Raw genomic sequence first — 144,179 nt, 5'->3', positions numbered from 1 at the left:
CCACAATATTAAAATTTTCAATGTGATATGTTTCTCTCTAAAAATGATCTGGAAAGTGGGTGCTTGAAATTCATAAACAAGCATTACAAACCTCAGTAATAAAACTGACACTCAATCTTTGTGAAAAATCTAATACAGTAGATTGTTTTAATTCTCAGAACTGGCTTAATTTAGAACTGGTGACCAGGGAGAAGGTAATATAGTAAAAACACACCAGCTATGGGCTTCTGGACTGGTGAGTGTTTATACTTGTGAAGGCACAATGGTAATATTAATATGACATATTGTCTTAATATTTTGGAAATAAATGTACATCTCAAGTGTGATTCCTAGCATGGTATGTGAAAATGTGACCAACAGCATTGATGGAGTATAGGAAATTAAAATGCCAAGATGGAGCTACAAAATTGGCTATTAGCAGGATAACTTGTGGTATGGTGACTTGTACAGTCCCTGACTTGGGATGTTTCACGCTGACAGTGAGTTCTATAAAATTGTGCTGCAAATGTCTTCCCATTTTTTGTCACTGTCATAGAGACTACAAATTGTAATGCCCACCAGGTTGTACCATGACAAATATTTAGCAATTGCCGTAGGAATAGGTGTAATCACACTAAATTTAACATTAATAAGAAATGCAGATCATTGTATAATCATGCTAATCTTGCAATACTAACAATGTTTTTTGAAGAGTATACTCTGTCCTTTATTTTGTACACATTTCCTTCAAAATCAATTAAACCTGTCTTGGTAGAAAGACAGGGCCAATGTAATTGGGAGGGCCTGCCATCTTCAATGCCAATAAGTGGGCAGTGGTGGACATTCCCTGTCATGAAGGGTCCCAGTGATTTTCCTTCTGGATTTTTTCTTACTTTTTGGATCTTTTACTTATTTTTTTCTGTTTTATTTACAATCTATTTTATGACACTGGTTTTAACCATATTATTTCAAATGAATAAATGTTGCTACCAAAGGATGGAACAAGTGATGGACACATTAAGTGTTCTTCCATGAGTACTGGATAAAAGCAACAGTAACCTCTAGACTTTGTAAGATATTTTAATATTAAAGTGATTTTTTTCCCCAAAGGTTTATTGAGATCTAGATTCAACATCAATAGTTAATGTCATGGATATTTTGAGGTAATTAAATGTGTTCACTCTTGAATGGGTTTAATAAAACTGTCCTTTTCTTTGGGATTGTAAGTGCCTTCCATTTTCGAAAGTATTGTGTTTCAAGATGAAACTTCAAACCAAAGTCTCTCTGCCCTCTCAGGTGAGTGTAAAAGATCTCTTAACACTGGTTTATAATTGACCAAGGCAGTGCTTCCTCATATCCTAATATTTATCTTGTAACCAATGCCACTTATAAAGATTATCTGGTTATTGGAGAGATTTTCTAATCAACTTGTTGAGAAATGTTCTAACACACATCTGGAGCAAGTGGGGCTTGAACCCAGGGACTTGAACCTATTGCATCTTAAGAGCCCTATTATCTGGTTATGATCATATCATTGTTTATGGGATACAGCTGTGTGCAAATTGACTGTCACATTTCCTAAATTTCAACAGTAGGAGGGAGGGTTTTGGATTTTTGGATCATTGGGACAGCTTCTGGAGTCGGTGGAGCATGCACAAGCTGGATGGATTGCACCTGAACCAAAATGAATCCAATATCCTTGCTGGGAGGTTTTTGACTGATTTGGCAGGGGAATGGGGTATGGAGTAAATGTAAAGTTAGGAGGAAGGTCCAATTAGACATAAAGGAATGCTAGGACAGTCCAATAGGCAAATAAGACATGGGCAGGACAAGGTGGCATGAGAGGTCTAGAAAGCTAAATAGTGTCTATTTTAATGCAAGGAGCTTGACAGGTAAGGCAAATAAACTTTGAGCATTGATCAGCCCATGGGACTATGATATTGTTGCAATTACTGAGACATGGTTGAAGGAAAGACAGGTCTGGCAGTTCAACTTTCTGGTGTATGTTTCAGGTGGCGGGGGGGGGGGGGGGTGATGTAAGAGAGGTGGAGGCATTGCATTATTGACAAAGTTAAACCATCACTGCAGTAAATTGAAAGGATGTCCTAGAAGGGTCCTCAATGACGCCATGTGGTTGGAGCTTAGAAATAAAAAAGATGTAATTATTTTGCTGGGATTATACCACAGGCCTCCCAACAGTTGAGGGAGCTGAACAGTAGATATGTAGGCAAATCACAGAACGGTGTGAAAGAGGGTTATAATTGCAGGCGATTTCAACTGTGCTAACACCTTAATGTGAAAGGATTAGAAACATGAAATTTTTAAAGTGCATCCAGGGGAGCTTTTGGTGACAATTTGTAGATGGCTCTACAAGAGATGAGGCAGTGCTAGACCTAATCCTCGGAAATGAAGCCAGTCAAGTGGTTGAAGTTTCAGTGGGTGGACATTTTCAGAATAGTGACCATAACTCTGTAATTTTCAAAGTTATTATGTGAAGGGATAAGGATAGTGCAGAAGTTAAGTATCTAAATTGGGGAAGACTAATTTCAGGATCTGGCAAACTTAGACTGGGAGCAGCTACTTGCTGTTAATTCTACAAATGGAAAGTAGGAATATTTTAAAAGTGGTTTTGTGGGAGTTCAGGGTCAGCATGTTCCTCTAAAAATGAGGGGCAAAGACATCAAGTCCAAGAAACCCTGGATCTAAAGGATATTGTGAATTTTATATTTAAAAAGGAAGCATGTCAGGTACAGTGCACTAAAAAACAAGGGGGGCCCTTCAAAAGTATAGAGAGTATGGGGGTTGCTTAAAGAATAAATTAGGAGGGCAAAGAGGAGCCATGAAATATCTTTGGCAGATAGGCTCAAGGAAAATCCCAGGGCTTTTCACTCAGTAAGAGGATAAGAAGGAAATAGTGGGACCTGTTAGGGACTAAAGGGGAAAGTGGTGCATGGAGCCTAAGGCCATGAGTGGGGTCTTAAATGGATATTTCTTACCTGTATCCACAGAGGAGAAAGAAAATGTAACTGAAGATTTCAGATGGGATGGTAACATTCGAGAATGCATTAAGGTTAATAAGGAGGAAATATTAGACATTTTAGTAGGAATAAAGGTGCATAAATCCCTAGGGCCTGATGAGGTATATCCCAGGCTGCTATGAGAGGCAAGGGAGGAAGACTGGGTCAAAAGGTAACAGCCCATGGGATCCAAGGCAAGTTGGCAAACTGGTTCTACAAGTGGTTTGCAAACAGGAGGTAAAAGGTGATGGTGGGGTGTGGTTTTTGTGATTGGAAGCCTGTCACCAGTGGTGTGCCACAGAGATCAGAGCTGGGGACCTTGATGTTTATTATATACATTCATAACTCGATATGAGTGTAGATGCTATAATTACTAAATTTTCAAATGACACAAAAGTTGGTGGTGTTGTTAATAGTGAGGAGGATGATCTCAGGCTGCAGCTTGATATTGATTGGCTGGTAAATTGGGAAAAGCAATGGCAGGTGAAATTTAACCCCGATAAATGTCAGGTGATAGATTTTGGGTTGTCTAATAATGGAAGGATATACACATGAATGGTAGATCCCTGGGGAGTACTGAGGAACAAAGAGACCTTGCGTACAAGTCTATAGATCCCTGAACATTTCAGCACAAGCAGACAGAGTGGTGAAGAATGTGTACAGGATAATTGCCCTCATTAGCCAAGGTATAGAGTACAGGAGCAGGGAGTCTTGAAACTTCATAAAATATTGTTTAGGACAGAAAACTGTGCGCAATTTTGGTCCCCCTACTGTTGGAAGGATGTAATTGCACTGTAGTGGGTGCAGAGGAATTTCACCAGGATATTGTGATCAGAGATAATGGGAACTGCAGATGCTTGAGAATGCAAGATAACAAAGTGTGGGGCTGGATGAACACAACAGGCCAAGCAACATCTCAGGAGCACAAAAGCTGATGTCTCGGAAGGGTCTAGGCCCGAAACGTCAGCTTTTGTGCTCCTGAGATGCTGCTTGGCCTGCTGTGTTCATCCAGCTCCACACTTTGTTGTCTTCACCAGGATATTGCCGAGTTTGAAAAGTCTCAGTTAGGAGGGGAAACTAGATTGACTGGGTTTGTTTTCCTTGAAGCAGAGGAAGCTGAGAGGTGTTCTAATTGTGATATACAAAATTATGAAAAGCATAAACAGAGTAGATTGTGAGAATGTTTTCCCCATGGCAGATGTGTTGAAGACCAGAGGGTGTAAGTTTAAGGTGATGAGTAAGTGGTTTGTAAGAGTTTGGCGTACTGTTGCAACATTTAAGAAGCATCTAGATGAGCACCAAAAATGCCAGGGCTAGTAGGACTAAAACAAGTACACCAAGTGCAGAAAAATTGGTTCAGTGTAGTTTGGTGTTTGTTGGTCAGCATGGTGGGCTGAAGGGCCTGTTTCTATGCTGTATGATCTTTTGACTATGAGTAACTGCACTTCAAAAACTGAAATGATTTGGAACATCCCAAAAGCCACTATATTAATGTGGGTCCTTCCATATTTAACCAACCAAGATGTGGAGGTGCCAGGGCTGGACTGAGGGTTGACAAAGTCAGAAGTCACATGACACCAGGTTATAGGAAAAACAGAGTTAACGCTTTGGGTCTGGTGACTCTTCCTCAGAACTCAGATTTATTTGAAATGACTTTGCCTGCGAAGGAGCAGTGCTCAGAAAGCTTGTGTTTTCAAATAAACCTGTTCGACTATAACCTGGTGTCATGTGACTTCTGACCTTAACCAAATAAGAATTTGCATTTTTAAGAGAGCCTTTCATGACTACTGGATGTCCTAAAGTTCTTTATATCAGTGACTTCAAAAATTACTCATTTACTCATGTTATCATTACTCATATTATAAACACAGCAGCCAATTTGCAAAACGCTAGCTCCCACAAACACCCCTTTACTAATGAGTGGATTTTTTTAAACTGATGATGATTGAGGGATAAATTTTGGATAAAGCACAAAAGATAAATGTCTTGCCTTTACTCTTCTTGAAAATATTGAGATTGAACCTTTCAAATGCACCATAGAGGGTGACAAGACCTTATATAATATTTCCTCTGAATGACAGCATCTCCAGCAGTGCAATCAAGTGCAAGAATTATTTCCACCACCTTGTCATCCCGCCACTTTGCTTATCCCACTGTGAATGATATAACTGAAACTACACAGTTGTGACCAAAACTTTTTTCTACACTTATACCTCTCATTCTACCTGGCTTGCACACTGTTAGGTAGAGGTCTTTATACTTCCATTAATGGAAAGGAAGCCTGTTCTTCAAGTTGGTTTCACAGAACTCTTCCCCCTTCCAAACTGTGAGAATTAATTTAAAATATTTTTAATTAATCAGGGTCTATTTTGAAAAAGTGGTAAACAAAAAGAGCATTATATATTGTGTGTGCTCCCAGTGGATCCTGCTTCCAACATAATGTCCCTGCCATCGAAAATGCTTTAAGTAGTCTTATACAAAGGACTACTGAACATTAGACTTTGCAGGACCTTCAACTGTATTTCAAGATTTCACTTCTCCAAGTTAATTCACATTGGTAAATGAATGCTGTAAGTGTTGCTAGGAGACAATGCTTTACCCTGAAGGGTCAATTGAGACAGAGATGAGATGCTGATAAACTGCATTACGACAGATAATTGTCTCTACCTGAAAGCCACCATCATGTCAGCCTTCTTATTCATGGCTGAGTGTGCTACAGAATATAAATGTTTGCATTTTAACAAGCATTTCTGTCTCTAGGGCATTACAAAGAGCAAAGAAGAATGTGAATGCTGCACGCATCAAAAAATCTTTGATATTTTAACTGACTGTATTTCTGCCCAAGGTCATGTAGTTTCTTTCCATTAGTTCATAGCGTACTTTAAATCAGAATCTAGACTATTTTGCAGGTATGTTTTTGCACTTTAGTTTTACATTTTAAGAATCTGCAGCCAGAAAGTTTTATTTTTTGAAAAGGGAATAATAGAATCTGAATGCATGTTTTGAATTATTTATTTTAGTGTTTGATGATTCAATTTAATACCACATCCTGATCCATTAAAAATAACAATCTGTGCATATAAAATAGAAAATTTTCTGCTGAATTTATTGTTGTTCTTCTAAAATACTGTATAATCAGAAGTATCAAGGCTTTGTTCTTGAAAGTAATCTCAATTAATTTATGTAACATCAGAGTTTAAAATCTGTGCTAATAAGGAAATGGAATCTGAAGGAAGACTGTTCTAATAGAGTTCTGTTGAATTTCATCTCTGTCAGTAGCTAATACATGGGCTCTTATAGCACAGTGATAGTATCTTTACCTCAGAGTCAGAGGTTTGGGCTCAAGGCCCACCTACTCCAAAGGTATGTAATAGCATTTCTGAACAGATTGATTAGGAAGGTATCTGAACCCAAATGAGAACCTGGGTTTTGTGGTGCAAGAGAAAACCCAGGTTCAGGTCCCACCTGTTCCTGAGGTGTGTCATACAAAGTTTCCGAATAGGTTGATTAAAAATAGGTAAATGCAAGGTTAATGGAATATTTAAAATAAAATGCGGAATTTGAATAAATTTGGTAATTGCTTTAGACCAATACACAGGGGTTTTATGAAATGTAATGGCCTAGTGATATTACTGCTAGGCTATAAATCCAGACACCCAGCTGTTCTGGGGACTCAGGTTCAAATCAGAAGGTCACAAAACTGAATTCAATAAAAATCTTGAATTAAGAATCCAATGATAACCACAAAACTATTGTTGATTGTTGAAAAGACCCAGCTGGTTCACTAATGTCTTACAGGAAGGGAAGCTGTCATACTTATCTGGGCTGGACTATATGTGACTTCAGACCCACAGCAATGTGGTTGACTCTTACCTGCCCTCTGGGATGCGCAATAAATGCTGACATAGTACCAAGACAAGATACTGTGAATAATGGAAGATGAATAAAAAGCAGAAAATACTCAGCAGGTCTTGCAGTATATGTGGAGGGAGAAATAGAGTTAATGGACTTTCATGTTTCCCTACCCTTGGGACTGATAGTAAGTTCTGAGCACAGGTGGAGGAAAGGTGGCACCCAAGGTTCCAACTGAGGAGGGCATCTCTACTCCAAAGTCACCAGGCCTAACTAACAACTGACAATTTGGCAGATTCAGTTGCACTGTTGATAGAGGGTGAGGCTCAGGAATAAAATCCTCCTTATGACCCCAAAAGTCAGGTATTCTTTCCTTCTTACTTTACCAGGGTCAGACAGACACCAATGATAGGATAATCTCTCTCACAATTAACAGAGCTGTGATGCTAGCCTTTCCATAGAGCAGCCAATAGGAAACAATGAAGGAAAACCCAGTAAGATATAGCCTTCTGACTCATATACTTCAAAATGGAAGACCCGTATGACTGGTATTTTCATTTCCAAATATTTTCCCTCTGAGATGGTTTCTTCCCCGACTATCCCACAGAACTGTTTCGAGGCTGCAGCAGCTCACCAGTTGACCTTTCCACATGCTGGGACTTGCCTCCTGAAGGGACATGTCAATCAGCCTGGAAGGTAGCTGTTAATTGCCAACTGATTGGTTTAATTGCCACCTGCTGGTTGTTGGGCAACCATGCTGCTCCCATTCGTGTCATTGATAATAACTTGTGTTGTTGGGAAGACATTGGACTTCCCTCTTATATCCCTATTTTATGAAGCTAAACACTTCTGAGCAAATCCAAAACCCAGCCCTATGTTTCCAATCAATAGACATCCAACAGAACGCTCTTTAATTTATCTGATCAATTGACCATTGTATTGCATACAGGTAATCCTAATGTGATGAAAGGCTGTTGAACTGAAATTTTAATTCACCAAGTTGCGGAAACTATTTAGTAGTTCCAATGTTTTCTATTTATACTCTATATCATTTCCATGAAGAGGCAAATGAATTTAAAACTATATTTTTAAGATGCATTCATCAGCTGTTAGGATAGGCATGTAATCCGTACCGGTACCAGAACTGAAAACCTGAAACCCAAGAAAGTACCTCATTAAATTATGAAAAATTAAATTAAATTATGAAATTATGAAAAATTCCAAGCTAATAGCAGAAGCTGAGAGAACAAGGTGTAGAGCTAGATGAACACAGCAGGTCAAGCAGCATCAGAGGAACAGGAAGGCTGACGTTTCAGGTGAAATGTCAGCCTTTCTGCTCCTCTGATTCTGCTTGACCTGCTGTGTTCATCCACCTTGTTATCTCAGGTTCTCCAGCATCTGCAGTTCCTACTATCTCTGTAACAGCAGAAGCTGTTTGGATCAGAGGAACACTATGATGGATACCATCCGAAAAATCATCTAAGATGCCACTCAATCAGCTCCAAGCCAACTGTGCAACCAGTATAAAACAGCAACACATCAATCTGATTCAACTTCAATTTTAGCTGAGAGCTGATATCCTATCAAGTTAACTACATGAAAGCACACAGCAAATTGAAAATCTTCTGCATTAACCCAGCCTTCATTCTAGCAATAGCAACAATTACTACAGAAACTACAGGCCTCCTCGAAAAGAGACCATAATTACTGTACTACAACTTGAAATTCTTTTTCATTTTTTGTTTCTAATCATTGTGTGTTTGACGGTGTGTGTGAGATGTCAAATCCAAGGTAAGTATAAGTTAATATATCATCTATATTTTGAAATTCAAAGCTTGCTGCTGGAAGTTATTTCAATTTGGACAAATCACTCAGAGACTTTGACACACTTTCACTCGTTAAGATTCTTTGAAAAGAACATCCATAAATTTGGTCTGTGACAATTCAGTTGTGTGTTTCACAATAACCCTCTTGAATGGACCCAAACTGTTATAAAAATAATTAAACAAAGCCACCTCAGGACATTTGGAAATGGGTAATAACATATTTTTGTAGTACTATGGATTCAGAGATAAAAGGACAAAGGACACCAATTTCAATAACTATATGGAAGTGACACAGCCCATTCTAACTACATTATATTTCAGTACTTGCTATGAGGAGATTGGTGGATCCAGTACACTGAATTTGACAGGAAAGCTCTATTGGAAGTCTACATTCTCGGCCATCAATCAAATTATATTAGAAAGTTTCAATATATTTTCTACTGAGTATGACTCCCCAGCATAAAACTGCTCATAAATTAGCACTAATTGGCATTAAATTGGCAATATGATTTAAAGTGTATAAGGATGGCTGATTTGGGAAATTGAAATGTCACAAGAATTCAGACAGACTTGGTGTCTGAGATTCAGTTAACATACGTTATTGAGAGAGAGTAGCTTAATTCTGCCTTTCAGTAATGCTATATCTGAATTAACTGTGCATAATGCTGATACTGAATGCAAAAAAAAATTAATGAGATTAGGTCTTGTTGTGACAATGTGAAAAGAAATTTATCCTGTGTTTAATTTATCACTTAAAAATACCTGCTATTCAGATTGGGTGTAACTATTAGAAAAAACATTTCCTTTTCTATTGAAATTCCTTACCTTGTTAATCAAGAAATGTTATGACAATTCCTCTCATTTTTAACCTATGCAATTATGCCAGGAGCAAATGTCATACATCCAGTGATCCGGCTATATTAAGAAATGCAAATCTGTGTCACTGCTTTGTTCAATGGAATTACATTTCTCGACAGGAGCAAAAGCCAGAAACATTGAGGCCCGGTATTGTGCCTCTTCAATGCATAATCAATCCATTCATTGTTAGTCAGAGACCATCTGGATCACACAACTTGAAGAAATGCAATGTCCACATAATGAGGGAATTGAAAATAGTACCTAGGCGTTCATTAAAAAACTGTCTAAGCTTTTTTTGTTGTATGACGCCATGGAGTAGGGCAACATAGCCATTTTAACCAATTTGCACTGAAAGACCTTAAAGTGTCATCTGTTAGACACATAAGTAATAAATTTCAGTTATGGTACTGTGTTGTCAGTATTATTTCCATTCTCTTATACTTTATGGGGCTCAAGGATGAAGAGATAGCTAATCTACTCAGTTCAGTGCACCAGTCATTTTTCTAGATTTAGCATAAAACAAATTATCTTTAAGCTTTACAAAATCTTGTATATTTCATATTAGTCTATCAAATAGATTATTGCTTGCACTTATACAGCTTGGAATAATGTGGTATTTGGTATCACACTACAAAAGCAATTAGGATCATTTCAACATAGAAAAATATTACCTCTTGGTCACATAAAATGAATGCATTTGCGGTACAAATTACATACACAGGAAATTTCCACAAGCTTTTATAATTGCTGCTATCTCACTGCAATATATAAATTGGGTATAACATTGACAGTATGTGGTGCAATGAAATAATCTGCATGATGTATTGTGGTCATGTGTGTTTTAGAGCAACCTAATTTGCAGACCTTTCTATGTGCAGTGAAACCAAGTCCACATCTCAGGTAGGGTAGATGTGCTACTAGTATCCTCTTTAGGTGTAAGGATCTACAGGACCTATTGGGTGAATGCAAAGGAGGAAACCACTGACTGCTCAAACTTCTTTAATTGATCACAGGATTTATTGTCTTAATCCTTAGTTAAGAGCTAACAACATTGCCATAGATCTGGAGTCAGATGTAGGCGAGGCCAGACCAGGCAAGAACAGTAGATTCCTTTCCTAAAGAACATTAGTGAGCCAGATAGGTTTTTATGACAATTAACAGGGTCAACAATAGTATTTTGTATTTCAGATGTTTATTTAATTCAAATTTCACCATCTGCCATTGTAGGATTCAAACCCATGTTCCAGAATATTAGCCTGAGATTCCAGATTATTAGTCCAAAGACATGACAATGACACCACCACATCTCTTGAAGAAAACACTTGTTACTTGAAATAAGAAACAGTTTATGCCAACACGTGAGTTAGGGGCAGGAGTAGAAAATTCAGCCCTTCAAGCCTGCTCCACCATTCAGTGAGATTATGACTGAACTGTTTGTGTTCAGAATTCTACATTCACATCTACCCTGATAAACTTTTGATTCCCAGGTCAAACAAGAATCAGTCAATCTCCTCTTTGAAAATTTCAAATGACACAGCAGCACAATGGCTCCATGATTAACACTGTAACCTCAGAGTGCCAGGGACCTGGGTTTGATTACAGCCTCAGGTGACTGTCAGTGTGGAATTTGTACATTTTCCCTCTCTCTGCATGAGTTTGCTCCAGTTTCCTCCTGATGTGCAGATTAGGTGGATTTGCCATACTAAATTGTCCATAGTCTACTTTGGAAAATGTAGGGATAGGAGGGATAACAGAGGCGGGGGGGGGGGGGGGGTGCAGGAGAATGCCCTCTCAGAGGGTTGGTGTGAAATCAAGGGGCTGCATACTGCTTCCACACAGTAAGGATTCAACAACATCACCACTACCTTCTGAGGCAGAGCTCCAATGTTGAACAGCCCTATCACAGGGAAAATAAAATCCTTTTATCTATATCTCAAAAGGGCTATCCCTACTTTTAAAAAAATGTTTCTTAGTTCTGAACTCACCCACGAGAGTAAACATTCTTTCTACATCTACCATATCAAGACCATTCAGGATCTTACAAACTTTAAACAAATCATCCCTCATTGTTCTAAACTCCATTGGAAACAAACCCAGCCTGTCCATTCTTCACTGATAGGACAACTTGCTCACTCAATTTAACAGGAAATAGAAAAGTTGCTAGCAAGACGAATGATACCTGGAATGGTAGGTTTAGCATATGATGAACAGCTAAGGATCCTGGGATTGTACTCATTAGAGTTCAGAAGGTTGAGGGGAGATCTAATAGAAACTTACAAGATAATGTATGGTTTAGAGGGGGTGGATGCTAGGAAGTTGTTTCCGTTAGGTGGGGAGACTAGGACCCGTGGGCACAGCCTTAAAATTAGAGGGGGTAAATTTAAAACTGAAATGAGACGACATTTCTTCAGCCAGAGAGTGGTGGGCTTGTGGAATTCATTGCCGCAGACTGTAGTGGAGGCCGGGACGTTGGATGCCTTCAAGGCAGAGATTGACAAATTCTTGATCTCAGAAGGAATCAAGAGCTACGGGGAGAGTGCAGGGAAGTGGTGTTGAAATGTCCATCAGTCATGATTTAAATGGCGGAGTGGACTTGATGGGCCAAATGGCCTTACTTCCACTCCTATGTCTTATGGTCTTATGGTCTAAGACAAGAAGACAAGAGAAACAAAGCTGAGCATCAAATATACTTCAAATGCAGAATGATGTCAAAAAGACAAAGTTATCCCTATCTCAATGCACATAGCTTTTATAACAAGGCAGTTGATCTAAAGAACAATATAGGTAAATGTAACATCTAATTGCCACTACAGAAACATGGCTGCTGGGTGACCAGGACTGGGAATTGAATATTTAAGCATTTTTAGGAAAAATGGACAAGAAGGAAATGGATAGTAAAATCAAGAACAATAGACACAGGAAATCTGAAGTGAAAACATAAATTGTTGGAGAAACTCAGCAGGTGCGGCATGGAAGGAAATAGATTTGTGTTCAAATAAGAGATAGGATCAATACAGTATGGGAGGATCTCAGATTGGAAAAGCCATGTGGTGAATCTAATGGGTGGGGCTAAAAAGCAGCAAGGTGAAGCAGACATTGGTTGGACTTATTTATAAGCAATCAAAGAGTACTGGTCGTGTAGGTTGTGAGACCAAAACGATACACAGTATTCAAGTTTTGGAGTCGAATTTTATCTGAACTTATCTCCCAGTTGTTTGGAGCAGAGGTTCTGAGTATCACACACTATTCTCTGTCTGGAAGGTATCAGTATGAATCCCAAAGATGTCCTATGTGAAAACGTGATGTTTAGGGGCCATCCTATGTTCCTCAAAGGTCCCAGTGGAAGGATGTGCTCCATTGCAGATATCTCATGACATTCTGACCACCACCTCTGAGCAGAATATGATGCCACTGACCCTGTTTTATCTGCTTTGAATGCCATTAAAGAAGAAGTGGTTCTCTTGCATCTTCAACCTAACATGAGGATTATTATGGATGTAAGGTCCATGGTAGGGATGAGCTCCACATAAGTTGTGTGTTGATGCTGGTCCTGGGCAAGTCGATGCATGTGCTCCTCATCCATTCATGTAGCTGCCCTAAATGCAGCAACCACAGGGAGGACACAGGGATGTATTGATCCATTGGGAACCTGTAGGAAATGTCAGAAATAGCAGCTCCTCAGTAATTATTCAGTAGTTGCAGCACACACACAAAAATAACATTTGAACAGTTTCTGCCAAACACTGGGAGTGGGATGCCTCCACATAGACATCGCAGTGTTGTCCTGACTCAGACCTCAGAAAATGAAATACTTACCCCACATCTGCCAATGTGGTATACTGCATCCACTGTACCCGGTGTGGCTTCCTCTACATTGGGGAAACCAAGCGGAGGCTTGGAGACCGCTTTGCAGAACACCTCCGCTCAGTTCGCAACAAACAACTGCACCTCCCAGTCGCAAACCATTTCCACTCCCCCTTCTATTCTCTAGATGACATGTCCGTCATGGGCCTCCTGCAGTGCCACAATGATGCCACCCGAAGGTTGCAGGAACAGCAACTCATATTCCACTTGGGAACCCTGCAGCCTAATGGTATCAATGTGGACTTCACCAGTTTCAAAATCTCCCCTTCCCCTACTGCATCCCTAAACCAGCCCAGTTCGTCCCCTCCCCCCACTGCACCACACAACCAGCCCAGCTCTTCCCCCCCACCCACTGCATCCCAAAACCAGTCCAACCTGTCTCTGCCTCCCTAACCGGTTCTTCCTCTCACCCATCCCTTCCTCCCACCCCAAGCCGCACCCCCATCTACCTATTAACCTCATCCCACCTCCTTGACCTGTCCGTCTTCCCTGGACTGACCTATCCCCTCCCTACCTCCCCACCTATACTCTCCTCTCCACCTATCTTCTTTACTCTCCATCTTCGGTCCGCCTCCCCCTCTCTCCCTATTTATTCCAGAACCCTCACCCCATCCCCCTCTCTGATGAAGGGTCTAGGCCCGAAACGTCAGCTTTTGTGCTCCTGAGATGCTGCTTGGCCTGCTGTGTTAATCCAGCCTCACATTTTATTACTTACCCCACCTACTCTTTTCATTGTGCACTAGCTGTTTGGTTGAAAACGAAGGAAACAGCAGTCATGACTCAGCCTCTCAGTCTAGGTGATGCTCTAAATCTTTATTCCCTTCTTGTCTGCCTTTTTGTAAACCCCGTCAGCTTTGATCTTCTCCATGTTCCCAACCAACCTCCTCACTTTACCCTGAGCCCCAAGCATACTGCACAGTCATGCCAGACGTAGTAGTGTACTGCGCTCTCACTGAAGCTACAGTGATGCTGACAGTCAATTACCCTTTTCCCTCCTACATTACCCTTTCCCTCCATGATCTATTGTCTCCTCCCATGACGTGTTGTTGCTATCCCCTCACAATTGGTATCCTTTATATATCCCAGCATGCTGCCCATAATCCCCACAATTGAGTTCCCCAATTTCCCTATCACAGAAGTGGAACCTGATAACCTCCTTGACTTTCAGTGGACAGACTCCAGGACTGACTAAGGCCCATCCCACTGACTGACTTTGAGAGACAACCCTAACCAATGGGTGTCTGGACCCCTGACTGATGTCTGTGCAGCACTTTGACTGACTGACTTACTGCAACTACCCAGACTGGTGCTCTGGACTCACAGTGCTGACCATGGCTCACTCCCTGGGCTGTAGAGGTACAGACAGCTGACAATAACCACCCCAAGTAACTGACGGACAATGCCCAATCCCTGTACCAATATTTGGTGACACCCTTGACTTGTTGTGCAAGGGACCCCTAACTCAAGTTTCCCTTGACCTCCTCGAGGACATGGCTATTTAGTTGAATCACATTCAGGTTGTTTTCTGCATAAGCTGCTGGCACAAGGTGCAAGGGTGTCATTGATGTAGCAAAATGCCATACAGGAACACACCCATCCTTTGACTGATCACTGCTGACGACCATGGCAAGCTGCCTGGTTTTGTGTCTACTCTAGAAGACGAGGCAAACGCAGAAACATAGAAAATAGGTGCTGACACAGGCCATTCGGCCCTTCAAGAATGCATCACTGTTCAACATGATCCTGGCTGATCATGCAATTTCAGTATCCCACTCCTGCTTTTTCTCCATATCCCTGTGACCCCTACTTCTGGACTTCTCAACATCAGGAACACTCTTCCTGCATGTAGCTTATCCAGTCCCACCAGGATTTTATACATTTCTATGAGATGCCCCACTGATTCTTCTAAATTTCAGTGAGTACAAGCCCAGTTGATCCAGTGTTTCTTCATACGTCAGGTCTGTCTTCCTGGGAATCAGGTGAACCTTTGCTGGACTCCCTTAAAAGCAAGAATGCCCTTCCTCAGACTAGGATACCAAAACTGCATGCAATGATCAAGGTATGGCCTCACCAAAGCCGTGTATAACTGCAGCATGACATCTTTATTACGATGTTCAAATCCTCTTGCTATGAAGGTCAGCATGCCATTGCCTTTCCTTACTGCCTGCTGCACCTGCATGCCAACCTTCAGCGACTGTTTCACCATGACATCCAGGTCTTGTGTTTCACGTTTTCCTAAATTGTCACCATTCAGATAATAATGTCTTCCTAACCTTTTGCCACAAAAGTGGATAACCTCACATTTATCCACGTTATATTGAATTTACCAAGTATTTGCCCACTCAAGCCAGTCTGTACAAGTCACCCTGCAGTCTCTTAGCATCCTCCTCACAGCACACACTGCTACCCAGCTTAGAGTCATCTGAAAAGTTGGAGATGTTGCATTCGATTCCTTCATCCAAATCATTAATGGGTATTGTGAATAGCTGGGGTCCACTGAACCATGCCATACCCCACTCATGACTGCCTGCCACTCTGAAAAGGACATGTTTATTCCAACTCTCTGCTTCCTGTCTGCCAAAGAGTTCTCTGTCCATATCAATACATTACCTCTGATATCGTGAGCTTTAATTTTGCTTACTAATCTATTGTGTAGGACCTTGACAAAAGCCTTTTGCATGTCCTGATACATATTACTCACTAATTCATCCTTGTGCACGTTACTGGTCACATCCTCAAAAATTCTAGAAGATTTGTCAAGCCTGCAGTGACTGGTCTGACTTTCACAATGGGCCAGCTAGCTGCTCTCTGGCACGTGGCAGAATGGGAAATGCATATCAATCCGATGAAATGAGATATTCAATATCTTTACTAAACAAATCCTGCACACTTTAAGTATAGTTTACTAAATTAGAAAATAGTTTTCCTTGTGTCATACCCACTCCCCACAATTTAAGTAAAAGCTTCCTGATTGTAATGTGGTTTTAATGATCTGATCTTCCACCTTCTCTGCAGCTGAAATAAAGAAGCTTAACTTTCTTCATCCATTGCACCAAGGATGCTGAGGTCTCTGATAGGCCACAGAGTTGCTTTAATTCTGGCTGTGTGACATTCCTGGGTCCCTAATCTATGTTTAGATTGCTTTTGTGGCCTATGTTTTCCATTGGCATATCTGTGCCTTGTGGTATCCATATGCTATAGCAGCAATCTTCGATCTGAATTGTAAGTACTTTCCCTACTTTTTGTCTCCTAAGTCTGTAAGACTGGTGTTTTATAAGGTTTTTATCATGTTCACCAGGGATTTTAACTATATTCAACAAGCCACCAATGTCTGTTTGCTTTCTGGCTGAACCCTGGCTTGCTCCTACAGACCAGTGCTATTCGATTCAGTCCACTGTGGTTGCTTCGAAGTAAGTGTTTCTCCTTCTGCAGGGAGGTCCTAACTCATTTGTTGCTGCACATCACTTACTAGGTCTGATGCATTCACTATAGATTCATTCTTGCTGAAACTTGGCACAAGGGTTTCTGCAATGCTTTAATCTTTAGTCTTCCCTGCCGTTAACTGTGCTGTACAATACAAGGAGGTGACTTAGCCGTGCGTCTGAAGATCTCACAGTCCTATTCATCTTGTGTTGTATGAAGAGTCAAATCAGATCTGCAGTATTTCCAGCCAGTTACAAAACCAACTTGCACTTCACCATGGGATAGGTTTGCAACCACCATCTTCTTTAAGTAAAGGGATCTACATGGCTAGCTTGATCTATTGTGGCAGAGGAAAGCTACATACTGATTTAACGAAAAGAGGCTCTTGTATTGAACAAGAAATAGTTTGTTATATGTCAGCAATTAGTTACGTTACAGAGACTTTGAGGACCAGATGTTCGGCCTAATTCATCAAAATTGTCAACTGTTCTACCCAAAAGTCCTTCCAGTATTGTCACTGTGGGTAATACTTATGGAACCCCTCAATATTAAACCTTTCTGGTCCTTGCACCTTAGACAACACTAGAGAATGTTTGCAGGAAATTGCAATGGTGTTAAGTGCACATGCTCCATCCCCACCTCTTTGACTTGTCTGTCTCTTCTCCGCATAATTTCTCCTCTATCCATCTTCTATCCACCTCCCCCTATCTCCTTATTTATTTCAGAACTCTGTTCCCCTCCTCCATTTCTGAAGGAAGGTCTAGGCCCAAAACGTCAGCCTTCCTTGCTCCTAAGATGCTGCTTGGCCTGCTGAGTTCATCCAGCTCCACACCTTGTTGTCCCAGCAAGAATATATCACCTTAGTCTGCATTGTGCATGAATTTTGTAGTCACCACTTGTCTTGGCCTTAATGAATTAGAGCAATGCATCTCTACGTTATTTTCCTTCTAAGAGATGAATTATGCGGATCAATATGCTGTGATGATCATCTGAATGACACCATCCTTGGAATCTGGGGCAAGAGCTCTAGAATAAACTGACAGATAGGGCCCTTAATGGTTTGGGAATTGATTTTTGAAGGATATTCCATATTTTGTCTAAATTGAATCAGCTTTGTCTTAAATATGACTGATAGATTTTACTCACTGCTGGAGTCCGGAGAGATTAATTCCCTAAAGTGCATGTTAGTGTTGGATTAGATTGTTGACTTCCATGAGGAAAAGAGTGATAACCAACTAAAATTAACCTGATACAAAATTACAATAAAAAGAAACACAAAGAAAATAGTGGAGACTGTTTTGTTATAGCATGTGCAAACTATTGTTTATTTTGAATACAATTTTATTCACAACACAAAACCTTCATACAAGATCATGTATGGGGCTTTGTAATGCCAAGCTCTACCTCCCGATCCTACAAATATTCTGATTTGCTAGTGTTGAGGAATTGCTAATGGAGATGAAGCCTGTGAGAACTAGATTGCAACATCTCTTTCAGATGAAAGGCTGACCTTTGAAACTCATTTTTGAACAAAGGTCAACATAGCATCTTGAAGAGGTTTCCTGATGCAATTAGAAATCAAATCCCAAAAGAATAGGCCATATTTACTTTCAAACATTCTGATCATCTTGTTCTGTTTTTGAGCATGATGATGGTATTAGCTTGACTTTATGATAAGCAGCGTTGGGGAGCTGCAGGATTGTTAAAGATTTTCTATTGGATAACAAGTTAAACTGAGGTCCAGTCTGTTCCTAAATGTGGATCTAATACGGCGGTCTCCAACCTTTTTAAGCACAAAGTTACTTTTTGAATTTAAATGCAATCCATGATCTACTCCAAAGAAAGTACAGAATAAATAGATTATTTTCAGTGCTGCATAAATCTTGTAATCACGTATCTATTATTATCCAGTTTGGCTCCTAACGACCGAATACAATGACTGCACATTATCCGCTAGCATACTGAAGTCTCAGCTGCAATTTGAGACTGAGTCATATCTAGACCATCAAATGGGTATGTATGAGGAGGGGCCAACTCTTGCACTTGATCTCATCATTTCGTAGAACAACATATCAAAAGGTATGCGGAATGAAATTAAATACTCAATTCAAAAGCACAGAATGACAGAAGCAGGTATTTTTCTCCGTTCATGAGTCTCCAAAAATCAATGTCCCTTTCTCTGACTTTCAGTTCAATATTTTACACAGTAATCATTTCCATATCAGCTCCACTGCTTTGTACACCAAACACTTGATGGAATTCGGTGTCTAGCCCAACACTGTCTACTTGAAGGAGTGAATTTGAGCCAAATACAATGATTTGTTTCATCATATCTAATTCCTGAAATAGCCTGTTAAATTCCTTGTTACCTTCCTCGGGTATGCACAGAGGTTTTCTGGATGGAACCATTTCTTTCCTTTGTCTTTAGTTTTTTTTTGTGATATCGTCCCCAGGCTTGGGAATTGTTGCAGCTTTTTATCTTTTTAGAATTGGGAGGGCCACAGGCGCAGATTCAATTTGAATGTATTAACAGTGCTGATCATGTGTCCGGAGTGTCTGTCCTTTCCTTGCAGTTCAAAGTTCAACTCATTCAGTATTGACATTATGTCCATTATGGAACTCAAAGTCATACAGCTCACAGCACAATTCATTGCTTGGTTTAGCAAAAGTTGATTTCAGGCATCAGGTCAAAAAATATTTGCAGGGCATTCCTGTGACTTAACCACATCACATCAACATGGAAATTAACTCACTGTAGGAAGCATCACATGTATTAACTAAGGATTTAAACATGTGGTGCTGAAGGGCTCTTGCCTGAACTTAGTTTACAAGATTAAAAGCAACTTTCACTACATGAGAAAAAGCCACAGCTTTAGCCATTAATACAATGGTAATTAACAGAAGAGAGGAAATCAGGATCATTTCAACAAAATGCAACAAAGCCTGCATTTTGGCTTTGCAAGCATAGCTGGTATGCCATCAGTAGTGATTGAAACCAGTTCCTTTTTGGAATGTTTGTCTTAATCATGAACCCTTTTTTATTTGTTGCAGATATCTTCACCCCTTGTTCTCCCTTTAAGGGGCAAAAGACTGAGAAGATACTCTTTAGTTGTTATGACATAATCCTATTTTTCTAACCAACCAACCTGTTCACAGATGTTATTACACACATCTGGAACAGATGGGACTTGAAACTGGGCCTCCTGGTCTTGGGGTACAGACATTACCACCAGAGCACAAGAAGGTCCCACGGTCATTAATAAACATGTTTACAAATAGAACTGCACTGTAGGTACTGAAAAGCATTTTCAAACAAAGACTCCACTCATTTTCTACTGTGGAAACATCAAGTGAAATGCTTTTATTTCCTGTTATTATTTGTTCTTTGCTTTTAAAGTCTTGAATAAAGAGACAACAGCCACAGTAATTGTTTCTTTAATTACTTCATCATCTTTGAATGATTCCTTGTATTTTTCCAGAAGAGGGAAAAAGTGAAGTGATGCTTCAGTGCTAGCCTTACCTTTAGCTGCCAATTTAGTAAAAAAAGTGATTGTTGAGTTTTCAAAATGGCCTTCAGCTCTTCAACATTCTCTATCTGCCACATGCTATTGAAGGGCCAGACTATCACTGAAATTACAGCGCATTGCTCGTGCTATCATTCCAAATTCCCATTTTAAGTTGTTGATATACTTTGGTGACAGATAAGACAAACTTACTTGTCCTTTATGGTCATGAACAGAAATTCATCTTTCCCACTTTGAGTGGAAATTGTACATTTTTGGTTTCTTTTCAGATGGTCTATAATTATTGCTTCACTTTGTGGTTGTGATGTCACTCTGCAACAGGTTGTCCTCTTGATCCACATTTCTGACACATCTGGGAATATTGCTGGTTACTTTCAAATGTGGAGGCACAGGACAATGATTTGTTTCTGCAACCCTTGGACAATTTGAATTGCTTGGCTATTTAAGATGAAGTATAATAGCATTCCATGCAATTTTTCTTTGTCCTATGCAGACCCTGTTGGTTAAGCTACTGAAGGAAAAAACTGCAAGTCTACAGAGAGAGTGGACGAAGTGTGAGACTATCCAAGCTGTTATAAAGAGTATGTATGGGCATGATGGGCTGACTAGCCTTCTATGTTTCTAGTACATGCATTATACTAGATTCAAACATCATTTTGCAACGTATGTCTTATTAAATTTGTCTGCATCATTATTACAAATTTGCTTTGTGATAATAGTCCAATATTGGTAGGAGGTTATCTGACATATGGAATTTCTTAGAAATAAATAAAAATGTGACATGTCTTGATGTACTTGAATGAATATATGTGAGAAATGTGATTCACAATAAGTACAGACAATACTCATGCTAATGCAATCTGAAACAAGATTCAACAAATTCGCAAACCTATTAAGGCCGTACACTTTTTGCAAGCCACGTGGCTCCCGGAAGTGGGAGTCAAGCAGGGATACAATGATCAACAAATGTGAGGTGAGGGAATACAAGTGACCAATGAGATCAACTGTCAGAAATATATATTTGGATGTAAAAGATCCCATGCACTACTTAGAACAAGAACAGGGGAATACACTCAGGATGCTGCCTCTTATTTAGTTCTCAACCAACATCTCTAGAACTGTTGTGTACTGTATCTGTTTGCTGTTTATGGTAACTTACTGTGTAAACATTGGAATTCTACATTTCCGGACATCTCAACACTGGTTGAATTTCAAAATTACTTTATTGGCATAAAATGTATGGGATTCAAGGTTTTCTCTGCTTATAAATTTATGAGCAATAGTCACAAATATCTTAGAGATAAATATTGCAGCTCTTTGAGAGGCTGGAATGTGCTCAACAGACACTCAACCAAATGAATTTGTAGAATGACTCAAGGGCACTTGAAAATTTTAAAAGTTTTGAGACAAACATATCTCTGGAAGATGCAAAGACATAGAAGGCTGAATGATTTACCAAAAGCCATCGGGGGTCAAACACAACATGCTTTTTTTAAAAGGATACTAGTCTCAGGCTTTGGCATCTCAACTACTTGTGCTGTTTTTTGAAAGATGCGTACAGAGGTACAAATGGTCAAAAGTTCAATTTCTTTTCACAGACCCTCACTTTTTGAAGAAGTCTTCTTCTGATGTATGAACAGAAATAAGCCTTATTATGTTCTGAAATACTGTTGTTTGTTTAAGTCAATGTTACCAAGGGACAACAGTCTTTAATATATGTAATACAGACAGATGAATCACTCATTAATCATCTTGTGCTCACGTAAGTTAAGAGTTGTGATTCACTAGGGAGTCAGAAAAATAAGTGCATTAATGAGGTAAACACTAGGGCCACATCCTGAGCTGTATATCATATTAAATATTTAAATTAAGTGAAACTGCTGTGCAACTTAAATTTAAAGGATGCATTGCGTTTATGAGATCTATGCCTTTGATTTAACAGGAAGATGCTCTGAGAGACAGAGGAAATTACTTTTACACAGACTGCACTACTGTGAGCAATTTTCACATATAGAAATTATTGGCAAGAGGTTATCTGACATGGAATTTCTTAGAAATAAATAGAAATGTAACATGCATTGATGGAATTAATTGAATATCTGTGAGAAATATGAATCACAAACTGTACAGGCACTACTCATGCCAATGCAATGCTTCTGTCGTGTATTGTCTCTTGATACGAAACTGCATCTGAGAATACTGCCAAGAATAGAATGGTATGAGGAATAGCTTTACTTCTTAAGAACGATTAGATTCCCTATGGTGTGGAAACAGGCCCTTTGGCCCAACAAGTCCACACCACCCCTTGGAGCATCCCACCTAGACCCATTCCCCTATAACCCGCACACCCCTGAACACTATGGGCAATATAGCATGGCCAATCCACCAAGCTTGCACATCTTTGGACTGTGGGAGGAAACCAGAGCACCCGTAGAAAACCCATGTAGACACGGGGAGAATTGCAAACTCCACACAGACAGATGCCCAAGGCTGGAATCATACACGGGTCCCTGGCGCTGTGAGGCTGCAGTGCTAAACACTGAGTCACCATGCCTCCCCAAAGTAACTTCTAAGATTGCCTTAATTTAAAAATATATAAAAATGCTGAAGTTTACTTTTGAGCTGGGACAAAAAGTCAACGGAACATTATTTGATTGTTACTTACCTATGAACTGTCTGTCATATCAACAGCTACAATGTCTTATTCATTAAGGAAGGAGCAGTATTTAACTTACAATGGCACAAATGCAGTGACACAGGCCAACGTTTTTAAGGCAGAATCATAGATAGTACCTTTACTGAATTGCAACTGTTCACAAAACATTTGCAGTTCTATTTTATCAATCAAGTGATAGATGACCCTGAGAAAACAGCTCAAGATTTTCCTGACATGGTAAGAAATGGCTTCACAGATTTAACATAACTAGTCTTCCCATGCAAAATCAGAAAGATCCCGAAAAAATAAAATCTTGAAGTTTCTCAAACCTCAAGTTAAGAACTAATTTCAGGATTAACAGACTGTAACTCATGCCATACAAACAGCAACCCCCAAGAATTGACTGGCCAATTTGTCTGAAGATAGTGCAGCAAAGGACATGAATAGGACTTCTCCCAAAAGGGAACTGCTAGAGAGGTTATTGAGTTAATCATTGCTGTATCCGAATTAAAGATTTTTTTAGGAAAGCCATAACAGCAGGCTAACAACCATTAGATGCTTTAGGTGCAGTCAATGCTATTGCTACTGTCAATAAAGTGCATTAAACTAACAAAAATCTGTAACAGATGCAGCTTGTCACACCAACTCAAAGGCTGCCCAGTTTTTTTAATACCTGTAAAGCGTGGCACCAAGGGGCATTGGATACACGTGTGCAGGAAATTCAGTGTCAAAGACCAAGCCAAACATCATAAAACAACACAAGGCAGTACAACACAACAATATTGATAGCAAGGAGAATATCATGAAGGTGCGTAAATGCAAACATATCAATGAGTTGTTGAGTCAAACAAGTTAAAGGTAAATTTCAGAATGTGACCAGATATTTGGTATTGTTAACCTCATGCACCATGTTGCCTGTATAAGCCAAGCAGAAACTTTTACAATTGTTAATATCATGTCCTGTAAAGGTAGTACAATGTACGTAGGAGGAGGTGCCAACATATTACTACTATAGACATTCTGAAAGTCATGTATCTCAGGAGCTGACATACCTTGGTAAAACCTACGTGAGGTTGCTTCACAATGCCTAATGAATCACCAATTCTGTAGATTTCTTAGAATAGTGCTACAGCATTAATATGCAAGTTCTATAACTTCCCGAAATCTTCTACCTCACAGATACCAACAATCCAGCAACGGCAAGACTACCAACATGCACTAATATTAGTTTAGTCACGATTCATAATATGCAAGTCACGCTGACTGTGGCAGAAGAGATAACACATGATACACTTGAATTAGTCAATGATCTTCAACTTTGGAATTTGGAAGATGCAATGGCAAAGTTGTAATGTCATTGGATAGGTACGCTGGAGACCAGGCTAATATTCTGGGGGAATGAGTTTAAATCTTGCCATGTCAACTGGTGAAATTTGAATTAAATAAATCTGGAGTTTAAAAACTAGTCTAATGCAGCTATAATTGTAAAAATTCATCTGGCTTACTAATGTCCTTGCAGAAAGGAAATCTTACGTGGTCTAGCCTACGTATGATTTTTGACCCATGGCAATGTGGTTGACACTTAAGTGTTCTCTGAAATGGCCTCGAGTTCATGGGTGACTAATGATCTAGCTGCATGCATTTGCATATTGAAAATTACACCAAACTCTTGTTATTGGTGGGGCATCGGAGGAATGGACTTCTAGTGCATAACAAAAAATGCAGATGCCACTCCTACGTAACTCTCTCATGCACTGTGAAAGATCATGCAATCTGATCAATAAATCCATGAGAAAAAAAATGAAATAAGATCTCGTGTCAACCTTACGAGCATGCTTATTGATGGGTAACGAATCAACAGACAGCGAGGGCTGAGTTTACACAACTTGCCAGAATGAACTTCCCCTCCCAATTAACTTCTATTGATTTGAGACACCTCACACTTCAGAAATTTGCATAAAGCAAGAGTATACCCATTGACTTTTCATTTTTGAGTATGTACAAAACTTTGGCTGCCTGTGGCGAAATGTTCCCAATGTTCCATGTTTTCATCTTTTGCTGTATCCTCAACAACTGCAGCAGTCTATTCATGGCAAGCAAGACAGGTGTACATTCCCGGCTCATTACATTTCACAACGAGAGAATGACAAATTACCAGCTTCTCTTCCACAGTGGCACTTTAATAGACAAGGTCTATTTGTCTCGAATGGCACTTGAGTGCAGAAAGGGGTGGGGTAGAGGTGACTGAAGGGCATGATGCTGCATCAAGATCCTAGATTGAACATCTATGAGCCACACACAGTGTATTTGCATGAACAACATGGCAATGAGTCAACAATAAAGAGGAGATGGGGTAGATGGTGGATAGTGGAGTCCAGGCAGTAAGACAGCAGGGTGATAACAAAGTGTGGAGCTGGATGAACATAGCAGGCCAAGCAGCATCTCAGGAGCACAAAAGCTGACATTTCGGGCCTAGACCCTTCATCAGAGAGTAGGGTGAAGTCTGTTCAGGGTTGGGCCATTTCTAGTCCACTTTGGCCATGGCCAGTTACGCAGTTGGTAAAAAAACAAGTCCAGGGATTGGGCCATGGTCAGTACTGGAGGTCAAGCAAAATCAGTCAAGGTCAGTTGGTCAGGTTTGAACTGTAAAATCACTCCAAGGACAGGCCACAGTCAGTCAGGGTTGAGTCTTAATCATCCATTTCAATTCTCCACACTTCACATTCCAGTAGTTTTCTCTTAATTTCTCTCTCTGCACATTCTCTGCAGTTGTAACACTATATTCTGCACTCCATTCTGCTCCTGAAGCACTTTGTATGGCACAATCTGCCTGGAGAGCATACAAAACAATATTTTTCACTCTATCTCAGTACTTGTGATAATAATAAATCAAATCAAAAAGAACCTCCTGTGTCCATTTGGAATGAGTTAAGATTAACATGGCTGAGAATAATACTACATGCAGATGTTTCCTATTTCCTTTCCGGTGTATCTAAAGGAAACTCAAATCCTGTTCCCTAAGCATTCCTTGTAAGTACTATTGTCCTTCTCAGCTCTAGCACATTTGCCAACACCATTGGCAGATCATTGGTTCTTCTGCTGCCCATAGCTTGTAAACTCAAGCACATGATCCTTGGGCCTGAACTAACTATTCTGTGAGGTCTCAAATGACTCTGCTACTCTGCCTAAAGCATTGCAGGACCCTAATGAATAAAAATTATGTTGGTTGAACAAACATCAGTTCTTTCCTCTTGAAATATTAAAATGACTGAAGGCTCTGACAGTTGAAAGATCTACCTCGACCAGGCTTTGAACTAATAGTTTAGCTGCTGTACAAGTGTTTTTAATTCCACAGTCAGTTACATATGTGAGATCAAATTCCTACCCACACCTGACACGAATCACTGCCTTGCCAGCAGAAGGGTACAAGAACTTGGGTAACAATAGGTTACCACCAAAGAGAGACCCACAGCAATGATCCTTGACACAAGTTAACTGGAAGGCCACATGAGAGGATTCATTACTGGGGAGACGAGTAAGTGGTGATAGGGTAGGGTATAGAAAGAAAGGCAGTGGTGACACAAAGTTTCCCTGTGGTTCTCAGACCAGCATGCTGCTCCTCCTGCACCCTGGTGAAACTAAGATTTAAAAAAAAATCACCTTGCTGGTACTTCCTTGCCCAGCTGATCCTTCTGGCAGGTTTCTATATACATTATAAGGAAGCCACTTGTTCTTCCACCATTCAGATTAAAGATTTAGATCAGGCCCTGGCTATATTATTGTTGCCTGATTTGAATATTTAAGAAGGATATTGTCAATTTGGGTGACCACCTCTGCCATCTGTGGTTTAAAATTTGAGTCATCCAGGTAGGAAAAGAAGAAAGTGTCTCCCTTACTCCATTTTAACTGCCCCTACACTCTCCTACCATTTACCATGTCGAGGAAGCAGCGTTGTCATTAAAATTGAAGTGCCTCCCCTTTTTTTGCAAAGAAAGAAAGTGCCTAGAAGAAGGATTACCTAATAAAGAAACTCTCCTCTAAGTAACATCATGCCCAAAAGAATAACATATTAAATGTAATTCCCACTGATCAGAAAATGGCAAGGTAGATCATACTGTGGATTACATTGTAGCTGAGGCAAGTTGTACTCTGGATTATATTGTTGACGTGCTTGGAATTGGAAATAGTTGTGAACAGAGGCAGTAATAAAAGGCTTAAAACCTGCAGGAAATGTAACTAAACGGGCTCCATTGACTTGGTAATTTCATTTATGTTGACTGACACAATTCTAATACATCAATTTAATCCAAGTGTTCGGAAGAATGCTCTCAATTTTTAAATTATCTGGTGGGATCAAAGAACATGGTTGTTAATGAGAATGCAATGCATTTTATCAACTAACAGATGATGACATTGTTTTTAAATTATTTCCTGGAAATTACTTTTTACTAATGTAGTGCTCTGAGCACATTATGAGTCACATTAAAAGAAAGTGGTTGTTGACTGATTTTGCCCTGATATTGCCTCCAGCATCCAAAACAACATTAGTTGTTTGTTGCTAGTCTGCCTTTCAACACTTATAATGCAGCATCTTAGCAGCTTTCTGAGAACAATTTTAGTGGTCATATGCTTCATACACACTTGCTTTGCTTTCACAATTCAAAATATCTGTTGCTATCACTATAAATTATGTTTCTTTGACAAAGTGTTCTTTAATTTCAGTGGCTCTGTACGAAACTAGTTAAATACGTTTTGTGCTCTTATTACTGATATGTTTGCTTCCTGAAAGAGGCATAGTCTGTTGATTGTTTTTACTTTAGATTAACTTCCATAACTCATATTTGTTTCTGAGAAAATCCTTTGCAACAAGTGCTCCATGATAGAACGTAACCCACTTTTCAATTGCAAGGCAGATCTCAATTGCACTTTAAAATTTAAATTCGATTGACTTAAGTAAATTCATAGGGATAATGTATTTTAGTGAGTAATTAACAATAATTTGGGTTTATATTCACAAGAATTTAGAAGGACGGGATGGAATCTGATTAAAACCGATTGAAATTAAGATTATTATTAAACTGAAGAAAGGTTAGAAGAGATTAATCAGGATGTTGCTGAGAATGGAGGGTTTGAGTTATATGGAAAGGGTGGGGGAGAGATAATGGGAACTGCAGATGCTGGAAAATCCGAGGTAACAAAGTGGGAAGCTGGATGAACACAGCAGGCCAAGCAGCATCTTAGGAGCACAAAAGCTGACGTTTCAGGCCTACACCCTTCAGAGAGGGGGGGGGATTCTCCTTCTCCCCCTCCCTCTTTTCTGATGGAGGGTCTAGGCCCAAAATGTCAGCTTTTGTGTTCCTCAGATGCTGCTTGGCCTGCTGTGTTCACCCAGCTCCAAACTTTGTTATCTTGACTGTGAAATGAACTTCTATAGGAAGCAGTGGAGTGGCCACAGTTACAATGTTTAAAAGACATCTAGATAAGTACATGAATAAGAAATTTTGGAGGGATATGGCCCAAGCATAGGCAGGTAGGGTTAGTTTAGCTTGGGATTATGGTCAGCATAGACTAGTTGGGCCAAATGGTCTGTTTCCATACTGTATGACTCTATGAAACATGTAAAATTATAACAGGGCTAGGTAGACTAAAGGCAGGGAAGATGTTTTCCTGGCTGGGGAGTGTAGAACCGGGGGTCATGGTCTCAGGATATGGGGTAGCCATATAGGATCGAGATACGGAAATATTTCTTCACTCAGAGGTGGTTAACCTGTGGAATTCACTACCACAGAGGCTGTGGAGGTTGGATCACTGAGTGTATTCAAAAAAGATTAATACATTTTTACATCTCAAAGGTGTCATGATGTTTGGGGAAAAAGTGGGAATATGGCATTGGGATAGAGGGTCAAAAAGGCTCAAAGGGCCAAATGACCTACTCTGGTTCCTTGTTTCTGTTTTTATTAAGCCTGCATTTTCTAAAAATTTTACATTGGTGATTGGAAATATATTTAAGGAGTAAAAGGTGATAAAATATACCTTGAAGATCGACAAATGGAGCAGCCAGTAGCTAGTGCATCCAACAGGCAGGTGGTAGGGATTCTCTAAGACTGCTGGAGCCATTACACTTCTGGCCAACTTCCAGATTTCCATTTCCAGATACCTAAACTCATCTTCACTGCCTAGACAATTTAGCCAGCTTCCTTTCATTGCTCTCTTAATAAGTGTCTTTAGGTACGTACCCTGTGTGGGTGCATAGCCCCTGGTATTCCCTGATCCTGTCTCTGGCATGGCCAGGTGAAATGGATCCTGAAATTTGGCATGCTAGCCATCATACCTTCCATCTACTTCTTACCCTAGTCTTAGTGGGGACCAAAATTCCAAAGCTTCAGGTTGATGGCCTTTTTTCGAAACTGGGAAAGTGTTTGAATTTTTAAACAAGTACAGAACCAGGTAAAGAACTGGAGAAAGGGGAATATTTTGGAATGTGTGTGTCGGCATCAGCACAATTTTAATTTGCATATCACTCAAAATACAGAATCAACAAATAATAAGTCTGATTTACTTGAATTTTACAAAATCAGTATTGAAATGCTAATACTTAGAGCAAGCAAAAGGAAACCTGCACCAGAAATGTACCAGAAGGTAGCACCCTGCCTTTAAGTCAGAAGCTCTGGGTTGAAGTCCTACTCCAGGAGTTGATTGCAAAGAAAAGTGCATTCATACGGCAGCTAAACAGATTGAATATCAACTTGTAAATCTTTCTGTAAAACCATAAGATTCAAGACCAGATGACAGTCATTTGGCCCATCAAATTTACTCCATTATTCAGTGAGATCATTCAACACATGCCAGTAGTTGGTGGTAAGAATGGGAGATATGCCTCATCAGTCATCTAATGGAAAGAAACTTGGAACCTTATGTTACTAAGCTCCAGGTTACAGCCTACATGTAAAGATTTATGTTACCATGCCTACTCATAAGAGTCGCTCTTTACCTCGAATCAAATTGGAACCAACAGCAGCATGTTCAATTTTTGTTTCAGCTGGGAAGGAATCAGGTCCTACATGAGTGCCCTAACCATAGGGAGATCACAGCACTGTGAGTTGGTTCAAATCCCACTTCTTCCAGGGTGTGTATTAACATCTTTATATATGCTAACTAGAAGTAGCTAGAAAAATAACAGGTAGATTCCATCCTTCCATAACAAATACTGCTGAATTATGCTTGCAAAGAGAGGACAAATTTTCTAACTCAAATGTTCTAAATTCTACTTTAAGATCTTTTGAAGATTGCATTTTAAAGAAAAATGCTCTAAATGAACTGGTACAGACTTTGTTCAACTTGTGCGTAAGTCACCACCAGTATTAACTTATTTTTGCTGAGCAATTTCTGGAGGTGATAACAATCCTAATCTTGCTGCATAGCAGAGATGCCGTGAGATTTCTGTCTGCCTACTGTGACTCCAGCTACAACAGTCAGCCCAATTTCTTGTCAGGATAGAACTGCAAATAAAACAGATTATTACAAAGATCATTGCTGTCTGATAGCAAAGAAAATACACTTAACACCTTTCACAGATCCAATATATGTACCAGAGATATTTGAACAATTCTGTGCATCCTATAACATTTAGAACGTTTTTGCCTTCTATGGAATTACACTTCCGGCAACATTCTTTTGCTTAGATGCTCTAGTTTGATCATCGTTGTCAACAAATGAATTTGGACTGCAAACAGTAACAAGTTTTTAAAAGGCATGTTAGGTGCACATATATTCCTTTTTATAAGTAACTGGCTATTAAGTACTCCTGTACTTTAAACTTTCCTGCAGCTTTAATTAATTGCTTGTATTTGTTATAAATTACCATTCATTTAACATGTATTAGAACCAATCCTCAAATTATTTGTAGAAATTTGTTGATGTACTTGTTTTTTACTGGGTATTTATTCAATCAGCCTGTGCTAAGAAAACAATGTATAATTTATTAACTAAAAAGTTTACAGAGAAGTGAGGCTGTTGAAAAGATACTAACAAAACTATTTTCTGACTGGCACTGTGCTACCTCTGAGCCTAAGGCTGAACTGATTAAGGGGAAAAAAGCATTATGAGAATTTCTAATGTCTTACATTTGTTCAAAAGCTTTTCAAGGTTTGGAAGCCAATTACCATTTCATCACTACTGCAGTTAGAATTTCCAACAAGAACTATTGGATTTTAGTTTAGATTCACTACAGTGTGGAAACAGGCCCTTCGGCCCAACAAGCTCACACCGCCCCTTGGAGCATCCCACCCAGACCCATCCCACTCCCTATAATCCACAAACCCCTGAACACTACAGGCAATTTAGCAAGGCCAATCCACCTAGCCTGTACATCTTTGTGGGAGGAAACCAGAGCACTTGGAGGAAACCCACGCAGACACAGGGAGAATGTGTAAACTTCACATAGACAATTGCCCGAGGCCGGAATTGAATCCGTGTCCCTGGCGCTGTGAGGCTGCAGTGCTAACCAATGAGCCACCGTGCCGCGCCAAATTCATGTTATGTAGAACAAAAAAAAATCACCTTTGGCTTTGACAGTAGGAAGTGGGAGGAATTGAAACAGAGGTTGTTCAGGGCGAGGACGAGTTTGGTTAAGTGGATGAGGGTGTCAGTGGAGGAGGACTAGTCGGGCCTGCGGGACAAGAAAAAGTGGAAGACCTATCACCTCCTCCCACTTCAAGCCCCACCCCCATCTCCTACCTACTAGCCTCATCCCACGCCCTTAACCTAATCCCACCAACAACTTCTGTTTCAAGTCCTCCCACTTCCTATAAAGGGGGTGGCCATGGGTACCCGCATGGGCCCAAGCCATACCTGCCTCTTTGTAGGTTACCTGGAACAATCCCTCTTCCATAGCTACACTGGCCCTAAACCCAACCTCTTCTTCCGTTGCATTGACAACTGAATCGGCACCACTTCGTGCTCCTATGAGGAGCTCAAACAGTTCATCCACTTCACCAACACTTCCCACCCGAACTTTAAATTCACCTGGACAATCTCTGATATCTCTCTCTCTCTCCTCTCTGTTTCCATCTCTGACAACCACCTGGAAACTTATATCCTTTTCAAGATCACCTGGACTGACCTATCCCCTCCCTAGTTCGCCACCTACACTCACCTTTACTGGCTCATCCCCATCTCTTTGATCTGTCTGTCTCCTCTCCACCTATCTTCTCCTCTATCCTTCTTCTATCTCTGTTCCCCCACCTCCCTATTTATTTCAGAGCCCTCTTCCCCTCCCCCATTTCTGCAGAAGGGTCTAGGCCTGAAACATCAGCTTTCCTGCTCCTCTGACATTGCTTGGCCTGCTGTGTTCATCCAGCATCTGCAGTTCCTACTAAGTCTGCTGATGTGACTTCCTTTAAGTTTCTTAATTGTCCCCTTGTCAAAAAAAGTGCTAATGTCAGAATACTATTAGCTTACTTCCCTAACCCTACCTTGCTGATTTATATTACTGCAGCGATTGGAACCAAGGCCTGATGGATCTTGTTAACAAGATTTTTTGATTGGGGCTGTTCTTGATTGGCTCAGAGTGCCCCAGCTGACACATATAAAGAGATTCAGAAGGGGTTCTCAATCTTGGATTGCCTTGAGCTGGTTGGTCACAGCCCATACGAATAAAGGGTGACTTGCTGTCTGGATGCCATCCTCTTTACGGTTATTTCAATTACCTTATGGTATTGCAGGTACAAAACCAAAAATAAAACTTTGTTTTTGTACCTGATATACAGCATCTGCAGTTCTTTTGCTTTTTACCTTATGGTACTGCCCCTGACTTTCCTGATATTCATCAGTTAATCCTTTCTCCAACAATTTTTTTTAAATCACAAACTAATCAAAACACCATTTCCCAGTGATAATAAAATGTGGACCGCAACTTTCCCCCCACAGTGATCGAGAACGCCCTTGACCGCGTCTCCCGTATTTCCCGCAACACATCCCTCACAACCCGCCCCCGCCACAACCGCCCCAAGAGGATCCCGCTCGTTCTCACACACCACCCTACCAACCTCCGGATACAACGCATTATCCTCCGACACTTCCGCCATTTACAATCCGACCCCACCACCCAAGACATTTTTCCATCCCCTCCCCTGTCAGCTTTCCGGAGAGACCACTCTCTCCGTGACTCCCTTGTTCGCTCCACACTGCCCTCCAACCCCACCACACCCGGCACCTTCCCCTGCAACCGCAGGAAATGCTACACTTGTCCCCACACCTCCTCCCTCACCCCCATCCCAGGCCCCAAGATGACATTCCACATTAAGCAGAGGTTCACCTGCACATCTGCCAATGTGGTATACTGCATCCACTGTACCCGGTGCGGCTTCCTCTACATTGGGGAAACCAAGCGGAGGCTTGGGGACCGCTTTGCAGAACACCTCCGCTCAGTCCGCAACAAACAACTGCACCTCCCAGTCGCAAACCATTTCCACTCCCCCTCCCATTCTCTAGATGACATGTCCATCATGGGCCTCCTGCAGTGCCACAATGATGCCACCCGAAGGTTGCAGGAACAGCAACTCATATTCCGCCTGGGAACCCTGCAGCCATATGGTATCAATGTGGACTTCACCAGTTTCAAAATCTCCCCTTCCCCTACTGCATCCCTAAACCAGCCCAGTTCGTCCCCTCCCCCCACTGCACCACACAACCAGCCCAGCTCTTCCCCCCCACCCACTGCACCACACAACCAGCCCAGCTCTTCCCCACCCACCCACTGCACCACACAACCAGCCCAGCTCTTCCCCACCCACCCACTGCACCACACAACCAGCCCAGCTCTTCCCCCCCACCCACCCACTGCATCCCAAAACCAGTCTAACCTGTCTCTGCCTCCCTAACCGGTTCTTCCTCTCACCCATCCCTTCCTCCCACCCCAAGCCGCACCCCCAGCTACCTACTAACCTCATCCCACCTCCTTGACCTGTCCGTCTTCCCTGGACTGACCTATCCCCTCCCTACGTCCCCACCTACACTCTCTCCACCTATCTTCTTTACTCTCCATCTTCGGTCCGCCTCCCCCTCTCTCCCTATTTATTCCAGTTCCCTCCCCCCAACCCCCTCTCTGATGAAGGGTCTAGGCCCGAAACGTCAGCTTTTGTGCTCCTGAGATGCTGCTTGGCCTGCTGTGTTCATCCAGCCTCACATTTTATTATCTTGGAATTCTCCAGCATCTGCAGTTCCCATTATCTCTGATACCATTTCCCAGTGATATCATTTCAGGGTCAATTTGGCAAACAATCAACCTTCATTTCTCCTGCCATATATGTCATTGTCATCATTTGAAATGTGGGATTTTTGAACTTGTGCCAATAAATAGCAAAGCCAAAAACTTTGGGGAATGTTTCTCACATTTTCAGCAAAATAAAAGTTAGCCTAAATTTTTCTTTATTTTTCAGGTGCTGACATTTCAGCGTGTGTTTGTAAAATGTGTTTTTTTTGTTATATCACAATTAATTTCCCAAAACTCACCTTTCTGCTTTTCACATTGGCAAGATTGATCACTACACCATACAACAGTCAGAATTATCCAGTCACAAGAACACAATGACTTTCCACATCAAGCAGGTGTTCACCTGCACATCAGCCAATGTGGTATACTGCATGAGCTGTACCCAGTGTGGCCTCCTCCACATTGGGGAAACCAAGTGGAGGCTTGGGGACTGCTTTGCAGAACACCGACACTTGGTGTGCAACAAACAACTGCACCTCCCAGTCACGAAACATTTCAACTCCCCCTCCCATTCTTTAGATGACATGTCCATCCTGGGCCTCCTGCAGTGCCACAACGATGCTACCCGAAGGTCGCAGGAACAGCAACTCAGATTCCGCTTGGGAACCCTGCAGCCCTATGGTATCAACGTGGGTGTCACAAGCTTCAAAATCTCCCCTCCCCACCCCGCTGCATCCCAAAACCAGCCCAGCTCATCCCCGCCTGCCTAATCTGTTCTTCCTCTCACCTATCCCCTTCTCCAACCTCAAGCCGCACCTCCATTTCCTACCTCCTAACCTCATCCCGCCCCCTTGACCCATCCGTCCTTCCCAGACTGACGTATCCCCTCCCTACCTCCCCTTTTACACTCACCTCAACAGGTTCTATCCCTGCCCCTGTAACTTGTCTGTCTCCTCTCCAACTATCTTCTCCTTTATCCATATTTAGTCCGTCTCCCTATCCTCCTTTTCTGATGAAGGGTCTAGGCCCGAAACGTCAGCTTTTGTGCTCCTGAGATGCTGCTCGGTCTGCTGTGTTCATCCAGCTTCACACTTCATTGTCACAAGAGCGCAGTCCTTCGTCTTGGTCTGGTTTCTCCAATCACTGAGCTCGTTGCTGTCACCGCGCATGAATCCTCCAATCAAAATGGCGGACTACAAATCCCAGAATGCAATTGTGGCCGCTAGGAGCACGCGCTCGGAGAGTCGGTTGGGTTTGTTTTGGATTGACATGGCGTCCAGCTCAGGGTCTGTTGCTTTGGCTGAGAAGCTGCAGGGTCTGAATGGGCTGTTTGCGATCCACAAAAAGAAAGGACCCACTTCAGCAGACGTGCTGAATCTCCTGAAAGCTAACCTTTTAAAAGGTACGTACGCTTTACAGTTCCTGTTTGCGTAATGAAGCGCCACTGCGTCTAAAGTAAACACACGAGTTTTGATTCGTTTCTGACATATTATACGTATTTAATATTGTTGTTTAAAAGGACATTTCCTGGAAGTCTACCAACGGGGTAAACTCCATATCATAAGACGAGACAGTAGATCAAAGGCAAAATGTATATTATTTTTATGTTGTGGAAGTGCTTGTGTTGGAGTGGGGTCGACAAGGTCAGAAATCAGATGACACCAGGTTATAGTCCAACAGGTTTATTTGAAATCACAAGATTTTGAAGCATTGCCCCTTTGTCAGGTGAAGTGAGAGGGAAGTACACAAGCACAGAATTTATAGGCAGGAAGATCTAAAAATCACACGAATAGTGTGAGTAGTGTCTTACCAGGCACTTTGCAAGTGATCAAGAGTGTCTGATGGTGTGAGTAAAGTGTCAACAGCTGAATAACAAGTGAAGTGATGATTTTATAATATGATCAAATGAGGCAGAGTTATAATTACAAAAAAAACTAAAAATAAAGTGGCGCTGGAGACAAACCAAATGACTGAAATAACATAGTAGGTATAGGAGGTGCATGCCAAGGGTCTAACCAAAGTTAAAAAAAATCCAAAACTGTACAAATTAATTAATGTAGAACTATCATAACAATTTATCAAGGTGATGGTGTCAAAACAGGACAGTAAGGAGGATTTTGCACATACATAAGTATGGTGCGATCACAAGTAGCGCAACCTGAATCCAAGATCACAATTGAGGCTGTTCTCAAGGCTACTTAACTTAGCTATGAGTTCCTGCTTGTGTATCTCAAAGGCTGCCTTGGAGGACCTTTACCTGAAGGCCAGAGGCTGAAGTGTTGCCCGAATTGGTAGGGGTGGGGGAACATTGCTCTCTGGTGACTGTTGCACTGTGTTTGTTCATCTGTTGTCATAGCATCTTCGTGATCTTGCGCTGAGTAAGGTTTCAACAGCTGAATAATATTAGAACACCACACACCACGTACACAGCAGATACTCATGTGACTCAGCCAATGTTGTCTTTCTGGGATAACGCTCTGAAAGCTTGTGATTTCAAATAAACCTGTTGGACTATAACCTGGCTTCTGACCTTATAGTATTTTTAGGTATTCCTTTGTTTCTTTTCAGCTCTTGGGATGTAACAGTGGTTTAAATATTTCCTGCTGAGAAGGACAGAGCTTCTTTATAAGGGCTGTTTGCTTAAAATAGTTCCTAAACAGATTCCAGTATCTGTGTACTTGGAAGACTGCACAATAGTGCAGAGGTTGAGCAGATTGTTTCTAGGCAAAGTTTTTAAACTTAAAGTTGCTGAAGACCAGTAGTGTATATACTGTGTAATGTTCTGATATTGAGATATCCAAACTGGGAAGATTCAGGATTTGTCCCTGATCATCAGATTTCGGCAGAGTAGTCAGGGTTATTCCTGTGGTTAAAATGGGCTCACTATTATTAACCTTGATTTAGTAAAATTTACATGACTGAATAGTGACAAATGCAGAATCAATCAAGGTTTTGTATCTGGACGGGAAAGTGGAATCATCCATATAATATGAGAGATTTTATATCAGGATCATGGTTTCATGAGGAAATCAGGAGCGTAGACTATTAAGAATCTTGAGCCATTCAGTAAGATTATGGCTGTGGTGATGTAAATGTAAAAAGATAAAATATCAGAAAAGGTGAGAAGTTAGTTCTGCTGTCTCCGGTGGCTATTCCTCTTTCTGTTTTGGGTACTCTTGAGGAAAGTATAAGTGGTAGTCACATCTTGGACACAAGAAAGAATCTTGCTTTAAATGGGGTCTGTCAAGATTTAAAAGAATAATTGTTATAGGTTACTCTGCTGTCAGGCACAGACAGGAGATTCTGTGGCACTGAGTGTGAATCTACAATAATATGTTGCTTTCCCAGTGCCAGGGATAGGGACCTCTCAACATTTGAAGCATATTGTCAAAGGGGAGAGTGAAAAGCCAGAAGCTGTTCTACACGTTGGAAGGAACAATGTCATTCACGAAGGGGCTCAGGCTTTGTAGATTGAAAATAAGAGGTAGAAGGCTAAAATAAAGAATCTCATAGTAATGTGATAATGGGAACTGCAGATGCTGGAGAATCCAAGATAATAAAATGTGAGGCTGGATGAACACAGCAGGCCCAGCAGCATCTCAGGAGCACAAAAGCTGACGTTTCGGGCCTAGACCCTTCATCAGAGAATGTTGAAGGGTCTAGGCCCGAAACGTCAGCTTTTGTGCTCCTGAGATGCTGCTGGGCCTGCTGTGTTCATCCAGCCTCACATTTTATAATCTCATAGTAATCACTGGTTTACTCATGGTGCTAAGTTCTAATTAAGGATGGAGAGAAAGGATAGGGTAGATAAATCAATGGTTGAAGAGGTAGTGCAATGTGCAGGGATTCAGATTCTTGGGATCATTGGTGTCTCTTCTGTGGTAGAAAAATTCTGTTTGAAAGGGAGGGGTTTCACCTGAACTGGAAAGGGACCAATATCATGGTAGGGGAATTTGCTATGTCTGTTTTGGAAGCCTGGAGACTTTTTGGGGGCAGTGTTGGTGTTCCTAATTGGCAGTGAAAATAGACAGATGAGCATAGTTCTGAATCAGAAAACACCAAGTTAATTAGAAAAGACACACCAGCAAGTTTGAGAACGAGGTAACTGAGGAATTAAACTGCATTAATTTGAAAGCAAGGGTCTTTCAGATAAGGATGATGAACTTAGAGCATGTATGCAAACATGGGACTGAGATGTCATTGATATCACAAAAATTTTGCTGAATGAAGGACAGGACCTTCAGCTCAAATGTTTCAGGCTTTAGATGTAATAGGAATGATAGAAGTGGAGGCAAGAGAGGAAGGGAGTGGTGTTTTTGATTAAGGAAAACATTACTACTGTAATTAGAGAGGATATTTGGATTGTTCAGTGAAAATATATGTGTTGAAATTAGAAAGGGATGATCACCTTGAAGGGAATTGTACTTTAGGTTCCCCAATAGTCGGAGGGAAATTGAGGAGCAAATATGTAGAGAGGTCTCTGATATATCTAAGAATAATAGAACTGTAATAGTAAGAGATTTTAGTTTTCCGAACATTGACACTGTGGCAGTCCCAGTCAATGGTTTGGATGGTGTGGAATTTGTTAAGCATATCCAAGAAAATTTTCTTAATTAATATGTGAATGTATTCACTGAAAAGGAGCAAAACATGACCATCTCTTGGGAAACAAGGCAAGGGAAGTGACTACAGTGTGGAGCTGAAGAAACACAGCAGGCCAGGCAGTATCAGAGGAGCAGTAAAGTTGACATTTCAGGTTTACATTCTTCAGCAGGACTGGGGAGGGGAAGGCAACTTGGAAAAAATAGAGGGGTAAGGTGGAAGCTAGGTGGGATAGTCATAGGTGGATGCAGGTAGGGGGTTGTGGAGATAGGTGAAAAAGATGATGGATAAGTTGTTTCAGGTCAAGGAGGCAGGAATGAGAGGGAGTGTTGGGCATGGGGTGAGGCCAGGGTGGGGAGATTTTGAAACTGATGAATTCCACGTTGAGGCCATTGGGCTGTAAGCTCATGAGGTAGAATATGAGATGTTGTTCTTCCAGTTTACATGTAGTGTCATTTTTGATACTGGAGGAGGCCCAGGATGGACATGTCACCAAGGGAGTGGGGGAAAAGTTAAAACGGTTAGCAACTGGAAGGTACTGTTGCTTATAGCATACAGAGCTCAGAGGCTCCGTGAATTGGCCACTGAGTCTGCGCTTGAGGAGACCACTTAGGGAGCAACAGATAGAGTACAGCAAGTTGGAAGATGTACACATGAATCCCTGTTGGATTTGGAAAGATTGTTTGGGGCCTTGGATGGAGGTGAGATGGGAGGTGTAGAGGCAGGTTTAGCACCTCCAGTGGTTGTGGGGAAAGGTGCAAGGTGTAGTGTGGTCGATGGGGAGTGTGGAGCGGGCAAGGGCTTCGCGGAGTGAGCGGTGCCTTTGGAAGGCAAATAGGGGTGGAGACGGAAATATCTCTTTTGTGGTGGAAGTGGTGGATGTGCACGATGCAGAGGTTGGTGGGGTGGTATGTGAGGTCCAGGGGACTCTGTCCTTACCTTTGGGAGACGGGAATGGTTTGAGGGCAGATGTTCGGGAACTTCAAGAGATGTAGTTGATGGCATTGTGAATTATTGGAGGTGGGGGATGTCATGGCCCTTGAAGTTGGAGGACATCTGGAATGTCTGGGAATGGAACGCTTCACCTTAAGAGCATATGCAATGGAGACAGAGGAATTGGGAGTATGGGATTGCATTCCTGCAGGAGGGTAGGTGAGAGGAGGTGTAGTCAACGTAGCTGTGGGAGTCGGTGAGTTTGAAAAAGATGTTGGTGCTGAGACGGTTACTGGACGTGGAGACAGAGGCCCAGGGAGGAGAGGAGGTGTCAGAGATGGTCCAGGTGAATTTGAGGTTGTGGTGAAAGGTGTGAGTAAAGTTGATGAACTGTTCATGCTCCTCATGGGAGCATGAGGCAGTACCAACACAGTCATCAATGTAGCAGAGGAAGAAGTGAGGAATGGTGAACCGCAGAAGGCAGTCCATTCCACATATCCCACAAGATCCAGGCATAGCTCGGACCCATGCCGATGCACGTAGCCACCCCTTTAGTTTGTAGCAAGTGGGAGGAGTTAAAGTTGTTGAGGGTAAGGACAAGTTCCATTAAACGGACGAGAATGTCAGTGGAGGGGGAGTGGTTGGGCCTGTAAGAGCTGAAGAAGCAGAGGACTTTTAGGCCCTTGTCGGGGATATGGGTGTAGAGCGACTGGATATCCATGGTGAAAATGAGGTGTTGGGGCCGGGGAATTGAAAGTCTTGGAGGAGGTGGAGGGCATGCATAGTGTCCCAGATGTAGCTGAGGAGCTCCTGGACCGAGGAAGGGGAAAAAACTGAGTCTAGGTAGAAGTCCCTCAAATCTGACAGGGATTAACCTGTACACCCTCCAACTTAGTCTGCTGTATGTTTTGCATCCCGATGTGGTCTCCTCGACATCAGTGGGACCAAGCGCAGATTTGGAGACTGATTCGCCGAGTATCTACACTCAGTACACTATAATCAACAATATCTTATGGTTGCCAACCATTTTAACTCCCTCTCCCACTCCTTGATGATATGTCAGACCTGGGCCGCCCCAGTGTCACAGTTATGCCACATGGAAGAGCAACACCTCATATCGCCTCAGGAGTTTGCAGCCTGATGGCCTGAACATAGAATTCACCAGTTTCAAAATCTCCCCACCCCTCGTCACATCCCATGTCAAACCCTCGCTCTCATCCATGCCTTCTTGACTTGACACAACCTGCCTATCTGCTTTCTCACCAGCTCCACAAACCCCTACCTGCACCCACCTATCACCACCCCACCAACCTTCCCCCAGTGCCACTCCCCCCTCTCTATTTATTTCTGAGCTCCCTTTCCCTTCCTTGGTCCTGACCCGAAACGTCAACTTTCCTACTCCTCTGATGTTGCTGACCTGCTCTGGTCCTTCAGCTCCACACTGTATTGACTCTGACTCCAGCATCTGTAGTTCTTGCTATCTCAGGACAAGTGACTGACGTGTTAGGGGAACAATTTGGGACCAGTGATCATAATTCTATGAATTTTAAAATAGTTATGGAAAAGGATAAGCCTTCCGTAAAAGTTAGACTTCTTATTTGGAGTAAATTTTAATGGTATGAGACAAGAGCTTCCAAAAGTTAGAAATGACCCTTCACACGTAAATGAGTGATGAGTGGATGGCTTTCAAAAGTGTGACGATGAGGGTTCAGAGGCATTATTTTCCTGTTAGAGTGGAAGGTAAGGCTAGAAGATTAGGGAACAATGGATGAACGAAGATTTTGAGGTTCTAGTCAAGAATAAAACTGAATCATATATTAGATATAGACAACTGGGAACAGATGAATCTCTTGAGGATTATAAAGCATGTAAGGGCAATCTTAAGAGAGAAATCAGGAAAGCAAAGAGAGGATATCACTTTGCCTTGGCAGGTAAGGTTAAGGATAATTCAAAGAGATTCTACATGTAAATTTAAGAGCAAAAGTGCAACTAGAGAGAGTAAAAAAAATCAACAAAGTCATATTTGTGTTGAATCTCAGTATGTGGGAGTAATAGTAAATGAATATTTTGAGTCCGTTTCTATTGTGGAGAAAGAAATGGAGGCAAGAGAACCCTGGAAAATCAGCACTAATGTTTTGAAAATAGTTCACAGTAGGGAAGAGGAAGTGCTGGATATCTCAACAAACATAAAGCTGGATAAATCTCTGGAACCTGTGTATCCCAGGATGTTGTGAAAGGTTAAGGAGGAAATTGTGGGGCCTAAGTAGAAATAATTGTTTCATCCGTAACCACAGGTGAGCTGTCAGAGGACTGGACGATGGCTGATATTTTGCCTCTATTTAGGAAAGGCCGTAAGGAGAAGCGTGGAAATTATAGACCTGAGAGTCTGACATTGGTGGTGGGTAGGTTCTTGCAGGTAATTCTAAAAGATAGAATTTACATGCATTTGGAGAGGCAAGGACTGATTAGGGACAGTCAGCATGATTTTGTGTGAGAGAAATTTTATGTCACAAACTTCATCGTGTTTTTTGAGGAAGTAACAAAAATAATTAATGAGAGCAGAGCAGTAGATGTTGTTTATGTGGACTTTATTAAAACCTTTAATAAGGTTTCACATGGTAGATTAATTAGCAAGGTTAGAGCACATGGGATTTAGGATGAGCTTGCTAATTGGATACAAAATTGGCTTTATGGTACGAAACAGAGGGTAGTTGGGAGAGCCAATTTTTAAAATTTGTTTTTGTTTTTCCCCAGAGTGATAGGGTCTTTATTTTTGTTCAGCAAAGTCAAAGCAACTTTATTTACTGTTTTGAAAGAGGAGAGTGTGACTTTGTTCTGTATTTCACCTGGTGCTGTGCCTGTCCTAGGAATGTCTGTTGGGAGCAATTTTTGGGGTGTCTTGGATTTTTCTGTTACACCTATCCTTGAAAGGAGTGGAGGTTTTTTTTTGGGGACTGGAGGCCTGTGATCAGCGGTGTTCTAGAGGGATCAGTATTAGGTCTGCTTTTTTTTGTCATTTTATGTAAATGATTTGGATGAAAATACAGCAAGCATGGTTAGCAAGTTTGCAGATGACAGTAAAATTCGTGGAATAGTGAATAGTGAAGATGTTTATCTAAGATTATAAACAGATCTTGATTAATTTGGTTAGTGGGCTGAGGAAAGAGCAGATAGAGGTTAATTTGCATAGAAGTGAGGCATTGCATTTTGATCAAATGATCAAGGGCAGAACTTACACAGTTGATGGAAAGGTTGTGTCGTAGACCAGAGACCTAGGGGTTCAAGTACATTACTGTTCAAAATTTATGTCAAAGAAGACAGGGTGGTTAAGAATATGTTTAGCATGCTCACCTTCATTGCTCAGACTGGCATACGGAGTTGGGATGTAATGCTGAGGTTGTATAGGATGTTGGTGAGGCCACTTCAGGAGTAGTGTGTCTGTTTCTGTTTGCCTGTTGTAGGAAGGATATTATTAAACTGCAGGGGGTTCAGAAAAGATTTACCAGAATGTTGTCAGGAATTGTGGGTATGAGTTGTTAAAAATAGCCTACATTGGTTGGAACTTTCCTCACTGAAGTGAAGGAGGTTGAGGGGTGACCTTTAGAGTTTGTCAAATCATTGGAGCACAGAATAGCAAAAGTCATTTCCCTAAAGTGGGGTTTCAAAACTAGGGGACATATTTTTAAGGTGAGAGGAGAAAGATTAAAAAAAAACATGAGGGGCAGTATTTTTACAGAGTCATTGTTGTGTGGAATGAACTGAGGGAGGAAGTGGTAGACTTAGAATGTTTGAAAGACATTTGGATAAGTACACGAAAAGGAAACATTTGGAGGGATACGAGCCAAATACAGGCAAGTGGGAATAGTTTACTTTGGGAACATGGTTGGCATAGAATAGTTGAATTGAAGGGTCTGTTTCCATGCTGTATAATGATCTGATAATGACCTGAACCTTCTCTTCCTGCCTGCGCTATAACTCCTGACTTCCCTGCAGATGAAAAATCTGTCTAACTCAGTCTTGAATATATTCCATGACACAGCCTCTCCTGCTTTCTGGGCAAGAACATGCCAAAGATCTGAAAGAAGAAATTTCTCTTTATCCCAATTTTCAATCAGAAACTCCTTATTTTGAAACTCTGCATTCTAGTTTTAGATTCTTTTACAAAGGGAAGCATCAGCACCTACCTTGTCAAATGCACTCAAAATCGTTTTTTTCATTCATATCACCTCTCAATCCTTTTAATGCTAATATGTATAGGACCAATCTGCTCAACCTTTTCGTTCAGACATTCTAGGATACAACCTAGTGAACCTTCTCTGGACTCCCTCCTTTCGGTAAGAAGAGCAAAACTGCATACAGTGCAGTAGGTATGGTCTCAGCAATGCCTTATACAAGCTACATTGTAGGACTTCCTGCCTTTAAATTCCATCTTCTGCAATTAAAGTCAACATTCTATTTGCCTTGCTAATTATTTGTTATGCTTTCATACCAATGTTTTGTGATATTGAGATATATCTCAAAGGATAGCCAGATCCAACTGTACTACAGTTTTGTGTGGTCTCCATTTAAATAATATTGTTTTCTATTCTTTCCACCAAAGTGAACAATTTCACCTTTCTTCATAGGAAACTCTTAACTGTAAAACTTTATCTATTCATTAATCTACCTATATCCCTTTCCATGCTCTGTGTCGTCCTCACAGCTTACTTTCCTAACTATCATTGAATCATCAGCAAATATCAGATGGTGCACTTTGCATCTTCATCTAAATCAATTACACAGACGACACAACTATTTAAGGCCTCAGTGCTGATTCTGGTGGCACTTCAATAGTTACAATTTGCCAAATTGAAAATGATCAATTTATCCAGACTCTGTCCAGCTAACAGGAAACAGTCTTGTGTCTGCTTGTTACTTCCTTATAGAACTCTGATTTTATTCAATGTAATTTTCCTTTAATGAAGCTATGTTGACATTGTCTATTTTGTATAGTGATTTTCTAAATGTCTCATTACAACCGACTTAATAATGGAATCCTGCAATTTCCCAAGATCAGAGATGTAAGGACAGGGCTAGGGAGGCATTTGAAAAGATGAGAATGAAAATAATTTGCATTTATGGGGCATAAAATGTTTCATAGTCAATGCAGTTTTGTTTCAAGTGTTGTCATTATTGTTATATCAGAAACCATGGCACTTAGTTTGTGTACAGCATCATTTCACATGCAGCTAACTATATCACTAGATCATCTGTTTTAATGATACAGTTCAAATATTATGACTGAAAGATTATCCAGTCATGGTAGCTCTGCTACTTGTTGGACCTTGCTATGTTCCAAAAGGTAGCTACGTGTGTTATGTCAGTTTGTCAGGTGTGAAATGCTTTAGGAGATTGCAAAAAGTATTATGTAAGTGCAAGTTTTATTAAACGTTGTGAAAAAGAGACATAATTGAAACTATTCATGTTGCACTCTTGACTGAAACACAAGGAAGCTAACTTTAGAAAGGAACAGTGATATATACAGCATGAAGGTAGGGTGCTGTCAATTGTTATTAGTCAATCTGAATTAACTGATGAAATTCAAACCAGCAAGTCAACAATGACTAGGATGTTGCCATGGCGAATGCACCAAGTATTACTTATTTCCTGAGCCCATTTTTATTTGAAGAGCTGCAAAGAACAGGTTCCTATTTGTAAATGTGATTGTTATCACATACTGTTAGGGATCAGAAAACTCCCCTCAAATTATTCAGAAGGTAGTCTAGATCCTCACTTTTTCTTATTGTAAATGTAAATGTAAGGTTTTACATTCCAGATCCAATTTGATTGGTCAGTCTTCTGGATTTAAAGCAAAACACGTTTTATTCATCTACTATAGTTAACATATAAATAAAGAGGAATTGAATAACTTAATTCTATTGGGAAACTTAACAGCATAATAGTTACCATTACTAATTAACTGTTCCTATATTGGAACATCCCACAGATGCACTCTCGGTAAAAGGCAAAGTCAGAATACAGATTGTTTCACATGCAACTCCAATAGCAAGAAGAGAACCCTGGCTTTTGGCTGTAACTAAGTGGGGTTGGGGAAAAATAGCTTCTAATTCTTCTCATCCCCAACAGCAATAGCTGAAAGCTAAAACTCAAAATCCAGGTTCCGAGAGAGCTTGACCACACCCATTCCGGCTGCTTCTAGTGTTCCAACTTAGTAAAAGAAAACCCAAGGCCTCACAAAGTGTTTACTTCCGTTGCTTTGGTACACCTGCTCTTGTCAAAAGAAAAGACAAATACTCCCCTTAAAGCCAAAGTATCATCACAAGACAAATGAATCACATAGTGAGCCCAACTGATGATCTTAAATTGGTTTCTGGTGTGCTCCTTGGTGCAGCCAGGATTAATTAGGCAATGTTGTCCAATAACAGAATTTATCTAATGTTCGATGTTATGTTCTAAGTTTTTTGAACCTGTTTGCACACTGCCTTCTGGAGACAGTCAAAGAAATGCATTGTTTGATGTAGTCCAACATGTTGGGATGTGTGACATGCTGTACTTAACTAGCTTCTCAACAGCATTGGGATTCCCATAACCTTACTCATAGAACATAGAACATTACAGCACAGTACAGGCCCTTCGGCCCTCGATGTTGTGTCGACCTGTCATACCGATCTGAAGCCCAGTGACAGGCAGGATGTCATTTTGGTATGGCAGCAGCATCCTGTTAGATGTTCTGCCTGCTGTAAATGATTTGTTTTGTGGAAATGGTTGGAGAAGTGGACCTTCTTTGCTTGGATGAATGTGAGGAAGAGGAGCCTATAAGGAGTACGAGATGTTATTTAGCACAGGAAAATTTAAGTCCAGCAGATTTGAAGTAAGCCAAAGCATTGGGATAAAGGAGGCGTAACTGGGGAAAGCACAATTTAGGAAAGATGTCAAGTTGAGCATCATGGAATGAATGACATTTGATTTGTTCAACTAATGAAGGTGAAATTCATTCAGTTTCCAGTTTGAAAATATGAGAGGGGAGCTATCCGTTTCCTGTATTGATTGCACTGAAAAGGATTGAAAGGCTTGCAATGTCTGTATTTTGTGCAAGTGCATGATCTGCACATCAGCCAAATGAGATCAAACTTGGCTCTAGTACACTCTCATTGGCTTATTTGCAGTTGTATAGCTAATATAGTGTCAAAAGAATTGGAATCCAGAGCGAATGAAAAGCAGCAATAATGGGAACTGCAGATGCTGGAGAATCCGAGATAACAAAGTGTGGAGCTGGATGAACGCAGCAGGCCCAGCAGCATCTTAAGAGCACAAAAGCTGACCTTGTGCTCTTTAAGATACTGCTTGGCCTGCTGTATTCATTCAGCTCCACACTTTGTTATCTTGAATGAGAAGCAGTTGTTAGTTTATCATTGCAAGAACACATTCTCTGATTAATAGATTTCAAAGCAAAGTCACACCTTGGCCTGGAAGTGCAATGACTGTTCCTATTAAATGCAGATGATCAACATTAAACCTTAATACTTCAATATTGGAAAGGTTGTTCCATTTTTTTTATAATCTGACTTTTTCTGGTACACCCAACTTGGAGTGAAGTATTTGTGTAAGTTCTTTAGATGATACAAATAGTATCTAGGTCACGAGTTGAAAAGAAGCTGTTCATCAGTGTATTACTTAAACAGAGGTCTTGAGTATGTATTTGGCATCATTTTTTTGTTTTGTAGTGTCGCTGAGCAAAGAGATCTTGGAGTGTAGGTCCCAAGATCCTTGAAAGTGGAGTTGCAGGTAGTAGAGTAGTGAAGAAGGCATTTGGTGTGCTAGTCTTTATTGCTCAGTGCAATGAGTATAGGAGTCAGGAGGTCACGTTGCTGCTGTGCAGGCCGTTGGTTTGGCCACTTTGAGTATTGCATGCAATTCTGGTCTTTCTGCTATAGGGAGGATGTTTTGAAAGTTGAAAGGATTCCGAAAAGATTTACAAGGATGCTGCCAGGGTTGGAGAGATTGAACTATAGGAACAGGCTTAATAGACTGGGGCTGTTTTCCCTCAAGTGTGAGAGGCTGAGGGGTGACCTTATAGAGGTTTATAAAATCATGAGGGATGTGGACAGGGTAAATAGGCAACGTCTTCTCTCCAGGGCAGGGGAGTCCAAAACTAGAGGGCATAGGTTTCAGGTGAGAAGGGAATGATTTAAAAGAAATCTAGGATGCACCTTTTTCACGCAGAGGGTAATGCGTGTATGGAATGAGTGGCCAGAGGAAATGGTGGTGGCTGGTACAATGACAACATTTAAAAGGCATCTGGATGGATATATGAATAGGGAGGGTTGAGGGGGATATGGGCCAAATGCTGCAAATGGGATTAGATTTATTTCAGATTTCTGGCTAGCATGGATTAGTTGGACCAAAGGGTCTGTTTCTGTGCTGTACATCTCTACATCATCAAAAATGTTGTATTTACTGAGGACTACAATCAACAATCCCTTGAAACAAAGAGGAATATAGCTTGTGTGCATTTTTGTTTCTAACATGGGTAGTCTGTTGCACTGTAGCTGCCACATAATTCTAACTGACAGTAGATTCTTCTGCTTTTACCACCTGCACTGGCAGGTTGAAAATTAGCTTGTTCAGCTCTGTTATGAATGCATGTTCTGTGGCTGTCAAGTCCAGGACCCAAACCTGAAGTTTCTGAGTTTGAAGTAGGCATATTACCTGATCAGCCCAGAGACCTGCATTTATAAACAATAGGGCCATTGTGGCATTTGGAGAAACAAATGATAGCCAATGATTGATGAATAGACTTGTCAGTTAGCAGTCAGATTGTGCACCACATTCAGTGTGGAGTGCACCACGTGTATAATGTAAGATTACCTTTTAGCTCTAATATTGGCCATCCATCTCTGCTTTATAATGGTTACAAAAAGTAAGCTATATATTCAGTTTCTTGACTTGATAATTGCATCCAGTTTTGTCTTGGAGAAAGCAAATAATTGTGATTAGAAAATTTTAGTAATCAAATGGGATTTTCCAAAGCTCAATTTTAATCATCCAATTTTAATAATAATTTATAATTATTTTAAATGTTTGTGTATGTTATGACAACCATCCATACATGGCAGCTGGGACTTGTTTCTGGATCTTGCCTGGAAGTAGGAGTGCTACCACTGTACCATACTGTGCTTGTGACTCCACCCATTCATTAATGGGTTAATATATTGCTTAATTGGAAACAATGACTTGCATTTGACTTTTAAAGCAAAAGTATTCAGAGAAGTTTTACAGAATTGTAATCAGACTGAATTGGATGCTAAAAGGAGTGAGATTTGGTGACTAAAATCTTAGTTTTAAGATTTGGATTTTTAGGACAGATGGTAAGAACTGGTGTAGAATTAGGTTGGAGCCTGACTCCGTGACTTCAGATTATGTTGCTGAGGAGCAATAGTACCCTTTTTGGAGGATTCTGGACCTAATGGTGAAAAAGCAGGAACAAAAACCATTACTGCAATGTTCTGGTTATGTTTAGGCAAAAGTGGAAGCAAGTGTAAAATTGGAAGCAAGTGAGGGAAGCTTAAAAGAAGACTGAGTTCTAACAACTGCATCATCTTGACCCCAAAATCTTGATGCGGCAGTTTCTTAGTGCTGTTCCATGCCCAACAACTTCAGCTACTTCAATAAGCCTTCTCTGCAACATAAAGTCTCATAGATAAGCTGCAGATCTGGGCTGAGAGGTGGCAAATGGAGTTTAATGCAGACAAGTCTGATGTGATGCACTTTGGTAGGAGTAATCGGAAGGCAAAGTACTCGGCTAATGGTAAGATTCTTGGTAATGTAGATGAGCAGAGAGATCTCGGTGTCCATGTACACAGATCCTTGAAAGTTGCCACCCAGGTTGACAGGGCTGTTAAGGCAGCAGACAGTGTTTTAGCTTTTATTAATAGAGGGATTGAGTTCCGGAACCAAGAGGTTATGCTGCAGCTGTACAAAATTCTGGTGCGGCTGCAGTTGGAGTATTGCGTACAGTTCTGGTCACCGCATTATAAGAAGGATGTGGAAGCTTTGGAAAAGGTGCAGAGAAGATTTACTAGGATGTTGCCTGGTATGGAGGGACAGCCTTACGAGGAAAGGCTGAGGGACTTGAGGCTGTTTTCATTAGAGAGAAGAAGGTTGAGAGGTGACTTAATTGAAACATATAAAATAATCAGAGGGTTAGATAGGGTGGCTAGGGAGAGCCTTTTTCCTAGGATGGTGACGGCGAGCACGAGGGGGCATAGCTTTAAATTGAGGGGTGAAAGATATAGGACAGCTGTCAGAGGTGGTTTCTTTACTCAGAGAGTAGTAAGGGAATGGAACGCTTTGCCTGCAATGGTAGTAGATTCGCCAACTTTAGGGACATTTAAGTTGTCATTGGATAAGCATATGGATGTACATGGAATAGTATAGGTTAGATGGGCTTTAGATCGGTATGACAGGTTGGCACAACATCGAGGGCCGAAGGGCCTGTACTGTAATGTTCTATATTGCAACGTTCATGAATAATTCGATAGAATGCAGTCCCATTTATAATGGGTGAAATAGTGAAGGAATGTGTGCTTGCATGTTACAAAACCTGGATAATATTTACGTTTAGACTGAGAAGTGACAGGTAACATTTGTGCCATGCAATAATCATCTTCAATCATCAAACCAAGGAAGGCAACGACTTAGTGGTATTATCACTGGACTGTTAATCCAGACACCCAGATAAATTTCTGGGGATGTGGGTTTGATTCCTGCCATGGCAGATGGTGGAAATTGAATCAAATAAAATATCTGGAATTAAGAGTCTAAATGATGACCATGAATCCATTGTTGATTGTTAGGAAAAACCCATCTAGTTCACTAATGTCCTTTAAGGAAGGAATCTGCCATCCTTACTTTTTCTGGCCTCCATGTGACTCCACACCCACAGCAATATGTTTGACTCTCAACTGCTGTTAGGAATGGGCAATAAATGCTGCCTGGTCAATGAAGCCCTCATCCCATGAATGAATAAAGAATAAAGATTCTTTGATGTATAATGGCATTATCACCTCTGATTCCACTATTATTAACATTCTGGGGTTTACCGTTAATCAGCAGTTCTGAATTAGCAACAAATACAGTGGCTACAAGCAAAACTGGGAATTCTACAGTAAGTAACTGGTCTCCCCAAAGGCTGCCCATCAACCACAAGGCACAAGTCAGGAGTGTGATGGAATGTGCACTAATTTGCCACGTTCAATGTGACTCCGATAACACTCACTTAAAGATTTATACCATCTGGAACAAAGCCCACTTGTTGACACCCCATTTACGAAGTTCAATATTGACTCATTTCAGTACTGGTGCATTGTGATAGTGGAGTATGTGATGCTCAAAATGGACTGTAGCAATTCCTTGAGGACCTTTCAATGGCACCTCTTACCATTGGGAAGAACAAGGACAGCAGATGCATGGAAACACCATCACCCATATCTCTCAACATCCCAATTTTGGAATATATCACTGTCCTTCATTTGTTGCTAGGTCAAAATTCTGGAGTTCCTTCGCTAATAGCACTGTGGATATACTTCAACCCATGAGTGGCTGAAGTTCAAGAGGATAACTCACCAACTTCTCAATTGGAAATGGGCAATCACTGATATCACTCATAACTTTGGTCAAGCTTTGGAGTTGCAGGGAAGGGGGCATGAACTGATGAAGTAAGAAACTTACTTAGTCTACTTGAGAGGAAAAGGAGATTGGAAATGGGCAGTAGACAAAAGGCTAGAGGGAGTCTGGAGATGGTGATTTGGATTTGGAAAAGAAAAGGAATGTCAACAGTTACAAGATATCCATTTGGCAAGTTGACTAGGAAGAGTTGCTGAGTCATAGACATGCAAAAACAGAATCTTTGGTCCAACCAGTCCATACAATAATAAATACACTTAAAGTAGTCCCACCTGCCTGCACTTGGCCCACATCCCTCTAGACGTTTCTTATTCATGTACTTAGCCAAATGTCTTTTAAGTGTTGTAAATGTACCTGCATCCACCACTTCCTCCTGCAGTTGATTTCACACACGAATCACTGTGTGTGTAAAATAGTTGCCCCTTATGTCTTTTTTAAATGTCTCTTCTCACTTTAAAAGTATGTCCCATAGTCTTGAAATCCCACGTCCGAGGGAAGAGATGCTTGCCATTCACCTTATCTATACCCTTCATTATTTTATAAACTTCTTTAAGGTCACCTCTCAACCTCCTCTCTGTTCCAGTGAGAAAAAAGTCCCATCCTATCCAGCCTCTCCTGATAACTCAAACCCACTATTCCTGACAAAATCCTAGCAAATTTATTCTGAACCTTCTTCATCGTTTATGTAAAGAGGGAGCACAGAACTGGAACAATACTCCAGAAGAGGTCTCATCAACATCCATACACCCTCAACATAACACACCAACTCCTGTACTCAAAAGGTCTGGGCCATGATGGTAAGCATGCTAAACACCTTAACCACCCTAACAATATGTGATGCAAACTTCAAAGAATTATGTACCTGAACCCTATGTCTCAATGTTTTGCAACACTATCCAAGGCCCTAGTTTTAATTGTAGAAGTATTGTCTTTGTTTGTTTCACCTAAATGCCTTGCATTTATCCAAGTTAAAACTCCATTTACCCATTGCCATTAGCCCATCGACCCAATTGATTAAGATCTCTTTGTAGTCTTAGCCTTCTTTAGTGTTCACTGTATCAGCAAATTTGATGTCATCTGCAGACTTACTAACCATGCCTGCTAAATTCTCATCTAAATCATTGCCATAAGTGACAGACAAAAGTGGATCCAATACTGATCTCTGTGGAACACTGCTGGTCAAAGGCCTCCAGTCCAAAAACCAGCCCTCCATCGTCATTGTCTCCTGGCGGTAAGCCAATTTTGCATTCAATTGGCAAACTTGCACTGAATCCCACATGATCTAACTTTACTAATTAGTGTACCATGTGCAACCTTGTCAAAGGCTTTACTAAAGTCTGAGCAAACCATGGCTATTGCACTGCCCTCATCAATCTTCTTGGTTACTTCCTCAAAAAACTGAATCCAGTTTGTGAGAGACAATTTCCATCACGAAAAGAAACCTATCCTTAATCATTCTTTGCCCCTCCAAATGCATATGAAACCTAATCACTTCCAACAACTTAAGCACCACCTCAGACTCACAGGTCTACAGTACCTGGGCTTCTTCTTACGTCCCTTCTTAAACAAAGCGACAACATTAGTCACTCTCCAGTCATGCACCTTACCTGTATTTATAGATGATACGACTATTTCTGCATGGGAAGAAGGGTCTGTGAATCTGAAACGTTAACTTTTTCTTTCCTTTGCAGATGCTGCCAGACCTGCTGAACTTTTTCAGCAACTTCTGTTTGTGTTCCTGATTTATAGCATCTGCAGTTATTTCAGTTTTTATTTCTGTAAGGGACCCTGCAGTTTTTTTCTCCCCTAACTTCCCACAAAGTCATGGGATAAATAGATCATATTCCGGAGATTTATCCAACATTACATTTACTAAAACCTCCAGCACTTATGCTTCTGTAATGTGAACTGTTTTCAAAAGATCAGTATTCATTTCTGAGTTCTCTAGCCTCCAATTCTTTCTCTACACTAAAACCTAATGCGAAATGTTCATTTAATATCTCTCCCGTCTTTGAGGTCCAACACAAAGATGACCCCTTTTATCTTTAAGGGGCCATATTGGCTGTCTAGTTGCTCTCGCTTTTAATATACATGTAGAATTTCTTTGGATGAACCTTAATCTTATTTGCCAAGGCTATCTCATATCCTCTCTTTTCCTTCCTGAGCTCCCTCTTAAGAATGCCCCTATTCTCTTCAAGAGGTTCATTTGAACCCATTTGTTTATATCTAACATGTGATTACCTTTATTCTTGACAAGAATCTCTATCTTTTTCACCCATCATTTACAATCCTACCAGCCTTATCGTCCATTCTAACAGGAATGTAATGACTCTGAACTCTCATTATAACACTTTCGAAAGCCTCCCACTTATCAGATGGCCTTTTATCTGTGAACAGTTTACTCCAGTTAGTTTTTAAAAGTTCTTGTTGCATATCATTACAATTTGCCTTATTCCAACTAAAATCTTTAATTTTTATGGAAGGCTTAACTCTTTCCAGAACTGTTTTAAAACAAAGAGGGTTATGATCACTAGACTCAAAGTGGACCACTACTATCTGTTCAGTCACTTGAGATCAAAGATGAATTCGATTTTAAAGGGGCATTGGAGAAGGTAGCAAAGAACGTGCAGAAAGATGTTGATTCAGTGCTAAGTTAGAGGGATTTTTGACCAAGTTAGCTTTGCTGTGCAAGGACAGAAAATGGTGGGATGCGGCACAGGTGTTATGAGTCTTGGTGATTTGGAAGCCTAGGAACTCTTCATGCTTGGTGAGTGTGAGTGTGAGTGTGAGTGGGGACAAGGAAAAGACACTTGTTCATGGAGAAAAGAAATTGGAAATTACTTTGTCTCTCCAATGTGATGGCCAAGAGATGAGAATTCCTAATTCTTAAGAGCCAGATATGGTGATGAATGTCTAAATAGTTATTGACCAAGTAAGGAAGTTAGAGAGAACTCATCTATTTCCAGACTGTGATCTGTTCAGTGGATTCTGAGTTACTGAGGCCAGCAGCACATGATTATTCTGCCATTGGGTTAGGAATAGGGTTAGGGTAATCCGAAAACAAACAATGCTGTTGTTTATTTAAACCTAATATTATGAAAGGCATTCAGAGTACCTCACTACTAAACTAGTGACAAAGCCATATGTGATGGAAAGCATTCCTCTAATTTTTTCTAAGCCAAACTAGATCATATGAAATTTCACTTGCTATTTCAACCCTGAACTGAATTTAAAATACGTACACTACACATCGTCATGACGTCTCTTTTTCAGTGCCCATTCTCCAAAATTTGGCATAGTCAACAAGATGATGGTAGACGATCTCAAATTTTGCAGTCCATGTGACAGTGCTGTTTGGTAGTACCATTTAAATTTTAGCCAAAAAGTAGAATCAAACACTTGTTCAGATATTTTGCGACATTTGAATTTATTTTTTGTAGAACTGTCGATATGTAGTCTGACATTTGAATTGTGTTGCTCAAACAGAGGCTGGCATCAAGCAACATCCAATGAAAAGAAAAAAACAGGTTCTGAAGTTGGGACACGGAGGAACCCTGGACAGTGCAGCATCAGGAGTGCTTGGTAAGAAGGAGGCGGAGATTGAAAGCTATAGGTACTTTGTAGCAATGGCTGAAGAGCATTTTATATTGATTTTTTATTGGATGCTTTTGTAACTCTTCAATGTCTTATTCCTTACGTATGTTAAAATATAGACTTTGCATACTAGAAGGCATACATTGCAAATGAGGGATTAAAGTAATTTGCAGGCCATGGGCATGTTTTCTGTCAGCATTCTAATTTGGGCTGCAACTTTATATGGCATTGGTGAGAGATTTTACAATGCTAATAGATCTTGGGAAACAAAAGGCAGCTGAAGCTGATCACTAATTTAGCAGTGAGGTACTGGGAAAGCCTTTTGAACATTGGGTGAAATGAACAAGAGCACTGTTTGTTTTAGGATTACCCTAACCCTATTCCTAACCTATAGTCAGAATAGTTGTGTGCTGCTGGTCTCACTGATTCTGAATCAGCTGGAGTGATAGTATATTTCACCTGAAATCCAGAGAAACTATTCATCTAGTCTCCAGCTTCCTTGATTTAGTCATAGAGTAATACAGCATGGAAGAGGCCCTTTGGCCCACAATTAGTCCGTGTCTCTCATGGGTTTACCCTTCCCATCGGTGTACTTATCCAAATGTTTTTTAAATGTTGTTATTGTACCCACTTCAACCACTTTGTGGTAGCCCATTCCATATTTGTACCACCCTCTGCATGAAGAAGTTGCCCCTCAGATCCTTCTTACGTTTTTGCTGCCTCATCTTAAACCTTTTGCCCTCTCGTTTTCAACTCCCCATCCCTGGGGAAAAAAGACCATATGCATTCATCCTTTCTATGCCCTTCATGATTTTATACACCTCAATAAGGTCACCCCTCATTCTCCTATGTTCCAAGGAATAAAATTCTATCCTGGCCATCCTCTCCCTATAACTCGGGCATACTAGCACTGGCAATATCCTCATGAATCTTCTTTGCACACTTCCTAGTTTTAATTGCTTTTCGTATAGCAGGGTGATGAAAACTGTACACTCCCAAGTGCTGCCTCACTAGTGACTTATACAAGTGTAACATAACATCCCAACTCCTGTACTCCATGCCTCGACCAATGAAGGCCAGCAAACTTAATGCCTTCATCACCACCCTGCCTACCTGTGATGCCGTTTTCAACAAACTATGTACTTGTACTCTTAGGACTCCTCAGGACTTTACCATTTACTGTTTTAATCCTACCCTGGTTTGACTTTACAAAGTGCAACACCTCACACTTAACTGTATTAAATTGCATTTGCCAATTCTTAGCCCACTTCCCCATCTGATCAAGACCCCTCCTATAATTTTAATAACCTTCCTCACTATCAATGATACCTCCTAATTTTGTATAATTCGCAAACTTACTAATCATGCCTTGTACATTCACATCCTGATCATTTATATAAATAACAAATAGCCAAGGTCCCAGCATCGACCCCTGTGGCACACCAGTAGTCACAGGTCTCCAGTCTGAGAAACAAATTTCAAGCATCACCCTCTGCTTCCTACGGTCAAGCCAATTTTGAATCTAATTAGCTAGCTTTCCCTGGATCTCACGTGACCTAACCTTCATGACTAGCAAAAACCTTGTCACAGGCCTTACTAACCTCCATATAGACAGCATCCACTGCCCTACTCTCATTTATCCTGTTGGTTACGTCTTGGCAAAACCCTAAAAGATTTGCCAGGCGTGACTTCCCGTACACACATCCATGCTGACTATCCCTAATTCTCTCTTGACTATCCAAATTTTGGTTGATCCTGTCCCTCAGTGTCCTCTCCGATAACCTCTCTAACACTAATGTCAAGCTCGCTGGCCTGTGGTTCCCTGGCTTGTCTTTGCTTAAACAATGGAACAACATTAGCCACTTTCCAGTCTTTCCAAACTACTTCCGTGGTTAAAGATGAAGCAAAAATCTCTGCCAGGACCTCTGCAATTTCCTCCCTAGCCTCCCACAATGTCCGAGGATGGAATTGTTCAAGCCCAGGGGATTTATCCACCTTAAAGTGCATTAAGGCTGCAAACACCTCTCTGGTAATATGTACGTGGTTCAAAATGTCCCCACTTGCTTCCCTTATTTCCTTGGCATCCATGATTCTGAGAAGAAATATTCAATAAAGACCTCCCCCATCTCCTGTGGCTCCACACATTGACAACCATGACACACAGTCATAATTGTACTTTTTTCTTAGTTTTGAGTGTTCAGATACCTGGCCTATATTAACATAAGAATCTTTTTTAAAATAATAAATTTAAATTCTGCAATGCTTTTTATTTGCCCTATCAATGTTCCCTTAAACTTCTGTTGACTTTGCTGAACTGGGATATTGTATTGAACATTCTCTAAGATTATCCTCTGGGCAGTTAGGGATGGGCATTAAATGCTGCCTAGCCAGCAATACCCTCATCCCGTGAATGAATAAAGAAAGACTAAATAACACACATGCGCACCTGGAAAGGAATGTTTCTGTAGCGTGTTCTTCATTCTCTGCCTGCCACCTTCTTAATGACTGCATTCATGAGCAGGTGAAAGAGAATATTAGTTTGAATCCCAAATTCCAGATCATCCTTGTCAAGCTGCTGTCAGTTCCCGCACCTTCTTTCTTAAAGGCTCGAGCTCAAATATCATACTTTGTATTTTACCTCTGCATTTAAAGTACAGATACCAGAATGTCCTCTATGACATGCTTCCTTACTTGGTTAAAAGCAATAATATTTTTCCTGTGATTGCAGCAAGAGTTGTACAGAATTAAAACAAAATAGAAATTGTTGGAAACTGCCAGCAGGTCTGGCAGCATATGTGGAGTGAAATCAGAGTTAATGTTTTGAGTCCAGTATTCCTTCTTCAGAATTCTGGTCAGACCTCCTGAGATTTTCTAGCAATTGCTATTTTTGTTTTCAGATTTCCGGCACCAGCAGTTCTTTTAGTTTTTAGCCCAGAATTGAGTTGTGCAGTAATACAATCTATTTGAAGTTTATCTTTCTGTTAACAACAATTGAGCACTGTGTTGATTGTTTCATAGATTTATTTTGCATCATAGTCCTAAGACCTATTTCCCGACCAATGTGCTGCACAATGCCCTTAATCTTTGTTTACATTTCTGATTTGCTGCACATCTTTCTCTTGCTACAGGTTAAAAAAAAACTGTTTTCCTTTGTTATTTTACTTTAGTGGTTGGCATTGGCAAAGGGACCAAAATGCTTGGTGGAATGTTGTCCTGCTCCAAGGTAAATGTAACTGTTAATGTGAATACGATTTGTCTCTGATTTCACTAAATTCATGGCTTCAGTATTTAATTCACTGTAAAATGTTCTGAGAAATGTAAAATTTGAGAAGCTCATTTAACCTGTTTCAATGAAAGTATAAACTATATATATGTTAATATTGCTGACATTTTGCAAATTGTTTTGCTAATATTCATCACTCGGTTAAACTGTGGTTAATAAATAGGTGAGAAGAATGCATATTGGTACTGTTAGACTCCTAATCCAGAGACTCCAATAATGATCTGGAGATATGGCAAATGGTAGAACTTGTATTGTCATAAAACACCATCTGGTTCATTTATTGTGTTTGGAGAAAGAAAACTGTTGTCCTTACCTGGTCAGATGAGTGACTCCAACATGATTAAATCATAACGGCCTTTGAAATGGCTGAACAAACCACTCAGTTATATCAGTCACCAAAAGATTCTCGAAAAAGGAATGAAGTTGACAAATCTGATGTTGACTAAGGTGCCAGAAAATGGGGAGGTAATGGCCTCGTGGTATTAATGTTAGATTAATAATCCAGACATTTAGCTGATGTCCTGGGGGCTCTAGTTTGAATTCCACCGCAGTAGATGGTGGAATTTCAATTCCACAAAAAAAAGTTCTGGAATTAAGAATCGACTGTTGACCATGAAACTATTGTCAGAAAACCAATCTGACTCACTAATGTTCTTCAGGGAAGGACATCTGCCATCTTCACCTGGTCTAACCTGTGTGTGACTCCAGACCACAGCAGTGTGCCTGACTCTACAGCTGCCCTCTTAAAATAGCCTAGTTAGCCATATCAATTGCTACAAAATCTCAACAAAGAAACGAAAACACACAGGCTAAGATAACATCGTGTGAAGCTGGATGAACACAGCAGGCCAAGCAGCATCAGAGGAGCAAGAAAGTTTGATGTTTTGGGTCAAGACCCTTCTCCAGAAAAACACATAGGCTACCTGGCATCGACCGGAGGTACTGGAAAAGGCAACAACAAAAACAGTGCTGCTAATCCTGCCAAGTCTTTTTCTTGTTATTCATTCACAGGTTGAGGGGCATTGCTGGCTAGGCAGCATTTATTGTCCATCTCTAATTGCCTATAGGGTCGTTCAGAGTCAACCACATTGCTGTAGATCTGGAGTCACATGTAGGCCAGACCAGGTGAGGATAGAGGTTTCCTTCCCTAAAGGACATTAGTGAACCAGATGGATTTTTCTGACAATCAACAATGGATTCATGGTCATCATTAGATGCTTAATTCCAGATATTTGTTGAATTCCAATTCTACCATTTGCCACGGTGGGATAGTGGAGTGGGTCCTTAGAATGTTGTCGGTCTCTGGATTATCAGTCCAGCGATAATACCATTAGGTCATCGACTACCATTCGTAACATCTGAGGGCTAGTGCCAAATCTGGGAGAGCACTCTCAAAGACTAGTCAAGTAACAGCCTGACATTGTTTGTAAATATGATTCAGTGCATATGATTATGTCTTAAATGCCATTGACTCTATCCTTGGATATATCTTGTCTCACTAGCAGGATAGATCCAACAGAGGTTGCAGCACTGTAGTATAGAGTTAGGAAGGAGTTGCTCTGGGAGATCTCAACATTGACTTCAGATCTCGTGGCTTCAGGTTAAACCATGGGCAAGGAAAAATCTTGCTGATTTACCATGTGCCATCTTCTGTTGGCAGCTGAATCAGTACTGCTCCTTGTTGAACAAAATCTGAAGGAAGTACCAAGGTGGCAAGAGCACAAAAAATACTCTGCATGGGAGATTTCAATGTTTGTTGCCAAGAGTGGGTCAGCAGTAGCACTACTGATTGAGTTGGTCAAGTCCTAAAGGACATAGCTGTGAGACTGGGTCTGCAGGTGAGGAAACCAACAAGAGGAGAAAGCATATTTGCTCTCCTCCTTACCAATCTGCTGGCTGCAGATGCATCTATCCATGACATAGTTGGTAGGAGTGACCACTGCACAGTTCTTGGGGCGACGAAGTCCAGCCTTCACACTGAGAATACCTTCTGGTGTGCTGTGTGGCACTATGGCTGTGGTTAAATGGGACAGAGTTCAAACAGATGTAGCAACTGAAGACTAGGCATCCATGAGGTGTTGTGGGCTAACAGCAGCAGAATTGTACTCCAACACAACCTGCAATCTTACAGCCTGGCATATCCCAATCAACCACTACCATCAAGCCAGGGGATCAACCTTGGTTAAATGGAGAGTGCAGTATGGCATGCAGTATCAGGCATACCTAAAAATGAAGTGTCAACCTGGTGAAGCAATCAAATGGGATTACTTGCGTGCCAGATAGCATATGCAGCAATTGATAGAGCTTAGCAATCCCACAACCAATGGATCAGATCTAAGCTCTTCATCCAACTGTGAATGATGTGGACAGATAAATGATTCACTGGAGGAGGATCCGCACATATCCCTATTTTCAAAATGAAAAGTCCAGCATGTCAGTACAAGAAAAGATACTGAAGCATTTGCCACAATCTTCAACGACACGTGCCGAGTGGATGATCCATATTGGTCTCCCCTGGTGGCTCCCAGCATCACCGATGGCAGTCTTCAGCAAGTTCAATTCACTCCATTTCAAGAACTAGTTGGAGTCACCTGGATACTGCAGAAATTACTGACAACATTCCAGCTATAGTACTGAAGACTTGTGCTCCAGAACTTGCAACTCCCCTGGCTGACTTTTCCAGTACAGTTACAACACGGGTCTAGACCCGACAATGTGGCAAATTGCCCAGATATAGCCTGTGCACAGAAAACAGGGCAAATCCAACCCAGCCAGTTACCATCACCTCCACTTACTCTGTATCATCAGTAAAGTGATGAAAGGTGTTATCAACAGTGCTGTCAAGCAGCATCTTCTCAGCATTAACGTGCTCACTGATACCCAAATTGGGTTCCAGCAGAGTCAGAGTCAATCAGCTCCTGACCTCACTACAGCCTTGGTTCAAACACACATAAAAGAGCTGAATTCCGGAGGTGAAGTAAGAGTGACAACCCTTGACATCCAGGCTGCATTTGATCAAGTGTGGCATTAAGGAACCCTAGAAAAACTGGATTCAATGGATATTGGGGGCAAACTCTCCATTGTTTGGATTTGGACTTGGCAGATAGAAAGATGGTTATGGTTGTTGGAGTTCAGTCATCTCAGCTCCTGGACATCACTTCAGGAGTTCCTCGATGTAGTGTCCTAGGCCCAACCATTTTCAGTTGCTTCATCAGTGTCCTTGCTTTCATCATAAGCTCAGACGTGGGGATGTTCAATGTTCAGCATAATTCGTGACTCTTCAGATATTGAGGTCTTTGTTCAAGTGCATCGAGATCTGGATAATATCCAGGCTTGGTCTGATAAGTGGAGGATAACCGCAAACAAATGCCAGGCAAAAACCTTTTACAGCAATAGATGATCTAACCACACTCGTTGACTTTGGTATTACCATCACTGAATCTTCCATTATCAAAATCCTGGGAGTTATCATTGACCAGAAACTCAACTGAATTCGCCATGTAAGTACAGTGGCTACAAGAACACGTCAGAGACTCGGAACACTGCAGCAAATAATTCACCACCTGACTCCTCAAAGCCAACATTTACAAGGCACAAGCCAGGAGTTTGATGGAATAGTCCCACTTACCTGGATGGGTACGGCTCCAAAATCACTTGAAGCTTGATCATGCTGGAGAGAGCAGCTCACTTGATTGGACATTACATCTGCAAACATTCACTTTATTTCCCATCACCGATGCTCAGTAGCAGCAGTGTATCCTGTCTGCAAGATGCAGTGCAGAAATTTATCAAGGCTCCTTTTAAACAGCACATTGCAAATCTATGAACATTACCATCGAGAAGAATAATGACAGCAGAGACATGGGAACAATATTTCCCTTCCAAACTATTCACTGTCCTGACATGGAAATATGTCACTGTTAGTTCAATGTTGTTGGGTTAAAATACTGGAACTCCATCTCTATTGACATTGTAGGTCTGTTTCTCGCAGATGAACTGCGATGGTTCAAGAAGGTAGCTTACTGTCTCAAGAGTAACAACGGATGGACAATAAATGCTGACCCAACTGGTAATGTATAAATCCCCTGAATGACTGTCGATAAAGTTCATTGAGCTTCTCTGTTATATTAGCTGTAAAGGTAGGTGAACTTCAATCCCTGGACAATGTCCACCTCACTTTTTCACTAAATTTATGAAACAACATATTGAATCTGCGCAAGGTCCCAGATCTCTTTATCAGTATGTTAAAGCAAAAGCTGAGAGACAAGTATTGCATTCTTGCCTTTTGGCATGTTGTGAATTTATGAGATAGCATGTTGAAAATCGTTCTGATCTAGATCTAAATGATTTGTAAACAAGTTCTAATCTCGGTACCACTTGTTATGCTTATGTTGGGCTGTGGAAAGAAATCATGCTTTTTCACATTTACTGCACACTGATTATAGGAATGCTCAGTTGTGAATCCACTTCATCGTTGCATTCAATTTTGCAGTGTTTTAAATTCAACTTCAGTAAGGCATAAAATGGAATGTTTTCCAAGTTTCATTCATTCAACATTCATTCCCTATTCTGCCAGTGCACATTTGCAGCAGTGTGTGCTGTGTACATCATTCACTGCTGCATGTCATAAAGCCTCCATCAATGCAGCCTTCCTAGTGAATAACCACCTAGAAATGCACAGGCAGGAGATGCTTGGGAAGGTACTATATACCCCCAATAATCTTTCATCCCCTTAGTGCTCAAAAATCTTGTCATCTCTGCCTTAAAAGTAATAAAGATGAATGGAGCATGGTAGAGTCTCTGCCTTAAATAATCTGGGTATTTGCTAAGATTTTGTTGCAACTTTTGGCTTTGACAATGAAATTTACAACTCATTGAGAGAAGATAGCCTCGGTAAATAGCAACTAATAGGCCAGTAGTGTCAGCAGAGAGGGCGAGAAAAATAACTACTATTATGGAATGCACATAGGTCTTGATCTTCATATGGATTTCACAGCAAGCTGGTAGATTTCCTACTTTGAAATTAGCAGTGAAATCTACCATGACTCGAGTCGTGTTTTCATCTGCCAATCAGCAGAATTAACTGAGAAACTTTGAGGAGGGAACAAGAACAAGGTATGAAGGCATCTGCAGAATGTGATGGTAGATCAAAATTTTACATTTGAGAATATCATGAAGTGAGGTGAATTAAAGGAGTTTACAGAGAACTGTAACATATTAATGGGTGCTAATGACACAAATAAACTATTGGGATGTATAGAATAAGAGAATTCTTGCAGTCAGTAAGAAGTCAAACTGAGAGCATGAAAGTTTTATTTATAGACCAGGTTAGTAAATCAGTTGTGCTTATTTAAGCCTTTTAAGTGAACTCTCCTACCTAGAAAGACAGAGACAGCAAATGTATGAAAACATAACTACCTGCAAGCTCCCCTTCAAATCTTTTTCCATCCTGAACTGGAATTATATTATCATGTCCTTTGTACAGGATCAAAATCCTGAAACTTAGCTTCTAAGAGTGGCTTTATGTGTGTACCTTTTCTAGCCCTCTCACCCTTAAGCACGTTCTCATCCTCCCTTGCTCTCATATGCCCCTCCTTCTCGTGCCCCTCCCTCATGACATCTGTTTGGTTCCAAGCCAATGGTGAACCAGGCGAGTGTGAAAATATTGGATGAGGGTGTGGTCAGCTGTGTGAATTGCTCCAGAAAGTAAAGAACATCAAATGACATCTGATATGACTTTGGGAAAAGATGTTTCAATAATGGAGCAGAGACTGAAACATTGGGATGTACATGGAGAAAAACTCTAGAAAGCTACAACACAGTCATTTGGGAGTTCTCTTGTATAAATCACAAAACACTAGATTACAAGTTCAGGTAAACGGAAGGCAAATTGAATACTGGCCTTTGTTTTAAATAATGCATTAAATAGGCTGGACTTGTTAAAACTGTACAAAGTAATAATCACACCAGAGTTGGAACATTGTGAACAGTTATGTGCCCCTGATCTAAGGAAAGGTGTACTGGCATTGGAGGCAATCCAGAGAAGGTTCTCTCGACTGATACCAGGTATAGAAGGACTGGTTGAATAAGTTGGGCCTGTTCTCATTTGTATGTTTCAATAAGGTCACTTCCCATTCTTCCAAACACAAGTATCTTGAGGGACGTGACAACATAGATGCAGAGATGTTCTTTTCCCATGTGGGAGAGTCTAGGATGAGAAGTCATAATCTCAGAGTACGGTGTCATCAATTTAAGACCAGTGAAAGGCAATTTCTCTTAGAGGTTAGTGAATTTATGGAATTCTTTATGCAGAATGTTGTAGATGCTGTGTCTATGCAAAGCTTCAATAAGGGAAAAGGCAAGAAAGTGGAGTTGAGAATTAGCAATCAGCCATGATCCCATTGAATGGTGGAGCAGACTTGAGTGGAATGGCCTTTTGCTCCTACATCTTATGGTCTTACAGACATATGGCATTGGTGGAAGCGGATTTGGAAGATTGAGGACCATGGCAAACAAAGAGAGGTTGGAAATGGGACAGCAGTGCCAAGACAAAGGGATAAAGGGACCTCTTTTTGAGGAGGGGTGTGAAAAAGGACACTACCTGAAGAAAGAAAATAGTTTACAATATTGACTAGCTTATGGGATGGGGAGGAGAGTTGAGTGATCACTTTAGTGGGAGTAGGATTGGTGCTCAAAATGAGCTATTATTGAATGCATCGATAAGCCTACCTGCGAATGTTCAGAGATGTTTGAGGGATGATTTTCAGACATGTCTATCAAGCCTGCAATGATAGCAGAATAAAGAAGTATTGAAAAGTTGGGATGGGTGATCAGATATATAGAACACATAAGCGTAAAATGACACGTATAATAACAGAGGAAAATCAGGGAAAATTTTCCATTTGCTAGATTCATGCTCGTACACAAAAATGCCTGTGGTTGTGGTAGCTAATCATCGCAACCTCAAGACATTTCTCTAAGGATGGGGTCTGAGCGCACCTCAACTTCAGCTGATTCATTTATCAAATATCCTCCCATCAGAAGTGGGGATGTTCATTGATAATGCAATTTTGTTTGTTTTATGTCTTTAATAATGCTGACTATGCACATGCACAACACAACAACATGACCAATATCCCAGGCATGAGCTGATCAGTGGCAACTAACATTTATGCCAGCCAAAGACTGTCTACTGTTGGTACTTATGGAGTCATAGAGTCAATCAGCATGGAAAAAGACCCTTCTGCGCCGATCAGACATCCCGATCTGACCTAGTCCCATTTGCCAGCATTTGACCCATATCCCTCTAAACGCTTCCCACTCATGTATCCATCCAGATGCCTTTTAGATGTTGAAATTATACTCGCCTCCATTTCTTCTGACAGCTTGTTCCAGACAGGTTCCACCCTCTGTGTGAAAAAGATACCCCTCATTCTTTATTTAAAATTTTTCCCCTCCTACCTTAAACATATGCTTTCTTGTTTTGGACTCCCCTATCCTGGGAAAAAGATCTTGACTAGTCACCCTATCCATGCCCCTCATGATTTTGTAAACCTGTATTAGGTCACCCTCTCTGCCTTCTATGCTCCAGGGAAATTACCCCTAGACTATTCAGCCTCTCCCTTTAACTCAAACCCTCTAGTCCAAGTGGCATCCTTGTAAGTCTTTTTTGCAACCTCTCAATTTTAACAAAATCCTTCCTGTAGAAGGGTGTCCAGAATTGAACTCCCTATTCTAAAAGTGGCCTCACGAATGTCCTGTACAACTGCAACATGATGTCCCAACTCATATGCTTAATGTTCTCATCAATGAAGGGAAGTGTGCCAAATGCTGCCTCCACCGCTCTTTGTTTGGCAACACTCCTCAGGGCCCTACCATTAACTGTGTACATCCTGCCCTGGTTTGCCTTGCCAAAATACAACTCCTTACATTTATCTAAATTAAACTGCATCTGTCACTCCTTGGCCTATTTGGTCCCATTGAACTGTGAGATAACCTCCTTCCCTGTCCACTAAACCTGTTTTGTCATCTGCAAACTTATTAACCATGTCTCTTAGATTCATGTCCAAATCATTTATGTCCAAATCGTTTATGTAAGTTACAAAAAGCAGTGGACCCAGCACCGACCCTTGTGGCAGACGGTTGGTCATAGGCATCCTGTCTAAAACAACGATCTATACCACCTTCTGTCTCTTACCTTCCAGCCAACTTTGTATTCAATAGGCTGGCTCCCTCTGGATCCCATGCAGAAGAGTATTTAAATATGGTAAATGCTGGCTTTGTCACTGCAACCCGTTTCCCTTTTTTTTAAAAAAAAAGTCTTAAGCATAGATTCTTGGATTTCTGACACCTGTCATTAGTACTCTCCATTTGACAAATCCTGAATGATTATGCTTGCAAGTTCTGGAGAATGCAGCAGCCAACACGTGCTATGCATTCTTCTTATGGAGAAAAATGGCACATTCTGCAGAACCCAAAAACAGTATCATTGTGGAGAGCTAAACTCACCTGCACAATGCTATTTTGATAGCTATAGTAAGGCAGGAAGTGAAAAGATCTGCGAGTTAATCCAGATTCATTGGCAGAATTTCAGTGGCCTCAAGCAGCCAGCTGGATCCAGTTCTTCATTGATGGCAAAGGCATATGTGCCAGTGGATGATTTGGACTGATAGCTGCAACCTCCAAGCCCTCCACTCAAACGTCATCCTAGGTTGCATGATGAAGTTCTAGCATTAATGACAATACCATCATTGCATGTCCCTCTCCAAGATCCTGTGGGTTAACTGTTGAACGAGGAACTTAACTAGACCAGACACCTAAATAGGCTAGCTAATCATGGTAAGTGGCTCGTTTCCTGACTTCCAATAAAACCTTTCAACATGTACAAATCAGAAGTATAATGAAATGTTGAGTTCTGTCTACTTACCTGGGCGATTACCCGTACCTAACAACATTCTCTAAGCTTAACGCTGTCCAGGAGGAAACAGTTATTTGATTGACAGGGATTTTAACATTCACTCCCTCAACCACAGGCAACAACGCCCTCAAGCCTCGCCTGACATTGACAGACAGACTATGGCAACAGGGTGTACCGAGCATAAAAATCTGCAATTAATTCATCAAGTCCTCTTTGACATCACCTCCCAAATCTGCAAGCTCTGCTGTCCAGGAGGACAAGTGCAACTGATGCTTGGGAGCACCACAAAATGTTTAAAAAGGGTTTGAAGTAATGACAGGGAGGTGCAAAGGTGATTAGCAACTCTGGGTCAGTAAATGGCATCTCTGGTAGGAAAGTGTAAATGAACTTAACTGCTGCACGAATTATGTTGGCATTGCAAAAGCACAGAATGCAACAAAAAGGTAACATGCATAATTTTTAGATGCCTAGGGCTGTTGGCCAGTTTCTGAGTATCTCTTTGATATAGTCATCATAAGTCTTTTGTTGTTCTGTTGTTGACATTAAAATAGCTTCTATTTGTGTTTTGTACAGAGCATAAAATGGCTTGCATGTTGCTTAATTGTCAAGCCATTAGACCAGATAGGCTATTGGCTAAATATTAATGCCAATCCACCATCATGTTATTCCTTGGAGTGCTGTTGGCATGACAACTTATTTGTGACAATTCCTTCTGTCCTGGACCAAAACTAATTTTTTGACATCCATTTGGAAAACAAATCATCTCAATTACGTAAATCAGTCCTTTTAATGGTGCATGAAGTCTGATGTCTCTGATTTAGAGGCTGGCTTTTCAACCAGTTCTGTCGCAGAATTTATTGATTTGACTCTTTATCTTTGAATAAGCACAAATGTAGGTGTTATAACAATAGGTGACAGTAAGAGAGACAATGCAAATGCTCTGAGTAAAAACTAAAATCATAAAATGGGAAGAGAAAATAGTGAGAGTGGAAGTGTTTTTGAGTTAGACTAAAATTGCCAAAATTAATCACAGGAATTTTTGCAAAGGTTTGATTTTCTATTAAGTGTAACATCTGTGGAGCTATGAATAGCCATGTCTTTGTGTCCTACAAGAATAATTTGTTTTCTTGCAAGGAGCCACTTCAGTGGCATTGGAATTAAGCATTGTTTATTTTTTTTTCTCTCAGCTGCCAGTCCTCAACAGCTAGGAAATAGGCTGAGATTTTCAAAAACCCATCTCTCTTTTCTCTTTCTGTCTGCCCTTTTTTTTACACTTTTGTTCAACTCCACCCCCCCCCCCCTCACCCCCATCAAAATCCATTTTGACTACCTAAAAGTGGCGATTTTCATCTCTTTGGCTCTGTGTTTATTCAATTTAAATGTTAACTGAAGTAGACAGAGTGTAATTTAAAGTATCCCCCAAATTGCCTGAGATAAATCACTTCATTTTTCATAGTGAGGCTGCACTGGCCCATTTCCTCCCAAAGAAATGAGTAAATTTCCTTCTGGTGCTGATCCAATAAGATCAGTATCAATAGAAATGATACTGTCACTCAAGTTAACTTATTGTTTTTACATCCGCTTCAGTGTAGCCACAGCCATTGAAGATAACCCATCACTTTGTGTACAGGGGTCCCAGATTTATGAACACACATACGTACGAACGCAATCTCACAGAGGTGTAATTTTCAAGATCCAACATATGAACATTTCTGGTACTTGTGAACAGCTCCTTTAAATTATCCTGTGTTATGTTCCAACTTGCAAAAGGACTCCAGAATGGAATCCTTCGCAACCTGGAGACTGCTTGTGTGTTGATTTTTAGAAACCTTGTATTACAAACATGTGAACCATGTTTGGAACACTGTTGCTATGGACCTTGCCAGTGCAGACACTGAATTATGATTTGATCATGGATGTTGAGGTTGCCACCATGCCACTTATCACCTCACTCCTCCCTACACCGCATCAGTTAAAACTGAGTGTAATTAGGCTTCATGCATGGACTTATAGATTCTGGTGTGGATAATGTGGCTTGTTAATAAATGTAAAAGCGTGCAGTTATTTTACTGAACCGAAATTTGTAATGTGGTGAATGTAGGATTGGATATTTTTGCTTTTAATTTCAGATGGTAGGGCCTTTCTACAGAAAATATTCCTCTGCTAACCTTTCCTTTTGGAAGGTTGTACTTGCTTTGAATCAACAAAGGGAAGCTTGTTTTGTACCATGTTTTTGTGATTTGGTATGAGTGACTCCTGTTCAATGCACTAAGTCATTCAACAAATTTAGCCTTAAAAATACTGCCGCATCTTTGTTATTTCAAATTTCCTTTTGTTCTACTCCCAGCATTACTGATAGTGAAGGATCTGGAGCAGACCTTGTATAGTCCCTGTCCACTGAGCTGATGGATATATATTGCTTCACTGCTTGCAGCACTGGTCTTCCATTCCGCTGCAGCACACAGATTTTAATTTCCCTTCCTTGAAGGGAGTGTCATGACAGAGAGCAGTCCTCTGAGTGTGGAGGAAGCTCAGAATCTCATCTTCAAAACAGCTCCACCTTGAATCATTGAAAGCTTTTGGAACAATGAGAAAGAAATTGTCATTAATATTCCAAGAATTGGGTTGTGGGGCGTGGTTTGGTTGGGGGGGGCGGGGTTGAAGTCAGCAGTGTATCTTTGAATGGAATTATATTCTGTTATTGTACTGAAAGTTTCAGTCAGATTGCAGCATTTAAAAAAGGCATATTGCCAGGAAATGTATACATTTCTAAGGAATTGATCTATGAATGTCTATAGTTTGATGTTTTATTTGATGTGTTCCAGTAAATTCTGCACTTTGAAGGTAAATGTATTTTGTAATTATCTGAACTGTGTAAAAGAAAAGCTGCTGCAAAGCATTGCTGTGAAATCAAAACCTGAGACATAAAGACTCGCATTTATTCTGCAGACTCGCATTTATTCTGCTGTCAGCTACGGTTTCTTGGTTTTGTGCTGCAATAATTAATCCATACTTCATTTAAGATTGAACTTTTGTATGCAGAGGGGGTTAGAGGACAAATGTATCAAACCATTATTAAGCTTTACTATAGGCATTCCTGTACATAAATCAATCTGATAGTTGTCTCAGCATAAACCACTGAACCATGATAAAAGCTTGCATTTGAGGGAGTATATCGTTAAGGAAAGCAATGGTAAAACAACATAAATGATCTTCTCTGCCTCGGTAGGCATGCAGTTAGTACAGATGAGATTTGATGCCTGGTGTGCACTGAGTTAGAAATAATGAAGTCTATTAAATGGAACCATGACAGTGTACCACAGTGACCTCTGTTGTGGGAACAGCCAAGGTAGGGAGAAAACTGGAAAGTCCGTATTGTGGATAGCTTTTGAAATCGATTTTATGGCTCTGAATATATCGCCTCCGGCGCATTTGCTCGAATGTTGATTTCCATGTAACACTTGTTTCACAAAATACTAAGTGGTGGTGTAGCATATTGGAGGAGGAGAGACGTGTGCATTTAGCTCTTTTTATGGTACAAGTTGACCAAAAGAAAATGGAAAGATTCATCTCACACAAGAAATAAATTTCATTACTGTGACCGTGCAAGTGTTCCTTTTCTTTCTATAACTGAAATATAATATTATTTCAGTTTTAATTTTTGAATGATAATTTTTATGTATCTAGATTCCTCCTGTGTTCTTGCATTTCAGCTGTAAATTACAAAGAAATGGTTTACAGACGTTTCATTGGATAGCTTTGGGTCCAGTAAACATCAACTGTTTCACCAGTAATCTTTGTGACAATACAAGGCCAGAAGTGAAGATGTTCTGCCCAGTTCTTTTCCCTGCTTCTTTAGATACTGAAGCAGCCCATATCCATTTGCAGCTGAATCTAGACAACATCTAGGCCTGAGTTGATAGATGGCAGGTAATATTGCTAGCACACAAGTGCTAGGCAATGACCATCTCTAACAAGACACAATCTCCCCATGCTGTCCAATATAATTACTGTTGCTGAATTTGCAATCATTCTGTCTTGGGATCAAAATAACTTTTGTAGAAATACAATAGATTCAACTTGCTGGTTTATTAGTGTGTAAGTCTTTTAAAAAGTCATAAGGGCCTGCAGTACTGTAAAATTGTAACATTGTGATCCAGGTCAAGATGACAATTGTGTATAGCTTCTGTAGGAGTGTTTTTCCTGACCCAGGACAAAGACTCAGGAGGTAGGCAAGTGGAAGATGTTTATTCGAGCAGAAACTGGTTTATGCAGGGAGAGGGCCAAAGGATCTTCCGAACCCGACTTCAGAAGATAGATCAATGACACACCCTCTGCTTTTACAAAGAAATGTGGCAGTTTTATGCATTTTGTGTTGCAGTAATCAAATACAATATAGTCAATGTCCTTCCCCTTAATTCAAACAACAAATCCTTTGGGGCACTTCCATGGACAGCCCCAGGGTTCCCACGATCCTATGGTATTAGCTAGACATTGTAATCGCTAGGTTTGGGATCTTCCTATGCATCCTGCTCATTCTCATTCCAAAGTTATTTAATGGCTAAACACCTCTGGGTCTTTCTCAGACTTGTTTATTTGTAAGGACAGCTGACATTTTATTACCCAATGTATTTTGATGCTGTCTTTTATCACATTCAATTACTCCCTTTATTTTCCCACTGTCCCAATTACATAATGTAAAAATAAAATGTCAGTTAGTTTCAACTAATTGCTTTAAGGTTACACTTTGTTATAGTTACACTTACAATTAACTTTATATATAACTACTTCTGCTGTCAGTATTTTGTGATTTATGGGTTGTGATCAGTCTGTCTTGTTCATTGCATAAGAGAAGGCGTCTCCTAAGGTTAGTTCATCTTTATATATAAGCTTACAATTTTTTTTAAGGTTTGTATTACATCAACTTCTATGATTAGAGCACTTTTAGCTAGAAGCTATTTAATATTGCTGGTAGCTTCAAAGAGGCAACTGTTAACTATAAAATAACTTTAGCTGTTATCGTTGTAGCAGCTAGAGGACCTAATTTAACACCTGATGTTATCCATTTACTGTCACAGTCACCCTTTCATTAATAAATCTGGAATCAATCATTTATCTGTCCTAAGGCATCCTTTTATCAGAACTGTCACTGATGGGAACACATAGCGTTTCTTTATTGACCTTCTAGCAGTTCCGGTCAAAGGTACCATTGTATTTCACTGTGTGTGCAGGCTGATTTGTTTTGCTTAGTTTCTGTCTGCCATCTTGTAAGCGGGAATGGGCCACGTAGTGTGTTCAGGTACAAGCCACCTTTCATAGCCAGGCACAGGTCACCCCTACAGTGTCTGTCTGTATGATGACAAATGATTTTTTAAAAAAAATAACTTTGACAGGATTTTTAAACCTATTTAAATGTTAATTTTTTTTCTATCCTTGCATGGTGTGTATCTTTGCTTGCACAAAGGTGGGCATATTCCTCTTCTTTGATTTTCCATCTTTGAATCAAACCCAGATATTGAATCACAACTCATGATTTGTTGGTGTCTGGATCTTGTGTGCAAGTTGACCACAATGTTTTCTTGCCGAGTAAATGCATGCAACAACTTCAAAGGTAATTTATTTGCTTTAGTACATATCTCGATGTTCTGTGGCGAAGAAAAATATTGTATAAGTACAAGTTTTTTTTTCCTTCTTTTCAAACCTTCTTTCTTGTCAATCTCTGGAAAAGGATTTGCTTGTGTCTGTAATCGTCACAAATTAAGAATTTATTGACACAGAAGCCTTGAACAGTGCACATTTATTCTACCTTGAGAATCTGCCATGTCAATGGCATTGGAAGTGTGAAAGCAAATGCTCAGTGCTGGGACAGGATGAGTATGAACTGTGGAAATATGTTGTGGTATAAAATTGCACAAATTATTAAAATTTGTTTAGGAGCTGGAAAAAAAGACTATAACTTTACTACTTTTAAGACATTGGGAATTAATCCTTTTTGCTTCCTAAAGTTGCAGTTTTTTTCTCCAGATGTATTAAATGTGACTTTTGATTTTTTTTGAACCCTCTAAAGCTATCCATTTTAACTTGGAGACCAGTATACAAACACAAAATGGGTACAATTGCATATTGCTGTTCTAGTGCAATGTTATAATATATTTTGAATACAGCACGTGGCAGTAAGAAGCATGCCAATGTGTGCAGCATCCATAAACCCAACACACACAGCACAGGTCATCATTTAATTCTTAGATACAGTTATATTGATGTCTAAACAGGTTTCCTTTTCCAAAATGACAAGGTCATTACATTAGTTTGGGACTGATGCAGGAAACAGGCAGAATATGATGTTGGATTCAAAGTGTGCTAATACTCGTTTGCTTTTCAGACATGATATTTGTCTGCATGAGTTCAAATCATTGCATGCTGTTTTGGCGTTGCACTTTCAACTGCTTCTTCCTGTTACTGCTCCTCTCAAATTCCAACTAAGCCATCCCCAATGGTCTTGCTTCTTTTTTGTTTCATTGTTTAATAGTCAAGATTTGTCAAGCTATAACTCATTTCTTCTAAACTGGAGTATCTTCCTACTTGACATTACCTAGTTATACCTGCTGATCTCAGCAATGTTTTCAAATCTTTTTCAGTTGGTATTCCTGCTTTATGGGTCTTATTTTGAATCAATAATCCCTGCTTATCTTATCTTATAAAACTCTGGGAATATGTAAAACGCAGCAATTTTCTGTACCTTTTATCTCAGCTTAGAAAATACCACTACTTTAGCAACAGATTGAGTTTGTACAGAAATTTTAGAGATCTTGATTGTACAGCTGTTAGGATAATTAGATTTGAGTTGCATAAAACAAATGTACAAAATAAAATTGAGAAGGACCATTGAACTGGAGAGCAATATTGAAGTAGGTAAACTAATAAACGATTCATTTCCGAGTTCCAGCATTTTGGTTAGGGAAAGAAGAAATAGCAAAGGATAGCAACTTTTGATCAAGCTTGTGCATCCCTTAGAGGGCAGAATTTATCTGTCCGTTAAACCTCTCATTAAATGTCAAATGACTATGAAGGAGAGAATGAAAATACATTTTTAAAATGAGGAATAACGACTCATGTATTGACCTGCAAAGGTTGGATTTTAACCAGTTCGAAATTTGAAAGTTTCATTTTACTCTACATTCAATAGATGCTGTGCATTTCAAATAATATGGAGTCTGAAGCTTGGAGGTGTGCTTGGGCACAGTGGTAGCATCCCTGTCTCTGGGCTAAAAGGCCCGGGTTCATGTGCCATCTGCTCTTGAGGTGCATTGTACTATTTCCGAACAAGTTGATTGGAAAATATTGAGACCAAAATTTGTAACTGGCAACATGAGGCATGGACGAAAAAGTAGGGAAAGCCTTCACTGAACATAGAGTTGTACATTCATACAGAACGGAAATAGACCTTTAGGTTCAACTCGTCCATGCTGACCAGATATCCTAAACAGATCTAGTCCCGTTTGTCAGCATTTGCCCCATATCCCTCTAAACCCTTCCTATTCATGTACCCATGCAGATGCCTTTTAAATGTTGTAATTATGCCCACCTTCACCACTACCACCTCTGACAGCTCGTTGCACACCCGCACCACCCTTTGCATGAAAAAGCTGCCTCTCATTGTCCCTCTTCATTCTTTTCCGGTCAACTCAAACCTGTGCCCTCTAGTTTTGGACTCCCTTACCTTGGGAAAAAGATCTTGGCAATTTACCCTATCCTTGCCCCTCTTCATTTTCTTAAAGCTCTGCTTAAAAAGGACCCGAGGGGCAACTTTTCCATGCAGGGGATGATGCATGCATGCATGGAATGAGCTGCCAGAAGAAGTTATGGAGATTGGTACATTTACAGCATTTAAAAGGCATCTGGATGGGTATATGAATAGGAAGTCTTTAGAGGGATGTGAGTCAAATGGGACTAGATACATTCAGGACATCTGGTGGGCATGGATGAGTTGGACCAAAGGGTCTGTTTCCATGCTGTACAACTCTATGATGGTATATGGTCACCCTTCAGCCTCTGACACTCCAGGGAAAAAACACCTCAGCCTATTCAGCTCTCTCTGTAGATCAAACCCTCCGAGCCTGGCAACATCCTTGTAACTCTCTTCTGGACTCTTTCTGACACTTAAAAAAGAATCATGCATTATGGGTGGTGAAGAAATGGCACAAATAAAAGATGTGTACTTCAGTTTGCTGAAGGTGGAGTGGAAATTTGTCTGAAAAGGTGAAGAAGAAGCGGATGTTGTACATGTGGATTTTTAAAGATTTTTAAAGCAAGTTGCCACATTGGATAGCCAAGGGACAGAATCGTGGCACTATTTATTAAAGGGAGATGTAGCCTAGAAAGAAAGATCAAAGATGAAAGGTAGTGGCTTTTTGAGAGATTCACCAGTAAAGGAAGACTTAAATTATCAGGAGAGACAAGAGGAACCATTGTATCGTGAGAACAGAGAAAGCCAGGAAAATCTGGCAAAAGTGTTTGGGTTTGTAAGTCTTTTTTGAGATAATGGGAATGAATTGTTTGGCAAGTAGCCACAAATTTGAGATCAGCTAGACAATGGACAGAGTTTTAAGATTTTTATTTTAGTGAGGTGGGGTGGACATCAGCAGTGGAACAATTTTATTGTTAGAGCCTGCAATGCCCTGCCACCATTGTCTGTAACCCATTGTTCACAGCATCTTTGACAGTCGATCTTGGTGTCAGTCCCTCATACATGCTTGCATCCTAAGCTAAGTGTGCATGTTGATTGTCATATCGCTACACGACTTTTTCTGGAAGCTTCTGCCACTCACTGAGCCTGGAAAGCCACGCAGGATGGAGAAAAGTTATGGGAAACACCGGTGTGCCCAACATCTCTTGTCTGAGTGACAAAAGCCAAACCACGAAACAAATTGTGACTGCAGAAATGACTTCCTGTGCCACACTTGAAAGTAGCCAGCAATATTCCGATATTCCAAAGGCACAGATCCAGAGGCCTACTCAGTGTGTCCAGCAAGGATGATGTCACAGACTGCAAGGTGAAGCGAATGTAGGAGAATGCAGCTTCTAGACCCACATTTTAAACCCATGATTGATTGCAAGTGCAAAATTTATGTTTGCATTTAATCAGTTTTAAAATTGGGTTAAAAATGTCTGTACGCTCTGTTGTTTGTGTAATTATGTTTATCACATCTCCAGTCCAATGTTGTATGCTGGTAGCTAGTGCTAACCTGATTTTTATCTTGGCTGAAAAATATATCCCGACATACATCAAGAAACTTGTTTCCATCACAGCCAGAAATGCTTGACACAAATGTGAGCTTTGTTACATTTTTCAGAAATGATCCTCATTTGCCTCTCTTTGACTTACCACTGTATAATCCACAGCAGCCATTAACCACCGAGTTTATGGACTTTCTCATACAATGAAAGCCCACATCAAGATTGTGAATTGAATTGGGTAAGACCCCTTTTGAACATCCCCTTACGCTACATACTCATTGCTGAATATGATGAGCTAATTCTCCATGCTGATTAAAGTTTATTCAAGTCTTAAAAAAGGCCCTGCAAAGATTTCCACATCTGATGCTTAAAATCACCACTTCTTAAATCAAAGAAACCTGTCAAACTACGGGTTCCTTGGAAATATAATGTCATAACTGAGCAAGCTGAACTGTAGGGAAAGCACACACCCTTAGCACATATGAACAGTGTTGAGAATACATTCCAGTCGAAAATGGGTCTCCGGTCCTCCCAATTTTTTTTTTAAATGTTGCAACACATTTTGAGAGAATATTGGAAAAACACAAATGAATCAGATGGTTCCACCCAGGAAACCTCTGCACACCTGAGGAAATTAGCAGAGGAATTCTGGAATTAGATCTGATTGAACAAATCATGATATTTATCTCAAATCCATTTCATCGAGTATACATTGATGGGTGCGTTACCGAATTCCAACAAGCATGTACAAGCCGGTGATATTGAACTGGAGATGATTACAGTGTGAAATGATATTAAACTGGAAATCAGATAAGGAGATGGTGATTTTTGACGAAAAAACTGACTCTAGTTAATTTTGTGTCATCTCCCATTTCAAAGAACCTGCATTTTTAATTAGTTCCTACCCGTGCAAACCTCTGGTATAATGGTTAAAGCTCTCATTTTAAACCGGCATTTGTCTTCTGTGTTCTAATGTCTATAATTGGATATTAAAAATTGAGGTTGAAATATTTATCATTGAAAATTGCATATTGTTTTTGGTGAGGTTTCTCCCATCTTTTAGGAAATTATTGGCTTATTTTTAAAAATATATTGGAAGTAAGGACATTTCGAGTAAAGATTAACAGAGATGGATTTTGTGGTAACCAAACTGTTTTGGCTTAGTTTTTGTGTTTTTCTTTTCAAAAAAGAACGTCTGTGGATGGTGTTTTTCCAAAGGTGGCCTCCACTTGTGGGTGCGTACTGTGGTTTACATCTGTGCAGGTTGAAAATTATGGGATGGTAATGAAAATTAAGTGTTGTATTTTGTAGTGGTCACGTGCATGCTTGATGAAAATCAATAGTAGTGATAGTGCTGTACACAGATGGAGGGTGAGAATTAAGAGGAAAATCTTCTGATTTTGATTTCTGAATTTTGATTAAATACAATTGATTCTATTATTTTAAATTTCTGAGGTGCTTTCTTGGGAGCAAGTTTAGATGAAGAATGTCTGCCTGCCGCATGACAGGATGCAGGAGTAATTAGTAGAACATAGAACATTACAGCACAGTACAGGCCCTTCGGCCCTCGATGTTGTGCCGACCTGTCATACCAGTCTGAAGCCCATCTAACTTACACTATTCCATGTGCATCCATATGCTTATCCGATGACAACTTAAATGTACCTAAAGTTGGCGAATCTACTACCATTGCAGGCAAAGCGTTCCATTTCCTTCCTACTCTCTGAGTAAAGAAACCACCTCTGACATCTGTCCTATATCTTTCACCCCTCAATTTAAAGCTATGCCCCCTTGTGCTCGCCATCACCATCCTAGGAAAAAGGCTCTCCCTATCCACCCTACCTAACCCTCTGATTATTTTATATGTTTCAATTAAGTCACCTCTCAACCTTCTTCTCTCTATTGAAAACAGCCTCAAGTCCCTCAGACTTTCCTCGTAAGACCTTCCCTCCATACCAGGCAACATCCTAGTAAATCTCTGCACCCTTTCCAAAGCTTCCACATCCTTCTTATAATGCGGTGACCAGAACCGTACGCAGTACTCCAAGTATGGCTGCGCCAGAGTTTTATACAGCTGCAGCGTAACCTCTTCATTCTGGAACTCGATCCCTCTATTAATAAAAGCTAAAACACTGTATGCTGCCTTAACAGCCCTGTCAACCTGGGTGGCAACTTTCAAGGAATTGTGTACATGGACACCGAGATTTCTCTGCTCATCTACACTACCAAGAATCTTACCATTAGCCCAGTACTTTGCCTTCCGGTTACTCCTACCAAAGTGCATCACCTCAGACTTGTCTGCATTAAACTCCATTTGCCACCTCTCAGCCCAGCTCTGCAGCTTATCTATGAATTGGGTGATGTGTAGGAATTCTTCTCCCCTTTCTTCAATTGCGCAATAATTCAGAGTAATGAATTGAATGACTTTACTATCGACTTGGAACACAGACCAATTGATTGTAGTTCACTTAGTGTTGCATTTATGATCACAATACTGCATCATGTCATCAATTAAAGTAGGAACTAATCTGTTTGGATAGGTAATGTGATAAATGAATTAAGGAGAAATACGTGTTTATGCATTTGAAATAAGATTGGTAATAACTATTGCAAAATTGTAGAACTCTGAACTTTGCAATATAACTGCAGTTCCAATTATTAGGGTTTGTCTTTTTTTTGTTAGAAGATCATGAAGCCAATTATAAGTAGCTAACTCCAGGTTGATGTCAAATATACATAATTTATAAATGCAAAAAGATGATTTTATCAATAAAAGAATTAAATAAAAAACAAGAAAGTGATTGCTTCCATTAAAACAAAGTATTGGAGAAACTCAGCAAGTTCGGCAGCATCTTTTGAAGGAAAACATTTTGAATCAAATACGTCCTGAAGAACTCACATGTATAGGCCTCAAAATGTTAACTCTGTGTTTCCCTTACACATGATGCTGGACCGCTGAGTTTCTCCAGCATTTTTTTTCAGGTTTCCAGAATCTGTACTATTTTGTTTTAAATGATTGCTCACATCTGTATTCACAAAGTATCATATTGAAGTCGATCCTTAATTGTATCCTGTATGTATACTGTTGAACTTGCTGATGTGTACATCTATATATTGTGAGATTTCCAATTTTTAAACCAATATTTTTGTATTTTAGAATTTAAGGTACTGTCATTTGCTTGTGGGTGCTGCAAATGAGATATTAACTGCGATATGTTATTGACATTTGGGTCGATTAGGAATGCTTTTATATTGAGGTTTCAGAAATCTGGAGATTAGAACAGGTTGTAGAAAGCAGTGTGTTTTTTTTTATTAAAACTGCATGCTGTTTTATTTTCAGAAAGGATTTAGGGCATTGGAATGTTAAAAGGAGCCCCCTGGGGAAAGGTGCCCAACTTTACCATTTGTAACCTGATACAAAAGGATATTGAAGTCAGTGTTATATCATGCATAGAAGGCAACATAGAAGGATACAGGATTAGACTGGGAGAGATTTCTTAAAAGAAATTACAAGTAATTTTTTTTTTCTGTTTGTTAATTGCTACAAAAGTAAGACTGCATAACTGTAAGGGTTAATTTTTTCAGTGTGAGAGAGCTTGTTTGGTAGTAATTTAAAAAAATTATTCCACTGGATTGCACAAACCTTTTCAGCATGTATGATTTGCATCTGAGATCAATTCAGATACTTCATGTCATTCAGTTACTTGAATGATGTGTCAGGTGGAAAAGCCACTTCCTGAAACTTTTGGAGGAACTGGCGTTGCACTCAGCAAGTTCCAGATATCCATGTTTATGTGTATGTGTGGTCACTAGGTATTGCTGTCATGATTTTATACGTGAATAATAAATGTTATCGCCATCTCATTATTTTGACACAAGAATCCATCCTTATTATAAATAGTGAACCTGCTGTGACTTTGCTCATTTCTGAGGTTGCTATTAAAATAGAATGTGTTACGTTGCAAATGGCAGAGGCCAATGGAGGAGTTTGCGAGATGTTTTTGAGATATTATCACAGCACTTAAGCATATGTCTTTTGATTTGTTCCCAGAAAATAATCCAACAGTGTTTTCCTCATTGTTGCAGGTAGGTAAACATTTTATCCTTTTGCAACGCTAGTTACATTGATATGAATATCTATTTATGTTGTAGTTACAGAAGTAACTCCTTACTTTTGCGTTCTATTATTTTTTCTCTTGAATGAATGCATGTTTTAACTTGATCACAACCTTAATAATTGTATCTTCTCTTATAATGCTGAGCATATTCTCTTACTAAGAAGAGCTGGATTGGATGACACTTAGGAACTCTGAGCCCTGATACATTTTGTGAATGGCTAGTATTGCTGTCATTCGTTTAAAAAAACTGATTAAAAATGCTGACAATTTTATTTTTCTTGGAAGATGTTTAATTTCAGGCTGAACTCTAAGCCAAAAGCCAAAACTCAGTTGCCCAGTCTGCTGCTTGAATGTTTGTCATTTGTACTCCCCAAGTGGGTTAATTTAGCTTTTATTGTCTGTAACTCTGGTCAGTGCGTAGTTTTGATAGTTTCAGATAAAACCTCATTTTAGTCTATTGTAACTTGCACTCCGTTTTGAATTTAATCCATTTCACTGACGTAATTACTGCTATGTTTGGTTTTTCTGATGTCTAGAATCCACTTCTTATGTGAATAAAGTCAGTGCCGTGATCCCAGCTGATGACATTGCTGGAGAGGTCAGATAGATCACATTTAGTTTCATTTAATGTGTTGGTTCTTCACTGAAATGTAGGCTAGAGGATTTCTTTAAGGATAAAAGGTAAACCTTGTGGCTCAAAGATTGGTGTTGAAGGAGCGAGTTCAGATTCACTGGACATGCTATTAGTCCGTGAACATGGAAAAAGTTGTTCTGATAGTACAGGCTCCACCTAAATCCTTTGGGATCAGAGTTCTTGTGAATAGCATAACTAGACCATGGAAAATTATGGAAAAAGTTAAAGGAGGGAGGAGACAAACAAGTAATGGGGCAGAGACAAAAATAGAAATTGCTGGGAAACCGTGACATATTTTGAAGCATCAGTTTACTGGAACTGAAACATTAATTCTGCTTTCTCTTCACAAATTTTGTTAGATCTACAGAGTTTTCCTAGCAATTTCTGTTTTTGCTTCTAGTTTCCAACATCTGCAGTTCTTTATTTTCTTTTAGTAATCGGACTGAGAATATGGAAAGCATCAGGAAGCTAACTTCAGGCACAGCAGATAAGGGGACAGCTATGAGAAGATAGGCAGGTAATGCCATACTGAAGGTGTTGTACTTAAATGCACACGTCATGTACAAAACAAGGTAAATGACCTTGTAGTATAGATTTAAATTGGCAGGTATAATGTTGTGGGTATCACGTGGCTATAAGGGGATCAGGGTTGAGAACTAAATATCCAAGGGTACATGTCCTGTCGAAAGAGCAGGCAGAGAGGCACACAATCCTTGTTGGTTTAAAACATTAAATTAAATCAATAGCAATAAGTGATAGAGTCTGAAGGTGTAGACTGTGTCTCTGTGTCCATGTGTGTTCGCATGTGGATATCTACACAGACAGCTGTTCAGGACATGAGGAAGAAAATAAATCAGGGGACGGAAAAGGCATGTAAGAATAGCATTGTTACAACAGTCATGGGGGATTTCAATATGAAGTGGACTGGAAAAATCAAGTTGGTAGTGTATCTCAAGAAAAGGAATTTATGGTACAATGTGTACAAGTTTATTTGGAGAAACTTGTGGTAGAAGCTGCCAGGGAACACACAGTTCTGGATTTGGTGCTGCGTAATGAGGCAGATTAATGGAGTTAAAGATGAGGAAACCTCTAGGGCAGTGACCATGGTATGATAGAATTCACCCTGCAGTTCATGGGAGGGAATATTAAATCCGACATAACCGTATTACAATTTTAATATAGCTGGCTACAATGCTGAGGCAGGAGTCAGTCAGAGTTGATTAGAAAGGAAGTTGATAGATCAGCAGTAGCAGAAGTTTCTTGGGGTAGTTTGAGAAGCATAGCAGAAGTTTTTCCCAAGGAAAAGAAACCTACTGATTGGAGGTGAGGCAACCATGGCTGACAAGGGAAGTCAGGGACTGCATAAAAACAGAAGTAAAAACATACAATATGAAGAAGAATAAAGGGAAATCAGAGGATCTGGAAGCCTTTTAAAAACCAGCAAAGGATAACTAAGAAAAAGCTAAACAGGGGCGAAGATGAAATGTGAAGGTAAGGTAGCTAGTAGTTTAAAAGAAGATTGCAAGACCGTTTTTTAAATATCTAAAATATAAGAGAAACGAAACAAGAGTGGACATTGGACTGTAGGAAAATGAAACTAGACAAGTCATAACAAGACACAAGGAAATGGCAAAGGAACTGAATAAGTATTTTGCATCAGATATCACAGTGGAAGACACCAACAGTGTGCCAGAACTTTGAGAGTCAAGGGAGGAGGTGTGTGTGTTGGCCATCACTAAGGAAAAGGTGCTGGGGAAGCATAAAAAGTCTGAAAGTGGATAAATCACCTGGATCAGATGGACAACATGCCAGAGCGCTGAGTTGTGAAGGAGATAGCTGAGGAGATTGATGCTGATCTTTCATGAATCACTAAAGTCAGATAGGGCCCCAGTGGACTGGAAAATGGATAATGTAACACCCCTTCTTAAGAAAGAGGAAGACACCAAACAGGAACCTACATGCCAGTTAGCCTCACCTCAATTGTTGGTAAGATTTTAGAGTCCATTATTGAGGATGAGTTTGCAAAGTACTTGGAAGAATATGGTAAAGTAGCGCAGGGTCAGTGAAGTTTCATTAAGAGGAGGCCATGCCTGACAAATCTATTAGAATCTTTGAGGAGGTTACAAGCAAATTAGATAAGAGAGCCAGTGGATGTGATCTGTCTAAATAGGCCTTTGTCAAGGTGCTGCACAGGAGGCTACTAAGTAAGATTAGAGTCCACGTTATTGGTAAAGGATACTGGCATGCGTAGAGGATTGGCTCATTGGCAGAAGGTAAAGAGTGGGGATAAAGGGATATTTTTCAGGATGACACCCAGAGATTAGAGGCGTTACGCAGTACACAGTGATGGGGCCATAACTATTCACATTATAAGTTCATGATCTGGATGAACGAATTGAGGGCGATGTTGCTAAATTTGCAGATGACACAAATATAGGTAGAAGAGTAGGTAGTGTTGAGGAAATGGGGAGTCTGCAGCAGGGCATAGGACATGTTTGGTGGGCACAGTGGTGGTAGATGGAATACAATGTGAGAAAATTAGATGAAGCACATTGGCAGGAAGAATAGAGTCACAGACTACTTTCTAACTGGGGGAAGCCTTTGAAAATCTGAAGCACAAAAGTGTTTGGGAGTCCTTGTTCAGGATTCTCTTAAAGTTAACTTTTGGGTTCAGTTGGAGGTTAGAAAATGCAATGTTAGCATTCATTCCAAGAGAATTCGAATATAAGGGCAGAAATATCCTGCCGAGGCTGTATAAGGTACTATATCCCATTTGGAATATTGTGAGCAGTTTTGGGTCCCATGTCTAAGGATTAATATGCTGGCATAGGAGGATACGCAGAGGAGGTTTACAAGAATGATCCCGAGGGTGAAGGGCTCATCATATGAAGAGCAGCGAGTACCATGGGTTGTACTCCATGGAGTTTAGAAGGATGAGATGGAATCTTAGTGAACCTGTCAGAATACTGAGAGACTTAGAGTCGATTGAGGAGAAGATGTTTCCACTCGTGGGAGAGTCACAGACTCAAAGGCACTACTCAGACAAGAGATAACCCTTTAGAACTGACCTGAAGAATTTCTTTAGTCAAAGGGTATTTAATCTGTGGAACTCATTGCTGCAGAGGTCTGTAGAGACCTAGTCATTAATTATGTTCAAGGGGATCAAGGGGTGAAGGCATGAGAATAGGGTTGAGGTCTTGGAGTAGATTTGTAGCTCAGATTGTGGGTGTTGAGATTGGTTGACTCGCTGAGCTGGTTTCTTCATCTGCGAGACCAGAAACCAGTGCAACAAGCCAGCCAATCTCAATGAGAATGGGGTTCATGACAAACATATCAACCATGATCAAATAGCAGAGCAGACTTGGGCCAAAAGGATGCCAGCAGGATAACATGCTCCAGCTGGAGGTCCTCTGCTTGCCAGTTCCTTTTTTCCTTTTCTCTTCCTCTTTGCAGTATTCTTTTTCCTGCTGCCTTGACCCCACCCCACCAAAAAAAATCTTGTAACAACTCCTACCTGGAAAAAGGAGACAAGGGAGACAACTTGCAACTGGAGACCAGGCAGGAGCTGAGCAGTGTCCCGCAGCAGCAGAGTGAAAATGGGCCGAATTGTGGACCAAATTCCCAGAGCGACGGCAGCTGAACAAGTGTGGGCTGGGCTGAGTCCTGGAGCAACAGCACTGGAAACCCTGAATCCCGGAGCAGCACTTGCGGCATGCTGAGTTGTGGACCAACATGAGTAGGAGTGAATCCTGGTGACTTATTTTCTTGCTGCAAAGTGCTCTTGAGAAGTGGCCTGGAGGCTGGAGTGATGCTGGACAGTTGCTGGACTTTGGACTTTGGCCTGGCACTACAAGCTAAGCTGCTGCTGTTTGGAACTCTTTTCCAGACTGTAATTTAAATCCTTTTCACACTGTTACAACTGGCTCATTCCTAACTCATTCTCAACCACAAGTGATGCTTTTGCTTTACTTTTATTCTTCTTTTGTACAGCAACACAATTTCTTTTAACTCTTGTACCTTGATACTTGTATCTAAGATGTTACCATTCAAAGGCAGCCATTGTAAACCCTTCGCAATATACCTCTGTACTACAGTACAAGTGACAATAAATGATGATATTCTATGCTATGCTATTCTCCATGCTGTGCTATTCTAACTCTATTCCTGTATCTTGTGGTCTTATGGATTATAACCTTCTCATTATCAACTGTTATTTTATGCTAAGGAAGAAAAAGTATTATGGTGAACTCGTGTTCATTAACTTTTCTTTCTTGAAGTCACCTCAAAGTACCAAAGTGATTTCTTGTTGCATGTTTTCTAATTATATAGCATTCTGGCGTGCTGATTTCAAGGTCCAAGATGCCTCGGTAGTGCCAAGGTGCCTGAGTAGTGAAAGGCACAGACACTGAAACAGTCTCATTTTGTTACAAAACAAAGTGAATTTAGAGATTTTCCTATGAGGAAGACCGGTTGGCTCAGAAGCACATTTTATTTTCTCCATGGGACCTAAGTTTAAACTTATCATGACTATTTGGTGTTCACACTACGCTTAAAACTGGATGATGACACTGTTCTTTTCTAGAGTTGGGTCCTGTAATTATTTTTGGTGAGAAATCCTGGAACTTTATTGCTGCTTATGGCTGTAGAAGTAAATAAGTTACTGAAATTTTCTGAAAATAGTTGTAAGATTTGATTTTATCAAATGAATTTTATGTATCGTGCAGGGAAACAACATAATTTCAAAGCTTATTAACTGTGTACACAGTTAGAGAATGATTGATTGATTTATAAGTAAGAAACTGAAACAATCTCTTCTTTCTCTTCACCCACTTCTGTACTACTGAGCACCGTTGAAGAAATTAAGATATCGTACTGCAAATACCCAACATTCGGTGGTTGCAGTATCTGTGTGCTGTATAATTAAATTTGCAAATTCATCTTATGCCTATTCTCCTTCCTTCCCTATCCTACTACAACCTCATTACGCTCAAGGGAGTAGCATGGGATGCAATTTTACCTCCATTTTTGGTAGTGGAAGAGGTGGCAAGAAAGGCCAGTAATTGAAGTAGTTGGGCCTGGGAGAGAAACTTGCTTCCTTCTCACTATCTCTCCAATTTAAGTTTTGCGTGTCAAGATCCATGGGCAGTCTTTTTTGACCCACCGTCAAGAACCACTTAAGAGCCTCAACTCGCGACCTCCCCAATCATCTGCCTCCTAAATGGGTGGCATTGGAGCTTAGTTATTGGACTAAGAAACTAGAGTAATCTAGCTGCTGATTTTGGTGAGGGCCTTCGTTTGCCCCAAACTGGTAGAAATTCAAGGATGAATTCAAAAGGGTGGCTAATGAAAGCTAATCCCGTTCCCCTTTTGCTGCTTCACCCCCCACCTTCCCCAACCTGCCTCTGTGAAAAATATATAAAAAGACTTTAGCCAATGAGTAAGTCTCAATGGGAATGGCATGATGGCTCAGCGGCTAGCAGTGCTGCCTTACAGCACTGGGGACCTGGGTTCGATTCAAGGTTCTGGTGACCGTCCGTGTGGAGTTTGCACAATATCCCTGTGTCTGTGGGTTTCCTCACACAGTCCAAAGTTGACCAGGTGGGGTGAGTTGGCCATTGGAAATGGGGGGTTACAGGATTGGGTAGGGGCTGGGTCTGGGTCTTGCTCTTTGGAAGGTCACTGTGGACTTGATGGGCTGAATGGCCTGATTCAACACTGTAGGGATTCTATGATTCTACTGGAAATTTTAGGAAGCAAAAGCTACTCACCTCTGATGGGGCAACAGCCTCTACTAAGTTGCGACACCAATGCCCAGTGCTACGATTCATCAAGAACCTGCCTACTTTCACCTGTCAGCTCTGAATGAACTGATCGGTGGGCAAAGGGGCAAGAATGCTCATCATTAGAAGAGAATATTACCTGCCATCAAATACATTCGTGTTCACACTTAAACAGAAACTGGGTGTAATTTTACCTTTCTGCATTTGATTCCTTTTTGGTGACATTTCTGTCCTCTGGTTTGCTGAGGTTCTGACCAATCCCAAACCTGGGGTCAGTCTTTTGTGCAGGTAGCTGGGAAGAATGGTGCCTGTACCATATACCGAATTTTTAACTATTATTTAACTTTTGTTTCTTATGTGATCTGAAAAATCTATTTAAATCTATCTTCCATTTACATGCGAGAAGCTTAAGTCCAGATTGTGAACTTTCCACTTGATTTGTGTTTTTGTGATCTATTCAATATACAATTAATACTTTTTTGATCTATGAATTTAGATTTTACCTGATTTGATCAGATTGTATCCAACCTTATTTGTTCTGTCAAATAAAATGAACTCTGCGTGACCAGTCCACTGCAGAATGTTTTACTGCAAGGTAGGAGTTCCCATACCTTTTTTAAGGCAGGTTTGTCTTGTTTTAAAGCTTTCGTATAGCATTGACTAGATTCAATTGAAAGAGAGATGAAAAGCTGTTTCTCTTTCTCTCATTTCCACAGAGTAGGTGAAGATGTTGAAATAAATTACCAGTTAAAGAAATTAATTTAACATAAGTGATATCGTAGAAGAATTGGATAAATTTAAGAATAAGGGAAATTAGAGTTAGGCAGTAAGTGCTGACCTCGTCAGTAATATTCGTTCATGGATGTAGTAAGTTTAAACAATCAAAATATGATCACTTATATAAAATAGCATATGCTGTACAAACATAGTGGTATAGATTTACAAATTGTCTCTCAGCTGGCTTTGTGTTCAGCCAGCTGTTAAAGTGACCAGCTGATTTTCTACCCCAGTAATAATTGTGCAACTGACTGGATGAATGATTCTTGATTAGGGAACTAGTCAGAATAGATTTGTGTGCTTTGTAAATTCAAATTTTATAAAGGAGAAGTAATTATGCTTCAGTTGAATCAAACCTTGGTCAGACCCCCATCTGGAATACTGTACCTTAGGGTGTATATTTGTTGTGGAGGGGATGTGGTGCAAGCTTTGTTAAATGATGAGGAAAGATGACATACGTTTGTATTGCATTGTGTATAGAGGTTTAGGGGGTGGTCAGATCAAAAGGCTTAAGTGACTACCATAGGGTAGAGTCAAATAAACTAATTTGTTGGCGTCAAGGGGATAGGAAATGCCGGGAGAACAACATCAAGGAGATCTGATCTTAAAATTAAAAAAAAAGGTGGGGTAGTCAGGAATCACATTCTCAGACAATTAGAAGTCATTTGGAATTCTCCCTGCAAAATGCCAGTAGATACTAGCGCAGTTAGATTGATAAATTCCTGTTGGGTGAGGATATAAAAGCACATTGCGAAAAATGTGGCATGTGCAATTGAGGTGTGGAGGATTGAACTAATGCTCCAGTCCAATTGATCATGCAGGCTCCAGGAGCTAAATGGATTACTCTTGTTCCTAGAGTAACTTTTATTACGCTCCCAGGAATCTATCAGGTTGCGACATTTTCCTCTTTCCTTCAACCATAAGCATACTAACGAAATAGGAGGTGCTGCTGTGATTTAGTTAAATTATTGCAACAGTTGATCAGTTCTAATTACAGCTAACCCGCAATCATCTGAGTAAGCCACTTTTCGAACTTGTTCTTCAATTAACTTGCCTGGCCATTTATTTTGACTGCAAGTGATAGTTGATATCCAGCTACAGGAAAAGAAAGAGACTCTTATGGCTGGCCTGGAGCAGAAGGCTTGGATTCAAGTCCCATTGGCTTCAGAGGTGTGCCATAACATGTCTGTGTAGGTTGATTTTAAAAGAAATGTCTGCAGGAAACCAAAGAAGTCAGGTATTACAGTTCATCTTATACAAAACACAAGATTTTAAAACTTATTGTAATAAAAATAGATGATCCAGGAAAAACAGGTGACATAATTATAGAATTGTTAAGACCAAGTAGGAGACCATTCAGCCCATTGTACCTGCACGAACTTGCCAAATGATCGTCAGTATGTCGTGCTGATTTCCTGCTTTTTCTCCACACTTTGCACACTATTATTAGCGAAATAATCATCTAATGCTGTCAATTAAACCTGTCACCACCATACCTCCCAGGCAGTGCATCCTGTACCCTAACCATTTGATGAGTGAAAAGCTTTCTCCCTATCTACTGTATTCAGCCTGCTCATGACTTTCAAAACCTCCATCACGTCTCCTCTCTGCTTAGTACCAACTTCTTCATTTTCAATCTATCCTCAACTGAAATCTCTCATTCCTAGAACTATTTTTGTAAATTGCTTTTACAGTTTTTCCATGTGTTCGCATAGTTCCAACATCTGAACACAATACTCCAGCTGAAGTCTAACCACTGTCATTTGCAAGTTTGATATCACTTCCTTTTTGTTTTCTTCTCTCTGCCCTTATTAATAAAACTGAGGACACTGTATGCCTCAACTGCTGTTCCCCTTGTTCTACCACCTACAATGATCTGTGCCCATACGCACACCTGGGTTTGTCTTCCCCTGCACCCCTTTTATCATTGTACCCCCATTTTGTGTCCTTGCTCCCAAAGTGAGCAGAATTATTTTAAACTTTTTATGGACACTGGTTTTGGGTAATAGTTTTTAAAATGAGTAATTTTATCATTGTTTAATTGTTGTGGAGTGTGAAACAAACCTTTTTTTATAAATATACAATGTTTTGCTGGGAACTATATTTTCCCAGAATCTGCATAAATTAAAAATGACATTGTTTAATTCATGCTTCAATTTCAACCACATTACCTTCCTTGAGATTTGATAGCTTTGGCCAAATCCACGGTAGAACAGTAATGTGTGGAGAAAACAGATTTACTGAACTGAGTTGTTTCTTTAGGTTGCATGTTTCTGAGAAAATGGGATGTGGGATAAAACGACCTACAATTCACTGAAAGCAATATTTCATTCCTTGCATTGTTTGAAGTGGTGAACTGAACTTCTTTCAGCATTTGTCAAACATGAAGCTCTATGCATTAAGTCAGTGGACTATTTCCAGTTTTCCAAAAGTTCCTGCCATCAACTTTATTATTCACTCGTATGTGGGTATCTTTAGCTGAGCCAGTATTTTATTGCCTGTCCCTAATTGCCCTGGAGAAGGTGGTGGTGAGCTGTTTTCTTGAACTGTTGTGGTTCGTGTGTTGTAGAAACACCCACAATGCAGTAGGGAAGGAATTCCAGAATTTTGATCCAAAGACACTGAAGAAGCAGTGATGTGTTTTCAAATCAGGTTGGCGAGTGACTCAGAGTGGAACTTGCAGGTGGTGATTTTCCATATCTGCTGCATGTTTCCTAATAAATGATAGTGGTCGTGGATTTGGAAGGCACTGTCTAAGGATCTTTGGCAAATTTCGTTGGGGCATTTGTGGATAACGCACAATGTACTGAGCATTAGTGGTGGAGGGACTGAATGTTTATAGAAGTGGTGCCAATCTAATAGGCTGCTTTGTCCTGGATGATGTCAACCTTCTTGAGTGTTGGTGGACTTGAATTCGTCCAGACAGTTATTAGGGAATAGTCTATCACTCCTGACATGTGCCTTGTAGACTGTTACTCACTGCAGTATTCCTAGCCTCTGACCTGCTCTTTTAGCATCTGTATTGATAAAGTAAGTTCAGTTCAGTTCCTGGTCAATGGCAACCCCCCAGGATGTTGATAGTGATTAAGTGATGGAAACGTTAATGAAATGTCAAGGGCACAGGCTACTTTGTCTCTTAATGCAGATGGTCATTGCCGTCCCCATATTTCTTGTCACTTTCCAGCCCAACCTGGATATTATCCAGGTCTTGCTGCGTTTGAACATATCCTGCTTCAGTATCTGAGGTCCCACAGGCCCGACCAGTCCCCCTCCACCGACACCCTCATCCGCCTAGCCAAACTCGTCCTCTTCTCTTTCCCTCTTCCGCACCTACACAGGCCCCAAACCCCACCTCTTCCTCCGTTACATTGATGACTGTATCGGCGCCGCCTCTTGCTCCCCAGAAGAGCTTGAACAGTTCATCCACTTCACCTACACCTTCCACCCCTACCTTCAGTTCACCTGGGCCATCTCCAGCACATCCCTCACCTTCCTGGACCTCTCAACCTCCTTCTCAGGCAACCTGCTTGTAACTGATGTCCATTTCAAGCCCACCGACTCCCACAGCTACCTAGAATACACCTCCTCCCACCCACCCTCCTGCAAAAATTCCATCCCCTATTTCCAATTCCTCCGCCTCCGCCGCATCTGCTCCCACAATGAGGCATTCCACTCCCGCACATCCCAGATGTCCAAGTTCTTCAAGGACCGCAACTTTCCCCCCACAGTGGTCAAGAACGCCCTCGCGTCTCCCGCATTTCCCGCAACACATCCCTCACACCCCGCCCCCGCCACAACCGCCCCAAGAGGATCCCCCTCGTTCTCACACACCACCCCACCACCTCCGGATACAACGCATCATCCTCTGACACTTCCACCATCTACAATCCGACCCCACCACCCAAGACATTTTTCCATCCCCACCCTTGTCTGCTTTCCAGAGAGACCACTCTCTCCTTGACTCCCTTGTTCGCTCCACACTGCCCTCCATCCCCACCACACCCGGCACCTTCCCCTGCAACCGCAGAAAATGCTACACTTGCCCCCACACCTCCTCCCTCACCCCTATCCCAGGCCCCAAGATGACTTTCCATATTAAGCAGATGTTCACCTGCACATCTGCCAATGTGGTATACTGCATCCATTGTACCCGGTGTGGCATCCTCTACATTGGGGAAACCAAGCGGAGGCTTGGGGACCGCTTTGCAGAACACCTCTGCTCGGTTCGCAATAAACAACTGCACCTCCCAGTTGCAAACCATTTCCACTCCCCCTCCCATTCTTTAGACGACATGTCCATCATGGGCCTCCTGCAGTGCCATAATGATGCTACCCAAAGGTTGCAGGAACAGCAACTCATATTCCGCTTGGGAACCCTGCAGCCCAATGGTATCAATGTGGACTTCACCAGCTTCAAAATCTCCCCTTCCCCCACCGCATCCCAAAACCAGCCCAGTTCGTCCCCTCCCCCCACTGCACCACACAACCAGCCCAGCTCTTTCCCTCCACCCACTGCATCCCAAAACCAGTCCAACCTGTCTCTGCTTCCCTAACCTGTTCTTCCTCTCACCCATCCCTTCCTCCCACCCCAAGCCGCACCTCCATCTCCTACCTACTAACCTCATCCCACCTCCTTGACCTGTCCGTCTTCCCTGGACTGACCTATCCCCTCCCTACTTCCCCACCTATACTCTCCTCTCCACCTATCTTCTTTTCTCTCCATCTTCGGTCTGCCTCCCCCTCTCTCCCTATTTATTCCAGAACCCTCACCCCATCCCCCTCTCTGATGAAGGGTCTAGGCCCGAAACGTCAGCTTTTGTGCCTGAGTTGCTGCTGGGCCTGCTGTGTTCATCCAGCCTCACATTTTATTATCTCAGTATCTGAGGAGTTGTGAGTGATGCTGACAATTCGCACTTGTGAACTTTTATAGTAGACTATACGCTGTATTGTTGCAGAATTTTTCGCGTTTTGGGATATAATGATACTGACCAAGTCTCATTTATTGCTTGTAGTCATTTTCCTTGAGGTTTACAGTTGAATCCTGTACAACTGTAGTTTTGATGTAATGGTGCTTCTACAGTGGGCAAGGGTTATCAAAATTCTGGCATGTTGTACCTGTGCCAAGTGGCGGTACATGTCAAATAAGAGTGGTGTATGATTTGGAAGGGAACTTCGAGGTGACAGTGTGTTGATACAGTATTGTTTCTTATGTATGTCTTGGTATTGGAAGTTGCAAAGGAAAATGGAGATGACTGGGTAACTGAGTTTTTTTTGATTTGTTTTTTTCTTCCTTGTGATATGTACCATAATGCAGTAACAGAGTAAATATGATGTAGTAAGTTTTTTTTAGCAAACGAGATTGTTCTGTCGTGGATTATGTAAAGTTTAATGAATTTTGTGCACCCATTCAGGTGAATAATGAGCTTGTATTATACTGTGTCTTAAAATGAAGTGCCTTAAGAGATTTAGAGGTAGGACAGTCATTGCAGAACACCAGTCTTTGCCCTGTTTCTGTAGTGTTGTTATTGGTCACTTGTTCTTGCTTGAATGATGGTGAATCAGTTGTGATGCTGTTAGAATTCTGGGAGAGGTAGCTGGTCTTGTTTTTGAGATGGCTATTGCACACCATTTATGTGGTGTAGATGTTGTTTTCTGTCTATTGGCTCAAGCCTGACATTCACACCCTGCTCCAAGCTGATACGGTATCAGAGATAATGGGAACTGCAGATGCTGGAGAATCTGAGATAACAAAGTGTGGAGCTGGATGAACACAGCAGGCCAAGCAGCGTCTTAAGAGCCCAAATGCTGACGTCAGCTTTTGTGCTCCTAATATGCTGCTTGGCCTGCTGTGTTCATCCAGCTCCATACTTTGTTATCTCAGATGCTCCACCATCTGCAGTTCCCATTATCTCTGAAACAATTTTAACCTCACTGCGAAGCCTCTTCCAGGGATGCCTAACCTGAAGAAGTTACCCTCCTCCTTCCCGACAAACCTCAGGGGATCCCTCTCCCACTCTAACTTGGATCCGCCTCCCCCTCTGTCCCTATTTATTTCAGAACCCTCTCCCCCTCCCCCTTTTCTGATGAAGGTTCTTGGCCCAAAACATCAGTTTTTGTGCTCCTGAGATGCTGCTTGGCCTGCTGTGTTCATCCAGCTTCACACTTTGTTATCTCCAAGCTGATATGGGTTAGCTAATTATCAGACAATGTGCACAGCATATCGCGAAGTTGTTAGCAAAAGTCCAATTCTTAATATTTATGATTGGAAAAACTCCTGGAAATATATTGGATCTTTGGACTAAAGACATTTCATGAAGGAACTCCTACAGCAAGGTTTGGAGCAGGAATGATTGGCCTCCAACTACACTCATCACTCTTTTGGCTGGAATAACTCCAGCCACTGGAGTTTTCTTTTGACTCAGTTGACCTTGTTTTTGCTTGGACTGCTTTATGCCAGACTTGGTTAAGTGTTGTCTGGATGTTAAGGTTAGCTACTCACTCCTCTTGTGTTATTCAATTCTTGTGTCTTATGGCCGTATCTGGATCAAGTCTGGGATGAGGTCTGGAACTAAATAAATTTAACAGCATCTTAACTTCAGTGTTGGTGAGCAATTCTCTTTGAATACGTAAGGCAGAGGCATAATTTGAAGATTCCTGTCACTTTTGTGTGACTGATGTGGCTGACTGAGTGGAAATTCCCTGATCAAAGTTTTCCTCGGGCTTTTTTTGTAGATAAAATATAATTGGGCAATTTACGACACTTTTAGGGAACTATGAGTGTTGTAATTCTCCTGGTGCAGATTAATGGAACGTGCATAAAATACAGAGATAGGACTTTTGGGTAGAGAATTCTCACCTTTCCCAGCACTGCATGTCTCTCCCATCATTACCCCCTGAACACGTAATAGCCAAACCGTGTAGACTGACTTTTGAAGGGCAGTCCTGACAATCTGAGCATGATCCAGCCACAGATTCCAAGGATACTGATCCCCAGATTGTGGTTGGATTAAGTACCTAACTCATTGTGGCCAACCACAGGGACTGAGATCCGACAATCCCCTTGATTGAGTATGGCAGCAGCCTCTGATTGATCGAAGCACCCTTTTTAAGGACTGGTCCCCCTTGACTTTTAGACTTGGCCATTAGCTTAAAGTACATGGAATATGATTTTCTTGCAAGCTGCTGGCATGCGTTGCAGTTGTGACATTGACGTGGCCAATAGCCATGCAGTAACACATTCACTCTCTGTGCACGCACGGACGCATACACGCACGCACACCACCTTCTCTTAACTGTGTAGTAATTTGGATAGTGGTGAGCTGCCTGCTTTGCTCTCTGCTTTAAAGAGCAATGGAAGCCAAAGAAGCAGGCAATCTTTGAGCGTGGCTGACAATCTTTTGCACTTAAAAACAATGCAACTCACAAGAGTTTGGCAGCCTCAAAGTCTGTAGTAAGAATGCAAGCTAAGAATCAACCTATGTAAATGCATGAGAAATGCATCCAAGGCAGTCTGCAAAAGAATGCAAGATACAAATGTCCATGAGTCCAAAGTGAGGCCCAGAAGGGCTGAAGTTGTGAGAGAATTGTTCTGAAAGCAGACATGATGATGTGGTGAGACTGATTATTCAGTGATGCGCCCTTGCACGGAGGAAAGGGTGAAAGGGAAGTGTCCATGGAGCATGCTGGAAAATAGTCATGACGGTACATCCAGAGAATGCCCAGAGAAACAAGTGTAAACTTCAGCACTCGGTTATTTTGCTTTTGTTTTGTCTGGATTTGGTGCCCTCGAATTTCTCAGGAAAGGAGAGAATGATGGGCTGAGTAGAAATGAATTGAGATTAACTATTAGCAAGATGCAGATGACTGGAAATAAGTTTGTTTCAAATGTCCTTTTTAACTCCATATCTTAAAAACCTTTTACAGTTATAGTTTAATTCTGCTTTGTTTTTCCTAGTGTGAATTATGTTGCAAAATAAATCTTATAAATTGAAATTAACTGTTATTGCATAGTCACATACATATATTAATTCTGAATTCACCTTTTGAAAGGTTGTGATTTGAAATGGTGCTTTAAAACATTTTGAGCTGGGAAATGAAGTGACAAGTAAATCAATAATTTGTAGCAATGAAATAATATTCTTATTGTCATTAAAGTTTTGTTTTATGGACACAGGATAATGAGCAGTTCTTGATAAATCTGCTTAATCCTCCATGGGCCAGTAACTGGCATTGTGATAATTTGATACATGACAGCTGGGGCAGCAGTTTGACTCCAGCCTTGTCTAACATCTGGCCTTGCAGGTGGCTTGCTGCCAAATGTTTACATGTCAGGCACAGCATATTTTAAAGAGGCAGAAGCCAGGATATTGGAGAGAAAATTTACATAAATTCACCTTGAACCATATATCAAGTCTTTTCAGGTTGGCTGAAAACTAGTAAAAGTTCACCAATGCCCATTCACCCTCAGTTAGGTATGGGGTGTAGTGTCCTAGGGACTACAGGGAAAATGTCAACAACTTACTTGATTTTCCCTCTCTTTAACAATAAAATCCGCAAAATAATCATTCATAGCATAAAAACTGCCCATTCCTTTTTATTATCCCAGAAGTTGTTTGTGTTGTGGCTGGTATCAGCTATTACACAATTTTCTAAATCGAATTAATTTGGTTTTATTTCTCTATAATTCACCATTATATTAGTGCTTTTAACTGTTTGACAAATCAGCTGGCAGTTTAGGCTGGAGGGGGTAATGAATAATCAGGTGTCAAATTCAGCCAAATAGATTCATGATTCAGACATAATCGGGACTGCCGATGCTTGAGAATATAGAATAGAATATAGAACAGTACCGCACAGAACAGGCCCTTCAGCCCACGATGTTGTGCCGACCATTGATCCTCATGTATGCACCCTCAAATTTCTGTGACTATATGCATGTCCAGCAGTCTCTTAAATGTCCCCAATGACCTTGCTTCCACAACTGCTGCTGGCAATGCATTCCATGTTCTCACAACTCTCTGTGTAAAGAACCCGCCTCTGACATCCCCTCGATACTTTCCTCCAACCAGCTTAAAACTATGACCCCTTGTGTTAGCCTTTTCTGCCCTGGGAAATAGTCTCTGGCTATCAAGTCTATCCATGCCTCTCATTATCTTGTATACCTCAATTAGGTCCCCTCTCCTCCTCCTTTTCTCCAATGAAAAACGTCCGAGCTCAGTCAACCTCTCTTCATAAGATAAGCCCTCCAGTCCAGGCATCATCCTGGTAAACCTCCTCTGAACCCTCTCCAAAGCATCCACATCTTTCCTATAATAGGGTAACCAGAACTGGATGCAGTATTCCAAGTGCTGTCTAACCAAAGTTTTATAGAGCTGCAACAAGATCTCACGACTCTTAAGCTCAATCCCCCTGCTAATGAAAGCCAAAACACCATATGCTTTCTGAACAACCCTGTCCACTTGGGTGGCCATTTTAAGGGATCTATGTATCTGCACACCAAGATCCCTCTGTTCCTCCACACTGCCAAGAATCCTATCCTTAATCCTGTACTCAGCTTTCAAATTCGACCTTCCAAAATGCATCACCTCGCATTTATCCAGGTTGAACTCCATCTGCCACCTCTCAGGCCATCTCTGCACCCTGTCAATATCCCGCTGCAGCCTACAACAGCCCTCTATACTGTCAACGACACCTCCAACCTTCGTGTAATAACAGGGTGTAGATTTCTGAAGAAGGGTCTCAACCTGAAACGTCAGCTTTCCAGCTCCTCTGATGCTGCTTCGCTTGCAGATTCATGAACCATTTTTGTTTATGCTGTCATGAGCCCCCTGATAGTTGTCATAAATCTGCAACGAGCAACAAATAATCATTTTTTAAAGAAAGACATGCTGCAAAAGAAATGGATGGTGAAAATATTTGACTCTGGACAATATCTACAAACTTGACAATATAATGGAAACAAAAATAGTGATTTATCTTTTAATTCATGCTGTTGGTTATGCCTGTCAATGCAATCTTGTAAAATTTAGTTATCTAATTTATTTTCAGATATATACAACAATTGGGGAATTTGGAAAAGCCACAGACACATTCGATGCTCTCGGGACTGTGACAGATGTACAGTCATATGGTGAGAAAGCTTTTATCAGTGTTGCTGATTTAGTAATTCTCTTCCGGGTGAATTTTCTACAGGATATGAAACCTGATGATGCAGTACCAATGGTAGGTACTGTACTTGCATCAGTGTTTAAAAAATTGGAGACAGTTCTGAGGAAGGGTCACTTGACCCAAAACATTAACTCTGATTTCCCTCCCTAATGCTGCCAGACCTGCTGAGCTTTTCCAGCAGTTTCTATTTTCTCTCTGATTTACAGCATCAGCAGTTCTCTTGGCTTTTATTTAAAATATTGTATCCTGGCTCTATTTAGGTGCGCACACCTCTGAGACAGAATGTTCTCTTGAGTTGAGCCCAGTAAATAACTTGAGCTGGTGCATCAGTGATCTATAGAAGGGGTTATAATGCTCCAACCACAAGTCCTTGTCAGTAAACAATCTCATGCTACTCTTCCAAGTAATATTAGGAATTTTCTTCTGCCAACGGTACCAAACAGATTTGTTGCTGTCTGTGGAACTTGCTTAAAATTGGTTGCTGCATTTGTCTGTACTAAAGATCACATGGGATACAAGGAGAACTATCCATTTGGATACAGTGCTGGCTTGAAGGTAGAAGACAGAGGGTGATGGTGGAGTGTTGCTTTTCAGACTGGAGGTCTGTGACTAGCAGCATGCCACAAGGATTGATGCTGTGTCTACTGCTTTTTGTCATTTACAAAAATGATTCCTATGTGAATGTAGGAGGTATGGTTAGTAAGTTTGCAGATGACACCAAAACTGGAGGTGTAGTAGACAGCAAAGACAGTTACATCAGAGTACAATGACACCTTGATCAGATGGGCCAATGGGCTGAGGAGTGGCAGATGGATATAATTTAGATAAATGTGAGGTGCTGCGTTTTGGAAAGGCAAATCAGGGCAGGACTTCTACACTTAATGGTAAGGTCCTGGAAAGTGTTGCTGAACAGAGAGACCTTGAAAGTGGAGTCATAGATAGATAGGATAATGAAGAAGGTGTTTGGTATGCTTGCCTTTATTGGTCAGTGCATTGAGGATAGGAGTTGGGAGGCCATGTTGTGGCCGTTAGGACATTAGTTGGGCCACTGTTAGAATACTGTGTGCAATTCTGGTCTCCCTGCTTTTAGGAAGGATGTTGAAAGGATTCAGAAAAGATTTACAAGGATGTTGCCAGGGTTGGAGGGTTTGAGCTAAAGGGAGAGGCTGAAAAGAGTGGGGCTATTTTCCCTGGCGCATCAGAGGCTGAGGAGTGACGTTGTAGAGGCTCAAAATCATGAGAGGGACGGATAGCGAAGGTCTTTTCCCCAGAGTAGGAGAGTCCATAACTAGAGGGCATAGGTTTAAGGTGAGAGGGAAAGATTTGTAAGGAACTTAAGGGACAAGTTCTTCACACAGAGGGTGGTGCGTTTGTGGAATGAGCTGCCAGAGGAAGTGGTGGAGGCTGGTGCAATAACAATATTTAGAAGGCATCTGGATGTTTACATGAATAGGAAAGGTTTGGAGGATATGGACCAAATGCTGGCAAATGGGACTCCATTGATTTAGGATGTGTGGTAAGCATAGATGAGTTAGATTGAAAGGTCTGTTTCCGTGCTGTGCATCTCTGACTCTAAGTAGCTTCTTTTGTTTCTGACACTTGTTACAAAACAGTTTTTGAATCTTCAAACTTAAGACTGTTTCATAGGAATCACTCGTAAGTCCTCATCTGCTTCAGAGGGGAAGCAAATGCAAATTGACAATTCTAAGTAAAAGTGCGAGGCTGATTCTTTTGGAATAGAGCTGTTGAGTTCTCTCTACTTAGTTGAGATTTGACCACATCTCCTTGCTGAAGGCACGTTTGTTTGTGTTAGCTCAGCTTTGCTGTGGATTTAACATCCCCTCTAGTGATTGCAGCTATATTTTCTTGGAGCGGGAATAGACATTGTATGCAATAAAGAATATTGTGATTTTACATCTGAAAGCATTAATTGGAAGCATACTTAAATCAGTTTAAATACCATTTTCTTACTTGGTCTTTGACATATAAATTTTTGAAATGGAGTAATTGTGTCATTGCCTTGATTTCTGTACATCCCACCCTTGAAAGTGGTGAATTGTATGACTTTAATAAGTGCCAAGGGCGTTGAGCCTTTCATGCTTTTCACGAGGTAAATCAACTGAGTACTGTTATATTATTTAAATTTGATGTCATACCATGCCCTCAATTGACTTCATTAGTTATATTTACACATATCAGAAGGACCAACCTTAGTTGATTGTCCCTGGGCTAGATGGAAGTGGATGGTGGGGTTGTATGTTGGTGCTCGTTGTAAATATTTGTTACCACTCTCTGGCTGAAATAATTTTGCATTGAGTGTTGTAGGGGCTATGATGTTGCTATTTTTGTGTTGTTCAGTTCCACACTGCTTACTGGGCAAAAGTTTCTGTGGCATTTATTCTACTTCCTGCTGCAATTTTGCCAGAAACCTCAAGAAATTATCTTAATACCAATAAAGAGGAATTTCTGTAGAAATTCCAACCTACTTTCTTTAATGACTGAGAAAATGTGGTAGTTTTCATAAATCATTTTTAAGGCTAGGTGCTTTGTGTCTGAGGAATGGATTAGTTTTGTTTTCTCTCTTTAGGATACAAAAAAGCAGTGTTGAGCAATCCTGGTGTAGATGTTCTTTGATGCCAAAGGAGAGTGATTTCACTGTTCTCTCCCAATAATCAGAATCATAGAATAGTACAGCACAGATGGAAATCATTTGCCCCATCACTTTAATGCTGCTTCTTTTGAGAGCAATCCCAGTCATCAGTTCCATTCTGAAGGCTACTGTGGAATTTGTAGCCACTGCAACCACCATATTAAGCAATGCATTCAAAATCTTAACTCTGAGATAATGGGAACTGCAGATTCTGGAGAATCCGAGATAACAAAGTTCATCCAGCTCCACACTTTGTTAAAATCTTAACTCTCTCTGGTTTAAAAACATTTCTCCTCATGTCACTTCTGGTACTTTTGCTTGTGACTTTAAATCTATGCATCTAAAGAAGGGTCATATTGAACTTAAAAATGTCAACTCCGCTTCTCGCTCTACAATTGCTGTCAGACCTGCTGAGTTTCTCCAGAATTTCATGTTTGTTTCAGATTTCCAGAATTTCCTAGTATTTTGTTTTTAACATAACTGTGCCAGCTGATCATTAACACTTTATTCATTGTTTGTAGTTTTAAACAAATCTACCAAATCTCATGGTATTTTCTTCTCTATGGAGAACAACCGTAGTTTCCCAGTTCATCCCAAAAGTAAACCGCCATCCCTGAAACAGTTGAAACAATTTTCTGTACCTTCTGCAAAATGCTTTCATGTCTTTCTGCAGCATTATGCCCAGAATTGGAACACACCTGGAGCCAAACTCCCTTTTATAAAGTATTAACATTTCCTGGCTTTTGTACTGGTCTCTGTGTAGCCCAGAATCCAACTGTCTTTTCACCTTCAACATTTTGTGTACATGCTTCCTCAGTCCTGTTTTCTTGCACCCTTTTCAGAATGTTACCATTCATTATACATTCTGGCAAGAATAACAGAGACAATATATGAATGCATACTTAACTACATTTCCATAAGTGTGTCCATGTCCTCATGAATTCTTAATGGGATTTAATTGCCCTGATGGAATTTTTGACAACCTTGCACCAATACCCTTTCAAAGGGAAATTTATAGTACTGTGCCAACAAGCTTTATCAATGAGACTTGTTGCAGATATCCAGTGAAAGGTTACTCCTCCTATCAGTGAGGCTAGATTCCAACCAAGTGATGAAAGTGCAGTACTCTACTCCAATAAATTACTCAAGTGACTATGTGGAAGGCATGTAGCAGTAAGTTATTTTTGCACTGGAATACAGCACAAGAATCAGTGTATTATCGAAAATATATTTTAAAAGTGGTACTATCTTGATTATTCTGAGCTGAAATAGCCTTTAGAATAATAATTTTCTCACTTCTTTGGCGTGAAGGCAAGAGTTTGTGTGTTTTATTTTGTCATTAACTAGATCACATAACAAAGGATGACCTGGAAACTACTCTGAAGAAATTTACAGGAAACATTATGCAGACTCCTCCAATGTAAGTTAATGCTTCATGGTTTTAGTGTTGTGAAGATAACAAGAGATAATTACTATTTTGTTTTTCTGACCCTGCATATCTATTTGCCACTTTGATGTATTAAAATACTAATTTGCATATAAAAACAGTCTTTAATTGTAGCCTTTAATGAACAGCCTTTATGAATCATTCAGAATTATAAGCCTGAGTTTTAATGGCCCCCACTCTTAAGAATGGAGATAAAGTGGGAGGTAAAGTTGCCATAGTTTTACCAGACCATAGGCCAGCTCTTTTGTTCAAGAGAGACAGCTGTTGATTGTATGGGTGCAGCCTGTATGTTAGTTCTCGGAAGGAACTAGATGAATCCGAAGCTGTGGATGTATTTTTTAATGAACATTACAGATTTTTTTTCATTGTGTCTTTCGTTATGATTGGGAATCTCACATTATTTGGCAATTTTTTTTATATTAAGAAGTGTAATTTAACAATGCTTTAAATTCTTGCTTTCAGATATTCTGCTTTGAAGCAAAATGGGCAACGACTTTCCTGTTTAGTAAAGAAGGGAGAAGCTGTGGAAGCTAAACCTGCTAGACCCGTTGTGGTTTTTGGTCTTTCTGTACAAGATTACAATCCTCCTCTCTTTACTCTGAGTAAGTAAAGTTACTTAAAGGAGAACTATTGCAACCTCAGTACTTGCAATTTATTATTAAAGAGAAAGTTTCATTTTTCAAGGTTGGCAATAAAGAAAAGGGGAAAATTTAATATGTTTGTATATATAGATATATGTAATACAGTTACTAATTTACACATGGTTGAGAATGGCAAAATTAATGCCAACTTTTTCAGGATAAAAAGTGGAGTAGCAGTGAAATGCGAGTTTGCAGATGAATTCATTAGAATATTAATTTGGAAATGATTTGTCAGTATACATAAGCTTTTTGTTTCTTCATTTTTTTGCTATGCATCAAAGTTGCATATATTTTTGCAGACTTTGCAGTTGTGTCCTGTACGCTTAAGTTCAGACTGAGACTAAGTTTTTTAGTGTCTGTATATAACTCCTGCTGATCTGAAAAATAGCCATTCACCACAACTCTTTTACCCCTCTTTTCTATCCTTTTAGAATATTTTGTTTACAGAAAGTCAAATCAAGTTAGTCGGACACCATTTGCCTTTCATAATTCTATTTTGGCTCTCCTTTAGTCCACATTTATCCTAATGATTGTTGGTATTAGACCATCTTACTGTTTCTATGTTTCTGACCACTGAGATTAAACTGTGATTTAACGTCGACAATGTCATGTCTATGTTTAACTTTCTCTTTTATTTCTTTGAGTAGAATGTGACATTTATAGTCATCCAATCCTTTGACATCATACAGATCTCCAAGGAGACTTTGAGATTATGGCCAGCACCTCCACAATTTATATTCTTCATTACGTTAGCAATTTAGAGGTTGCACCCCATCTGTGCACGGAAGCATTTGCAGCCTCTCTGCTATCTCCCTATTAAAATATCACGTGGTATCTGACAAGACTGCTAATTTAGCATTGTTTTGGCAAAGTCCTTTTCCTATATAATAATTTGGCTATTCATTCTGCTCTCGTAGTTCTCTTGTGTGGTCCCTCAACAACCTTGTAGCAACTGTTAGTGTTAATGTGCTCATAGAAGACATTTGTGTTTCCTTTCATACTAGCCATTAATCTATCCTCGTGACATCTTCTCATCTCTCATTTTTTCATTTTGATATTCAGCCTGACTTATCTTGTATTAGAAGTGACATTTTTATATGCTCTTTTTCTGCTTCATTCTAGTTTCCAGCTTGTTCACCCATGAAAATCTTGCTTTGGTTGCACTCCCTTTCCCTTTCACAACTGCTATCCCATTCAGTGTTAGCATAGTTAAGTCTCCCATTTTCATACCCCTGTCGTTCCTGCACCTCAGGTTTCTTTCAAAATCTGTTCCTTTAACTCTTTGCCATTCTTTGGTTTATGAAGCAAGAGTGGCTTTATTGTTTTCAATCTCCAAACAAGTAGATTTTACTTTTGATCCCTTGAGGATTTTTTTTCACATAATACATATTATCTAGTCCGTTTTACTTCTGTTTCCTGATTTCCTTGCACCAGAACAATTTTTAAGCATTTTTATTTAACTCCAGGTCCATATCACTGACATTAAATCTTATTCCCTCAATCGCTATTTGCATTTGCAGTTCAATGCCCTTATCAACTGCACTTTGAAGTCCTTTTATCGAAATGCCAATTATTTAACTGGGATCACTTCATAACTTTGGATGATTCTAAGTTATTCTGTATTTTGGTTTCATAGAATCCCTATAGCGTGGAAACAGGCCATTCAGCCCAACAAGTCCATACCACCTATCTGAAGGGCATCCCACCTACACCCATTCCCCTATGCCTGCATTTCCCATGTCTAACCCACCCAACTTAAACATCCCTAGGCACGATGGGCAATTTAGCATGACCAATCTACCTACCCCCCACATCTTTGGACTGTGGGAAGAAACCTGAGCACCTGGGGACTTCAATCCCCTTCCGCCCTGATTCTGACATAGCCACAATCTTTGCTCATGCATTCCTCTCAATGAAGTGTCTTCGTCTGGTTGCCGAGAGAGACCACAGCATATGAGTCTCTTGTTATTACCTATCTGACTCAATGCTGCTACACACCCTCAATTCTATTCTCTCATGCATTTTCTTCCCTCATGTCATGTAAGCTATCTTGATGTTTAGCTTAGGTATTAGTTGCACATCCTCTGGCTCTGTAGTTTACTTCTGTTGAGTTGCTTACTTAGTCTCCCCCAAATTCCTGCAATCATCAAATTCTTTGCACCACGCAGTTTATGGTTAACCCTGCTCTGTCAGTAAGCTGCATGTGAAGAATGTCGAGTTATGAGGAAAAAAAAACTTGAAACCGAGACTTTTCAGCCTTGAAACCCAGTGACTAAGACAAGATCTTGTGTAATTCTATAAAAAGTATACAATTGAACATGCATTTAAATTAAAGCTTGCTGGGACAAGCTCAGATTACTAAGGCATTCATTATTGACTGATGGAAAATCGTTCTTGTATAACAAGTAATTGCCACATGGTTTGAGAGTAGAAGAGGCAAAAACCTTGAAGATATAGGGAGATGTTGTAACAGGAATAACAAGTATTTTGCATCTTAGAGATGTGGTAAAATGGCCCCATCTATTTGTGATGAATTCTAGGAATATGTTCTACTCAGCTGCTGAAGTTGATCCAAAGCAGTTAACTCTGAAATGTAAATAATTTTCTTTTGTATCTATCTTTTTTCCATGTGGATTTTGTATATATTTGTCCTACTGTACTTAGGATACTACCTAAATAAGATTTTGTTTAGCCCTCCAAAGTGTAGACATTCTAGTTTGTAAGATGTTGCTCAGAGAAGGGTAAAGACTGATTTATACTCTTAATTATCTGGCTTAAAGTGGTATGTTTTGATTTTCAGATGTTGAATGTGGTAGTGGGTTTTATGTCCGCAGTTTGGTTAATGACCTTGGCAAAGGTAGGAATAAAGAAGTAAATTTTTCTTATAGAAAAATACTCAAATCAATAAAGATTAATGCCATTCAAAGTTTTATTTTCCCTGTTGGAACAATTCCCATGAAATTAATGTCATATAATAATGCAATTTTCTTTTTGTTAAGAACTTTCTTCATGTGCCCATGTAAAGGAGTTGATCAGAACCAAACAGGGTCCTTTCACTTTGGATGAACATGCACTTCAAGAGGAGAAATGGACAATCAGTGAAATAGTAAAAGCTGTAGAGTCCTGCGTGCAATTAGTTCCATCTGAAGCAGCATTAAAGAAATTGAAGATAAACTATCAGGATGACACTGAACAAGTGAAAGAAGCTGCCTGATATTGAGATACGTTTCTTGTTGAAAAAACAAAGTAAGGAATACAATGTAATCTGAATTATTCTGCAGTACAGTTCACATTCTTAGTTATGAACCACACTGATTAATAGTTATTTTAAAATATTCTTTGAAAATCCCAAGAATGTTGACCCTTTGTGTTGCATAATTAGTCAATTCAGTTTTGTAAGACTGAACAATATTTGGATGGTGGTTGTTAACAAGAGAGGGTCAGTTAACATCCTGGATACTTTGCTTTGTTGAAATGTTCAAGTTACATAATTCTCCCTCTAATGCAAGATTTTAATCACTCTTAATAGTTATTAAGTAAAAAATGAATAAAAAGTTTGAAAACTTAATGTTGAAGCTGTGTTTGATCAATAATTGATAACAGTTTTCATTGCTGTATATTGATCATTTATAACACTGTGAAACTTTTGGATTGAAACATATTGAATCTTCTACAACTTTGCAGCTCTGTTATGGGTTGTAATATTCTCTTCCTCATTAGAAATGACACCTTTCCTCCGTACGGCAGTTCATCCCTACGGCATATATGTTTTGTTAAAAATGTCTTAATGGGGCTGCGTCACATGCAGTTAGTCAAATTCGGTTAAAACTTCAAGGCAATGTTTTAAAACTGTCCTTAAAGCATTTTCAAACTAAAACAGAAATTGCTGGTGAAACTCAACAGATGTGGCAGCATCTGTGGGAAGAAAGCAGAGTTAACAATTCAAGTCTCTTGGCGACTCTTCATAAGAACACTTAGCAGCTCGGCAAAATTTATGTCTATGCTGAAGACAAAGTTGGGGGGTGGGGTAGGTTTGGAATGAGATGAGCATATAGTGGAGATGGAGTCCAAAGAGAGATATGAATTTATGAATAGTAGACCAGGACAAAAGAAAAGCTAAAATTGTAAAACTAAGCGTAGTAGAGAATAAGTGAGTTGCACTGAAAACATTCCGCTATCCAGCCATGACAGATAGTAGAATTTAAATTCACTCCAAATCTGGACTTAAGAATCAAACGATGACTTTGAATCTATAGTCAATTGTCAGAAAAACCCATCTGGTTCACTAATGTCCTTCAGGGAAGGAAACCTCTATCCTTACCTGATCTGGCCGACGTGTGACTCTGGACCCACAGCAATGTGGTTGACTCTGAACTACCCTCTGGGCAATTAGGGATGGGCGATAAATGCTGCCTAGCCAGCGATGCCCTCAACCCGTGAACAAATAAAATAAAACAAGAATAAGACAAACATGGTATAAGGCCTTGGAGTGGGTGAGAATGGGTTTCATAATCGGACTGGGTGTGGGATGAATAAAAAACATTGAAGCCTGGAAACAGGCTGTAAATTTATTGAACTTGATATTGAGTCTTTGAGACTGCAGGGTCCCTAACTGGAAAAAGGGATTCTTTGAGCTTGACAGTCCTGTGACAGAAATGATGGCATGGGAACACGGTGGTGTGTTGAAGTGACAAGTAACTGAAAGCTCCGTGTCACTTTTGTGGACAGAACATAGGTGTTTTGCAAAACAGTCACCCAGTCTGTATTTTGTCATCCCAGTATAGAAGAGCCCACACGATGAACAATGAATACAACAGACTAGGTTCGAGACAACAAAACTGCAGATGCTGAAATCCAAGGTAGACAGAAAGGAGGCTGGAAAAACACCACGTGGGTAGCATCTGAAGGAGAAGAAGTCAACATGTCGTGTATTACCTTTTCTTAGGGCTGGATGTGGGGGGTAAGTGGAATCGTGGTGATAGGTGGATACCATTTGTAGGTACAACCTGATTGGTTGATGGGAAGAATGAATCTGCTTAGTAGCTGGAATGGCAGGGAGGAGGCCATAGGTTGAAAGGGAGGAGATGGGCTGGAAAGGGAGCCAGGAGATGGGTGGGAAGGTTATTCGAAATTGGAGAGCTCAGTGTTAGGTCCTTTTGGGTTATAAGGTGTTCAGACAGAAGATAAGGTGTTGTTCCTCAAATTTGCAATCTGATTCCCTGCAACACTGGAGGAACACTGGAGGAGGCTGAGGATGGACATGTTGGAGGGGGAGTGGTGGGTGGAGTTGAAATGGGCGGTGACCGAGAGGTTAGGCTGGCCATTTTGGCCCGGGCGAAGATGCCTTGCAAAACGATCACTTAGTCTATGTTTGGTCACACTGACGTACAGAAGATCCCATAGTTTCCATTTCGGGTGACTGTTTACGGACTGACATCTACTATAAATGCACTGACTCCCATAGCTACATGGATCACACATTCGCCCACCCTGTAATCCTGCAAAAACTCCATCCCATTTTTCTGATTCTTCAGCCTCTGTTGCATCTGCTCTGATGAGGAGATTGTTCTACTCCCAAGCATTCTGGATGTCCTATTTCTTTCTGGGCACCCTGCAGTTCTGAGGACTTGATATTGAGTTCTCTAATTTCAAATAACTTTCCCACCCATCGCCCAGCTCTCTTTCACTCTGTCTACCGCTTCCTTTCTCTCATTCTGCCTCCTAACCTGATTCATCCCTCGCATTGACCAATCTGGTCGTACCGACTACCGGTGTCCACCTATCACCACCATTCCTCGACTCCCCCCACCCCTCTCTTTATCTGCAGCTCCCCACCCCCTCCACATCCAGTTCTGAAGAAAGGTAATACCTGAAACATTGACTACTTCCCCAGAAGCCATCTGGCTTGCTGTGTTTTCCCAGCCTCCTCCTTGAATGCAATAGACTAGATTGAATGGAGTACAAGCAAATTGCTGCTTCTCCTGGCAGGTATTCCTGGATTGAAGGTGTTGAGGAAGGAGAAGGCAAACGGGCAGCTGTTACACCTTGTGCAGTTGAATGGGAGGGTTTTGTGGGGAGGTGTTTGAGTGGATGAATGTGTCCCAGAGGGAACAGCCCCTGGGGAATGCTAACAAGGAGTGGAGGGGAGTATGTGTCCAGTTGTAGTATTGCAGTGAAGATGACAAAAATGGCAGATGTGGAGGCTGGAGTGGTAAGTGAGGACCAGGTGAGAATGCTATCACTGTTGTGACCACTTTGCAGAAAACCTATGTTCTGTCAGCAAAAATGACAGAGGTTCCAATTACCTGCCATTTCAACACACCAATATGTTGACTGGCCAACATTTCTGTTGCAGGTCTACTGTAGTGTTTCAGCGAGCCACAGCGCAAGCTCGGAGAATAATATTTTCTGGTTGGGGATCCTGCAGCTTCTAAGATTGAATGTAGAATTCAGTAATTTTAGAGTCTGATTCGATTCTTCTGTTTCTTTTTTACCCATCCCACACCTGTTCCTGTTACAAAATGGCTTGTTTTCGGCACAGTTACCCATTCTTTCCTCCTCTTAGCTCTTAATATCACTTATGCAGTTTTTTACTGTCCATAATTTCCTTGTTTACCTACCCCTTCCATATCTCTGTGGGCTCCATCTCCACATATCGGCACACTCTCTCTCTCACTCTGTCTTCTGTTACCCCTCCGTCCACACTTTGTCTTTGGCACAAATGTCGCTTTTCCCGAGCTGACAGTTCTAATGAAAAGGCTCCAGACTTTAATATATTAAACTCGGCTTTGTTCCCACAGGTGCTGCCAGACGTGCCGAGTTTTGCCAGCGATGTCTGTTTTGTTTCAAATCTCTAGTATCTGCAGTTCTTTGTTTTATTTTAATATTTTAAAACAGTATTCGGCCCGAAATGCTCAAGTTATTACAGCTGTCCTGTGACAACAATTTCTGAATAAGTGCAATTGTCTGGCTTTCTTTAAAGTTATACCTCTTGAAGCACAGATTAGATTAGCAGTTGCTAAATATCACAATATATTCTTATGCTGGGAATAACTCTTTGAAGCCATATGGAAAGTTATTTTAGCTTCTTATTGAATTGAATGGATGATTTTTTAAAAGGTATAGTGGTAGTCAGATTCATTGTGCTTCAGTAAATCTCAAATCCCATGATATTGTGGGAGCCTCATTGCATCTGTCTTGCCTCCTTAGCATGATCTGACGTCCCTTTTGGCCTTGATGTCAACCCCAACCCATTTCTCTTACCACCCTTTGATCCTGCTGCGTGGGACCATCTATTCACCATTCATTTTTCAATCATCAAAAGTCACGTTTGAATGCATTTGCCCTGTATTTTGGCTAAAATAGAGTTTTTGTCAATGCATGTATAACTTCACAATGCAGACTGAATATCCGTAGTCAAGTGAAAATAATCTCTACCAAGCAGTGTTTCTCGGAATTCTATAAATAGCAGATGATAAAAGAAGAATTGATATTTAGGAACAGTAACTGAAAATTCCTTAGCAAAGCTACCAGATGTAAGTTGCTGATGAGTTAAAGTTACACAAGACATACTCGATGCATACAATAGCAGCATAATTTCTGCAGTAATATACTTGCCACTTATTAATATATAATGGGTGCAATGCAGTATTTCTCCATCTAAGATGTGGGATTTAATGGTCCAATTTTTTTTAGTGTTAAAGTTTTTGAATTTAAATTTTTAAAATTTTTGAATAGCTTAAACTTCTAGATGTTGGTGCCTTCAACAAATGCTGTTTTCTTGAGTATTGAAGTGTGTTAAAACTGGGTTGTCCAGAAATAAAAAAGCATGTGATGAATCACTTCCAAATATTACACTGTGTGAAGTAGCTAAACAGTTTCTTCTGGTCAGACTTAATGCTGTTGTTAATTAATGTTTCAGAAAGATGTTTGGAGTAGTATATGTAGATCACTTGATACATTCTTTTTTTAATTCCTCAAAGTGTCATGTTGAGCAGTCACATTTCCATAGTCGCTTTTAATGAAATGGATTAGGAGTGTAAAATAATATGGGCAAAAAACTTCAGTGTGCTTTGGTGCAGAGGGATCTAGGTGTCCTCGTGCATAAATCTCAAAACTAGTGTGCAGTTACAGCAGGTACTAACGAAGGCAAATGGAACTTTCACGTTTATTGCTAAAGGCATACAGTATAAAAGTAGGGAGGTGTTGCTACAAGTATACAAGGCATTAATGAGACTGCAATGGAGTCTTACAGTTTTAGTACCCCTTTTTGAGGATAGATATAGTTGCATTGAAGACAGTTCAGAGGAAGTTCACTCAATTGATTCCAGAGATAAGGGCTTTGCCGAATGAAGAGAGATTGACTAGTTTAGGCTTAAACTCTCAAGATTTTAGAAGAATGAGCGGAGATTTGATAACAAAGGGGATTGATATAGTAGAGAGGATGTTTCCTCTTTGGACAACTCCATTTGAAATTCAGATTTTTTTCAATGGTTAAACCCTTACATCTTGATGTAAAATATAATGGTGCAGTCGCAATGAAAAATCTTATGCTGCATTAGAAAATGGTTGAAATGCCATTTCAAAACTGGATTGATTAGTCCAAGGAAATAATTTTTTGCAAAGAGGAAAAAGTAACGTTCCCTGAAACCTTTGGTTATTTGCCACACTATGTAGATTTCCTGATTCATTTCATCGCAGAAATATATCTTATTGCCTGTCTTTGTATGCTATTCCAGTTTTCTGAGCAGCGTCATCCACATCCCAAGAGCAATTAGATTGTGTAGTATGATTCTGCTATCTTTTAATTGCTTGCTACCATTCTATTACTAATTTCACAATTAATAATTTTCAATTCCATCTCTTGTGGAACCATCTAGAATGAGAGGTCATAGCTTTCGGATAAGGGTTTGCTGATTTTAAAATAGATGAGCAGAACTTAGTTCTTTGAGAGTAATGGATCTGTGAGTTCGGAACCCGAAAGTGCAATGGATGCCTGGACACTTAAAAGGAGACAGATGATTTTTAATTAGTAACTGATTGAAGAGTTATGGAGAGTGGGCAGGAAAGTGGAGTTGAGGCCAAGATGAGATCAGCTATGATCATATTGAATGGCATTGCAGGCTTGAGACACTGGAATTTGTACTCTAGCTCCTAGTTCTTTTTACTTCCAAATTAGGAGAATTTAGAAAATTATGTTAAACAATAATTTTAAAAATCAATCATTTTTCATGTGTTTTTAAAGTAATTGGTGATTAAAATATTTAGAAGAAATGTGATAGTAAATGTTTTTAATTGCTGTGTTTTTTTTTGAAGACCACTTCTCATAAGGGATCAACTCTTTGTTGTACACTTCACTGGGTGCCAACTGCCCTTCAGTGGATTTCCCAGATGTTCATTATTTGTGGAATGTAGCGTACATCCGGTTAATCTTGCTGCTAATAGCTAGACGTACCCTTTACTGCTTTTTGCCAAATGTAAACTTGTCTAATTTAACCTTCCATGGCCCACTGAGCTTGGCAGTAAGGTCAGTTTATACATTTTGCTGCAATGGATGGGGTGATTGAAGCAAAATCCCTATTTTTTTTAGTCAACTGCTGAGACATCAAATATGTTTCTTTTGTGCACTTACATCTTTGTAGCTATTCACTTCTTTGAGCATTGTCAAGTTAGATGTAAGTCAGGCCCTTTGATAGATGGAGAAAAAGATCAATTTTTGGTTTTCCACTTGGTTTCTTCTTGTCATCTATTTAGTACTAACTGGAGCAAGTTCTTGTTTGAACCTAGTTCTGTGTTGAACTTTGTTCCCTCATTATTGCCAATGATCAGAGTCAAGTCTGAATACAACCCAGTTGACAAGATAATCCACTGAAAGGGCTTTATGTTGATGTATAAGTATGTCATAAAGTGGGAGCTGTGAAGCTAGTTGCCAATGTTTATGAAGTAACCATTGAATCATGCAAGTATTTTTCTGAAAAATTACAACTAAGAAATGGTGCTGAAAACAACAAATGCTGGAGCTCACAACAGCTCATACAGCATCCATGGAAAGAGAGCAAGTTAAGAGCTGGACTCAAAACACTAGCTTGCTCTCTTTCCATGTATGCTGTCTGAGCTGCTATAATGTCTACATTTGCTGTTTTCAGTAGAGATTTCCAGCATCTTCATTAATTTGCTCTGTGCTAAGAAATGGTTCCTTTATTCACATTTTGGTTGCTTTTTCCATTTCACACTGAGTATTGGTATTTCTAATCAACAGTCTGTGCATATGTTGTCCGTTTGGAGGGTCAAATTACATACAAGGCAAAACTGATAAATTTGCACTTGTATGACACTTTTCACAAGTCAGGACACCCTAAAGTACTTTACAGATTCTGACGCTCTGCTGGTCCCTTCGCATTCCAGCAGTGGAAGCAATTCTGTTTTGTAATTTTTGCCATTCAGATTGATTCACCCAATTTATACTGCAGCATGAGTAGTTAACAACAAAAAGCTGCATGCTGTCAAAATTACATGCACATCTGTCACAAACTAAGTTTGTGCCATGTGGCCTGAATTTCTGGTGCTTGTGCAGTTACCAGTTACTTGAAGAAAGTTGATGCAGGTGAGCAAGAAACTACTGACATCCATGGACGGGTTGAGCACCAAGTCCTCATGCAGCAGAGCAAAAGTGCCTTGCCCCATCAATAGTGCACGGTATTTATATTTGACACTACCACAGATATGAATTTTTGGCTCTTCTGCCTAACTTAATTTTGTTTATTTTGAAGATACAGTGACTATCTCTGCTGTACACTACTGTAATGGAATATAACCTGTTCATCCTGAAATTTCTAATAGTAAATGAAAGCAACTTTTCCTTTTTTTCAGATTGTTAGTGTTACCTCAGTTCTCATTCAATATATTAAACTGCAGAAGATGAAAAGTCAGGAGTATGATCTAAAAAGAAATAGTGTAAATTACGAAGTGCTTAAATAATTCAAACTGGTAAAGAAGGCGGGATGATTTTTCTTCTTTCACAGAGTGTGGGTGTTGCTCACTAAGCCAGCATCTGTTACCCAACTTGTCCTTAAAAGGATGGTACTAAGCAGCCTTCCTGAAGTGCTGCAGTCCATGTAGTGTAGGTATGCCTACAAAAAAACAGCACAAATCCAAACTAGCCAATTATCACCCAATCTCTTTACTCAGCAGAATGTTAGAAGGAATTGTCAACAGTACTATCAAGTGACAGCAATATATGTAATGGTATAGCATGCTCACTGATGTTCAATTTAGGTTCTACCCAGGCCTCTCAGCTCCTGACTTAAGATTCCCTATAGTATGGAAACAGGCCCTTTGGCCCAACAAGTCCACACTGCCCCTTAGAGCATCCCACCCAGACCCATCCCCCAAAACACTACAGGCAATTTAGCATGGCCAGTCCATCTCACCTGCCCATCTTTGGACTTTGGGAGGAAACCAGAGCCCCTGGAGGAAATCCAAGCAGACACGAGGTGAATGTGCAAATTCCACACAGACAGTCACCCGAGGCTGGAATTGAACCCGGGTCCCTGGTGCTCTGAGGCTGCAGTGCTAGCCACCGTGCCGTCCTTAATTACAGCTTTCGTCAAAATGTGGACATAAGAGCTGAACTCGGGTGAGACAAGAGTGACTCCTCTTGACATTAGCACAGCTTTTGACTGTATAGTATCGAGATACGTACCAAAGCTAGAGCCATAGAATCACACAGCAACAGAATCAGACCCTTCAATGCAACTCATTCGCGCTGATCACACATCCCCATATGACCCAGTCCCATTTGCCAGTGTTTGGCCCATATTCCTCTAAACCATTCCTATTCATATACACATCTAGATGTCTTTTAAATGTTGCCATTGTACCCACCTCCACCTCCTCATATGGCAGCCTGTTCCATGCACACATCACCATCTGTGTGACAAAGTTACTCCTCTGATCCTTTTTAAATCTTTTCCCCTCACCTTAGATCTATGCCATCTAATTTTGGACTCTCACACCCTAGGGAAAAAACCTAGGCTGTTCACCCTATCAAAGGCAAAAAAAACCAGCCTATTCAGTCTCTCCCTATAACTGAAACTCTTCAGACCCGGAAATATGCTTGTAAATATTTTCAGCACTCTGTCACGTTTAACAACATCCTTCCCATAAAAGAGTGAGCAGATTGTAGGCAGTATTCTAAAAGTAGTCAAATCAGTGTCCTGTGCATTTGCAACATGATGTCCCAAATCCTATGCTCCAATGTTCTTTTAGTTGAATTGAATGATTTATTGTTACTTGTGTTTTACAATGAATAATCCATCCCAATCTGGCCCAATTTTGAATAGTTTAAGAATTAAAAGATATAACGGATAAAAAGTCTATCTTGTACACATTGTGTGTTCATTGCAGGATGGAGGGCTGGGGATGAGATTATTGCCCTTGGCACTTTTTATTAGCCTGAATGTTTGCTGTCACTATCTGATCAAGTTTGAATGCTGTCCAGGTCTTGTTGAGTATGGACATGGACTGCTCCAGTATCTGATGCAACATTAGTGAAATCATTAGTGAGTATTCTCACCTCTGACCTCCTGATGAGGGAAGCTCAAAATGTTCTTTACTTATTCATAAATTAATGCATAATATTTTTGAAGCTATGGAGGTTTAGCCTGGAGACTTCCTTTGGACAACTGCATTTGAAATTCAGATTCTTTCAATGGCTAAACCTGTACATCTTGATGTAAGATATAATGGTGCAGTTGCAATGCAAAAATCTTATGCTGCAACAGAAAGTGGTTGAAATGCCATATGAAAACTGGATTGATAAGTCCAAGGAAATAATTTTTTGCAAGAGGATAAAGTAATGTGCTCTGAAACCTTTGGTTATTTGCCACAATATGTAGATTTCCTAATTCATTTCATTGCAGAAATATATCTATTTGCCTGTCTTTACATGCTATTTTGGTTTCCTAAACAGTGTCATCCACGTCCCAAGAGCAATTAGATGGTATAGTATGATTCTGCTATCTTTTAATTGCTTGCTACCATTCTATTACTAACTTCACAATTAATAATATTCAATTCCATCTGGAAGAACAAGGTCAGCAGATACATTGGAACATCTTCACCTGCAAGTTCCCCTCCAAGTCACTCACCATCCTGATTTGGAAATGTATCACGTTTCCTTCGCTGTCGCTGGCTTAAAATCCTGGAATTCCCACAGTGATGTTGTGTAGCACATGGACTGCAGTAGTTCAAGAAGATAGCCTCACTACCATTTTCTCAAGGCCAGTTAGGGACGGGCACTAAATGTTGTTCAGCCAGTGATGGCCACATTCCAGAAATGAATTAAGACAAATGGTACCACCTGTTTTTTTTGTAAGATTTATTGATTCTATTCCCTCTCTGCCTAAATGCTCACAATTTTGACATCAACCAAAACTCTGCTGGTTCCTCAAGATGGAATTGTCCTTCATTGTACAAAGTCCAATTGTACCAGCATCCCCAGTTGCCCAGAGCACAGTTAAGAGTCAGCCACATAACAGTAATCACTCATTATCGTTGCGCTGGCTGGCCTTATGTGGGCTTCCACTTGAGTGATATGATTTCAACATTCTTGTCCTTGTTTTTAAAATTGCTCTGTGACCTTACTGCTTCCAATTTCTGCAGTCTTAACAGCTCTACAACATTTCCAGAGAACTGCACTGTTCTGATACTGACTTGCTAAACCGTTGTCAATTTTAATTGCTTTACCATTGGTGACTGTCCCTTCAGAAATCCAGGCCTTAAGGTCCAGATTTTCCTCCCTCCACCTATTAGCTTCTCTGTCTTGCTTTCCTCCTTTAGTAAAGCAAAAACGTTGTACCTGCTGAAAATCTGAATACAAACAGACGTGGGAAAAACCTAGCAGGACTGGCAACAGTTATGAAGGGAGAATTCCTCAAATCTGAACTCTGATGTGAAGAAGCCAAAATGTTAATTGTTTCTCTCTCTATAGATGCTGGCTGACCTGCTTTCTCCAGCTTTGTTTTTATTCTTAGCTTAAGATGCTTCTTAAGACCAATCTTAATTGTCTACTGTAATCACATGACTGCCAAATTTTGCATCCATGTACATTGGAATTATTTATTACGATGTGTATTATAAGTGCTTGATATTGCCATGTTGTCTGAAAGAGGTTTTGTCAATCTTAGGAACTTTGTTCAATCCCTAATTGTAAAAGAATCTTGTTCAAATACATGCTTTCAACTTTTGATCTCCTTCATGATCTTAGCTTTCTGTTCCCTTTCAACTGGATGCATTGTTTGGCATATTCTGCTTGAGTCGAGTTACAACTTCGAAGTGTATGGAAAAAAAATCGTTGTTTATGATTTATCAACATGATTCAAAATATCCAGCAGTCTAGTTCATCTGCGGATATGCAGACAGATATGTGTTTTACAATTTTAGTAATCATATTAAATTACAATTTACAAATATACTTAAGTTGCTTTATTCTGTTCTGAAAATTATGTAAAAATGACCAAGATTCCCACTATCTCTTTGGAATGCAAAGAATGTAATGCCCTACTTTGTTGAGTGCTTTGTAATCTGTTTAAAGCCAGACTGAACAGTGCTTGGAGTTTTCTAATGCATTCTGTACATTGATTCCTAATAAAACTGCACCAAGAATGGATAAGAGAATTGTGGTATTGCCAATCATTATAAATTTTTTTCTAATTCATTCATGGGATGTCTGCGTCACTGGCTAGATCAGCATTTATTGGCCATCCCCTGTTGTCCAGAGCACAGTTAAGAGTCAGCCACATTGCTGTCGATCTGGAGTCACATGTAGGTCAGACCACATAAGATTGGTAGTTTCCTTCCCGAAAGGACATTAATGAACCAGGTGGATTTTTATAGCAATCAGCAATGGATTCATAGTCATCATAGAACTCTTCAATTCAGAAAACAAAATCTGTAATTAAGGCACATTCCACTATCTGCCTTGGCAGGATTTGAACCCAGTCCCCAGAACATTTACCTGGGTCTCTGGGTTAACAGTCCAGTGACAGTACCACTGGGCTATTGCCTCTCAAAAGACTATGATTAGTGTTCAGATAAATCTGGCTGACTGTGAATCTTGCACTTGTTTGTTCACATCAATTACTCTTCAGAAACTTTTAAATATTCATAGTCATGTTAAGTTCAGAAGTTTCCTTCCCATGCTTTAGGTGTGAGGTGGTTGAAATTACTGTTAAGTATGATGAGTAGCATGCAATCCAACAAAAGAAAACTGTTTAAATAATGTTTTTGTTCGGTGTTCTTTATTTCTGTTTTGAGCTGCCAAACAGTTTGCTCTGATTTGTTTTGAGACCTTCACTTCTTGGCTTAGTTTAATATACCCAAAGTTCTGTGGCAGCCTCATGAGTAATTGTGCCGGAAAAAAACTTCCCACCATATGCTCCTGATTCAAATCTAGTTCCCTGTGTACTTATAAAGAATGTCATTTTTATATGATGCAAGGATCTTTGCCATTAAATCTGTCCTGTCTTCTGCTTGATCCTAGACCTTTCATTTTGTTATTCTTCCCTAACCCGAATTCCGTTTTCGGTCATATGCTCTTCAAAGTGTTATCTCTGTTTTTCTCTCCACAGATGCTTAGTGTTTCTAGGGTTTTCTGTTCTTACTACAATGTTGGCAGTGCCCTTAAAATCTATTAGACTCAGAATTATTGCAGCACAGAAGGAAGACGAGGTGGAAGAGGCAAATCCAGCTCCACACTTTGTTATCCAGAAAGACGATTTGACTGGTCCTGTTAGCTCTCTGCAAAAGAGAGTCTTTTGCAGAGAGCTGTTGGGACAGGAGAACCTCCCTGTCCCCAACCTTTCCAACAAGTCTTGCAATTTTTTTTTCTCTTTATATGCTTTGAGTTCTTTTTGATAGCCATATCTGAATCTCCCCGTCACTCTATAATGTTCCAAGTTTAGTTTTCTGCACAATATCTGTGGCAGACACAACAGAAAACAATGAAATGTCTGCTGGGCCATCCTGTGGCTGTTAAATTCAGGTTATAGATTAAAGAAAGTGTAATTGTTGAAAAGCAACTAATAGTTAAATAATAATTACAGTTTTCAGGTAAGAACAGAAAACTGAATTTAATGCCCCAAATATTGACAAAGATCACAGAAATTCAAGTTTTAAAGAAAATACAATTTGATGCATCATTTATTGTAAACCATAGCTGAGAGAATCGTCATTGGCACAAGACTTTTACAAAACAATGTTTCTTCCAGCTCACAGTGAACAATACCTTGGGAAATTCAGTAATAAGTTGTGGTCCCAATATGTACCTATCACACATTGTAGATCACACCCTCAGGAAGTTCTTGTTTATATATTTTTGATATTCCTGTATAGTCTCATTTTTTGTAATGTTTTGGTGGTCCTTTGGTTTCTAAAGTATTCCTAATCCTCAAATTTCTGGCTATTCTTTTGCACTCTTGATATGTCTTCATTTATAATAGCTGTACTTTTTCTATATTGTCTAAAGTTTTGAAGCGAAGGACCAGGCAAGGATATGGGGAGGGATCAGAGAAGGCAATAAGTGAATTGCTTTTTAGAAAAGCCAGCACAAACACAATGAATGGAATGGTTGCTTTCTGTGATATAACAATTCTATGATTCAAGGTCATATTTGAAATTTGTTCCAGATGGAAAGTGATCAGTTTGTTTAAAAAAAAAAATTGATATGGATTCTGAAGTGGACAAGCAGTTATATACCCTTCTGAAAGACTTCGATATTTGCTTCTTTAGAAGAGAAAAGCTCTGAAGAGAGATGTGAAATTAGCATCTTACATGTTTTGAACCAAACCTGCCAGCAACAACACAAGAGGCTCAAAGTTTTTTTTTAAAAATTCTATTTAAAAGAAGTCACACAATAAGAGGAAATATGTTCTGCAGACCTCAGATTACACAAATCCTTAATGCTTTTCAGCCACATTGTACAGAAAAGACCATTACTATGTATTATATAAATTCATTGTTCCAAGGTGTTTTTTTTAGAAAAAATTTATTATTTCAAGTTACTGTTCATTACAATTTATTGTGCCTCTGTACTGTGATTTCTCAACAGCATCTTTTTGATTAACTTAAGTTCTGATTACCATGAGATGTACCATCAGTACTTTGAAGAGCATCAGCACTGGGTTATCCTTTTCAAGGTGACTTCAAGTTCAAAACTGTGTTTTTTCCATAAGCAGTTAGTTAGACTGAGACAATGTGTTTTTCACTGGCATAACCCTATTGGATGACTATTAACAGTTTTACAATACTAAGAAGAAACTTATTCTGTGAAATCTGAAATTCTCTATCAAATGTTTAATTACTTTTTTACATTTAGCACATTCTCCTTTTAAGCATTGGCCTATCTGTTTTAAATATTAAAATAATCTGACAGTCCTCATTACTTCTTATTCCAAAGGACTGGAGGGTGAGGGAGGAAGAGAGTTGTATCAATGGTAACATGCATTGTATTAAGTACTGGAAGATTTCAGTTACATGGAGAGGCTAGGATTTTCCTCCCTGGAATAGGAGGCTGAGGGGTCACATTATAGAGATTTATGCCAGGGCATGATGGGGTGAATATCCAAGGTCTTTTTCCTAGAGTGGGTGAACCTGAAATTAGAGGGCATATGTTTAAGGTGAGAGGGGAAAGATTTAAGAGTGGCTTGGAGGGCAACTCCGGGTGATGCGAATATGGAATGAGCTACTACAGGAAGTGGTAGAGGCAAGTACACTTGTAACATTTAAATTGGATGAGTTGGGCCGAAGGATCTATTTCCATGTTATATGACTAATTTGCCAGCACAATGGCTCAAGCCCAACACAGTTAAGAAGAACCTAAAATGTTATCTTGGGACTTTCCTGGTGATGAATGAGAATATATGTTAGCCTGAACCATACCTCCAGGCAGACTCTTGGAACATATGGAACATATTCAGAAGTGACATGTGGACTAGTTTGTTTTCTGAGATAGGGAATGCCATATACTGCAACAGCTGAGGATAAGTTGGCTTTACACTCAATATGTAAGTATCTAATAAACAAGTGAAATCCATCTTACATGTTGCCAAGATGCAGTATGATTCAGACCATAATTTAGACCGTGTCTTAGCTTTGCCATGGATAAGAGTTAGAGCTCGATATATTGGGGTGCAATTATTCTGGAATGAGTTGTGCTCAAAATTGTGCTGACGAGAAAGAGGTTTTTATTTTGCCCTCAGCTCCCACTTTATTATCAAACACAAAATCCGCTGTGGACTGGTAACATTGGGCAGCATTTTAAAATGTAATATTTTTGTGACATAATTGTGCTCTAAAATGTTTCATTTGTGATTTTAGGGATAGTTTGATGTTTGATTATAACAGCTGAATTGGGCTTAATCACCACATTTAAATACATTAATTACAACATAAACTCACAATCTTTGACTGAGCTGATTTTAAATCGACTCAAATGCATCTGGAATGCATTTCTAGTTAATTGTCCCAGGCTTCTTAGTTTCATAGTCAATTTAACAGAAATAACATCCAAGATCTTTTAACATGCATCTTTCAGTCTGCCTATACTAAGAAGAATCAATTTTAAAGTCTTTCTAACATGCAATTAGAAATTGCTTCCAATGGTAATTAACTGGCTTGGCGGTTTTGGGCAGCTTTGTGGGTGAGCCTGCTTCCAACACCAAAATTTTTAAACTTAACACAGAAGATCATGAAATTGCAATAGAGGTTACAATTCTGCAAACCTCTGCACTGAAATTTGCCAATTTCAGTCAAATTGCACTGAAAAGAAAACAACACAATGAAGTGCAAATGCCAAGGTCTGTTAAATTGAGTAAAACAACAATTAATGATGATCATTTCATTGTGGAGTTATCAAAATTAATTACCAGCATTCCAGGCCCCTATAGAAGGCACAAGCTTCAGATTGTGTGTCCATGCAATCCACTAACATATTTGTTCAAACGGTAGCTTGCATGGGCAATGCAGTGTGAATGCACTAGTGTACTAACACGAGTATTTTTTAATGGATAGTGGCTTGCTGAGTATACTCAATTCAAGCAGGTCTGGCAGCAATTGTGGAATATCAAAACAGTTATTTTAGATCAATGATCTGCCATTAAAACAGTTCTGACAAAAGGTCATCGACCTGGGATGTTTTGTTCTGCTCTCCAACTTCTTTTTGTGTTTATTTCAATAGAAGTGGGACTTGTCATTGCAAATCTAAAATGGAAGTCTTTTAAAAATCAGTCTGAAAGCCACCTCAAAACAATATTGTTGGTGGATAGAGGTAGGATTTGTCACAAAATTTACCAATATCCTTTGCCATTAAAAGGATGCATCCTATTTTGTGAATCTAATGTCTGAGTTCGGGTTTTTCCCAGAGTGTCATTCTGTGAAACTGGTCCATGTTTACCCTTTTTCCTGGTTTCTGAAGCATTAACAATCCTCAAGCTTTCTGTCAATCTTTGCAATATTACAAGCCTTTCCTTTTCATCTAATATTACCCTTAACTTCCCAAGAAAGCCACAACTGGATCTTACTGAATTTTTGATTAATTTATTGTCACATGTACAGGAGTGCAGAGAAGAGCTTTGTTCACAGCAGTATAAGCAGATCATAGGAAGCAAGGATGTACAGATCCAAAAGACTTGTACAGAGGCATACAGAGGTTACATTGCACAGGGCATGTGCTAGATGAGATCAATGTTAGTAAGATCAAAATTATTTGAGGCTGGAGAGTCCATTTGTCAGTCCAATAACAGCCAGAAAGAAAATGTTCCTGAACTTGCTCTTGCATGTGTTCAGAAGTTGTGTGCTCGTGCGTCTGTATCTTCTGCCCGACAGAAGAGGTTATAAGAGAGCATTAACAGGGTGCGCTGGATCTTTGATGACATTGGCAGCCTCTCTGTGGCAGTGAGCCATGCAGATGGAGTCCATGGATTGAAGGTTGGCTTCCGCGATGGCCTGGGCTGTGCACACCATGTTCTGTAGTTTGTTGCAGTCCTCAGCAGACTAGTTGTCTTAGCAGGCTGTTGTGCACCCGGACAGTATGCTTTCAATCGTGCATCTGCAGGAGTTGGTGAGAGGGACCTTATGGACACGCCAAATTTCCTGAGCCACATGAGGAAGAAGAGACTGTTGTACCTTCATGAGTCTCGCATATAAATATGAACTACAGGACAGGTTGTTGGTTATCATCACTCCGAGCAACTTGATGCTCTCCACCCTCTTAACCTCAGTTCCACTGATGTAGATGGGGGTGTGTTCTCCTCCTTTCTTTCTGAAACTAATGATCAGTTCTTTAGTTTTGCTGATGTTGAGAGGTGGATTGATTTCTTTGCATTGTGCCACAAAGTCTTCTGTCTCCCTTCTGTATTTTGACTTGTTGTTAGATATCCATTCTACTATGGTGGTGTCATTGGCAAACCTGTAGAAGGCATTTGGAATTTGGCAACACTGAAATTGTTGACTTGTACACTGAGCTGGCTAGTTTTTGATCAGACATTTCGTCACCATACTAGGTGATGTCATCAGTAGAGCCTCTGATGAAGTGATATTATTCTACTCTGCTTGGAATTTGTACTGTCCAGTCCGTTATGGTGAGTACTGTCATTTCCCATTTGATCTGTATGAGTTTGTATATGGGCTCCAATTCTGTATGTTGATTCCCTTGCAGGTAGAGAACCATGCCTCTAGGAATTCCTGTGTGTGTTTGTTTTCTTGGGTTACTATGTGAAACCTTGCCCCAGTTAAACTGATGGCCTTCATTGTCTGAATGTACAGACATTAAGGAAGGTTGGTTGTGCTGTTCTTCTGTTAGCTGATGTTCATGTATTTTGATGGCTAGTTTCCTGTCAGCCTGATGTCATGTTTGTGGTAGTCGTTGCAGGGTATTTGGTCATCCATATTCATTCTGCATGTTGTGGGAATGGAGTCTTTTAATCCTTGTAAGTGTTTGTCAGAGTGGCTGTAGGCTTGTAGGCCACCATGATTCCTCATGGTCTTAGGAGTCTTGTTGTCAGCTCCGATATGTTCCTGATGGAGGGAAGTGTGCTAAGTGTGTTAGGTCATACTGTGAACTCTTGTTGTCTGTTTTGTAGTCGTCTGTGGATGAAGTTGTAGGGCTTTCAGTTTAAGGTGAGGATCTGGTATAACTGTTCTTCTTCCCGGCATAATTCTGGAGTGTTGCAGTATCTCCTGGCCTGTTTAAACAGTGTCCTAATGCAGTTTTGTTTGTGGATGTTGGGATGGTTGCTGTGGAAGTTGAGGATTTAATCTGTATGGATTGCTTTTCTGTTTACTGAAGTTTAGAACTTCCTGTTTGTCAGTCATTCTACTTTAACATCCAGAAACAGAAGTTGATTGTTGGTTTCTTCTTCCCTTGTGAATCTAATCCATGTGAATACGCTTTTGATGAGGTGGTGGGTCTCTTCTAACTTAGTGTGTTTAATAATGACAAATATGTTGTCTCCATACCAGATCCACAGATTAGGTTGAATGTGCGGGTGGATGGTGTGTTCTAGTCTTTGCATGACTTCTTCTGCAATGAGCCCTGAGATGGGTGACCCCATGGGTGTACCGTTGATCTGTTTGTATATTTGACCATTAAAAACAAAGTGTGTGGTGAGGTAGAGGTCTAGAAATTGAAATATGTTGTCCTTGCTGATGGGGTTGCTGGTCTGCGTTGCTGTTTCCTCTAATGTGGCCACTGTTTCTTTGTCTAGTGGGATGTCGATTGATGTGAATAAAGCTGTGACACCAAAGGATACCATAATATTGTCAATGCTGATCTTTATGTTCTTGAGGGTATTGAGGAATTCTTGGGTTAAGTGGATAGAATGAGGTGATCCATCTACGAGGTGTTTCAATCTCTGTTGTAGGTCCTTGGCCAATTTGTGTGAAGGTGTTCGCAGTAGGGAGACAATGGGTCTGTGAGGGATGTCTGGTTTATGTTTGGGTTTGCCAACAACACCCAGTCCCCATTCCCGTAGCATGCAAAATGAACTTGAGACAAAGCAACCATAGTAGCCCAAGCCAAACATAGACATGTGAGAATTCCTAGAGGCAGGGTTCTTCACCCATACTTTAATGAACAAATATATAGGATTGGACTCCTCTGATGATGTCACCTAGTACGGCGATGAAACATCTGAACAAAATCAAAACAGCTCAGCGAGCAAGTCAACAACTTCCTCCTCAAACTGAGATGCAGACCCTTGCCATTATTTGGCAATACTGCCATGGGTGTACAGGAATACAGTAGCGAACCGAGGGCATATCCTTTGGGGGGCTCCAGAGTTGAGTGTTATTGTGGAGGAGATGCAGTTACCTATCTTCACTGTTTGCAGTCTGTGGGTCAGAAAGTTGAGGATCCAGTTATAGGGGGTGGAGCCAAGACCATGGTCACTGAATTTTGAGATCGGTCTGGAGGGAATAATGGTGTTGAAGTTGGATTTGTAATCAATGAGCAGCAGTCTGATGTAGGTCCAGATGTTCCAGTGGTGAGTGTAGGGCTAGGGATATCATCTGCTGTGAACCAGGTGCAGCAGTCTGCAAAGTGTAAGGGATTGAGGCAGTCTGGAAGACTGGAGTTGATGTGGGCCATGACCAGCCTCTTGAAGCAATTCATGATTACTGAGGTCAAAGCCACGAGGCAGTAGTTATTAAGGCAGATTCCATGAGCTGTCTTAGGTACGGGATAATGGTGGTCTTCTTGAAGCAGTTGGGGACTTTGGTTTGTAGGACAGAGAGATTGAAGATGTTGGTGAATGCCTCCACCAGTTAGTCCGCACAGAATCTGAGTACTCGACTGGGGGCACTTGGGTTGACTCCCAGGAAAACCGATTTGAAGTCTGCAACAGTGATGGAGGGCATAGGTGTGCCTGGGCCTGCCAGGATAGGTGTGACTGCACAACTGGCATTCTGCTCAAACCGAGAATAGAAAGCATTGACTGCATCAGGGCGGGATGTGGCTTTGCTATCTTGTTCTGTTTCATTTTGGATTGCATAATATTGTTTAGGCCTTGCCATAGTGGTGGGAATCCGCTTGGTACATTTGGGCCCCTAACTTGGTCCAGTAATGACTGTATATAGAAAGATTTCTCATTTTACACTTGGAATTTTTTCTTGAAATATTTTTCACTGGTACTTAGCACCATATCTTACCTAATCAACCTTTCTTAAATGTCAGAGATAGGAGGAACTGCTAAATGTCATGTCTTCTAGAACATAGAACATAGAACAGTACAGCACAGAACAGGCCCTTGAGCCCACGATGTTGTGCCGACCATTCGTGTATGCACCCTCAAATTTCTGTGACCATATGCATGTCCAGCAGTCGCTTAAATGTCCCCAATGACCTTGCTTCCACAACTGCTGCTGGCAACGCATTCCATGCTCTCACAACTCTCTGCGTAAAGAACCCACCTCTGACATCCCCTCTATACTTTCCAACAACCAGCTTAAAACTATGACCCCTCGTGTTAGCCTTTTCTGCCCTGGGAAATAGTCTCTGGCTCTCAACTCTATCTATGCCTCTCATTATCTTGTATACCTCAATTAGGTCCCCTCACCTCCTCCTTTTCTCCAATGAAAAAAGTCTGAGCTCAGTCAGCCTCTCTTCATAAGATAAGCCCTCCAGTCCAGGCAGCATCCTGGTAAACCTCCTCTGAACCCTCTCCAAAGCATCCACATCTTTCCTATAATAGGGCGACCAGAACTGGACGCAGTATTCCTAGTGCGGTCTAACCAAAGTTTTATAGAGCTGCAACAAGATCTCACAACTCTTAAACTCAATCCCCCTGTTAATGAAAGCCAAAACACCATATGCTTTCTTAACAACCCTGTCCACTTGGGTGGCCATTTTAAGGGATCTATGTATCTGCACACCAAGATCCCTCTGTTCCTCCACACTGCCAAGAATCCTATCCTTAATCCTGTACTCAGCTTTCAAATTCGACCTTCCAAAATGCATCACCTCGCATTTATCCAGGTTGAACTCTGTGTAATTAGTTTTGAGTTTTACGTTTCTATTTTGGAATGGAATATATCACTCTGATTTCAATTTGCAATAGCCTTATCTCTAATTAGCTCCAAGAAAATATCATAAATGCATTCCACAAATTAATCCATTAGCCGATATTTCAGAATTTGATTTGCCCTGTCCAATTGAAAATTGAAGTTGCCCACAGTTATCATAAACTTCAACATATGGCTTTCAACTTCCAGACCTCCTTTTCTATTCCATCTTCCTTAAATTTTATGTACCCTCAAATATCTATTTTCTAATCTTGGTCACCTTGTAACCTTGTGGAATTTTCAGGTCTCAGGATGTGGTGAGAGAGGTGGGTGAAATAATTGGGTAGGTTCGCTATAGAGTGAAGCTCGCCTCTTTCTTACTACTCTTCCAGAAAATGCTGAGTTATGAGGTCCATGGATTTCTTGGTCAACAGTCATGCAGGTGGAAAGAATTACCAGAGAAAGTGCTGGAGATTGGTACAAATATAACATTGAAAAGGCATCTGGCTGGTTATATGAATAGGAAGGGTTCAGAAAGTTGTGCTGGCAAATGGAGCAAGGCTAATTTATGATCTCTGGCTGACATGGATGAGTTGGACCAAAGGGTCTGTTTCCATGCTGAAAATCTCTATGATGCTATGATTGGGTAACATTAACTGTTACCTCCCCAATTGCCTGCTTCCCTGGCTGGTGAGAATGGTGGCTAGTTTCTGGACTGGAAAACCTGGGTGACTTATTTGGCTAGTTTTGGGAGAACGGGTTTCACTTGTCCCAATCTCTGGGTAATCAGAGGCATAGATAGCAGGCAAGAGGGTAACCTCTAAAAGCCAGCCCCTTGCCCTTCAATCTGACCCATCTTGCTCCCCACTCATCATGACCCCCATCCCATAACGAGATGATGAAAAAAAGTTTAAAAATTGAAACTGGATCCCTTCTACTATAGGCCTCAACAAGATGCATATCCACAATAGCTAATAAACAGCACATAGGTTTGATTATGTCATGGGTGTGCAATTGTATGAATCATCTTGGCAGTGTGGGTCGTATTTTAGTTCCTCCTAACGCTCTCCATACAGTTTAAAAGAAAGGTCAAGATTTTCCTCTGTCTCTAATGGCAAAAATACTATTTATCTCTATTCATGCCACTAGTTCATCTATCATATTGTAAGTGCTTTGTGGATTAGGGTAAAAAGCCTTTTATTAAAATCTTTTTATCACTATTCTTTGCATAAATGTTATACACTGTTGTGTTTTGCTGTCAAAATCTCTTCATTTGTGTCACACATTTGTGTGATACAATAAGCAGAACCTCTTGCACTTAGTTTAAAGCCCTTTTAACAGCCCAGTTTACAAATTGCTAGTACTCTGACCCCAACCTAGTTTGAATGGAACCCATCCAAATGGAACAGATCCTTCTTTCCTCAGTGCTAGTGCCAATGTCCCACAAATCAAAACATCATCTTCCTTCACCATGCTTTGACTCGTGTATAATTCTCCAATTTGTTTGACACCATGCCAACTTGCATGTATTTCAAATGGTAATCCAGAGGTTTGTATGCTTGAGGTTCTGCTTATTGTTTTAATATGCTAGTCCCTTAAACTGTCTCTGTAGAACACAAGTAGTAGTTGTATCTATAATGTTGATTTACACGTGGACAACATCAATTGGATGCACCCCTTCTCACTTCAAGTACTTCTCCAGTCATGAGGAGCTGCCCCAAATCCTGGTACTGGTTAGCCAGCACAGCCTCCAGAACTCCTGATCCCCGATTATACTGTCTCCTATCACTAACCTACTGTTTCCGCACATTTTTCACATGCTTTTTACCCACCAAATTGAATGACCTCCTGCAAGATACCATGGTCAGTTTGTTCATCCATCCTCCCGTCCTTGTTCTCATTCACATAGACAATATATATCCCATAACTGTTGGACAAAGACAAAGGATGAGGCTTATTCATCCTATCTGATTCGCAGTCACACTCTCCTGTCCTTGATCATTAATCAACTCTAAAATTCTACTAAATTTGAGGAATGTGACTGCCTCCCAGAGCAGGTAAGTCTCTACTGTCTTCCTTCCTTCTCTGACACACTGCAGTTCAGAATTTACTGCCCAACAATAATGAGCAATCGTTGCTGGGGCTGCACACACATGCTGCAGATCTGTAGGTCTGTGAGTGAACTGATTGCCAAAAACTTCTATGTTCTGCACCTACAATACACCAACAACATCTGCAGTTTGCTTATCTGCAGAAAGTGTTGTTGAAACTCAGGCAGTCTGGCAACTGAAGAGTCATGCTGGACTTGAAATAATAACTGTTTCTCCTTCCATGGATGCTGCCAGACCCAATGAGTTTCTCTGGCACTTTTTGTTTTGTTTTCAGATTTCCAACATTTGTGGTATTCACTTTTGTTTGAATATTCACTTATTTAATTATTTAAAATCAAAGTCATGTCACTGTTTTTCCCTCTCCACAGATCGGTAGAGTTTCTCCAGAATTCTCTCTGTTCGGTTGTAATTAAAATTGATGTTCAATCAAGTATTTCAGAGATTAGAGCTGGTAGAAGTGATGTAAAGTAAACTCTATTATCTTGCAGGTATCGGGAATGGAAGATGTCAGTTACATGCCTCAGCCAGTTGCATGAGAAAAACTCTTACAAAATCCCAATGCACTGCACTTTAGTATACCTTGAACAAAGAAAATCTTAAATTTAAATGTCTTAAGGGCAGTGCAATGTATTCATGGGGTCCTGGAAGCTTTGATAGTATGTCACTAGGGTCATCAACAGAATCGGCACTTGCATCTTGAGCAGAAGCTGATGTCAAAGGCTAAGGAGATGAAGATTTTAAGCCTAGTAGCCCTCTTGAATAAATTTCTTCTCTCAAGCAAAAATTGGGAATGTATTACAATTTGTGCATTAAAACAGGTTCATGGCTCAATAAAATTACAGAACATTTTCAAATCCTTTGGCAGCAACTTACTATGAAACGGTTTCAAACCGCAACCCCTTCTCATCCCTTTCTTCTTGAATTTTAACTTTATCACAATTCAAATACTGTCTGCAATTTATTTTGTATTTAGCATCTTTGTTACAGGAGCATCCTTGTCAGCATTCAGCCATTCATTAAGTTTATCTCTGGAAATGTTTTTCGTTGGATTTACAGCGTTAGCACAGTCAACCAGTTGCATGATTTCTTCATGTTGAGTTTTCATTTGCTTCTTATTCACAAATCAAGTCCTTCAAAAACTTCTTCCTTGTCAAACAATCCTCTTTCAAACATAACAAGAAGCCATGGGATTGTTGGGTGAAAGATTTCAGGTAATACCATTGAACACAACTTGAACTCAATGCTTACTGTAATGGTGTCTGTGTGAGGGAGGACAGCAGGCTGTTAGTGATGACTGGGAGAAGTACTGTATGGCAAGGTGAACATATCTGCATCGGAAATGAGCATGTTAAGTTCAAGTAGACATTTTGAACAGTGCTATTCTTCAATTAAAAATTCTTTGCCAGTTGCATGAGAATTCTGATGCTTGTGTACTGGAAAATGGGGAGTTTATTGTACTTGAATTTTCAAAAGGCTGTTCTTAAAGGTAAGTCTCCCTTCTAAGGCACAGATGAGGAGAAATCTTTCCTCTGAGAGATTCATTAGTGTGTAGCGTTCCCTTCAAGGCTGAGTTTGATAGACTTTTGATAAACATGGGAGTTGAGGATTGTATGGTTAAGACAGGAGAATCGAGCTGGGATCTCAACCTGTTCATCTGAGATCTTATTGGATGACAGAACAGGCTGAAACCATCAAAAAGCTTACTCCTCTCCTAAGTCCCATGTTCCTATCTTGCTTTCCCAAAATTTTAGTCCCAATGAAAAAGATACTTACTATTAGAATTGTTCAAAACAATGAAAGTTTTGCATGCATTAGGTAGGGAGAGACAGTCAGTAATTAAAGGGCATCATCTAATAGTGGATAATTGATTAGAATGTTGATGACAGCATGGGGGAAGTGGGCAGATACAAAATGGTAGCTTTTTTTAAAATTCTGCATGTTTGTTGAAACAATTCCAGTTAAAATACATTAAAATATATTATCTGCAAGGGTAGTGGAATGGATTTAATGTTGCTAAAAGATCAGATATAAACCTAAAAGTATTGCAGGCATGTGGGAAAAGAACAGGTTAGTGTCTCCAACTGGTAGTTCTTTCAGAGTACTAAAGTCAACATGATAGGCTGAATGGCATCTTTCTGTGCTCTGTTATTCTAGGATCTTAAATGCTAGTACATACTATCTGAGTGTTGACTTCATTAAGTATAATTACCCCAGGCAACAGTTTATAGAAAAATGATAGTGCTCCAGATATTCTCTAATGCTGATTCTGTTTTTAATTTCACCATTGAAGGTTTAATATTGTGAAATTCTATGTGTATATTACACTGAAGCTGACCATGAACACAATTTTTGCTTCTTTTGTTCAGTAGATATGCTTTTTGTCGTATTTAGGTGAATTTCATGCCAGCTTTTGGGCAAATATATTAACTTCTCTGTACACTTTACATGGCAGGTACCCTTCAGAGAATGTAGGCAGAAATGTTTCTTTTCCTTCACTTCCTTCAGTTGGAAATGAGCCTTTTGTTACTGATGGTACTTAATAATTTCAATATTTTAGGTTGGAGACAGCTGGCTACTTAAATCAGCAAACTTTCTTGTCAAGTCATATTGAGATAATTTTGCTACTTAGCATTTTGCTCTAAATAGATAGTGAAATCATTTGAATGTATGCCTATTATAAGCTGTTTATCTGATGCGTCCCATAAATATTACAGATTTGGGAAAATTCTCCTCTTAATTTTTAACAAATAAGTGGAATTCTTTTGTTTTTACTTGTCAAAATTTAGACCTGTTCATTTTAATTTTCATATTCATCTCGGTTAGGAAGGCTTGGGTTGGTGATGGCCTAGTAGTACCATTGCTGGACTGTTAATCCAGAGACCCAGGTAAGGTTCTGGGGATTTAGGTTCAAATCCCACCACAGCAGATGGTGGAATTGAATTAAATAAAAAAACTAAAATTGAATTATAGAATCCCTACAGTGTGGAAGCAGGCCATTTGGCCCATCAAGTCCACACTAACTCTCTGACGAGCATCCCACCCAGATTCACCCTGTAACTCTGCATTTCCAATGGCTAATTCACCTAACCCAAACATCCTTTGACAGTCTGGGCAATTTAACATGACCAATCCACCTAACCTGCATATCTTTGGGTGAGGTTGAATTAAGAGTTTAATGATGACCATGAATCCATTGCTGATGGTCAGAAAAGAAACATCTGGTTCATTAATGCCCCTCAGGGAAGCAAACTGCATCCTTACCTGGTTTGGCCTATATGTGACTCCAGACCCACAGCAATGTGGTTGACTCTTCACAATTCTTGAAGAAATCAGGGGTGAGCAATAAAATTCTGCTCGAACCAGTGACTTCCACATCATTTGAATTAATTACAAACAAAAAAGGAAATTTCAAAGTTTAAGGCCAAGACAACTGAAATGGGGATGCACAAGAGGTTTTAGTTAGAGGAATACAAAGATTTTTGAGATTTATAAAGCTGGAAGATGTTACGGAGATCAGGAATGGCCAGCTCTGAACACAAGTTTGAAATTTTTAAAAGTGAGCTGTTGGCAGACTAAGAGACAGTATGAGGGGTGGAATGGGTTTTGCTGTAGGTTAGGATACAAACAATAGAATTTTGGCTGCGATTATCTCTGTGGAAGGGAGGCCAGCTACAACAGCATTTGGACAGTTAAGTATGACCAGTCAGAGCACAGGTGAGGATTTCAGCAGCAGAAAGGTAGTTGCAAGTATTCAATCCTTGTGTATCAATGGTATATTTTGATTCACTTTTTTGTCTGGGCCCTATGGGGTGAATTTTCATTTGCCAGCGAAGATGAATTCTTCATAGGTAGGCTGCTCTCAGGAGATGTCGCTGGTTCCCAACGCTTCAGTGACTGTTCAGATTTTCAAATAGAAAAGTGGAAGGGCAGGTGGTGATGAGCAAACTTCAAACCAATTAATTGCTTGTTGAGAGATAATGGGAACTGCAGATGCTGGAGAATCCAAGACAACAAAGTGTGAGGCTGGATGAACACAGCAGGCCAAGCATCATCTCAGGAGCACAAAAGCTGACGTTTTGGGCCCAGATCCTTCATCAGAGAAGGGGGAAGGGGAGAGGGTTCTGGAATAAATAGGGAGAGAGGGGGAGGCGGACCGAAGATGGAGAGAAAAGAAGATCGGTGGAGAGGAGAGTATAGGTAGGGAGGGGACAGGTCAGTCCAGGGAAGACGGACAGGTCAAGGAGGCGGGATGAGGTTAGTAGGCAGGAAATGGAGGTGCAGCTTGAGGTGGGAGGAAGGGATGGGTGAGAGGAAGAACAGGTTAGGGAGGCGGAGACAGGCTGGGCTGGTTTTGGGATAGTCAGGGGAGGGGACGAACTGGGCTGGTTGTGTGATGCAGTGGCGGGAGGGGACGAACTGGGCTGGTTTTGGGATGTGGTGGGGGAAGGGGAGATTTTGAAGCTTGTGAAGTCCACATTGATACCATTGGGCTGCAGGGTTCCTAAGCGGAATATGAGTTGCTGTTCCTGCAACCTTCGGGTGGCATCATTGTGGCACTGCAGGTGGCCCATAATGGACATGTCATCTAAAGAATGGGAGGGGGAGTGGAAATGGTTCGCGACTGGGAGGTGCAGTTGTTCATTTGCGAACCCAGCGGTGTTCTGCAAAGCGGTCCCCAATGTACAGGAAGCCACACTGGGTACAATGGATGCAGTATACCACATTGGCAGATGTGCAGGTGAATCTCTGCTTAATATGGAAAGTCATCTTGGGGCCTGGGATGGGGGTGAGGGAGGAGGTGTGGGGGCAAGTGTAGCACTTCCTGCGGTTGCAGGGGAAGGTGCCGGGTGTGGTGGGGTTGGAGGGGAGTGTGGAGCGAACAAGGGAGTCACGGAGAGAGTGGTTTCTCTGGAAGGCAGACAAGGGAGGGGATGGAAAAATGTCTTGGGTGGTGGGGTTGGATTGTAGATGGTGGAAGTGTTGGAGGATGATGCGTTGTATCCGGAGGTTGGTGGGGTTGTGTGTGAGAAAAGCCCAAGCTATGCCTGCGTCTTTGTAGGTTATGTGGAACAGTCCCTCTTCCTCACCTACACAGGCCCCAAACCCCACTTCTTCCTCTGTTACGTTGATGGCTGTATCGGCGGCGCCTCTTGCTCCCCAGAGGAGCTCAAACAGTTCATCCACTTCACCAACACCTTCCACCCCAACCTCAAGTTCACCTGGGCCATTTCCGACACATCCCTCACCTTCCTGGACCTCTCAGTCTCCATCTCAGGTAACCAGCTAGAAACTGATGTCCATTTCAAGCCCACTGACTCCCACAGCTACCTAGAATACACATCCTCCCACCCACCCTCCTGCAAAAATTCCATCCCTATTCCCAATTCCTCCACCTCCACTGCATCTACTCCCAGGATGAGGCATTCCACTCCCGCACATCCCAGATGTCCTAGTTCTTCAAGGACCGCAACCTTCCCCCCGCAGTGGTCGAGAATGCCCTTGACCGTGTCTCCTGCATTTCCCACAACACATCCCTCACACACTGCCCTCGCCACAACCGCCCCAAGAGGATCCGCCTCGTTCTCACACACCACCCCACCAACCTCCGGATACAACCCATCATCCTCTGACACTTCCGCCATCTACAATCCGACCCCACCACCCAAGACATTTTTCCATCCCCTCCCTTGTCTGCCTTCCAGAGAGACCACTCTCTCCATGACTCCCTTGTTCGCCCCGCACTCCCCTCCAACCCCACCACACCCCGGCACCTTCCCCTGCAACCGCAGGAAGTGCTACACTTGCCCCCACACCTCCTCCCTCACCCCCATCCCAGGCCCCAAGATGACTTTCCATATTAAGCAGAGGTTCACCTGCACATCTGCCAATGTGGTATATTGTATCCATTGTACCCGGTGTGGCATCCTCTACATTGGGGAAACCAAGCGGAGGCTTGGGGACCGCTTTGGAGAACACCTCTGCTGGGTTCGCAATAAACAACTGCACCTCCCAGTCGCGAACCATTTCCACTCCCCCTCCCATTCTTTAGACAACATGTCCATCATGGGCCTCCTGCAGTGCCACAACGATGCCACCCGAAGGTTGCAGGAACAGCAACTCATATTCCGCTTGGGAATCCTTCAGCCCAATGGTATCAATGTGGACTTCACAAGCTTCAAAATCGCCCCTCCCCCCACTGCATCCCAAAACCAGCCCAGTCTGTCTCTGCCTCCCTAACCTGTTCTTCCTCTCACCCATCCCTTCCTCCTACCCCAAGCCGCACATCCATCTCCTACCGACTAATCTCATCCCATCTCCTTGACGTGTCCGTCTTCCCTGGACTGACCTATCCCCTCCCTACCTCCCCACCTATACTCTCCTCTCCACCTATCTTCTTTTCTCTCCATCTTTGGCCCGCCTCCCCCTCTCTCCCTATTTATTCCAGAACCCTCACCCCATCCCTCTCTCTGATGAAGGGTCTCGGCCCAAATCATCAGCTTTTGTGCTCCTGAGATGCTGCTTGGCCTGCTGTGTTCATCCAGCTTCACACTTTGTTATCTCTAATTGCTTGTTGAACTTGTTGGACCCACAGGGAGCAACACTTTGTTGCTGATACTTCTGGCAATTTTTTTTAAAAAGTGGGAAGTTACAAGTACTCATGAGTGAAGAAGTTGCATAAAGTGCGAGAGGTAAACTCAATCTCTCATGCAGTTGCTATTGTTAGAGCTGAGGGGCTTGATTTTGTGGCAGGAGAACATTTCGACTGTTGAAAGAAACGTGACATCTATGACGACCTCTAGACATACTTGCTCAGTCTGGCTTACTGTCCCTTTTCTGAAAAGGGGGAAGAACAAAGCTCTCTGCCACAGTCTAAATGAGTGTTGCTGGGTAAGGAAGAATTAGAAAAATGCGGAAACACCCAGTATGGCTGCTCAAAACATTGCAGTCTACTTTTCCTTGTCATCCATTTACATAGTCTGCCATTGTCTTTACAACGATCCCTTCACATTTAACTTCCACATTCTGTCCGCATCTGAATCTTAACTAGGCATCATTGACACCTTACAGCCAATTAGTGTCTGTTGCTTTTAAAATTGTATTGTATTACTGCCATTGGTGCAGGATCAGGACCTGGAAATCTTCACGGTGTCAGGTTTCCAGTCCTTGAATGAAATTTCACCCCATGTTATTGGGGAAGGAACCTTTTAAGCTCCCTCTGTCAGCCATCTATCAGGAATTGTCAAACCTCCTCCATATCTGGAGGCAGTTTATTTGGATATATCAATTGGAGATAGAATTACAGTGTGTGTTTCCCAGTCATGAGTATGGCTGTCTAATATTACAGCAGCTCATCTATTTATTAAAGAGAAACAGAAATAGAAAATGAATGACTGGGGTTTGACGAGAATCCTAATTTCTGAAATTCAGATCGTGGTTCAATTTATTTAAATTAAAATACTAAAGGGCCTAGACAGATTTAATGGAATTCCAGCAGCTGGTTCATTAATTCAAATATCATTAACTTAGGATTTGGAAAATGCAAATAAACAAGTTTGTATGCTGAAAATCTAATTTTCCTTCTGTCAATAAAACACTCAAGTTTCAAATACAGTGTTATTGCTTTAACCTAAAGGTGCCCTGCCTCCTTGAGCTCTTCTAAGGTGACATATCACTGGAACTAAATACTGCCTGATCGTATGTCATGATCATTTTCCACACAATACTTTTTTTCTTCTTGGTTTATTCAGTATTTTAAATAAACATTTGTTTTTGATTTTACATAGGCGTTGTATTTTGAATGGCCCTTTGTACTGCATCCAAAGAATAATGGTCCAGATGCAAAGAACATCATGGTGAGCAGATTGCAAATGTAAAATTATGTATGAAATACAAAGACCCTTCTTTGTTAATGTTTCAGGCATGGATTTTAAAACTTGCAAGGTTGCAGATATTAACTACTCTGCTGAAAAAGCTTGCATTTAAGCTAGGGGCTTATCAAGCAGTGGACATTGTCTTTTTCATGTGTCTCAACCATATTTTGGTTACTAATCAAGGTGTAATTTTCCAAACATTTACCATGACTGTAGGCTATGGATCCTGGGCTCATGACATGGAATTACAAGCAGAGGGTCAGTACAAGCACTTTCAGAGTCATCAATTCAGGGATATGGGAAAAGTACAATGGTAGAAGATATTGTTGTGTGGTGGAGCAGGTTCGAAGAGCCAAATGTGCTAATTTAGCTCTTAGAATGTCAACACCTTGTGAACTATGGGTGGTGGATTTCAGTGATGGGAAGTCCTCTGGCTTAGTACCATAATTTTCAGAATCACAGCTCCAGTTGTCATTCCATGGAAACTTCTGCATGAAGTAAAAAAAAAGGTGTATTGCCTTCTGTTCTAATCTGTGTATTTTGTAATTCATGAGTTTTGCCGCGAGCTGAAAAAAATCATGGCTAGCATTTTATGGACTGCTTTTTTTCAAATAAAGTCCTTTCTAGAATTTCATGAAAATTGGTGAGGTTTCAACTTAGGCACGCATTAAATGGGCCATCTTGATCATTTCAGACCTGTAACTGGTCAATAGGACTGTGCAATAGTTCTGGTTCTCACATCGTACAGCGAATATGATTGCATTCAAGATGGTAAAGAGGAGATTTTCAGTAATGTTATCAAGAATGGAGAACTTGTTTTATGAGGAAATATTGGTCTGGCTGGGGGTAGAGGAGAGAGAGAAATATACCCAACATCTTTCTCTTCTTGATGGCCTTTTTTATATGCTGTTGCATCAGGTTGTATATATATCCTTGGGATGCCAAATGAAGTATCACTGGATAATGAGGTTCTCTCTGAGAAGGATGGTCTGGTCACTTGCTGTGAAACACTCAATGTAGTTGGCTGTGCCACATCATCCATCCCTCTTGGAGAAAGTTTTGCAGAAAATCACCTTTGACCAAAAGTCCATCAAGCAGTGATCAGAATGCAATGTCTTAGAGGCCCTGCGGGAAAGACAATGAAAATCCTGTCAGATAGTTTCCTCAGCAGACTGTGAAAGACATTAGCAGAATGCTTCATAACAACAGCATGCAGACAAGTACCAAATCCTAACTTCGCTGGTGGTGAGGAAAGCCCTCCTCATGAGATCCATCCTGTATACCTCAAGTTTCACTCACTGCATGTATTGCCCTTGAGGTAGCTGGAGTGATAAAGAGACTGGGTGAGGAGGTAGACAACAACGTGTCTTTTCAAAGAAGGTCTGAAGTGAGATGCAGTGTTTTTCATCCTGAACAGTAGCTCTGTAACACAGGACTCTGTGGTTTTTGGGTTGTTCCCGGGGATACAAACCAAGACAAATTTCAACTGGAGGACAATCAACTCAGTGAAAGAGGCTTTCGGGCTTCCAGTGTAAAATGTTGCTCCTCATGAAGTTTTGCAGATGGCCGGGAGTACATGATGAGAGATGCATTAAAGCTTGGGACAGCTGCGGCAGAGGCACATTGGGAAAAGATGACTGGCAAAAGGTTTTCAGACATAGTACACAAAGGGGCTAGAAATGTTTCGCCCTTGGTCTATCTCTATTAATGTGATAATATATAATACTATTAATAATTATATTAAAACACCAAGGAATGAAATATGCTGTATGGGGACCAGTCGAGTTATTAGTTACGTAATCTTCGAACAAAAACGTTCCAATGTAATTTCGGTAATATTATGAATCGAGTAATTTTTGGGAAAAAGCTTGGATAGATAAAAACTTGGATAGTTTGTTTCTTGGGAACAGAGGGGATAGATGAGAGATTTAATTGAGGTATATAAACTTAGAAGGAACCTATTCTCTTTAGCAGTGATATCGATAACTAGATCAGGGGCATGGTATCGTTTTGAAATAATTGATAAATAGATTGGAAGTGAAAGGTGGTGAAGCTGTAGAACCTTTTTCCTTATTTATTAACAGGATGAGGGCATCGCTGACCAAGCAGCATTTATTGCCTATCCCTATTCGCCCAGAGGGCAGTTCAGAGGCAATCAATATTGCTGCGGACCTGGAGTCACGTGTTGGCCAGACCAGGCCAGGATGGTAGTTTCTTTCCCTAAAAGACATTAGTGAACCAGATGGGTTTTTCCAACATTCGACTATGGATTCATGGTCATCATTAGATTCGTAATTCCAGATATTGTATTGAATTCAAATTCTATCATCTGCTGTGATGGAATTGCACCTGTGTCCCCAGATGCTACCTGGGTCCCTGGATTAACAGTCCAGCGATTAATACCACTAGGCCATTGCCACCCCTGAAAAGGCTGTAGAGGCTGCTGTATTCAGTTCACTCAAAAAGCACTTTAATATTCACTTGAAATTCAATCATCTACAAAGATCAAGAACAAGAAATTAAGACTTGAGAGCCTGTTCAACTGGCACAACCATAATAGCTTCCATGCTACAAATTTTCTTTGTTGTTGCCCTACTGCTAAATTAGTAAGAATTTTAAAAATATTTCTATACAAATATACAGCTGTACAAAACTCTGGTGCGGCCGCACTTGGAGTATTGCGTACAGTTCTGGTCAGCACATTATAAGAAGGATGTGGAAGCTTTGGAAAGGGTGCAGAGGAGATTTACTAGGATGCTGCCTGGTATGGAGGGAAGGTCTTACGAGGAAAGGCTGAAGGACTTGAGGCTGTTTTCGTTAGAGAGAAAAAGGTTGAGGTGACTTAATTGAAACATAAACTAATCAGAGGGTTAGATAGGGTGGATAGGGGGAGCCTTTTTCCTAGGATGGTGACGGTGAGCATGAGGGGGCATAACTTTAAATTGAGGGGTGAAAGATATAGGACAGATGTTAGAGGTAGTTTCTTTACTCAGAGAGTAGTAAGGGAATGGAACGCTTTGCCTGCAATGGTAGTAGATTCGCCAACTTTAAATATATTTAAGTCATCATTGGACAAGCATATGGACGTACATGGAATAGTGTAGGTTAGATGGGCTTCAAATCGGTATGACAGGTCGGCACAATATCGAGGGCTGAAGGGCCTGTACTGTGCTGTAATGTTCTATGTAACTTCTTAAAAAAATTCATCTGTTGGCTTAAGATACAGCATTATGTTATAGTTTTATTGCCAGGTATCCACTATTTTGGTAGTTTGTTCTTCCCTCATCAATGTATCACTTTTCAAGCGTATACTCTGGGTCCAGAACAGGAGGTTGGGAAGCCATTGAGAAGTTTTTTGATGTACAGTCAAACATTACACTTTTATTTAAATATGACAATGCTAACAAAGTACTGGTTAAGACTTGACTATTGCCATGAGGCTGCTAGAAGTAACCAATTTGATCCTTCCTAACCACACGCTCTTTAAAACACACCATCTGCTCAGCTTAATTTATTCTGGCCCAGTTAGTTGGCCAGCAGCTTGACTTCTGGGCAAATTTGAGGGCTGCAACCCTTGAACTTTCTACCTTAGGGTTATCAGTTTTTTAAACAGAATCACATGTGCTTTTTAACCCACTTGAACTGCATATCACTTTTAAAATTGAAAAATAATTGATGTTTAAAAAAAAGAGTCTGATTTTCCAGCTAAGGTTATAATGTTGAGTTGAGAATCCCACAAATGAGTATATATTAACTTCCCATTATTACCTAATTGTATATCATTTAATATGCAAGCTGCTATTTTCCCAGGCAATGCAGAGAAACTAGAAAGCAACAGTTCATGACATGAAAGTCAACATAGGCACCAGTGCAACTGCAATTTGCCATTAGCTCCTCTAGGCCTCCTTCCTTCTGAGCATAACCCAACATCTGAGGCCATGTTTGTTTGGGCAGCAACTGCCTGCACCCCAGCGATGGAGGTTGGCATCAGACACACACCACCTTCACCATACCGTCATTGCACATCTCTGACTCACTTACACAGTTCACCTCTTCAATACTGCACTTTTGAGTACAACACCGTTATTCATTGCAAAGCTGCAGCCAGGCAACATTTGCACAGGGACGAGCACCTGACTCACGCATTGCTGCAGGGTGCATCTCAGCTTGCTTACTTACCACTCACTCACAGCATCTCTCCCTTGCTTTGCCTTACCTTTATCTTGTATTGCGACATAACTCAAAATTTACAGTCTCACAGTATTTTTGCTTTGCTTTGTCTTGCCTTTCAGAATAGACACAAAGGTTGGTGGCTTGTCATGGTTTTTGGCAATGATCAGTCAAGAAATGGAACTGTTGTTGTGCAGCACCCGACTGTACCATATAAGTATGTGCCACTAACTTATGTGACAACACATTTTATGTGCTTCAGCTAAATGCCCATGTTCCTTTGTTCAAGGGGAGTAGTCCAGTTAAGTTGAGATGGACTGTCATTAGTCAGGAGGTTCTGCCACATAGTCAGTTGGGCGTGTGGGACATTCGCAGTCAGGGGGTTTCCTATCACTACAGTCTGGGGAGTGAGCTAGACCAAGTCCTGCAGGGCCAGGGATTAACAGTAAGACAGTCAGGTAGCTGGACAGAGATCAGTTGGAGATCTGGTCAGCTTGCGCTGTGCTACGAGTGGTCACAAAAGTTGGCCACAGGCAGATCTGTGGACCTGTTTACTGAAAGTGAATGGAGGGTATCAGGGACTACTACTGTGGCTGGCAAGTTGGGGCAGTTAATTGTGGGCACTGTGCCAGGATGCAGTGGAATGATAATTGTTAAGATTGCAACTCAAATGTATAAGGGCTTGTAGATGAGTCAGCATTGAAAGACATGGGGTTAAAGTCACAATCACACTCTGGCTTTGATGGAGAGACAATGCATCACACTGTTTAGTATAATGATGCTATAAGGTAGAGACCTTAATATATCCGTAAAGTAAATGCAGATTTTTTTTTCGTTTGTCTTCCTTTGCTTTTACTGTTGTTTCAATAAGTTAATGTTAACAACTGTTTGAAGGCTTTACAACATATAACATTCCTGTATTTAATGATAAGATGTTGTGCTATGTTAAGCCTTAGAGTACTACTCCTTCACGCAGAGTTCTAATATGGTGTGGCACTAAGGATAGGTAGCCTCTGTAGCTTCATTCTTGTAGTGACAATTGAGCAGACTGGTGATGATCTAGAGAAACAACACATTTACAAGTGTGATCTTATGTTTTCAGTGAAGTATCACTCATGCCACCTACGTACCCCTAGAAACTTTTCTAAATTTTCGTCATATTATGTGGACAGTGAAGAACTAACCCTGGCTGGCAGCATTTAACCTGGTGCACAGATTTAAATATGGTACCAGTGGCATCATTATGGAAAACTGCTGCTGTGGCAAATGTTTCTGACACAGGTGAATGTACCTCCAGACTTGTGGTGCATAGTTCATGAGATAAGAAGTGGAAAATTGCATGAGATAACTTGGTGGACCTCATGGAGAAAAGATCTCCAAAAGCTGCTTGAAATTGAAGAATATTTTTGCAAAATTCAGCCCATAGTTTTATGCTTTTCACTCCCAAATCATTTTTTGTAGGGGCTACAGTCTGAAAGGAATTACAAGGCAATAATGAGATGAATGCTTTTGAAGTAAATAGCACATATTCTTTGTAACATTTATGAAATAAAACTGTGTCTTCAACAGAATTTTTAGACTGTTATGATATTTAACACCAATGTTGTGTTTAATGTTGGTAGAAATGTCAGGTAATCCTTTCATGATACCTAAACACTGAAACTAATTGAATCTGAACTGTCTTAATCCAAGTTGCTGTGGAAACAGTCATTCACGTTTGGTAACACAAGGCTAGCTTCTGTAGCTACTGATAGGAGAGTGCATTTCAAAAACGTGCAAAACAATGACCTCCTACTCCTGCTGTAAAGGTGAAAGAAATTATAGGAAACCTATTATCAGCTCTTCCATGTAGGTTGCTTTTGAAACTCATTCACATTATTATAATTAATAATTATGCTGTCTCAAGTTATTGCTCCTTTATGTCTATTACTTTGTAATTGACAGTAATATTTTTAAAAGTAATTTATTTATGTCTATTTTTAATCACGCTTGTCATGTGCTTTTAACAAACAGATCTTTTTTATTTTTAAAAGGGAAGATTTTATTTGAGATTTCAGCGAAATAGTAATGCATAAACGTCACAATATCTTCTGAGACAGGGATTTGGGTGGAAGTCAGGTTTATCTATTGTGCACCTGGGAAAGTTTTCCTCCTGTTCTTATTATTTCAAGGGATATGAGCATCACTTAGCAAGGCCAGCACTTTGTTTTTAATTCATTCCCTGGAGAGGGTGTTACAAGCTAGGCCAGCATTTATTGCCCGTCCCTAATTGCCTAGATGGCCAATTGGTCATTAGACTTTTTAATTCCAGATATTTTTTGGATTCAAATTCCACCATCTGCCATGATAGGAAACAAACCCAGGTCCCAGAACATAACCTGGGTCTCTGGATTAACAACAAAAACAGAAGTTGCTGGAAAAGCTCAGCAGGTCTGGCAGCATTTGTGAAAAGAAATCAGAGTTAATGTTTCGGGTCTGATGACCCTTCCTCAGAACTGATGGTAGCATGGAAAATATTGATTTATATGCAGAAGACAGGTTGGGTGGAGAGGGGAGGGGGTGGTGGGGAGCTGGTGGTCAGGATTAAACGATCAATTAGGATAGAGGCCAAAGAGAGAGAGAAACAGTTGGACAAAGGTGTGGATTATAATCTGGTTATGAGGGTAAATAGCTGTTAATGGAGCCAGTTAAGGTGAACAATAGGTGGTGTGTAATTACAGACAACGTGATAACAAGACCTGGTATGTGGAGTAGGAGGCTAGGACATGGGAGAATTTAGGCCCTAAAATTATTGAACTTGACATTGAGTCCAGAGGGCTGCAAGGTCACCAGGCAGAAAATGAAGAGTTGTTCTTTCCGTTTGTGCCGAGGTTCACTGGGACACTGCAGCAAGCCAGAAACACAGATGTTGGCCAGGGAACAGAGATAATGGGAACTGCAGATGCTGGAGAATCCAAGATAACAAAGTGTGGAGCTGGATGAACACAGCAGGGCAAACAGCATCTCAGGATCATAAAAGCATCTGATGAAGGGTCTAGGCCCAAAACGTCAGCTTTTGTGCTCCTGCGATGCTGCTTGGCCTGCTGTGTTCATCCAGCTCCACACTTTGTTATCTTATGTTGGCCAGGGAACAGTGTGGTGTGTTAAAGTAGCAGGCAACTGGAAGTTCAGGGTCTTTTTTGCAGGCAGAACAGCAAGGGACAGTGAGGAAATGAAGATATAATTCCAAGTCAGGATGGTGTATGGCTTGTTTAGAAACTTTCAGATGGTAGTGCTGTCATGTATCTGCTGTCTTTG

At 40.6% G+C, this 144,179-nt stretch overlaps 1 protein-coding gene across 3 annotated transcripts; it reads left to right on the top strand.

The window, feature by feature from the left end:
- Nucleotides 1-35,458: 35,458 nt before the first annotated feature.
- On the top strand, nt 35,459-117,352 carry trub1 (TruB pseudouridine (psi) synthase family member 1). 3 transcript variants are annotated; one of them, XM_048551001.2, is made up of 9 exons: nt 35,459-35,613; nt 54,918-55,013; nt 58,193-58,248; nt 97,819-97,900; nt 101,936-102,008; nt 102,498-102,637; nt 105,477-105,533; nt 105,676-105,922; nt 115,647-117,352. In XM_048551001.2, the coding sequence occupies exons 1-8, from the start codon at nt 35,481-35,483 to the stop codon at nt 105,888-105,890; spliced, it is 852 nt and encodes a 283-aa protein (XP_048406958.1). In that variant the 5' UTR covers nt 35,459-35,480; the 3' UTR covers nt 105,891-105,922; nt 115,647-117,352. The 3 variants fall into 3 exon arrangements, with proteins under 3 accessions (XP_048406958.1, XP_048406957.1, XP_059509021.1); XM_048551000.2 differs by having other exon boundaries at nt 107,456-117,352; XM_059653038.1 differs by having other exon boundaries at nt 105,676-117,352.
- Nucleotides 117,353-144,179: the final 26,827 nt, after the last annotated feature.

The sequence above is a fragment of the Stegostoma tigrinum genome, chromosome 20 (assembly GCF_030684315.1).
Source record: "Stegostoma tigrinum isolate sSteTig4 chromosome 20, sSteTig4.hap1, whole genome shotgun sequence".
Classification (NCBI taxonomy): Eukaryota; Metazoa; Chordata; class Chondrichthyes; order Orectolobiformes; family Stegostomatidae; genus Stegostoma; species Stegostoma tigrinum.
This window is presented reverse-complemented; position numbering and strand designations above follow the sequence as displayed.

What these genes read in the sequence shown, in the direction of transcription:
- trub1 (XM_048551001.2), top strand. Translation starts at nt 35,481, where the DNA reads ATGGCGTCCAGCTCAGGGTCTGTTGCTTTGGCTGAGAAGCTGCAGGGT. An exon ending in GAATGTTGTCCTGCTCCAAG is followed by an intron (nt 58,249 to 97,818) that starts GTAAATGTAACT and finishes ATTTATTTTCAG; the next exon opens with ATATATACAACAATTGGGGA. An exon ending in TCCTCCTCTCTTTACTCTGA is followed by an intron (nt 102,638 to 105,476) that starts GTAAGTAAAGTT and finishes TTTGATTTTCAG; the next exon opens with ATGTTGAATGTGGTAGTGGG.